Raw genomic sequence first — 123,077 nt, forward strand, 5'->3', positions numbered from 1 at the left:
AAGATGACTAAAAGTAAAGCTATACTGGAGGTACCACTCCTGGCATGCGTTCCGTTTCTGACAACATGAAAGTTTCATTTCTAATGCATTTTCTGTATTTAAAGAAGAAAAATTAAAATCACAGCATGGTTAAAATTCCAGGGGTGAGCAGTGGGGAGATGAATATCATAAAAGAAGAACTGGGCCTGAAGCAGGGCTTTATTTTGCCTTTGTGTAGCTATGCAGCTGAATGGCACAGCGATTTGATTTGCATTCACTAGAGCTGAGCCCATCAGGTTGAGCCCCGAAGGCTGGTTCCTCAGGGCTAGCATAGCCACCCATCAGCCAAGCACCCTGCGAGGCAGTTACCGCTGGAATGTCTCAGCTAGAAACACGGAGATAACAACCAGCAAACCAGAGCCAGCTTCGCTCTGCCATAGATGAGATATCCCACCTCCTGACCAGCAGTAACTGAGGTATCCAAGTGACCCTTTTTCTTTTGAAATCCCCCCTGGATTACTATGAACTCCGTCTACTGAACACTCTGTTAATCGCGGGGGGGGGGGGGGGGGAGGGAGAGAAAACAAAACAAAACAAACAACATCAATGATACCTTAACATGCTGACAACACAGCAAACAACTCTGACATTTCCAAGGAGCAGTGGGATACCCATGTTTCCCATTCGGTTGTGCCAGTGCTGATATCAGGTGTTGGTCCCCTTAGCCAACACAAACACAGCTATGGTGATGAAGTAAATGTGTTTGGTGTGCTTACTTAAGAATACAATGAGTAAATTCTTTTTCTTAATCTATACCTTCTGCAATAACAGTGCTTACCAACATTGGCACCTTGCAAACGCATTCAAAACTCATTCAGCGGACAAAGCCAGGGCTCCTTCACCTCACCCACACCCAGCTGGCAGGAGCTAAAGATCAGAAAACCCACTTTGCAAATAGGAGCAATGGCTTTAGAATAGCACTAATCCTGGCACTAAAGCGGTAAAGGAAATCACGGGTGTGCCTACAGGGCAGGCAGTCCTCTCTAGGATAAAGTGATCCAGAAGAGAAACATGAGTGAATGCAAGAGGTGCCTGCAGCCTTGTCATCTCTAACGTGCACGAGTCCTGTAAAAGCAGTCATGAAACTCAAAACAAATTAAGTTTTCTCCCACCCAGAGAAGATCCAGCAGAACCAGCAGCTGCACATGGGAAGTGTCCACCTACCAGGCATGATAACATCTGCCCTAGCTGAGAGGCCAAAATAAGCAAGAGCCCAGGTGCAGGAATAATTATTGGTGGTCTGCAAGGTTAACAGCCAAACCCACCAGCAGCACACAAGGATGCTACATGAAAAGCTGATGGAGCTGGGCCTGGCTGCCTACAGACCAACATATTTGATATATGTAGATCCCTGCCATAGGAATCAAACTGCAAACAGCTGCCATTCTGGTACACCTGTGAGTGCAGCTACGTGACACTTGCCCCATGGCACCTGGCACGGTATTATGAACCTGCTTTGCACCTTGGAATGACAAGGCATGCGCCAGTGAGCATTAGATGTCCATGACAAGGGTGCTGGTACTTTCCCACAAAGCCAGACATGGCAGTGAGGGACTATGTAGCTGTTTTTGCTAGCTGACAAAAACACGTTTTGTTCCAGCATCAGCACAGCAGCTTCCCTACAGCTCAGACAACCTTCAGGTAACCAAATGGCAGTAACACATGCAACCAGGGAAAAACAACCAAATCAAATCAAAACAAACAAACCCAAACAAAAAAAAACACCAAGCCAAACAAAAGTTCTACACCATATTGGCCTTCAGGATCAGAGCAGGACAACCTAAACCATCTAACAATCCCTCAACAGCATGCAATTACTCTCATCCAGAACTCCACAGCCACACTGCACTCTTTAGAAGAGAGGCTCATAAAGCCAGAAGGGACTGCTAGAGACAGATTAAGTAAGGCAGGAAATTTAGGCTGTTGGCCCCTGCAGCAGCAGGAATTATCATCTCCCTCTACAGGTGAACAGAATTCAGCCCTACAGTTCACATTTAAATGAATGCTTTCTGCTTAAGAAAGCATCAGCCTTGATTTAAAGACCAAGTGATAATGAGAGAGTCAGTTTCCTTAGTGATGAACTGAACTGCAGGTGATAGAGAACAAACTTTTACCACTGACTTAACAAACCCCACAAAAACAAACAACCCCAACATCGACAAAAAAAACCCCAGCCAACCATTGGTCAAATAACCCATGAAAAGCAAGGCAGCATGCTCCATCTGGTGAGAAACGTAATATTTCACTGTATGCCAGCTGTAAGCAAGGTGGCAGTGTATCTAGAAGGAAGGTATAGCAAGATACAGCCCTCCTGCTCGGAAGGCAGGATGGAGAGGCAATGATGGTATTGTCAATGCAATGCAAATTATAAAGACAAAGGCAATTGTGTCTGAAACAATTATCTGCAGCTTCAGAGGTACTTATGGAAGCAAACTCTCTGTTGGGGTTTATAGCAAAACACAGAGACAGTACAAAATAATTACTTAAGAGGCCTCATTCCTCATTGCCTAGTTCTGATGGCCCCTGTTCCAAAAGTCTGCATGCCTCAGACCACTGAGATATGAAGCAGATTCTGCTTCCAACCCATAGAATCATAGAATTATTAAGGTTGGAAAAGAGCTTTAGGATCATCAAGTCCAGCCATTAACCCAACACCACCATGTCTCCTAAACCATGCCCTGAAGTGCCATGTCTACATGGCTTTTAAATGCCCCCAGGGATGGTAACCCAACCACCTCTCTGGGCAGCCTGTTCCAATGCCTGACCACTTTTTTGGTGAAGAAATTTTTCCTAATGTCCAATCTAAACCTCCCCTGATGCAGCTTGAGGCTGTTTCCTCTCATTCTATCACTAGTAACTTGGGAGATCCCTGCTGATCCCTTCAGAGTGAGGAGTGAGATTTTGCTCATGGAAAAAGGAGATGTTCTTTTAAATATCCTTTTTCCTAGAACTATTTTCCTTCTTTATCAGTTTTGTGCCTTTGCTGCATAGCTGGGATGTTCATTGCTGCTGTTCAAAAGGCCATCAGGAAGCACGCACCTACTCCATTTGAACATTAAACAACAAGTTCATTTTTCATTAAAGGTTTAATGAATTGAAACTGTAAGAAACTTTGATTCAGAAACTTAGAAAGGGGGCATTGAAAATATTCGGTAATGCCTGAAGAGTTTAGTTCACTAAATATTTTCCACGAAGGGTTTCACCAAAATTGACAGATTCCCATAAAATATTTTTATTTTGCAGGAGTGGCATTGTCTGAAGGGAAACATCCGCAATATTTGTAAAGGCACTTACACTCTCATACATTATGTAATCATATTAAAGACCTGTATCATCCTAATCTCAATGATGGGTGCTTGATCAGATTTTTCAGCACTTTTGGATTGTCTATGTGGCCATCTCAGAGGTGAGAAGTGCAGCAACGTCACTCCTGCTGAGCCACTTGCCTCTATGGACAGTCTGCTATAATAATGCAAAAGAGGCAGCTGAAAGCTCGCTCACTCACTCGTTCATTTCCTCATAACAGAACAGTTGCAAAACTACAGCAAATTTAAAATGCGTAAGCCTTCTAAGTCATGCTGCTAGGAAAATCCCTTTTTCTTATTTGAGGGTGGAAACTTGAAACTATATGGAAAGCAATTTTGCCTTCAGGCATTTTTAGCAGGCTGCAACCTGCAGTTAACATAATACACACTGTCATGATTTAGCCCCAGCTGGCAACTAAGCACCACAGAGCCACTCACCGACTCCCCTCGGTGGGATGGAGGAGAATCAGAAGAGTAAGAGTGGGAAAACTCATGGGTTGAGATAAAGACAGTTTAATAAGTAAAGCAAAAGCCACACACGGAAGCAAAGCAAACCAAGGAATTCATTCACCACTTCCCATGGACAGGCAGGTGCTCAGCCATCCCCAGGGAAGCAGGGCTCCACCACACGTAACGGTGACTTGGGAAGGGAAACGGCATCACTCTGAACGTCCCCCCTTCCTCCTTCTTCCCCCAGCTTTATACGCTGACCATGTTGCCATACGGTGTGGGACATCCCTTGGGTCGGTTGGGGTCAGCTGTTCTGGATGTGCCCCCTCCCAGCTCCTTGTGCCCCCCCAGCCCCTCGCTGGTGGGGTGGGGTGAGGGGCAGAGAAGGCCTTGGCTCTGTGTAAGCCCTGCTCTGCAGTAACCGAAACATCCCTGCATTATCAACACTGTTTTCAGCGCAAATCCAAAACAGAGCCCCATACTAGCTACTGTGAAGAAATTTAGCTTTACCCCAGCCAAAACCAGCACACACACTAATCAAGTTAGTGATGGGGAAGTTTTACATATGCATGTGGGAAAAAATTATAAAGCAGAAATAAACTCACTGAAACATACCAGTAAAACTGAAAGGCTTTACAGTACTGCTCTTCTACTGCTGTGCGTCTGGAAGAATTTACTGTCCCAGCCACTCAAAAGGGAGCCACAAGTTTCCATTCACAAAATTAATCAAGGTGTTTTCAAGACAATATGCCAGATTGCCAGCTTTGTATCTATGATACATTGTTCTCCACATTAGTTGATTTTTATTATTTTTTACTTTTAATTGAAGAGAACCTGAGAAAAGACTTAAGTCTCTTCAGGAATTGTCGGAGAGAACGTATTCCTCAAAGCCTTCGTTCTTTTGGACAAAAGCTCTTTCTAGGATAACACTGCCTTCCTTGTAGTGCTGGCTGTCCTCAGTCCTGAGAACTTGTCGATTGTCAGATGTTACTGAAGTTGCCATATGGGAATATATGATACTTTTCAAAACACAGAGGTCCATCTAGAAAAAGGAGAAAAGCAATCAGAAAAGGACTAAGGTGTTCAAAGTAGGATTAATAAGAGGCTAGGTATTTATATGAACAGTGCAAACCTTTCAAAATCTCTGTTGAAATACTGCCTTGCATGAGAGTTACCAGAGCACAGTGAACTCGTAACATTTGTGGCCCAGGTCTTCTAATTCCCCCAGTTCTGCTTCCACACACAGGCCAGAGCATTTCAGCTTTCCCTGGACTAAGCAGCCAGGTGCCAATCAAACATCCAAGACTGTTGCAACGTGCATCAGGCAGGTCTCTCTCCAGCTTCCCCCTCCCCGACCACCCTAGAGGCATGCTCCAAACATGTTCAACTTGTCTTTGAGTGACTGAAACACTGTGTAAATGCAAAACCTTGGGTATTGTATCATGGTGGACATAACAGATACAACTAATAAGAGGGAAGGGATAAGTATGGGAAAACTAAAACCTGGGAGCGTGCAATTATCAAAACTTAATGATCAGGAAGCACATAGGTGTCAGAATATAATGGCTCGCCTGTTGGGAAATATTTCAGAGGTGTGGACAGTAGAAACTAAGGAGTCATTTTTAATTGAGTAAAATAAAGCCTAGCAATGAGTACAATACTAATTTTCAAATATGCTGAATTGAGTTGATCAATCTCATTAACAGTTTGATTTTCAAATTATTCTCCCCAAAGCCAGGAGATGCTGGAAGGTGGCTTTTTTTTTTTTTAATTTCACAGCTTTTCACAGAGGATAACATAAATGCATATTCTCAAGAAGCTTTTGACTAACAGTAAGGCTTTGAAATACAGGCATTGACTACCACACAACAAAAAGACAACCTTTCAGCTCAGTCCACCTTTCTTTGAGGTAATTTTACATATTAATGTGCAGTCCTGCCATGTGATCTCTAAGAGAATTATCCTTGTGATTGCCCTCCTTCAAAACAGGATAAAAGCCAGGCTGTTAGCCCTGCCCGACATCTTAGGAAGGGAAATACCTCCATCAGCACTTTCCTTTGTGTGATATCTGTTCCTGCAGGTTAGCAATTACTCTCAAAAATAGCTCATCTAAGTCAGTGGGACTTCTCACGTAAGCAAAAGCAACCCCATATCAAGTAATAACACCATAAAATCACCTGTTACAATAACACAATTCTAAGCCTAAAAGAAAAACCCAGGATTCATACATCAATATCCACTGCAGTTACCACTTCTACATGCTCCCAAGCAAACAGTGTTACAGGGACAATAGAACAATTACTCAGCTGAACACCTTCAGAATTAAAAAAAACCAAACAACCAAAACATTCAAAAGGATGTGAACGGTAGAGGTAGTATTATTATTCCTACTACTATCTAGGTCTTCTACAGCTCTTTCCATCACTAGACTTAGAAATCCTTTATAACAGAAATTGGTCTTTTTACACTAGAGCAGCAGTAGAGTTGCCCAAGTATTTTATGCAGCACCTGTTTGTCAGAAAACATGTGAATTGCAGTGGACACAAGGACTGGACCCCAAGAATACCAGAGCCCATAATTCCCTTTGTCCTCACCACAGGGCCTCTTCCCATCTAAAGCCAGGGAGTGCATTTGTGTTCCCCTCAAGCAGAGAAGAAAGCTGGCCAACCCCCCGGATAATCCATAATTGATTGGAAAAGCTTTAACTAGAAACACCGTAAGTTATTTTAATACCCACAACACACACCCTGGTTGCTGCAAACATGACCACTCCCCTGGCTTTCCTTTCCAGGCCCCAAGGCTTTCTCTGTCTGGCTCAGGCTCTTCTGAGCAGCCCATCCTCATAGCCCAGCACCTCCTCTTCTCCAGCAGTTTCAGGAACAACCATATCTAGCCCTAAAAGCCCTGTGAAAGGGCCAGAGCCTTGGCTGGGTGAAAGAGGTATGAAGGCAACTTGCCCCCCTTCACATGGCCATGCCGTTAGCAAGGTGGTAGTGGCAACACCTGCTTGGAGGAACATCCTCTTAGCACGCTCCCAGAACACCTGTCCCACCAGCCAAAGGGATGCTATTTTCTGATGAAACACTGATTGTAATCAAGCCACTCAGAGCTGCCAACACTGAGGAACCTCAGGGTCTTCCGGGCTGCCTCGCTTCCCATGCCTAAACTCAGGGTTCGCAGTGTTTAAACGTGGTAGGGTTAGGCAGCATCCCAGCGTGAGGCTTCTGGGATTACAGTTTTGGATTACAGTTCCGTTTAATTGCTGCTCTGGTCTGGTAATTTATTTTGGGGAAGGGCCAAAGTCTCTGTCAGGCTTCAAGGAGTCTCAGTACAGAAAGGCAAGGGACTGCGTACAGTCCTGGTGTGAGAACTCAGTGCAGATGTGCTTCTGAAAGGGATTTCTTAGAAGACACTTTGCTATTAGTTATGCAGAGTAAAAATTAATCTCTCCTGGCAGCTCAACTCTTTGACATCTCATTTCAGCATTTTTGTGTCCAGGATTTATGTGGGGTCAAGGCTCCAGATGGAACAAACAGAGTTTTTATCTCTTCTCCCTCCATGACAAGCATCACTGCACAATGAGCAGAGAGAGCTTTTTTGTCTTTTTTTCTTCAGATATAAAAAGAGATTGAAAGATATAGTTCTGCTACAATTAGCAGAAAAAATGGATGTCTACCATTCCTAAACCTTGAGAAAAGTTTACAAGAATATTGCCGCTTTCTGCTCTGCTGAATTGCTAAAAGTGCTAGTATGGCCAGTGTTAACAGCCTGCTTCCACCAGGTTACAGCTGCTGCGCAGTGTAAAGGATGCCCACTTCTACAACAGTTTTATTTCATAGGATTAAAAAAATACACTCCACTTTCCTCAAAGCTGAAGGGGTTTAATTTTCCTCATAATGTGTTGAGTTTTGCACTGATATATTTTACTCTCAAAGAACCTACATTTTCTGTAGCTGGCTTTAATGTTCAAATGAAAAAAGTATTATTAAGGAACTTTTTTTTCATTCAAGCTGGGGCAATTACGAGCATGTGATGGCACTCATCCAGATACTTACAGATTGTGAAGCTTTGGAAATTTTTCTTCAGTCATGAGTTTCTTTGCATAATCTTGGTCTGGCAGTCCTGTAATCTTCTGCACTTCTTATTACAAACCTCTCCTTGACTGGCAACCAAGAGAGTAAATATTGCACAGGAGCGCAGGAATGCAACGTAAGAAACTGTACTGACATCCTTTCCATGTGATGAACCAAGACACAGGAATCTGCGCGTAGGTACCTGGCAGGGAACACCAGGACACATCACAGCAGCAGAGACTACTGAAAAGGGGGACTGAGCAGCCCCTGGAAAATTAACAAATAATCTGTGATAGAGAGCAAATACTGATCCATAGAAGACTAGCTGTGAGAAATGCTCCAGTTTATAGTGAAAATCCAGTTGTGATGGCTGTACGATGTTCGGGGTTTTGCCACCAAAGGCTTATCTTCTCTCTGGGTTTTTTCGTAAACAGTTGTAAAACCTGAAGGAGAGAATCATAATTTCTGTCTGTGGTGGGAAAGTCTCCAAGACTGTTCCATGCAGCACTGAGCATATGAAACTGCTTTTAGGACCATGTAAAGAGGCTGTACTGATTTATTGCTGAGTCCTGATAGCCAGTAAGAAGTTAAAAATAGTAACAAACCCCAGAGTTTAAAGACCGGCTACTTCAAAACCAAGAAATGGGCACAGAGATTGTATTTGTTTGCATATTCAGAGATACGCTTTGCAGCCATACCTCCCACACCAGCATAAGTAGGCGTATGTGTCATATTATAGCAGCCTGAAGGATGCAGTTAAAACACATTATATTTTCAGGCTATCAAAAGGAGAGAACCTGCCTCGATTAAAGAATCTAATCATGTGATGCAATTAGGTGCTTTAATCAAAGCAGGTTCTCTCCTACCCACAATCACATAACATGATCATTTTCCCAATTGCATAGTGCAGTGCCAGGAGGCCGGGGAAACCTCTCTCCGTTACTCCATCCAATTCCAAGCACATTTGAGCTGATACTCCAAGGCTTAGCACAAACACTCCAGAGCTGTTGCAGTATGGAGAAATTAGATTCATTTGAAACAATAATTTTTTAGTGTTAATTTTCATTTTAAAAATTACGATTCATGTCCAAACTGTAAGATTCTATGTCTATTGATCACCTCTTTGCAGAATTTAATTAACTAATCCCATGTCACTTCGTCCTACAGATGTTTCAAGGTAGCATTTCATTTAAGCTGTTCTAGTGGTAGGTATCAACCAGTGACCTTACAAGCATTGTTTCCAGTGGTGTTTGTTCTGGTGCCAGCAAACATCTGGTTTTGTGATGACATGCCAGTCCTGGTTATAGAAGATTCTGTGGGTAGGAGACACTCCTGGAAGGCATAGCTTTGTTAGTTATGTGAAAATTTGCTTTCTGCCTTGGAGTGAGGGGATTTTTTTTGCTGTTGTTTTTCATTTGTTCCCTGGAAAATGAGCTTTGATGTTGGAATGTAGTTCCATAAAGAAGGAATTGTTCAGCGTGTAGCTTGGTCACTTCTGTTCTGATATGCGTGCTCCGAAATAGAGCAAGACATTACCTGAATCTTCCTGGGATGTAAATCAAGATTGCCTTCTTTACTGGGACACTGAGGAAGGGGTCTGGATATGTGTGCAGCATTAAGACAACACTGATACTAAACTAGGCATTGGTAGTAGAAGGGTCAACATATGGACATAAGTCCTTTCAACATGGGGTTAATATTGGCTGGCTTTCTCTTTCAGGTGTTTCAGTGCTTCCCATTTCTTGGCTTTTGCCCATATATAGTGTTGCTTTACAGGCTACATTACAGTTTTGTGTCCAAACTTCTTTAGCTAGTATCCTGTCTAGTTAAGTGAATGTTGAAGTGGGGAAAAGGAAACGTCTTTGTAGAAAATAAAGCCAAACAGAGAGGGCTGTGTTTACCCACTTGCTTAACTGATGAGAAGACAAGCATGTTTTTTCATTTGCATTCAAATGGCATGCACTTGGGGCTTATTCTGGGTGTGTGTGAGGTAACTGGCCAAATGGATGTTCTTATTTATTAATCTTAACAAGGTTACAAGGAGGTTGATGATGTTGTGAAAGAAACATTTTCCCATCAAAGACTAAAAGACTATTGGTGATACCAATTCAATCAGAAATTCTGGTAATTTTATCGTAAGGCTGTCCAGGGTTCACTGTCTCACTTAACAATGAATATGCTTTCTCCGTGGGCATGTGTTGGCTGATAAAGTGAGTGTGGGTGGTGGAGAAGAAACTGAACCCTCAGGAAGAGTTCAATCTGCCACACTGGCATACGGATTTACTGTTATGCTGCTGCCTGTTTATATAAAGATCGAGGTCTGGTCCTTCCTTATCTGCCCAAATCAAAGCCAGATAACATCTCCACTAGTTTGAATATTTCAAGCACAATATTTAATGACATGGACACCTGGATTAGGCCTTTCACTTAGAAAGAGAAACATTGCAAACACAAGAATACAATCACGATATGGCTCTCTGGACAAGGTCAGGGATTTCACAGGAGCACTAAGGTCACAAATGATGAAATAGACTGCAAATGGCTAACTTGCTAGCTGTGCTCCAAAATATTGACTAACTTGGCACTTGGATCTTCTTCTTTACCAAAAGAAGGTACCAAGCATTCTTATTACAGACTCGCAAAAAAAGTAAACATTTCTATAAAGATTTGTTAGAATGGGTGCTGTGGAAGGGTTTATCCTAGTCAGCTTCTTTAGTAGGAAGGGTCACTGTGGTGTCAGAAGACACAAAGTAGGAGTTTTGTGAAGGGCAGATCTAGATCGTGCAATCCAACATAGTATGGACAGTACTGTCATTCCATTGCCCTCTCAAAATGATCAAAACTCAATTTAACCAGTTACGGTTTTCCCCCTGCTACTCCAGATAGAGCATTGTTCCACAATCTGACGCCTCTGAAGATCAAACGTATCTTTTTTAACAACTGTACCTGCGCTTAATTAGCTTTCTTTTCCCCCTTTGCTGCTATCCCCCTCCTTCCCCTCTTTCCTCACATCTTTCCTTTTGCCCTTTGTCTACGGAGACCTTTCATATCTCCTCTCAGTCTTCGGTATTTCTAAGGTAAATAAACCAAATTCCTCTAGTCACATCTCAGTTCCTCTGGTCTTTCTAACATCCCTTCTCTGCACCTCTTCCAGTCTGGATTAAGCTTCTTTGAACGTGGGTAACCACAGGCAGGGACAAAGAGCGGAGAGGACAAGGATGTAACCTTTGAAGACAATCTAAGCATCGTGTTTACATGAGAGCCCAAACAGAAGAGGCACATTCTCCAGCCATTTGAAAAGCTGTTGATCCCAGCAGGGTGATAAAGCAGAACCAGTAAGTCTGAAGTTTTTATCACTTTAATACATTTATTTATTAAGGTGTTTCTTTGGTTAATGTTTAAAGGTAGTTTCCCACTGGAGTCAAAACAAGCTAATGTTGTAGAACATTAGATTATATTAGTCTGTTTCATAATGAGAAAAGTGTCTGGGAAGAAGTTGCTGGAGATAGGACACATGTCATTGTTAAATAGTAAATCCATCAGAACTGATTTTCCAAAGGACTAAATAGTCTCAAATTCAGCAAAAAGCTGAGTGGGAAAATGTTGTAACATAATTTTTTAACTTCTCCTTTCAAAACTTTTGTTGTAATTACCTTTTTTTTTCTTTCAGCTTAACCTGAGAATGTGTGTTATTTCTGCCACAGAACTGAGAAATACACTATTTAGAATCACAGAACAACTCAGGCTGGAAGGCACCTCTCTTCCAGCTTCCTGCCTGTGAGGTGAATGGGCTTTTTGGTTTTTTTTAATAGGAAATGAAGTAATTCTCTGCAGTTGGAATATTGTTATGCCACTGAAGAGGATGGAGACCTGGGCTGAGCAAGGACTCAGGTCTTGCTTTAGCTGTCCCTTCTGCTGTTTTTCCTTTAAAAACTAGCCAAGAGGAATAGCTTATCCTCATCTCAGACTGAACAGGAGCAGTTCGAGGTGTCATGTTTTAATATTGTTACCACAAACATTTCACCTGAAAGTCCTTAGATCTACTTTAATGAACATCAATAGTAATACAAGTGAGCCTCCTGAAAAAGAGAAATTCAGAAAAATTTTCAGTGCTTAAAAAAACGACACCAAAGCAAAAGCCTGTTGGAGACGAGAAAAAGAAACAATAGTGAAATAGAACAACTAAAAGCTTCTAACACCCTAAAATCATTTAACAGAATCACAGAATCCCAGGCTGGAGGGGACCTCAGGGATCATCTAGTCCAACCTTTCTAGGAAGGGCACAGTCTAGACAAGATGGCCCAGGACCCTGTCCAGACGACTCTTGGAGGTGTCCAACGTGGCCAAGTCAACCCCTGCCCTGGGGAGATTATTCCAATGGTGACTGTCCTCACTGTGAAAAATTTCCCTCTCGTGTCCAATCAGAATCTCCCCAAGAGCAACTTGGGTCCATTCCCCCTTGTCCTCTCCATGGGACTCCTTGTAAAAAGGGAGTCTCCATCTTCTTTGTAGCTACCCCATAAGTACTGGTACGTGGTGATGAGATCCCCTCTGAGCCTCCTTTTCTCAAGGCTGAACACACTATGGGAGAAAATTAAAACAGCCTTCGACAGCCATAGAGAAACAATTAAACAGGAAAAGGTAGATAAAAGATACTAATGTTTATGAAGCCTGGAGATGCAGTTTGGATATAGTATGGCACGTCACAGGCTCAGCAGGTAGAAAGCAGTACATACGTCATCTTCTCATCCCTGTGAAACACAAATTCTTGCCAAATTAATGCCAGGAAAATAGAAGATACTTTTCTTCTGACAAAAACCAAAATCCAATAAAGAACCCAAGCATTTTCCCTACCTCAACTCTTCTGCTTAGATGGTGTTTGAGATATCAAGTCTTCAGTTTCCAGTATCAAGGACCATTAAAAAAGAAATCACAGCAACTATTAGCTCCAGAGTCACTTCTGTCCGTCCCATGCCTAGACAATATGGTGGATCCATCACATACACAAATGTTGTGATGACACTATGAAACCTTACAATAATGAAATAATAAAGGTCTGTGATGTCATCCGAACCCTGCAGTGGTCCTCTGCAACTATCTCAGTCAATCTGCTGTATCTGTCTTCATCTGATTTAAATATATTTCAAATGCTTTTTTGTGAGATCACAATATCTAATTTCTCACCTTTATTGAAATCTGCCAGCCTTGAAGGTTTTTGATCACACTTATTTTGCATCATGAATGAAGAAGAATTTGCAGATGCAGTAGATAAGGTGTGTTTGTGTATGTGATGGCTATTTCCTTTTCTCTCTTCAAACAATTCCTTGTGCATCTGCTCCTGTTTCTTCCAGTCTGGACCAACTGATATGTAACCCAGACACCATTTAACCAACGTACACAAAACCTAAGCCACACGCAATCACAACAGAAATTCCAGTTTCACAGCAGGATGGTGAGAAAGAGTCAAAGTTCAAGCTTAATTGTGGAAGAATTATAACAAGTGGAACTTGTTTGTTTGACTAACACTATCTCCATTCCCCACTCCTCTAACGCGATGCCAAGTTTAGCTTGTGTACATGCAAAGCTGAGAGGAGAATGAGCTTTGGAGCCTGTGTCAGTCACATTGGTCAAAGACACTTAGATGACCTCCAAGCCAATAAATACCTATTTCTTCCTCTTCCAGAAATTCCATGACAACTGTTTTCTATAGGTTACGCATGTTTACAACTGCTGAAGAAACCAAGCTGTGTTAAGAGTACTGACACCTATCGGGCTGGTTTTCCTGATGACGGGACCAGTCCTCCTCAGCCAAGTTTTTAAACCTCAGCAATGATCTGTGACTTTCTTTCTTGGGCATCTGACTTGAAACACTTTGCAAGGGAGCGTGCTCTCTGCGAAGGAGGCGCTTGCACATGGGCAACCCTGCCTGTGGGAATGATGGCTCTTTGCTCCAGTGGGGGGTTTTCAGAGTTAGTTGAGAATAAGACCATTTATTCAGTAGCAACATTCCAGTATTGGAACAAAGTCCCATGTATGTGGTTTGGCTGTATCTATGAACAAAAGTCAGCATCTGGATAAAAAAACAGTACAGCCTAAAAATCACATGGAGCAATCCACAGTAAAACACCTTTTCCTATATATTTTATTCTTCCTGTACCTCTTCATCTCTTTTTATGACAAAACACTTGGATACAATCAGTGGTAGAGTCTCACACAGTGAAGAAAACCTTCTTTTTAAATAAACTTTTCCCTCTCTCATTTTACATGAAAGATAGAAGTCAGATAGCAATGGACTGATAGTTGGCCTAAGCTAGCAGTCAAAGGGTGTATATAGCTTTTGTAAAAGAATGTGATGATTTAATTATTGAATTAATTAAAAGTGAGAAAATATAATAAATTTCCTTCTCTTAGTATTTTATTTTCTTCTATGAAGTCCTATTCCTTAGTCTCTGTTTAAAAAAAAAACTCAAGTAATTTTATTTCTGTGCCTAGTATGCTTTCTGTGGGTTGACCAGGAAGAAAATGTCAGACTTGTTCTAATTCTTTGTTAAACTACACCATCATCTGTCAGGTGTGATGCCTAAGAGATGTAACAGCCATTCTTTTTTATATTTGCAGCTACATTCAGATCAAAAGATCTCTGTATAAGCAAAGAAAGCAGTAGGCCAGGTGGGGAATTTAATTCCAAAAGGCTGCATAGAATTCCTTTTATTTTCTAAATGGGCCATGGTAGTTCCCGATGGAACCTACCAGAGACTAGTTTAGGTTACATTTAGTTATATATATTTTCACAGAACCTACTAAATGGACCCTGTGAAGCTTTGCTAATTGCTTTAAAGATTGCAGTAACCTCTTGCCAAGCTAAGCCAAATCCTTTAGGTTGCAAATTGCGAGACTAACGTCTTTTTCTCTGTTTTTCCAAATAATTCTACTCATGTCTCTGCCAGCAAGACATGAACACAGGAAAACTTAAAAGCCTCCTTCCCTGCAAGGCTGTTTTTTTTTTTTTTTCTGGCTGGTTTGTTTCAAAGGTGTGAGGTTTATTTTTTAAACTTTCCTTAAAGTTTCTTAGCCTGGCATTGAGGAAGGTAATTTATTTACATAGGAATGGCTGGAGTTTAGACACAAAGATAAGCCAAGATAACCTTCCATCTCTGTTTTACCCAAAAGGAATTTATTTGAAGCTTTTATAGAACCTTCTCCTCCCACAGACTTGAGAGCAGGAAGGTGGCGTAGCCGTGGATAAATAGGCCGATTAGCATGTGGTTCCACCCGCAGCAGTCACAGAGTAAAGGCCAACCACTGAAAAGTTCAAGAAAGTAGGTAACATCGTCATACCACAAAGGTCTGGGGATCAGGTCAGCAGAGCCTTGTGAAACACACACACACAACGCAGGGCTGGCCCAGCCTTCGAAGCAAAACGCTGAAAACAAGATTGAGTCTGACGCTGCAACAAGAGGAAATACTCGAGCTCAGCGAGGAGGAATGTACTGTATTGCTAACTGCAAGTTTTTAGTGTACATCTCCCTTCCAGTAAAAGCACAAGCTGGGCTCAGGTGGGCTGGTCTGTCCCCACCCTTGGTACAAGAGGCTCTTGTGAAGATCTCTTGGCCCTTCAGTTCTCTGTCTGTTTAAGCCTCTGCTGTAGCTCTGGGTGGCAGAGGCTGTAAGGAGGGCTGCACTTTACCTGTTTGTACCATTTCATACTGTTGATACAGGTAAAGAATTTCCAAGTCTCTTCTTCTAAGGCAAAAATATTGGACTTTTGTTTAAAAAAAAACTTAATGACAATATTTAGCTTTGAATTAAAATTCATAAATTTTTTAAAGCTAAAAATCCTCATTCAAGCAAATAGACAAAAGAAATAAAAAGCACCGGCAATGATAATTCAACTGGCAGTGAAAATTGTTTTCAGGTCTCCTGTGTAGAAAACAGAAAAATTAAGTTCTCCACTGAATTTTGAGATTACATTTTCCACAAGAAAACATCTTTGGCTATCTTGGATGCTGTCGGAGGAAGCCCATATCAACTGTTCTTGTTTGTTGGCCACTTCTAATGTTAAATAATTTCATGTTCCCTTCTAATGGCGATGAAGTTAAAAAACTACAACACCAAGCTTGCCTTTATTAAATTGGAACTCTATTTTTATCTGGTAACATCTTGTGGCAAGCTGGTATGAGCACCTGCTTCTGATTTGTAGCATGTCTTAAGTTATAACTTAATCTGTCATATCCATTAATACTTCCACCACTCCAGAAGTATTTAGCTGATGTAGTTAGTCTGTGTCTTGCTTGATCTGATTATTTTTTTCCTTAGATGCTTTCCATATAATCATATTTTCTAGCGTCCAACAGAATTTTTTTGGTGCACAGATTCAGTTATTTCTTATTAATGCTATTTTCAAAATCAAAAATTATAGCCCCTTGTTCAAAGGTAGTCTCCTGTTTTAATGGGGCACCTTTCTGCCATAAAGGCACTCCGCAGGTGAAGAACAGTGTCATAACAGAAGGCCATTATTTCGTCCAGCTCAGAGACATAACTTCAACAGGGCTAGGCTATACTTGTAGTAACAAAGGTGAAAGAGTGTAAGCCTCTCACAGCTCATTCTGTGGGTATTCAGCACTTCAGTACAAACTTGCTTCTAGACAGCTTAGTTGTGTTCGATGTTTGCTGCATTTTTCTTCAAAAATGGGCAAAACCATCATGCTCAAGTTTGAGTCAAATAGAGATTACAGTGCTGAGCATTAAATTCAGCTTTGTTTGTATAATTGGAAGCTCATACCAGCACTCCAAGTCTGAAAGCAAGACTCAAAATCAGCCATTTTTCAGTTTGGATTCTGCTCAGAAGAACCTGGGCAGATAATCCCACAATATAAATAAAATTTTGACAACATTATGGGCATCTTTAACAACTTGGTTATCTTTTTACAGCTCTCTTTCAAACTCCAAACTGCAATATATTCTTGTAATAACTCCCAACTGCCTGAAGTAAAATGCCTCCAGAGCCAATAGGAACATGCTGAAAGATCTTTGAGAAATAGTGATTTCTTTTTTTTGAACAGATTCTGACTGGTATTTTATGAATATTCAAGATAGAAGTATCGAACTCACTAACTGTCCACCAGCCTAGAAAATCCTGTGCATTTATGGAAACCACCCCCACACAGAGGAGGATACTCCGTTGCCTTAAGTAAGATGGGATTTCACCTACTGCTCAGGTTTGTCTTTCTTGCAACTTCCTTCTCTTCAGATAAGAGGAAGCTCCTGTATCGATTAACACAAGGAATTATGTCCTACAGCTGCAATGAAATCTCTCCGTGTGCTCCCCCCAGCACCCTTCTCTTACCACACAGCACTGCCTTAAAGACCTACAATGTTCTTCCATAAGCATCAGCAGCAAGGTTCAACCATTTTTAAATTTCATTTTCATATCTCCTTCTCTTACCGCCCTTGCTATGGCCTGATCCAGCCCTAGGTTTTACCACAATTAAAATCTGCTTCATTTTGTAAGTGAGTGCCCTACAGTATTGGTTTAACTGCTGCTAGAGAAAGACTGAGTGTTGAAAAATACATGTCCAAAATCATACTTAACACAAAAGATCTTGGAAGTTCACACGCTTTGGAATACAGCACCACTGAAGCCACCATTTCTCATTTACAGTCCGCCTGGACTTGGACACCCTGGCAGTGATTGCACAAGAGCTGGACTGGACAGCAGCTGCTGCCTGAGAGTGCTGACAAGTTGGCACCTGATAGAGGAAATCTAGTACCTGGCACAAAACACTGCATTACCTTGGCCATGGAGCAGTTGTTCCTTTCCCTGCAGACCCCTTGATCTGCATAGATAAAAACTTCCCACATGTGTTTCTGCAGTGCCTGCAACACTGACCTAAAAAACCCAACCATACCATGGTGACAACCAGAGCGAATGAGCACGTAGTGAAATGCTGTTCATGTCAGACAGAGCACATGGCCACAGCTAGGATACCTGGAAGGAAGAGAGACTGCCAGGTCATGACTAACTAAGGAGCAAGAACCTTTGAAGTATGAATCATCATCTTCCAAAGTATCCAAATCAGAACAATGTTAGGTGCCAGATACACACACTGAGATGAGATAGCCAAGCCACACTTCACTTGCAAGGCTCATTTATTACCCTTTCATATGCAGCAAACATGATACATGGAGAAAATTACACACAGGACCCTGTCCTGCAGCAGCTCCCTCCCTGGGACATCCCTCCCTCAGAAAGCCTCCCCATCCTGTTCTTCATATAGGCTATTCCCTGCCCATGTATTTGCCACTAATTCATGCAGGTTATTAGAGGACTTGTATTTAGATAACTCTGGCTATAAAGAGGTATGGGTAGGATTTCACCATTTTATTTTATTGCTGTTTGTTTAGCGTAGCAATGGTGGCCAGAGAGACTCAGCCCACGTGCCAGATGTACTGAGGGATGGTCCTGGTCCTCAAGAGCTTGCTGGTCATGCTGGTTACAGGCAGGCAGGTGTTGAGAAATAGACCCACACAGGAAAACTGGTCTGAGGCAGAGCGAGCATCCGCTCAGCGGTGATTCAATTGGAAAAGGGGGAATAAAGTCAGGGGAAGGAGGTACTTAGTATTGTAAAGCGCTTCTGAAAAAGGAAGGTGCTCTACAACTGCTACAGTGCCTTTCTCCCAGCTCCTGCTGGGTTCTTAAACTAACCAGTAAATGATACTTTCCACTCAAAAAAAAAAAGTTATCCTGAACTTCTCAGAAGAAAGGTTGCTCTCATAAGAACTGCAGCCTAATTATCATCTAAAGACTTTGTCTTTGAAAAGACATAAATGTTTTGGGGTGCTTATTGCCTATTTTTTAGAAAATGGTGATGCATATATAATGCACATCAGTTCCTGCATTCTCTGACACCTCTGTGCTGACAATGCAGTTGATGAAACAAAAGGCATTCTTGTAAGGGAGAGAAATACTTTTGTGTTTGTGCTGCTAAAGAAATATGGCCAGCAGGAGCAGATTCACCACAGAAATACAAAGAGGCTGTAGGACCTTCTGGCCATGTTCGGTGTCAGCTCTCGTGGGAGCAGCACCCATTCTTGGACTGTCTTTCATCACCACCACTGCAGCATTCAGGTCAAGGTTGGTATGCGCCTCAATCTTGTCTTACTAAAAGTACCAACATCAGTTACATGAGTTTAATTGTTTGCTCTTGTAGTTCCATTTCTGTTTCTGACATTGATTTTTGTTTGTACTGTATGTACATATAGGAGGGAAAGAGTTACATGAACTTAAACAGCGATGTCAACACAATATATAATAAAATATAGTCTCTTTGAAGTACCATAAAAACCACATGCGATCACAGGCACACAGACACTGTTGAGAGTAGAATGTGTAAACAAACAAACAAAAATCTTGTATAAGCTGCTACAGGATTCTTAATCAGGAAGTTTTCATTGTCATCAATCAAAAGTTCACTGTTAATATAACCTTCCTGAATTTTATTCCATAGGATTCTCAAGATACAGGCTTTCTTACTGGGACAATCTCTGACAGCAACACTATCAGAAATAAACCTCTGAGGTAGCAGACCCTGACCATATCATGAGGTACATGGAGGTCAGCCCCATTAGCCAGGAACAACTCACTGTGGACCGGGAATCCAGCAGCACGATCGACTTAATGGGTAAAGGCTCCAACTGCTCCTAGTGACTTCAATTTTAATATCATGTTCTAATGCAAAGGTACTGCTTCATATTATTTGTAAATATTATTTGTAAAACAGATTCTTAACTCTGCTCTGTGGCACAGATTCTTAAGATTTAGTAAAACTTTAAAATGATATTTCACTTTTGCTGAAGGCACAGGGAGCTAAACTAGGAAATGGGACCGGGCATTCACATTACACAATGAAATTTGTTCAAGCAGTGATTTATAATCTGTAAAAACTCACATGTTGTGCAAAACACTAATGAAAAACCCTTCTTTTCCTGTGATGCAATGTCCATGCTTCTGCCTATGTCTTACAGGCATATAGATCTTCTGGTTGCTGATTACAGGGAAGTCTGCCTGTATTTCAGCTCTCAGACCGATGTGTTCTTTGCCACTGAGTACTTGCTCTTCATGTAAACACAGTGTGATGATTTGTGAGTATGCTATGAAGACATTTTGTACTCATTATTAATACAGCAGTATTTCCGTACTTCAAACATCTTCTGAAAGGCTATCGGTATAGTTTTCTGAGTTAAATGATGTGTAGAAAAATAAATCCGTCAGTGTTACAAAGTTTACCGAGCACAGAATTTATGATTGCTTATGTACAATGCTCCCTTTTATCTCGAAAGCACTCCAATAAATGTCGATTCTTTAGAATGGCAGTCAGGACTATAAAGAAAGCTTGGATTTGGATTCAAAAGCTGTACTTGGGACTGCACATAGAGGAAAGACTATATGCTCCCTTATTCTCTGAAGGCCTGAAATGTTATAGGAAGGCCAGTTTATCTGAACAACAACTAGGAAACAAGGCCAAGTTCAGAAGTGGAGCCACCAGCCACGTTCAGAACCAGAGCTCTGAACTGCACCCAGAGTTTTGGGCTGAGTTTCAATCTGTTTTAGGTAAAATACCACGTCCTTCCATAGAATACGTTGATTAGATTAGAAATGTGGTAGGGAATCCTATTTGATCAAAAACGTTGTATGAAGCCACGCACACAGTCATGGGCAGAAATCAGTTTAAAACAAAACAGATAACCTCTACTGACTGTTTAAAGCACTTCTAAAGGTCACAGATAATCACAGAATGAATGCCAAAGTTGGAGAGAGAGCAAGGTGAGGCTTTCCAGGAAAGAAATGGGGAAAAGACTGGAAATAACTGTTGGGTCAGAACCATTCATTCTCTTGAGAACTGGAATTCCCCAGTGTAGTAATAACCTGACCTGGTTCAGTTAAAGTCCAGGGAACAGCAAACAAAAGCACACAGCAGAAAACCACACACAGAACTGGCACTGCAGGATCAGGATTTCATCACCTCCAGGAAAAGACAGTCGAGTGTTCCCATGAAAACAGGCGCATGACTGGATCCAAGGCAACTGCAGAGGACAAGTGCTGTAAAGAAACCAATCATCTGCCCTGCCCATAAGGGGCATGGACAACTCTCAGTAATGCCATGCCCATGGTAGTTTCAAGGGTGAATTCAGAAACCAGTCTAAAAATAATTGGCAGTTGCCAAACTGAATCCTCCAAACTAGATGTTCTACTTGTTTCATAATTTTATGTTTGTATTTACTACATTGCTATGAAAAGCTGTGGCACTTCTCATCAAAAAATGCTCCTAGTTCTATGTTCCTATAAAAATTATTTGCCTTAGAGACTTAGGAATGATGGGAAAAGCTCACCAGTCTCATTCCTGCAATTGTTGTTAGAACTGGTTGGAACTGGTTCCCACAGAACAATTCTCCAAAAGGGCAGTAAATTGCTAGAGCTGTGCAGTGGGTCTTTGGGAGCATTAATTTAGTATCTGTTCTCTACAGAAATATTTTGTTTCAATGTAAAGGAATAAAATTTTAATGTTCTTTTCAGTCCAATAGAATTAAAAGTCTTGGTTTTAATATTATTGCAATGATAAAGGCATGAAATGCCTTGATCTTGAAAAAAATTATTTTTAAAAGGTTGTTTTGATCTTTCAGAAGTAAACTCTATCAGAAAAAAATTATTATGGTAAGCTAAAAAAATTTCAGCTTTTCATAATGATTCCAAAGAAAAGACTTCTCAGAATTTCTACACAGACAAATTTTCCTTTTTTAGTACATCTCAAAAGCAGGTGACCAGTTTCCATCTTCTCTCTCACCCACAGCTGTCAGGGAGCCTGTGGGAGGCTGGGCTATGCCTGGAATGCAGACACACGGCTTGAGAAGGCAATTTCAACTTTCTGTTTCCCACTGTATAAAACTGGGATAACTATTAAGCTATGTATCTAACCTAAGATTACCCTTGTGTAGCGTTTCATAGTGCAGAGCAACTCAAGACCTTGCACCTGTTTGATTTATCAGTAGGGCTAGTACGGTATTAAAGATTATGTGTGGTTATTCCAAAAGGCTGTATGTGTAGGCATGTGTGTTCTTCAGTCCTGAGAGCTGGTGTGCCTCAACACAGGCAGAGCCCAGAGCCCTTGCTACGTCTCTTCCAGAATCTGAGTGCAGTGAGGAAAGAGGCAGATGTTCTCCATCGTATGACCAAAAGCTACGCCTCCTTAACCTCCCACCTCCCCTCACGCGCCAGCCAATCTGCCCTGGAATTTGTAATTTCAGGCCCGGAGTGGGAGCAGGTACCTGATCAGCTGTGGGATGCTGGCACACGTTTGTGTAACATTGTCTGAAGGCAAAGCTTGACCAGGCACCAGCTTGCTCCCTGATGCCTGCTTGTGGATCACAATGGGGGTAACAATATCAAGACCATGTACAAGGAGAACGTCCATGGGCTCTGCAACCCTTCAAGACAACAAACCTGAACTGGCAGCCTCTCAGGAGCTGAGAGCAGACCCAGACTAGACTGGGGAGGAGTACTAGCAAAAGAAGATACTGTTTATCTTTCATTATATTGTCATGATACTGGCAAATGACATGCTATTAAGTCTTAGGACAGTGTAGGCTCTAAGAGCTACATCTGGGTGTGGGAGAGGGGTGTTTTTCTCTCTCCCAAAACTCATGTACACATTCCTCAGCTACAGTGACCTCACTGAAAGCTTGGAGGAAGGCGAGGAGGACTTCACCTCAAGATAGAGGTGTTTCTGCTGAAGCAAAAAGTAAAGGTGAAACAGACTTCCTCCTTTTTCCCAGGCCCCTATCGCACCATGTTCACCTCCCCTCAGGAATCCCCTCTGGCCCTGCACTTCAGGAAATTTAAAACCCCACAGCCTGCCTCCACCACACTGAAGCCCACCCACACAGGCTGCGTCTGATGTCACGTCTTATGACTGCGGTACAGTTTGGCGTGGCGTGCACTGAGAGTGCCAAGGCACAGTAACCTCCCCGCTGTAACGCAGCGGTGAGAAGAATGCAGTCAACTTCCCTCCTACACAGGAAAGTCCTTCCCTTAAAGGCTTCTCCCCTCAAACTGCTCAACTAATAAACTCCCTTGGGACCTTCTTCAATTCGCACATAGCAGTAGTCGGGCAGAAGCGTTCCCACTGATCTGGGGCTGGTCTAGGGATCACATGCAGTCCGATCAGAATGGGCGCCGCTTTCCCAGCACCCAGCTGTTGAACACAGTTCTCCTTAACTGGTGGTGGAGACCTCCCAGCTGAGCAGAGCGCAGCAGCCAGGCGTGGACGGCAGCCTCAAATCCTCCTAACGGCTCTGAGCAGATCTCACCACTGAACAGCCCGAGGCAGATGTCGGATTCGCAGTCCCTGGCCCTGTGGTTGCTCAGTGTTCCAGCTGGACGTTTACAAGGCAGTTATGCTCCAGGGGAGGAACAAAACTACTGCTCAATAGGGAGAGTTTTGCAATTGTATGAGACAAAGCTTCCAAGGAACTCCAACAAAACCAGGAACCTGATGGCTGCCGGATCAAAACCAAACACTGACTAGTCCCTCTCCCTTCCTCCATCCAAAGGTAAATACAACAGCAGCCTTTTTTTATCCCCGCATGTGCTCCCAACAACGTTTTCCCTCCCGTGAAGAAAACAAGGGACAGTAAAACCTCTGACCTGCCGTCTGGTGGGAGAAAGAAAAGGAAACACTGTCACTGGCTGTGTTAGATGGTGTCCCAAAGTACATTACTGAGAATTAGAGAAATACCTGTTTAGAGGATTAAGGCCTGCAGCAAAAAGTTTAGAGGATTACACTGAGGCACTACTTGACCAGTTCTTCAGGAAGTACATCGCAGATTTTTCATTACATAATTTTTGGGGGTACTTTTCCTGTGCACTCTGTGCAGGGACCCAGAAGAACATTTGCAGCATTACAGCCATACAAATAATTGCTTTTTATGACTCACACAAGAAGTTTAGAAGGCTGTGAAAAAAAAAAGAGCTGGCCCTTAGAAAGCTATGAGATCAAAAATCTGGGAAAAACACCACTAGGTTTCCTGCATCAGGCAGTGATAAAAAAATAACACAGAAAGACAATTAGAAGGAACTAAAGAAAGATCCTCTGGGGAGGTGTATTCCTCTCCAGCACAGAGCCTGGAACAAATTTAGGCATAATTACTGGATGGCTGATTTAGGGTTTTCCTTGGATTTATCTTAGTGCAGTAGTTTAAGGAACTGTAGTTGCTAAAAAGCGAGAAAATTCCCATTGCAAGTCTTTTGGAGTCCCTGAGGAAGGTGTTATAAGACCTTTTTGTACACGTTGAAAGAGGGTTTGATGCTGGATGTTGAAGGTGCCTTGACAGCCCTCCCACACATTTTCTTCTAAAAGAAGCCTTACTGGCTTTACTGGTGTCACCAAGTATTCCCAACAGCAAGGAACTTCAGTTTCTGAAGGTGAAATGAAGAAAGGAACTGAAGGAAAGAAAGAAGCCATAGCTTCCCACTTTGTAAATCAAGCAGCAAACTCCAACAGCCAAGGGAGGTGATGTGCTTGTTTGTTTAATGGAGTACAAGGCAGGATTCTTGTATTAAGTTCTGTAACAGTTACATATGCCAGAAGCATCCTAGCACTACTTTGGTCATTTGTGCAAAGGCGTTTGAGGGAAGGAAAAGGACGTGGTTAACAAATTTGGGAGAAACTCAATGTAAACAACCAACCCTTGGGTCCAACCCTATGCAACTTGCTGTGTTAAAAATAAATCACTCATCAAAACATGTTTTCTGTCAGAAGGAAAACAAAAATAAAGCTTAACCAGTTCTCCTGAAACCAAGGAAGGTCAGGAGAAAGAAAGTAACCACAGCACAAGAGGCAAAAGGCAAGTAAAATCAGGCACAAAGTCTAACTTCAGCTCTGAGCAATGTGGTGCTAAAGTTCTGTAAGAGCTGTGAGTCAGACAGGAAGATGCGTGAGTAGAGATTATTGGAGATTTGCAAAATAGAAAAGGTAAGCTTAAAAAAGAAGAGTAGAACCAAAGAGATCATTACTAACAAGGATGACTGACTCCAGCCCTACCTGGGGGCTCTGAAACGCTGACCTGACGGCTTCAGTAGGCTTGCACAAAAGCAAAAGGGGGGAAAGGGAAAGCAAAGTGAAGCTTTGGGTGCTTCTCTCTTCCATCAGGAGTTATTGCAGTGAACAAGACTAATGGGCAGAATCAGATTTCTCAATATTAGCTTTAGTTTTTGCTGGAAATGGCAAAAATTCTGGTAGTACCTTGTTAAAAAGAACCTTACAGAAGACTGTTCCCTCTTGGCTGAAATGTGGCGTTATTGTCTGTGTGTGTTCATCCTGTGCGCAATTTTTATCTGTGTTATTTCTTCAGGTTTGGAAAGTTAAGACAATACTACAGGGAATTTTGAAGCTTATCAGAAAAGCTCTGGAGTATTTCTTCAGTTCTTTTATCTAAAGGATTTATGAACATTTCCTCAGTTGGACAAGACAGAAAATACTGGAGGACTCTGCAGGCAGAAGTTCGAAATCTGAAAGGAAAGAGAGCTGCTGATAAATCTATCAGGTGGTACTTATTTACTCAAGAAATCATTTTGCTTTAGAGAGAAGAGGGAACAGCTTTTGTTAAAGGTACAACAGAAAGATGCAGTAACTTTGCTGCTTGTGACTGTAGATATTGAAAAGGAGACTCCACTATTTAGTTGCAGCCTAGAAATTCCCCAGAGAAGGAACTGCTCATTGCAACAAACACACTGTCACACACGCTGTTTGTAGACTCTAAGCATAGTGGACTGTTTTTTGGAAGAGGACATGAAGATAGTCGACTGTTGCCTTCAAACAAAGTTAATGAACCACCACCAAAATTTCCTACTAGTAGATCATCACCAGCAAAGAATCTTATATTTACCTGAAATATTTTCTGAGAGCTTTTGATGACCTCCATGCAGTGCGTGTTTTCCTTCTCCATGATCAATCTAACTGGTTTGTAAATAATACTGATATCAATGGCTCATGGGAGGAGGCAGATATAGATGTAAGAGGACCAGTGTTAGTGTCTATGATACCTTCAACCTTAAAAGCATGTGAGTTTTCATGTGTATACATTGGCACATGCACATTTGTTTTCAGCATGATAAAATATATTCCATCACATACGTCATGGTTTTCCAATCTGTTGGAATAAACAGCTCCATGGTTTGCAGTGTCTTATCCTTGATCCCTGCGGACCAGCTGACTACTTTTAAGGATCTGCAAAGAACAATCATAAAACAACAGCCTGCTAGTACTCTTTTGGGCTTGCACATTCATAGGGCTTTTTTTTCCTAGGAGTCATATATCCAGAGAGGTAGAAATCAACTTATTAAGTTCAATGACAAGCCCTGGATGAAGCAAGATTTAATTCACCAGGCTTCTTTGCAGAAGATAAGAGTAGACAATTATAAACATCCCTCCGGTCTTAAAATCTTGGAATTTCGGATATTAGAGAGGCATAGTGAAAAACCTAAGCTCATACTAGCTTGTGTGAACCATCCTATTCATGAACAGAGGACATACCTAACAGCACACCAGGGGTAGGCTTGATAAGAACCAAATAACTGGGACTCATTAAAGCCAGGCACTGGGGACTGCTGTTCCTATTAATTTATTACTAACTTAGATTCCAGAAAACAGAAAGCAAACTATTGTGCTGTGAAATTGATTTAATACCCACACAGGTCACAGACTGATTTAGAGCTTCTACTCAACTTTGTAAAAGGGCTGGAATTGCCACATGAAACTGCCACAAGCATTTTCCAAACATATTAAATATTGCATTTAGATATAAAGTAACATTCATATCTGTGGAATTTGTCACACTGAGTCCTCTAAATGTGGGCTTTTTTTTCTCTGAAGTTATGCAACTTCTAAAAAATTATTGTCGTCTTTGCTGTTCCCATTGAATCTAGAAAAAAACAATTTATGCCTGTAGCAAAATGTCCAACACAGAACAATGCTGATTTCATCAATGTGTAATCATAGGTGGAATCTTATCTTGTCTTCCATTTTACCCTTTACTTACATGTAGAATTTTTTTGAGAAGTCGCGCACACCAGAACTCTACTCTTATTATAGCTACGTGAAAAATAAAACTGACCTTACTGGAATTCCATGCCATGGGGGACCATAACATGGGCAATATACAATGACTTGTGGAGTCCCATGCTAGCATTCCCTGTGCTTGCAGACACTACTAAAATAAAGTCCTGATGTGCATAGTGAACGTATGTAGGAAGTATTTTCATGATACTGCTTGAGTACAATAAAATGGGCACAAGTACACAGAGACATTGATTTGGGCACCTCCATTTCTGGGTGCTTCAGAGAAGATACTTAGGATCTAATGTGCAAAGTACTAAATTTTGAGAAGGTTCCAGCTCCCAGTGACTAACAAGAGAAACTAAGCACCAAAATATGACAAATCTAAATTTAAGAATTGTAATTGTTTCAGCCAACTTTTTGTACAACACCATGGCTCAGAAGGGAACATGGAAAAGTGTTTTTAATTCTCCCAGGGAAATTGTTTCATGTTATATAGACAGACTCATTCCAGGTGGATACAGGCATTTTCCTGCAGTGGTTGTATTTATCCAGATTACTCTGCACTCGCTATACAACAGATTCCCTTTGAAAGCAAGGGTATCACTGGAAGCCTGGCTCAACATCTAAAACATGCAAGACCAATATTTAACAGAGATGCTTGATACATGCCTTGGGGAGCTATTTGCATCATCTTCCTTAGTCATCCAAGTGAGATTAAGCACAGCCAGCCGGAAGTCCAATTTCCTTGTGCAAACACAGCAGTAGCTCTAAACTCCCTTAGAAGTCAATGCAGGAAGAGGAGCAATGCCAGCAGGCAATTCAGACTTATAAGATGTGAACAAACTGCTGGGGCACCTTTTTCACCACTGAATATAAAGGAAGCCAGAGGTCCTGCCGTGCCGGTGGTACCTCTGCTCACAGATGAGAGCAGCCCACAGGGAATTTCTGTAGTGCCCTAGCAGCCGGTCTGGCACCATCACTTACCTTTCATGAACAGTTGTTAAATTACCCTTCATCTCTCAGTCAGCTTTGATAGTACTCGGTGGGGTTTTCACAAATAGGTCAGGATAGTTACCAAACAGAGCGGAACTGGTTGTCTTCTAAGTGCTACACAGAACTTTCAGTAACTTAAAGACTGCCAAATCTCACTCTTTTTTATGATATGCAGCAGACCCACCCATAAAATGACATACTGAACTTTTTTAAGTACGGCCAATTGCAATCTGATTTTCAATCTCTCACTTTCTGGGTTTTTTTTTAACCCACAAATAGTAGTATTATTACACTAAAGATACATCTTCATACCTTCCAAGCACACTGTTTTCTGCAGTAGCCTATAACTTGACACTAGGTGGCCTGTTTCTTCTTTCAGAGATCTGCTATGTCATTACACCACCTAAGGATTTAATCAAAAGTAAAAATAAAAAGTTAAACAATCTACAGGACTTTGTTCGGCAGGGTTTTAAGATTAATATTGCAAAACAGCTCATTGTTTCCTAACTGGAATGCATTCACTGTAACGCAGAATACAGAAATGAATATCTGTAACTTGGCTTGCATCCTGAGCCTTGAGCAATGTCTTATCCACACAGCAACCTCCAAGGAGGAACACATAGTATTTTTTTCCTGAAAAAAAACCCCCACCCACAATGTCCCCTCATCCGACTCATAGATACAAGAGCATACAGAAGGGAAGAGGATGTGAAGACAGAATAGTTACTCTTCTCTACTCTGCTTGGTTTTTCCCAGGTGAGATCCAAAAAAAGCATTCAGAGCCTCACCTCCCCCTTCGAATGAAGCTCATGCACTCCAGTAGTATGTCCTTTTACTGCCAAGGGGGCTGCAAAAGCAGAAAACTGGGATGAATCATGGAGCATTTAAGAGACTTTCATGGGTGGTAAAAAAAAATCTAAAGGTACTGAGGTTTCTGACACAGAGAGCAGCATGTAATAGTTTAATTGGAGCATTCAGCTTTCTTGAAGAGGCTAATGAGGAAATGAGGGATTGCCTACAGCAAGAGAGTACTCTGGCAAATGGCTTCAGGACAGGGGATCTTAATTTGCCTTTCAGTATTTCCCAACCACAGAAAGCACAATCACTTTATTGCAAAATCACTGTGCTTCTGCACGATAAGCTTTGTGACAAACAAATGCCTGCATGTTCAGCCTTTAGAGCAGTATGTGCTGTTATGTGAAATTATATGAGGAAATAAAGCATATTTTGCCATGGTGTGGCTGAACAGCAACCTCCTCCATCAGTAGAAATGGGGTGAACTTGTTTACAGAGCAGGTAAATGCTTCATGCCAGGCAGAGAACAAAGACTGGAGCCTGCAGCGCCACTAAAGGAAGAGCCAGCACAAGGGTGATCTACAACAGCCTGCTTCTCTGGGGAGTCATATGGACACCCCCGTGAAGAGGAAAGTGGTTAGTGACTTCTTTTAGTCACCACATGAAGGAGAACACATAGCTATCCCTTTGCCCTGCTGTGCTGCTCTACCTCTGACTTAGCTCCACTGCTTCTTTGGAGTATTTTTTTTTGAACCAGTGACAGGGAGAAGAATAAAGACAGGGGGAATGAAGCAGAAGACAGATTTCCTCTATGTGTTCTCATTAAATATTAGGTCTATAAAGAGCTTGGAGGGAGCAAGGGCAAAGGAAATGCGCTGTGTGACAGCTGTAGATGTTAACTGCCAGCATTACACTACTATATTATGATCTGTTCAGAGAGGATGTTAAATGTTACTGAATTTATTGTTCTATTTTCAGCTGGTCTAACGTGCATACCTGCAGTAATACTGTGACAAAAATTATAGGACAGGCCCCAGTGATGGTGTGTACACAGCAAAGATTTATGGCAGGATCCACAGTAGGAGGGAGCTCTGGGAACAACCTCTCAATTCTTCATGTGTCTCCAACCACATCTAGCTTGATTCACTGAGCTATGTGTTACCAGTGTCCCAACGCACAAGAACAAGTCCTCAGCACTGCACCTGCTCTTCGACCCAAGGAAAACCTGGGAACATTCCTCAGTGATTATTCAGAGGCTTTCAACAGACCCTCACGCTGAACCCACCCTGTTCGTTCCACATGAACCTCTGACATTTTTTCAAATGGTAGATTTTTTTTTCAATGGTATGCCTTAAAAGAGTCTTGCTTAATCCAAGAGCTGTCTTAGCAATCAGCAAAAACATGATTTCCCACCCAGCTTGGGTACAGATAAAATCTGCTCCTGCCTTCAGCATGAGGTCTGCTCCGGGTGCTCTTGCAGCTGAATTAGCTACAGGGTAGCCCAACATTAAGAACTTTCCTATCTGTTTTCATTACCTGCTTGTGTTTCCACCTCATCCTAGAGAGAGTTACTTGCAAAGTATCACATCTCAGCAGAAAACAAGCTAGTAACTAGGAAAGCAGCTAGTTGCCTTGTGGTTCATATCCGTGCTGGACTTAGCGCTGAAGGAATAAACATTCATGACTCTTTTGTGTAATTTCTTTTTTGGGTGTTGCAGTGGATGAAAGAAAGAACTCTCTGCATTCCTGCAGGGGATGCAGATTAAAGTAAAATCAGATGAAAGACTGCCAGATAGCAGGCTGAGAGCCAGTGATGTGCATGGGGATCTCCCCAGTTAATGTAGCACATTTAGCATCATACTCTGAAGTCTTTTTTCCTAGACTTGTCCTTGAAAATATCTCCCTTGGGTTACATAATTTTCCTAATAAAAGCCCACATGTTCTGAACTGCAGCAGTCTATTACCACAAATTTGAAAGAAACCCAGATCTTTTTATTATTAAACATGTTGATTACATTACAAAGTCTATCTAGGTCTGAAAGTACATTCTTATGTAGACTTTTGTCAAACATGTTTACTGCATACTGAATTGCACAGGGAGAAATCCTCCCCCAAAGAAGCACAAGCACTTTGAAGAACAAACCCTGCACACTGTACTTATCTAAAAGGAGACTGTTAACACAGTAAAACAAGGCCATCCAGCACTTTATGATAAAAAGGGATTCATGATGCTTTAAAACCCTGGAGTTCAAGATAGTAGAGATTAGTATAGAGAGCCAAATTGCACAGTCCTTACTTTGGAAGAAGCTTCACTGTGGTCAGTGAAGGTGTTTTGCAGGGTAAGATGCTAGTATCATGAGGATCATGAGATATATTTCATTATGTGTAAGACTCCTTAAAGTACTTACCAGAGCAAATCAAACAATACAGAGTAATACTGCTCAGCATCTGCAAAGAAAACCTACCAAGTTCCCCTGTGTCCTGGTTTCTGCTGGGATAGAGTTAATTTTCTTCATAGTAGCTTGTAGCTTGGGGCTACATTTTAGATTTGTGCTGAAAACGGTGTTGATAATGAGATATTTTAGTTGTTGCTAGGAAGCGCTTACACTAGTCAAGGACTTTTTCAGCTTCCCATGCTCTGCCGGGTGCACAAAAAGCTGGGAGGGTGCAGGGCTGGGACAGCTGACTCCAACCGGCCCAAGGGATGTCCCACACCATATGGCATCGATCTCAGCATATAGAGCTGGGGGAAGAAGGAGGAAGGGGGGACATTGGGAGTGATGGCGTTTCCCTTCCCAAGTCACCGTTACGCGTGGTGGAGCCCTGCTTCCCTGGGGATGGCTGAGCACCTGCCTGCCACGAAGGAGTAAATGAATTCCTTGTTTTGCTTTGCTTGTGTGCACGGCTTATGCTTTACTTATTAAACTGCCTTTATCTCAACCCCCGAGTTTTCTCACTTTTACTCTCCTGATTCTCCCCATCTCACTGAGGAGAAGTGAGTGAGTGGCTCTGTGGTGCTTAGTTGCCGACTGGGGCTAAACCCTCCAAGTGAAGACCTTAGAAAGTTGCATGCCACATAAACACCATCTCATCAAAGATTTTGGGAACCAACAGATTTCAAGACTACAGATGAAGCGCTTCATTTTCTCCAGAGACAGTGGTAGTGGCTACATTTTTTCTACTCTGTCATGGCACGACTGCATGCCTAGCACATGCTGTATTCATGATTTTCACTTTCCTGTCATTGCGAAAGAGCTGCATGTTTGGATGCTGTCCTAACACTTAATGCAGATGCTTTGCTATGCTTTTTGCAGGAGGCTGTGCATTGCATATGGCACTGCACCCTGGCTAGCAGGGTACCCCCGAGCACCTGGGGCAGGGATGGTTGTGCCTGGCAGCTCCCCAGCCTTAGGGCTCACATGCCAGATGCCCACATGCCATCTTGCAGCAAAGCACAAAGGGGCAAGTTTAGGGCACAGGCAAATTATTTCAGAGTTCAGTGCCATGCTTCCAGCACAGCAAACACATTTACACACGTGTACTTCTACCACCATGAATAAGCTGCATTATGCATGGGCAGATAGCTTCAGAGCACAATTTCTGAGGCATCCCTAGGGAATACAGAAGACACTGTTAAACCAAAGTTTAAACAGCAACATTAACGTGCTGGTTCTGCTTCCTTATGGATATATTATATTAATGTGACGGCTTTCCATTTCATTGCATTAAGTCTCTGCAAGCTCTCCCACACATCGTTCAATAGTAATTTTATGTTATATACCCAATAAATCTCTGTCTAAATGCCTTTAATGATTATACCATTTTCATTCCTGTTGGAAAGGCTTCTTACATTTGTCACAAGGTGGGTCCGATTTCCAGAGACAGCCTTGTCCTCTGTTTCATTTTAGCTGTCTGTCATGTTGACTTGGCAGTTGTGCTGGATAAGTTGCATTTGCACTGTTGTGGTTCATTGGGTTGGGTATTGTTGTTGTTCTTATTTGCTGTAAAAACAATAAAATACTTAAATTTACAGTTCTTAAAGCCAAAACTCACACTGGATCCTGGATTCCCATAACCACTTGTCTTACAGTCGTGGAGCAGGGCTTTGCAAACTTATGTGTGCTTAAACTGAAGAGCTACTAGTTGCTAGTGGGGGAGAGGGGATAAGTTCAGATGTGTCTCATGGAGGGAAATTAATGTTGTGACCCTTATCCACTTCCATATTACTCTGCTTTCTCCCTGTGAAATGTTTTGGGGACTAACAGAGCTCTATCTGGAGCTTATAGTGTCAAATTCAGATCCTGTCTCAGCTGAAGAGGAAGTGGAAAGTAAACACTTGAAAGAGGCAATGAGAGAGGCTGGCTTGCTCCCTCTCCCAGGGCTCTCCACTCCAAGACCAAGGTCCAGAAATATTTCAGCCAGGCCTGTGCAGTCACCTGCTGGCTTCTCGCCCCATATCTCTCCCAGTGGCAAAGCTGAAAAAGCTGGGTTTGGAAGCTGAAGGCGTTACACTGCCATCTATGGTCCTTGACAGATTTAAGGGCTGATATTTGAAGCGGCAGGATTTCAATCTGAGCACAGAGAGGGAGAGAGGGAGGCATGGATGGAGAAATGGATATCCTATAGGTTGTCAAGGACAGGAGTGCTGTAGGGAGGTGCCTCTGGGCTTCCCATGCAGAAGAGGAATAAGCCCCCCCTGGTTCCCATCCTTATTGTCCACGGCAGTGGGTGTGCCCCTACTGAAACCCAGGCCCAGCATCCCACAGCCCTGCTTCCCAGTAGCGGCGAAGCTGAGGGCACCGCAATACTGCAAAGTGGAGATTGCAGATGCGGGAGAAGGTCTGCAAACACCTCGTTAGGTGAGATGAATGCACACAGGCTTGCTGCTGGCAGCTGCGTATCCCACAGAGTTAGACATTACTTCCCTTTGAACACATACACACACACAAACCTGCTGTTTCCATAAACAAATCTCAATTTTTACTCTGGGGTTGGGTTTTCTCTTCCTCTTTTGACTGTAATGAAACCTAGCGAACAGGAGAGAGCCTTGGCTCTCAACCAGGTGCCTCACTGGGTGCTCTGCCAAGCAGCAAGGCGGTTGCTGACCACTGTACCCAGACCAGATCATACCTGATGTTGAAGACAGCAGCCCTGGGCTCCCTCTGTAGGCAGGTATCTGGTAAGGCAAAGCCATAGGAGACTCATAAACCCTTCCCGGCAGAGCCCGTGGGCCAGAGCAACAAGCCCCTCTCTGTTACACCCAGCTGGATCCCACAGCAGGTAGACATGAGGAAGGCACATCCCAGGACTTTGCTGAATGGAGCAACCCTTCCTAACAACAGCAGTCATCTTCCTCCAAGGGAAGGTGATTTGAGACAAGAGCATCAAGTCTGCCAGCATGGAGGAAAGGCTGCCAGACCACCTCAATCCCCACCCTTCACGTTTCCTGTGTTCCTGCCAGGACCACTCAAATACAGTATGCAGGAGTCCTCATTGTCATGTGTAAATGTGAGCAGTTCACTTGCTCCCTGGCACCCCCTCACCCTTCAGCCAGGACAAGGGGGTGTGTTGTGAAGGGCAGCCAAGTTGTGGCAGTCGGCTTCAGGGTGGCAAGATTATATTCCTGCCCAAAACCTAGCCTGAGGAATGGGACAAGTGTGCTGAGTGGTTGCCAGCACAGGCTCAGGCTCTGTTGACTTCTCACAGAGAACATGCTGTACCAAACATTTCTTATGTATATCTTACATAAACAAAACATTTAACTCACCACCCAGCACTAGCTCATGCTAATAAATGCCAGTGACTCTTTCTGCTTCATATACTGAAGTCAGTTCAGAGACACACACAGGATACTCAGCTTGGGCTGACGCTCTTTCTGCAATTTTTAAGCTGAAAGTAATCAACTACAGCTAGAAAAGGAAGCTGCAAACAAGATTTGCTGTGCAAATATGACAGAGACTGACCAACCCCTGTAGGAAACCATCCCTTCCATCCCTCTTTGGGGAAAGACCCATTGACAGTCACCGAAGTGCTCCAGGACTTTTCCCTCTCCAGAGAAACCCTGCTACCACTCTCAGCTTTGACGCCAAACCCATCAGCATTTCCACCTGGTAGACCACAATGCACCCCTTCCACAGCAGGCTTTCCTCTCCGCTGACTCTGACTGCGCCATGGCAGGGTAGAGTGGGCGCAGCCCCAGCCAAAATCCAGCTCTTGCTCATAAATTCATCTCACCGTACTTGCAGAGTGAGCAAGACACTGAGCAACCACACAGACCCTGCCAAAACTGCGTGACTCGCCCTAGGGCACAACCTCAGGGCCGGCGCAGGGGCTGTGGGACGGCAAGGCTGGCCTGAGAGGGGCTCCCAGGCTTGCGCACTCTGCAGGGCTCCTGCCTTGGACAGGCTGTCTGCATTTTCTAGGGGCGCCTAAGGGAATACAGGGTTTACCAAGGATCAGGGTGGGAGGGAGACTTCGGGTCTGACAGAGACAGGCTGTAGCACTGCACAACTATTAGAACTGTTAGCAAATATCAGCAAAATGTTCTCCTGGAAGGAAAAAAGTAGCTTCAAAATTTGCAAGGGAAAATACCTACTTAATTTTTTGTCTGCATTCTATTGTGGAAAATCCTGAAAAAAGATGAACACAACACATTGAAACTGTGAAACTCCCCCACATTTTCCATTAAAAATCCCTGAAAAATCCCATGAGAAACTTGAGCATGATGGAAGAAATTCATAGAGCCCAACATTATTCAATTTGCTCTAAAAATAAAACAAAACCCTTGATACAGCACCTCTTCCACTTCCATCTCAGGTTCTTCTCCAGACAGAGTTTTTTTGATGTTTGTTTAACCACAGTACTCAGATTCTTGACCTATTAGAGGTAAAAGGCAGATCTGGCAAACAGAAATGTCACACTGCCGAGCTCATGGGGTCACTTGGTTTGTCACTCTTGCAGAATATGACCTTCAGGATAGACTTCTTTTGAAACTGCATTTTGAAAGAAGGAATTTTCCTCCCCTCTTAGTTTTGCCTCCCATTTAATACTCTTTTTTTTGTTTCCCTGTTTCTAGGAGAGTGCAGCTGCCTCAGCCCCAGCAGGCAGTCATTAATCCCTGCCCTGCAGCTGTAGCAGTGGGAGATGCTGCATCGCTGCTCTCTCCCTGGGAAAGCTTTGTCCTCATATTCTCTGGCCTCTCACAGGTATAAATGCAACTGGAGCTGGATCTCAGACTCCTGTAGTATTTCTCTGCCCGCACAGGTCTGCGCACCGGGCAGAAGGCATACTTGTTAAAAACTGTTCTTTTTGAGCCGGTCCAAACTGATGCATAGAAACGTGCAGCCTGCTTACGCCCAGGATGGGTACAGCAGAAGCACCGGTACCGCTGGGGCCAGATGCTGTAGTTTAGCTTTTGTTTTGAGAGTACAAAGATGCCACTTAATGGCACAGCTTTGTTCATTATTGACCTGTATTGCAACAAAGGTAAAAAGCCTCTTATTACTCCTTATTACTCCTCTGAGCCAGCCACTCCGAACACCTGGTAATTTTCTTATTATGATGATTTGTTTTGCTGTAGCATGACTGCATTGTTGTGCTCATTGCTAAGCAATTAACAGTTTGTCCTTCCAGAAATATCCCACGCCCCAGACAGTATTAGCTCCTCGGAACATTTTCAACAAAAACATTCCAGGGGAGACGCATTAGCAGCTCTTCCACTTTCTGGGACAAGCATCTCTCCAGCTACATACCCCACTATAGAACATCAGACCAGGACAGGGAGAAGGGGTTATTTGTGGTCAAGCCCCTGTTTTGCCAAGTTTGGCATAAACTTTTCATCTCACGTCACTCTGAGGCTGGCACATTTCTTGCATAATCCCATTTTCACAGGCGCCACTGATGAAACTTTCCCCCTCCCTAGAAGTGAAGGACAGCTCCTGCACCAGGTTCCCATGGCTTCCAGGCACCAGCCAGTATTGGGACTTCCAGGGAGGCCAGACTCCTGGTTACCCAACCAGCAGGTATAATTTCTGACCCATGGCCCCAAAACTGCTAATGCAAGCCTCAAGGGTAACTTGTCAGAGAGGATTCCCTGAAGCTAACAATCTTTCAGTCACCCTGGGTTACCCAGCCTGGGGACAACCTGCTGGCAATTAAGCAAGGTGCTCACAGATTCCTCTTTTAGACTGAGCCTATCAAACATGATCCTTTCTGAAGGGTCCAAAAGGACCGGTATCTCTCCGTCAAAAGAAAATTTCAAATAATCTGCAAAATCAACCTCAAAGTAGAATCAGTATTTGCCATGTATTTCTTTTTTTCCCTCTTTTTTTTATTTACAAATGAGTAGACTCCCCTACTGAGATGTGGGTAAGTCTTAGGAGTCACACCACGGTTTTGCTTCTGGGTATCAAGATGGAGTCATTTAGGTTTTCTGTACACAGTACCCCAAAATTACAGTAATAATTGACATTTAAATGGGAAAAGTCTAGACAATCGACAAGTCCTTTCCCGAAGGCTGCTGGGCAGTGCATGGAGCTCAGCATGCCCACACAGCAGTGGGACATAGCATGTTCGGTTCCTGCGACATTACTGTCAAAAGTGACCACACTGAATCAAAACAAAGGACCATCTGGCCTGCGAACCTGTTACCTGCTATGAGAAAGGTATAAAAGCCTGCATGTGGTTGTACTTTCCCTCAGAAACGCTCTCCTGCCTCCAGCAGTTTGCAGAACTGTGTCTCCACCTGTTCTCAGGACACCAGGCCTGAGCAAGCAGGAGGTATATTTGATGCGTTTTACACATGACATCTCTAGCCATGTATTTAACAAAAATTATATATATATATAAAATAAGGGTCAAAATATTTTCTTACAGATAGGTACAGAAGTGCCTGCACTGATTTATTTACACATTCTCTAGTGAGAATCTCTTTTAGAAAATCAGCTTAGGATATAATACTCAGCACCTACACAACTGTAGTTTTTGTGCAATGGTCCTTTGGTATATTTTGTCTTTTTGTGTTACACTTAACACTCGCCTGATCTCAGCCACACACAAGCTGGTATTTAAAATGCCATCAATATATTTTTTGCCAGAGTCTTCCTTCTATGTAAAACTCATTGCGTGCTCATTGCAGAAGGGAAGGAAGAATAAATCCCCATGTATGAGAAAAACAGATTCTCCTTTAAACAGCTGGTGAATGAATGGGCACAAAATGAAGGGAACGTGAGAGAGGAGCATCACCACTGCAGGCACAGCCAGCTCTACTGACATCACCCCACATGATGCTCCAGTGCCTACAGCAAGGACTCAGGCCCCTCTTCCCTGCCCATGGGGGTCTCGGCATCTCTGAGGCAGCTCCCTTTCCTCAAAGAAGAGCTCTCCTGATGGCTGTTGAACTGATAAACTCGTCGCTTAAACAAGCGATGGAGCTTCTCCTGGAACTGGTTCCCAATAAAGCAGTACAGCAAAGGGTTGATGCAGCTGTTGGTGAATGCCATGCAGATCCCAAATGGCAGCGCTGTGTCGATGCTCTCTGTCACGTCACAGTTGTTAATGATGTTCATATGAGCCAACGCATCCAAAAATGTTAAAATGTGGAATGGGAGCCAGGAAATTAAGAAGGCCACAACAACAGCAGCCACCAGCTTTAGGACTTTGTCCCTCTTCTGCTTGGTTTTCCCAAACTCCTGTGCTTTGAGCAAGTGCTTCCTGATCCAGATGTAGCACGTGGTGATCACTGTCAAGGGGATGAAGAAGCCGAGTGCATTTTTCAGGAAGGCTGTTGCCACAGACCATTTTTCATAATTTTCATGAGGAAAGGCCATAATGCAAGCATTGACCCCCAAACTTTCAATGTAGTGAGTGTCACGGAAATAAAAAGTTGGGAGGGAGGACAAACAGGCAAGGCCCCACACAAGCAATGCTATAAAATAAGCTTGTTGTGGAGTTCTTCTTTGAGAGCGAATAGGATAGACAATAGCATGGTACCGGTCCATGCTCATGCATGTAATGAAAAATATACTCGCAAACATGTTCAAGCACAGGACAGAACTGGAGATTTTGCACATGAGAGACCCGAAGAACCAGTTATACCCCTGTGCGTAGTAGGTAGCCCAGAAGGGAAGGGTGGCAAGGCACAGCAGATCTGCCATGGCCAGGTTGAAAATGTAGATATTAGCAACTGTTTTGGGGCCACTGTGGCGACAAAGCACCACAACCACCACACTGTTGCCAACCAACCCCAGAACAAAAACCACAGAGAAAAGTGCAGGAATTAGTGAAAACTGATAATCTGAAGAGGCAAGTGGGCAGGGAGCGGAGGAGCGCAATGCAGCTGATGAGTTTGTCAGTGCTGTATAGAGGACTTGGAGAGTTTCTCTGGTGGTGACGACCAGGGAGTAGTTGCTCTGCATGTTGGTGCTGGTGGAAAAGGAGGTTCTGCAGGAAATTCATGTGCTAGCAGCACTTTTCTATCACATTGCTCACCTGCAGATCAGAAACCGCGTGTTAGGCATGCACTCTGCAGCCATCTTAGCACTGGAATCAGTCACAATAAAATAAAAACCTTAGAAAATTATGTCAGTAAGCTGAGTGCTGAAGTACCATGTAACCCTGCTGGACTCCTTTCCTCCATCCCACTGACAGCCCTAGGGAGGTCACCACACTTTTTAATTAGCCTGGCAGAGAAGCAAGCAGCTGGGTTTTATCTGTGATTACAGATGGTGCTTTCTGTGGCCAGCAGAGCAGAAAGATTATTGACTCAGGAGCTGGAGGTACTTAGGAAACTTCTGTGACCAAAGGCAGCACAGAAATTCCTCGTGATCCTTTTCTTAGCTTTCTTAATCTGTTTCCAGCACTCTGCACAGCTAAAATACTGTAGAAAGGCAGCACTTACCAGTGGGGATCAGGTATTTCACACCTGAGCATCTCCTGGGACTTCACAGGCATGAAAGCAGCCTTTTAACCAGGCTATTAGGAAAGCAAGCTTTGACTTTTTTTTTTTTTTTTTATTCTCAGGGCTGGATACAAAGACACTGAAGAGTCTTTGCAAAATGCCATTTACTGTCAGAGTCCTTGTCAAAGCAAATCTGCATCTCCTGCCCTCATGATGGTTTTTAATCAGAAGAAATATTTTCAGTGCAGTTACAAGCAATAGGCAGAGTCAGGTACTCAGTCCTTGCAGGCATTGGATTTAACAGTGGTATTTGCCATTCATTTAGAAAGATCAGGACTGGGTTTCAGTAGGGGAAAATGTAGCTACAAAACAGCTAAAATAGGAGAGTTAATTAACAGGTCTGTCTTTGTTCCAGTCCAACAGCTTCTGTCTGCACTCTAAGCAGGGCATTTTTCAAACTTTAAGACTTTATAGTCAATAAAGAAAATATCACACCCAAATATTTTCTTTTACATAATAGAAAGAGGCAATTCCTATTTAAATCCTTATGGAACCAACCAGGCATTTAAGAATTCTCAAGGGGCCCTAAAAACCACAGAAATTTTGACCAAGACAAGGCAACGGAGCTGGGTAATGATCTGTCATTTAACAGAAGGCAACTGATCATTTCAAACCTATTTTTTCTGTATTAACAATCTAGTATACCATAGCTAACCATTTGTTCAATGAAAAATATGCAATATGCTACTTTGAATATGCTGACAAAAGATTAATTTTATTTATGTTGTCTCAACAATAATTCTCCTATTGAAAATTCAATCGGAGACTATTAATGCATTTTTCTGCAGAGTGATGGCATTTAAAGTCCCAAATACTGGACCACAAGCCCACGTTCTGTAATCAAACAGGTCTTAAACCAGAGGAAAGCTTTTTGTATGGGGACAACAATGATTCAGGAGGGGGTCTAGAGCCCCATTTCACCCTTAACTCTTACGTCCTGAATCCCTCACTTTAACATACAGAAGCTGAAATCTCAGAACTAGTCATAAAACATTACAAATCTGACTTAGACCTAGTAGAGGGACCACACCATAATTCATTTTAGCTACATTCTGACAACACGGTTTCATTGACAGACACGCTCCCCCCTCTACACACGAACAACTGGTGGCTTAGAATCGGCTTCTAAACTAGTCATTCCTGCTATTACTTAAGACACAATGAGACATTTTTTCACAAATCAAATCAAATAAATGGAAATTATGCTCTAACAGCAGATAGAAAACATACCTCTCAAACCTCATATTTGCCTGGATGTAGCTCTAGAATTACGTGCTCCTTTTTTCCATTTTCCTTCTAGTGAGTATCACCACCAGCAATCTGCTCTCTCATATCTTCCGTTTTCCCACTGGGAGACTTTAACCTACATAACTCGAGAACTGAAATATGAACGCCTGCCAGCTTCTTTTCCTTTTGGAAGCAAAACAGCTTGAGAAGCCCCTTTCCAAGGCCACGTGAACACATGCAGTAAATCAGGAGAGAGGAACAAGACAACCAAAAAAAAAAAAAAAAAGAAAGAAAGAAAAAGGAAATTCACACAAATATCTCTGCGAGTTTCTACGGCAGCTCTTGGGCCAGGAGCATACATCCACATGCAACCCCCTTCTGCTCCCCAAGGGTGTATATGCAACACATGTGAGCTTCCATGCAAGGATTCACGCATCTCTAGAGTGTAGGGGGGTTCCCATGCACTCTTTGGAGTCCCAGCACTTGCTAACACATTTGAGAGTGGAATAGGCTGTTAGTTCTGGCAGAGCTGACCATAACGTGAACACACAGAGACAGAAAGTGGAGGAGCATCACTGCATTCACACAGCACTGCCTGTGCAAGGGGGCTAATTCTGTCTCCCAATTAGTAGGACGGGAAAGCCACTGCCCAAGTCCTTACAAAGACTTGCACACTGCTCGGAGGAGGGCAGCAGGGCAAGTCCACGTGGCAGGGAGCAGGCTTGGCTCTGAGACGGCACTGGGGTAGCACATGACCAAAGCGAGCAGACTGGCAAGACTGTGTGCTCACGCCAGCTTCCCATTCACGCAAAACTGTGTTTTTACATCTGCTTCTTCCTTGCATCACATGCTCCTCCTGGTCCCAGCCTCCTCTCCCTGCAAAGAGCTCCAAGGGGGCTGCTGGAGAATAAGCACTGGAGCGAAGTCAGCATCCCTCAGCCTTAAACATTTTGCACTGATACCCTGAGCACGATCTCCTCTGCAGCAGCAGCCTATCTGCTGGGGACATGCGTGCTGTGCTCCCCAGGCAAGGCTGCACATGCCAGATGGAAAGCAACCACAGAAGTCCCTGCCAGTGAATGTCCCTTTGCCGCAGCCAGGTGCTGCTGGCTGGGTGTCCATCACCAGCCTGGGCTGGACCCAAGCTCATCCCATTCTTTGAACACCAGCACAGCCTTGCAGTGAGGGGTATCCAGCCATGGCATCTTGAGGAAAACCCCAGTGCCTGCCCTTGGTCTGGGACTGTGCAGCACACCAGAGGCAACAGGCATTGCAGGTTCTATAACCAGCTCTGCATAACCAAAGGGACCCAGAAGGGAGATGAAACAGGGAAAATAGCCTTTTACTAGCATCTTCAGAGGAACCAAGAACTGAGCAGTCTGTGGAGAACAAACTCACCTTTCTGTCCAGTGGTGTCTTTGACCCAGAGAGAGCTGCAGAGAGTGATGGAAAAGTTAATCAGCAAACTCATATACATCCCCCGGAGGAGAGCCCTACTTCTCAAGGTGGGGATAGGAGTCCTTGGCAGATTTTGGCTTTATCTACCTCATATTAAGAGTCCAGCTCTTGGCAATTTCTGTACAAAAGGACACTGTGTTATTTAAAGAAGGGGACTCCCATGTAGCATTTTATTTATCACAGTGCAGCTGATTTACTGCTTCACAGACACAATGACAAAGCATTCAGTGGTCAGGACTGTCAGGCTGCAAGCATGCACAGTGCCTGTGCTTGGGGCAAGCACTGGAAGGGAAAGCAAGCTGAAACAGCTCAATGAAATGCCATGTTGAGAGCAGATAAAACAGAAGCAGACCCAAACATCACATGTATCTTGAGAGGGAGGCTAATACCAAATCACTGCACAGGTTGGGAGACCTCATCTGTCCCAAAGGCTCAAGCACTGCGTGTCACAGCCAGAGTTAGACAACATAGATGCCAGCACACCCTTGTTTTCTCAAGAGCCATATGGACCTCCCCAATGTACCAACTCACCCATTCCGTAAATGCTTAGTTCATTTTTGGGGCATCCCTTCCTCTTCCTTTTCCCACTCATTCCTCCCTTCATTTGAGGTTATCATGGAAAAGGCAGAAGAGGAAGGGAGAAACCCTGGAAACACTAAAGCTTGTGTTACTCAACAAAAAATACAGAGAATTTGTAAAGGAAGCAGTAACATCCATAATAGTTTAGGGGCTAAAAAAGTCAAGACTCAACCAAAAACCTTTAAGACGAAGGTTTGCACTCAGTTCCCCCATACTACAACCACTACCAGGAGACTTCTTGTTTTGTTCAGGAGGCATTAAACAGACAAGGCACCTTCTAGAGACAAGCTGCAAGAACTCTGTCCTTTCTTCACACAAAACATCTACAAAGCAGGTCAGTAGGAGCACGTGGGATGTGCAAGTGCAGGGGTCATGTGTCCTACTGCAAAGGGGAACAAATGTGCCTTTTGCCACCAATCCCACCTGTACATACCCTGCTTTGGGAGCAGAGGACTGCTGGCTCTCAGGTGAGTGACCTGAGACATCAGCACTCACTCTGACTCATATTCATTCAATATTTTACTAACAATATGTGAAAGGACACCCTCAGCCAGGAATTCTTAGTGGTAGCTGCTTTGCACACAAACGACCGGTGAAAGATCTTGCTACATCCTTCATCAAACATCCAGCGTACTTTGTAAGCAGGGGAAAAACTCAAGTGCATGAGAATGTTTATTTTACAAAAATAACACACACAAATTGTTTAGATTTAAATATAACTTTTTCCTTTCCAGATGCACTTTTAATCCACACAGATACTGACTATGATTATTCTGTTCTACCTCTAAAACTGTTTGAAACTTTGTGCTGGATTCATAACCCTTAGCAGATGAGAGATGGGCCTGATGCACCTGGTGCAATGGGGGGTGATACCTCAGGCTGCTCTTTGCCAAATCCTGCTCCCATTCTTGCCCCACCCCACCCCACCAGTGCTCGATGCATCAGATTCCTTATCTGAGCCCAAGTTCTCACTTCAAAGCTCCATTTAGCCAATGTACAAACCCCCTCCCCCTTCTATTTGCTTCCACTCTTTCTTTCTTTCTTTCTTCCTCCCACTGCTGAGCGTTACCTGCACACAGATGGCTATAACATATAAGGTACGGCCGATATGGATGCCCAAGCTGTCCATGCACAAGCCAACCTTGTGCCATGTAGTACTGCAGCTGAGCTAACACCCCCTGAGCTCGCAGGACATGTTTGTCCAGCTTCTGCAGCCGGGCTGGTAAATCCAGCACATGGATCTGCTGCATTGAAGCCCAGCACACAGCGTAGCACAGGGGCAGATTCTCTGGCCTTTTTACTGTTTATCTGGCTGCAAAGTTACAAAAGCTGGGAGTTTTCAATACAAAAAGACTTGTTTAATGTTTAAATGATAAGGAGTTAGTGCTTCCTGGGGAAGGATTTTATGCATGTCTTTTATACCAAGAAAAAAACGAAATCACAATTCAAGAGAAGCAAGGAATTTTGCTGCATGTTCACATGCAGCACTCAGGTTCACCTTTCTTTCCTCAAGCCCATGCACCAAAAGAGGTCACCAGAAGTGTTTAAAAAACAAAACAAAACAAAAAAAAAACCAAAAAACATGAAACCAAAAAATGCACCCACACAAAACCACACACACACAAAATTCACATAGCAACTTCTGATCAATTGTGCAGCTTAAAAAAGAAAAACAGAACAAAACAAAACCAAAACCAGATTCATGCACCCCAAGTCCTAGGTCTTGGTTTTTGCAGGGAAAATCCCTGCTCTCAGGGATGGAATATTCCGAACAGGCAGCGCATCCAGCCACGCCAGTAGACTGTCAGAGCCAGCCCTTGAGGTTGAACCTTCCAGCCTGCCAAATCCTCAAAGCAATGTGGGATTCAGATGCAGACAGTATTCATGGACTTGATTTGTTCCTTTTGGAGAAAGCAAGAGGGGAAGAAAAATCTCTCATAAATGTGCTCCCCAGGATGCATAACCCAACCTAAGTCAGTATGGCTCTGACCCCTTTCATGCTGATTTACAGCAGGATGCCCTGACTCCCTGGTTCCAGGGCTGGCGGCAGGAGCTGGGGACCAAGCACCCACGCACTGCTGGGGAAGCAATGATTTCTATCTTGCCGGATGGTGCATTTGCATCGTACTGAATGACAGGCCTTTCTCACACACGCACCGAAATCATCCTGCCTGCAGCTGGGTTTCCCGAGCACTCTATAAACTTTTATATGCATTCCTCCTTCCTGCATCTGTTTGTTTAAGGGTTTCTTTAGGGATTAATTGCTCAGTCTTGCAAGTCAGATTGGATTATCTACTTCGTCCTTCCCCAGTCCCAGAGCTCTTCTGCAGAGAAGGCTGCTTTCATCCCTTTTTGGGGTCTTAGAGAGGAAAGCAGTTGTGAGCAGTGACAAGTTGAAAATTGATGGCCGAGGCAGGGAGTCCTGCTTGCCCCCAGCATCCATGGCTCTTGACTTGGCATGCTGGGTCTTAAAGCTCTCTCATGTACCTCTGAAATGTGATCAGTTCCAATGGTGGGTGTCTGCAAATCCAGTGTTTCAGCCAGGAGTGAAAACTACTAGTATTTTTAAAGGGAAGACCTTGGTCAGTTTTTCACTTTCCCTCCTGGACCCACAATTTCACATGGAAGCACTGAGCAGGCCTGGAAAAAGCCCTGCTTTTCCACTTCACAGCAGCACAGCAGTGAACACAAGGGCCATCCAGCCAAGACCCATTGGAGTACAGTATCCGAGATCTCTGGCCCCATTCATGTGCTGGAAGAAGTCAGTTTTTGAAGCAGTTCAGTGTCTAGAGCGTGGCAGAGGCAGTCTGGAGGGAAGGTGGATGCCCTTTCCACCTCCCACTTGCAGAAAACTTTTCCAAAGCATTTCTTTTATGAGATGTTTGTGTTTAGCCAATAGCACTGCCAATTCTGAGATTATCCTCCATGACATTGTTTGTTCAAATAATTGGCCATAAGCATTTTACAAGTTACTAAAAGTAGTAAAGAAAACAAGCCGATAAGTGACTTTGAAAACATGCTGCACTCATTGCTATTAAAGGCAGCACGTGCACATGTGCCCTGGCACCACTGCCTGCTCCTGGGGGAGCACCGCAGCACTTGGCGAGAGCGCCGTTCCCAAGCGCTGCACAGCTTCGAGCCGTGGCCCCACATAAAGACAAACCACCAGGCACCAGGGCTTGCTCACAGCAGAGAGCATAAATCCTGCCGATGCTGTTATGGCCGAGGCACAGCATTTCAGCAACTGAGACCTGCTCAGCCAGTTCGCGATGGGAACCCACATTCAGCTTTCTTAAAGGACAATTTTTCATCACAGGTAATTTTCTCCGCTCACTTCTCCCAGAGCACTTGCTGTGATGAACAGCAGAAGTGAAGCCATTGATACCTACAGCTTGTGGGAAAGAGATCCCTCCCGTTTAACTTCTGCTTTATTAGTATTAATATATGTGTATACAACCCAGCATTTAGAGGATGTAGGTGCATAATTCACATTTCTTTTTAGGGTCTCAAAGTGATTTTTTAGGACGAGCTAGGACTCCGTGGACAGTTTTAAAGAGCTACAGTGTACACAGGAGGTCTTTTTCCAGAGATCCTTAAAAAAAAAATCTTCCTTCCTTTGCTGTTCTGAAATATACTCACTGCAAGCATAATTTCCCACTTTTTAAGTGTTTTTGTCAGGAATTTCTCTTATGTACCAAAAATGCTGAGTTGCACATGAAAGAAAGTTCATCAGCTAGATAAAGCTTTGGGGAAGTCAGAATATTCCTGACACTTGGGTATTCCAACTTATTTAATTCTCCTTTTAATCAACAAAGCTATTAAATGATTCTGCTCACCAGAAAGTTTAAAGAAAGCAAACCTTGCTCCTTTAACTCATTAGACTAGCAAGACCACCCCGAAGTAGATATTTGGACTGCTTGTATCAAACCTGGAGCCTGTAAAGAGAATACAGCTCCTTAAAATCTACAGTATGAGGCAAGGCTCTTGACATCAGCTACAAACAATTTCTGAAGTGGGTGTGCTGGGCTATAAATCCCAAATGTCAGATAAATCAGTGACTGAAGAGAAGACAAAACACAACCATGGTCATGCAAAGGGTGGAAGGTATTTTAACAGAAGACCTGCAGTGGCTCAGCCTTTCCGTTAAAGCCGGAAGGATGAGCCACCTCAGCCAAAACACATGATGCACTCCAGAAAACCCTCCTAGCAGATGGAGTGAAACAACCAAAATTCCAGCACGCAGAGCACAAAGAGCTGAGCCTGGAAAAGTCAGCCCAAGAACTGAATGCTCGTAATTGAATGGATCATAGTGGGAAAGTATTTGTTAAAAAAGTAGCTAGAGAGAAAAATCATGTGGTGGTTCTTCTCAAGGACCATGTCTTTACCTTGTCTCTGCAACATCTGATGTGGTAGCAACTCTGGCTACTGCTGACGGCAGCGATGATGCTCAGGAAGCTGAATAGGCAATTCTGAGCACTTGTTGCAAAGGAGCATTGGGCACTGCAGTGCACACAGGCTCATTATCTGCAATCATTATCTTGGATCAACACTCAGCCCCCAGCAAAGGTTTAGCTCTCCGCAGTGTTGAGTGATGGTACACTGCTGTGTTGCTCCCACCCCAAGGGCAGCTGCAACCAGAGCTGCCATCAGTAAGCGGCCCAGGCAGCAATCACAGCAATCCTGGCAAGGCAGCTGCCACCCCCGTGCGCTGCGGAGTCGCTACAGGGAACAGCTGGAATTGCCAAACCCACGACAAAATGTAAAAATGTGGTCATTTTGATATGTATGGGCTTCCTTGGGCCTACAGGCTCTGAAGCGAGGAGACATTCTGCAGCTGTGTAGTCCTGTTTCACCACTATGTTTTAGTCCAGTTAAGCAATATCTGGCAACAATAAGCCATAAGAGCTGCATGCTTTTTGCCTCTGAAAATTTCCAATATGAAGTCAAGGAGAATTAGAGAGAGCACTGGGCTTATCATGGCAACAACTGGGCTAAACATGGCAACACTGCTGTAATTACAACCAGAAGTAAAGCAAGCCTGTGTAGAATAAAAACGACACCAGAACAAGCGATCCATCTTCTCCAGCCTGAGCTACAAAACTTCAGCTAAAGGTGACACCATTCCTAGCAGACACAGAGAAGCTCACTCAACTTGCGCAGAGACCAGCAGAAACCTGTCTCCTTCACAGGGATGCACATGTAAAGTTGTAGATCAATGGATATTCATAACTGTGCTGCAGCCGGAGGCAAGGGAAGCTGTGAAGATGCCAGCTGTGGGACACCCGTCCAAAGTGATATCCTCAAAGGAGCAGTCTCAGCTGAGCCAGGAACACAGAAAAGAAAGACTGACCCACCAAAACCTTTGGCACGGCCCCAAATGCGAGTAGCTGGATAGGGTGAGCGGTGCATGTCTCCACCTTCCTCCGGGGCTCCCAGGACAAGCCCCTCGGCAAGCTGCTGTCATCACTACTCTCAGGGTGAAAACCAGCTTTTGGCCCCTAGTAACACTGCCGCAAGGCCTGTCTAACTAAATAAATGATGTTGTTTACAGCTAGACGATGGTCTCCATTACACAACATGGCCATCCCAGCCAAGGTTCCAAGGAAAATCTGTTCTTTAGGGGGTAGGCGCTTGAAAAATGAAGAAAACAGAATGAGCTGAAGCCAATACAGCCATTTAACAGCACAGGAAACCTAATCTTCTTCTGCCGGGAAAACAATGGATCTGCAAATTTGTCCAATTCACACTTACTGTTGGATATATATATTTGGGTTTTTAGCCATTGCCTGAACAGAGCTGGCCAAGTAGGGGAGAGAAAGGAAACACAAAGCTGCTAAATATTAAAAAAAAAAGCTGAGATAGAGAAATTAAGAGTAGGGAAATGCACCTGAAGTGAGGGGCTGAGAGAAGGTGCTTCAAATACGTTAAAACATGAGAACTCCAACAGAGAGAAGCAAGGGGGGAAACAACATTTAAAAAGAATGAGAAAAAAACAAGAGCAGCAACTGTGTCACTGGTTGTCCTGCTGATACATCACCTGTGAGGCCTGGGTTAGCCCTCTTGGCACTGTAAGCAAAACAACCAGCCTGCAGATCGCTGATCCCTGGCTGCTGGGTGCATCAATCAGCCTCCGGACTGCACTTTTCCTTTGCTCTCTGGATATAGGAGGAAAACCAGGGAGGGGCCCCAAGGACATCAGCTTTTAGAGACTCAAGCCCAGTGCCAGCTGCTAAGGGACATCTTCAGACCTGCTGGAGGCAGGCAGCGCCCTGGGAAGGGCAGCGTGCCCTTGGGGCGCTCTGCATTTTGCACATCTCATAGATGGCTCAGGGCTTGTCCCGAGAAGAGGCTCCACCAAGACACAGCACTCCCCCCCATTTTCCTGGCCGGCAGGGAGCATGAGGCTTGCACAGCTCCTGACAGCCTCCTGTTTTACTGCAGGGGAGTCACAGCCATTGACAGGGGCACGCTCAGGGCTTGGTCGCAGCTCCGCTTCCCTCTGCATCCGGGTCACGGCCTGGACCCAGGGCACCTGCCAGCATGTGCAGCCACACCAGGGTGAGAGCCCCCCGTCTCACATCCGTGAGAGCAGAGCCCCTCTCAGCTGCCTTGGCTGAAGCCCTAACTGGAAAGAAGTACAAAAATCCCACCCCCCAACACAGAGGTTTTTTTGAGCAAACTGTTTAAGCACATCCTGAGAACGGCGATCAACCCAGGAGCAGGATCCTCTCCCAGACAGATCCCAAGGGAAGCCTGTTACCTGCTGCTGTTTGCAGTGGGCAGGAGGTGGGAAAAACCACTGTGAGAGTGTGATGCTCTGCTGAGAAATCTCCCTGCCTCTCAGTAATATGCCCTTTACAGCAGGGTGGCCCTTAATCGGCTTTTATCTGCCTAAAGACTTGATCCCCATTGGTCTGCAGCAGGAAGAACCGGTTAATTTATTTTCACTGTGCACTGAAAGCACAGCTGAACCAACCCTGCAATGCTCACGGTTCACCTATCCAAGAGGTACATGATTTTTTTCTTGTCTCCTTCTCTACTATCCATCAGGTATTAGATGCAGTGGCTGATTTGTGTCTGGTCATGTTCTTTCTTGTTATATTTATATTTACTTGTGCAACGGCTGGACTGAGTCTGAATAACTCTGATTCATGCCCAAGCATGTGCAAATGTGCACCTGAAGAGATTATCCACTGTAACAGAGCTGGACTAAGAGCCCTCCCTGGAGAAATAGCAGCATCCACTGTCTCTCTGAACCTCTCCAATAATTATTTGCGGATTCTCACCACCAACACCTTCAGAAATCTGACTTTCCTCCACAGCCTCTGGTTAGATGGAAATAATCTGACTTTCCTGTCCCCGGGAACCTTCCATGCTCTCAGCAAACTGCGAGAGCTGCACCTCAGCAGGAACTCACGCCTCACCTACTTGCATGCAAACACCTTCAGAGGACTATTAAACCTCATCAGCCTGGATTTGTCCCACTGCAACATCTTTGAAATCCATCCACTTCTATTTTCACACCTCCCTTCTTTAGAAAGGCTTGATTTAGCCTCCAATAACATGCGGTATGTCCCACAAGCCTTTCAGAACCTCTCCAGCCTCACGAGGCTGTCCCTGGAGGGCAACAACATAGAAGCCATTGGTAGAGATTCCCTAAAGGACCTGGAAGCCCTGTACGATCTGAATCTCAGGAAGAATCGGATATGGATCATTCAAAATGGCGCTTTTACAAAGCTTCTCAGATTGGGCTTGTTAAATTTAGGACACAACTTTATCGCCGATTTGCCTAATCAGCTTTTCGATGGGCTGATCCAGCTCAAGACCATGCATCTTGAAGCCAACAGAATCACTGCCATCGACTGCACCTTCAGACATCTGCTGAACTTGAGAAACTTGTACCTGAACAACAACCAGATCTCCTTGATCTCAGGCTCTGCTTTCTTGTACTTAAACAAGCTGCATTTCCTTCACCTGAGCAAGAATAACCTCAGCTCCCTCCCCGTCCACTTGTTTGCTGAACTGCCAAAACTGAAGTATGTTTTTTTATCCCACAACCCCTGGAAATGCGACTGCAAGATGTTTTGGTTCTGGCGGTGGACTGCAACACGCAGGCGAGCCATTGAAGGGCTGCACTGTGCCTTTCTAGGTCCTCACAATACAACGGCACTTGATGTCCCCCATCCACGGGACCTCATGGACTGCACGGTGGCACCTGAGCTGGCAAGCGAAGACAAGTGCAGGGTGGACAGTACCAGCACGGCTCCTGGACCCCCGACTCTCCCCAGCAAGGTCATCCTGCTGGCACTTTTCTTCCATGCGTGCTATTTTGTGAGAAGATGGGACACCTCTATGGCCACATTTTGACAATGTTTAAATTACAAAGTGGAAGCCACTTATTTCTTTTCTTGCTATTTGTTTGTGAACAATGTTTTTCATTACAGGTAGGTTTTATATGGAAATAGGGGGATTTTATTATATAGGAATAAATGCTTTCATTCATGGGCAATATTCAAATCTGAAATGCTAATATCAAAATTCAGTGAATGTTTACATGCAGAGAAGAAGTTCACATTAGTGAGTTCAGGGCTGGGGCTTGTACTGGGTGACAGGGGGCTGGGAAGCTTGGCCAACCACAGCCTCTGCCCTCCCCATTTCCTGATTGACCACAGCCACATCTGATCTCTTGGGGAAGGGCTGCCTTCATGCACTCAGCCTGCACTGGGGATACCGTGTGTACTGCTGAAGGAGGAATAAACTGCACGTGTTCCAGCACATCTGGAGTCTCTATAAAAGGCTCAGTCCATCAGCATCTTTGTGAATGTGCAGTAGCTTCCCACAGCTGGCACATAATGTGCTTTGCTGTTTGAATATGATTCAATGGTGAAAATGTAAAAAGTAAAACATTTTGTCGTTCAGCTGCTCCTCACAGTATTGAGCCTCAGCCAACATGGCTCTGCATTTACCGCTGCAAATAGCTTATTTGTCTCAGGGATGGTCTGTATGAGTTGTGCCTCCTTGCATTCTGTTGATGAGCTCTGGCCTGGCATCACACCAGTGCCATAGCCCTGAGCCACCTCCCTCCAGCTGCTGGGAGACACTGGCAAGTCGTCCTGATGCCTCCATCACAGTGCTATTCACCTTTCTTTCCTCCCTCACACAGATTAGCCTTCTCCATCCTCACAAAAGGAAATTTCCATTTCTCCGGGTATATTAAAAACAGCCCAAATCCTGCTGCGGACTATGTGATGCTCCAGTAGAAAGCTCTCACCATCTGTGTGCTGCATCAAAGTTGCAAGCAGCCACCTGGCCAGGAATGAACTTCATTTACAATATAAGAGCCAAAGTTAAACTATACCCCTTTCTCTTCAGTGATTAAACACTGATCACGGTCTCATCTCCATGCTCCCTCCTCCTCACTCACCATCCCCAGCACAGCCACTCCAAACATCCTAGTCAGTTCTGTTGAATTGGTGTATAAGCATCCCACGGTGGCACACAAACACAGAGAAGTTGTGCAAGCTTCAGCAGCACAGATTCAAAGCCACAGCCTTCCTCAAGCTGGTATAGAATCACAGAATGGTTTGGGTTGGAAGGCACCTTTAAAGGCCATCTAGTCCAACCCCCCTGCAGTGAGCAGGGACATCTGCAACTAGATCAGGTTGCTCAGAGCCCCATCCAGCCTGGCCTGGAGTGTCTCTAGGGATGGGGTGTCTACAACCTCTCTGGGCAACCTGGGCCAGTGCTTCACCACCCTCACTGCAAAAATTTTTTTCCTTATATCCAGTCTAAATCTACCCTCCTTTAGTTTAAAACCATCACCCCTTCTCCTGTCACAACAGGCCTTGCTAAAGAGGTTGCCCCCATCCTTCCTATGGTCCCTCTCTAAGTACTGGAAGGCCACAATCAGGTCTCCCCGCAGCCTTCCCTTCTCCAGGCTGAACAACCCCAACTCTCCCAGCCTGTCCTCGCAGCAGAGCTGCTCCAGCCCTCGGGTCATTTTTGTGGCCTCCTCTGGACCCGCTCCAACAGGTCCATGTCCCTCCTGTGCTGAGGGCTCCAGAGCTGGACGCAGCACCCCAGGTGGGGCCTCACCAGAGCAGAGCAGAGGGGCAGAATCACCTCCCCTGACCTGCTGGCCGTGCTGCTTGTGATGCAGCCCAGGATTACTGTAAGATTATTGATTTGCAATATGCTCCTGGCCAGATAGCAAATCTCACTGAGTGAAACCCCTGCCTGGCACAGACAGGGAGGAAACCTGTGCTCTGCAGGAAACACTTCCCCATGCCACATTGCAGGAGCAGCCCCACACCCTCCAGAACCAGCAGCACCATTTGCTGGTGCTCATCCAAGTTGTCCTGTGTTCACAGTAACAGCAATGGCAAATCCCGTCGTTCCGGCACCAGGCACTATCAACGCTGGCTATTTGCACTTGGCAGATCTGGATTTCCTGCAGAGATTAAATTGTGCCACAGGTAGAGTGAGTACGTCTGTCTGCAGAGAGACTTGTCCTGCAGCATTAGTATGGTCTTTTCTTGGCTTTGCTGCCAGTGCGCAGAAGACATGATCTGCACAGGCAGCATTTGTGCCTCACGGTGCCTCTTTGTTTTCCATCTTCAGGAGACTTTAGAAATTTTATAACTCCTAAAGCCGTGGTAAGCAGAGCCCCCACTGACTGTGGCTGCCTGCCTCGCTCCCACCTTGCCATTGACATGTGGGCTGGTGCAGCACAGCCAGGCCTAAGGAAGCCCTTTTCAGCTCTTTGACTTTTTCTCTGAGGTTTTTTCAGTGATTATTTCTCACCTGACTTCTAAAAGCAAGAACACCTAGATAAATTTGCAGAGATATGACCAAATTTTCAGCAATTATCACTGTATAAACACTTGCCACAAGACATGCCCAGTGTTTACTGAGTGCTCACAAAAGGAAGCAAGAGAACGTGTGGCAGACCCACCACATTTGTCCCTGTCTTTCGAGGAATTATGCCAAGCTGATAGGAGGTAAGAGAGAAATAAACCTTCGCTTAGCACTGAAAACACACAAACCAGCACATTTGGACAAGGGAAACCTTTCATATTGCATCAGTGAAGGGACAGACTGGGGCTGCACAACAAAACCGCACGTGCTGCGTCTTCCTGGTTATCAGATTTGTGATTAGATTTATGAAAAGTATTCAATGGTCAACATATTTTTGCTTTACGTTTTGTTTGTGCTGTGTCACCACTTTGGGCATTCAGCACCATCAGCACTTTCCTCAGCATCAGATACTTCAGGAGGCAGTGGAAAAAGTCTTCAGTTTCTTTCTTGCTTTTGCATTGCTCTCTGCTATCGATCTGCAGTAGAAAAAGACAAGTGAAAAACAAGCAAGCAAAATCCACCTCAGCAATTCTTTAAAGCTCCTACAAAATTAGATTTTTTTTTCCATTGAAAAATATAAATTGGTGAAAAGTTTATGTGAAGGAGACCCTTGTCTCCTGTGGATGCTTGCAGAAAATATTCCTTCCACTTTTACGCCACCATGTTGTTAAACACTAAACAGGAGCACAACTATTTGGCTCTTCTGTGCCACAGTGAAGCAGCAATAGAAATAACTTAACAAGTACACAGAATGCTTAGGATAACATGTGGCTACATTTTTATCCACATGAAAATGAAACTTGCATGGGGTACAAGAAAAACTTCCATCAAAACACACAGGCCGGGCTTGGAAAGCCATTTGAAGATCCTTGAGATTAAGGACAACACGCATTCATGAAGAATGCAGCAAGCTTGACTGTTAAAAAAATATTTCACCATGAACAAAGCTGACACCACTAAAAACCTTGGAAATAAAAGCATGTAATTAAATAAACAAAACCAAGCAGTCAAATAAACAAAAACAAATAACTGAATATGAAAGAGCAGGAAGATTTGAAAGAACAAAGAAACATGCTAAAGCTTATAACTCTGGCTCCTATGGGAAACTTCTAGGAGCATTTGACAAAACAGGAACTATTTTGAAAACCTGCTTGCCAGGGGCTTTCTTCTGAGAAAGCACTGGGGTTTATCCTGCCTGCCCTGCACTGGACCTTCACTGTGAGATCTCTGCTTTGCTTTGAGCCAAAATTTTCTTTGAGTTAGCCCGTTTCTTAAATACATCCAGCACAAGGAGGAGATGTTTTCCCATTCAGTAATTGGCAGAGTATCCATTTTTCCCCCTTTAACCTGGTACCAGGAAGCAAAAGAGACAAAGAAGAACCGATGCATGTGGTCACTTCCAAAATAAAAAAATTTTGACCTAAATGACACCATACTTCCAGCCAGTGCTATAAATCACTAGACCACTGTTTCAGCGGGATAGACATGACACTACTTACGGTATATCTCTCCATCTTCTGTGAAAGCACATACAATTTCCTGTGGGAAGCTTTGTTTATGTATTTTGTTATGAAAAAATTGTACCAGTGGAAAGTTCCCAGCTGGCTGTACATGAGGCTTCATGCAATAAGCCACTGAGATGGTTTGCTGCTACTCCTGGTGCTCTCTGAGCTGTGAGCACTCCCAGCCAGTGCCATCGCATCCCATACCCTGACCCCTACATGCCTCCTCTCAGGTGCACCAGCCCCTCTCCAGCTCCCTGCCAAATACCTTCCTTTCACCTGCCCTATTTTCATCTTCTACACATAGAAAAATTAAGCTCCTACCACTCCTCTAGCCCTCCTACAAACTTTCATCTCTGAAGACCACATGAGGTGTAACGGTACAGAAGATGCTTCTTCAAATGAAAGTGTTCCTCTGCATTTAATGGAGCATTCCCTGCTGTGCTTCCAGCTGCACCAACCTCTTAATGCTTTGAAGGACCAGTGCCTCATCACAGATTTGCATCTGGCCATTAAAGATGAGGAAAGTTGGCATGTAGTATTGCAGCCCAGAAGCACAGCTGCAGGAGGAGCACAGGAAGATTTCTGACCAGAGGAGGGGGGCTGAGAAGGAGGCAGCATCTTACTCTGACCACCATTTTCAAACCAAGCGAGGAAAGTAGATAAACAGATAATCTTTCAAGCACTAAACCCAAAAGTTTCTCCAAAGGCTGCACCTCCACACTCTCCTGTCCCAAGCTTACAATTCCCAAAGTACCACAGTACTCCATGTTTTCAGGCATGAGTGATTCCCTGTCCTCCATGCTGCGAACTGCCCCCGCGCTCTCCTGGCCTCCCAACACATCGCAGGTCACGCCGCACCCCGATACGCGCGGGGGCATCGCTCCCCCCAGGCAGCCCTCGCCCCGCGGTGCAGCGGCTGTAGTACTGAGCGCTTGCCCCTGGATGGCACCCCAGCCCCAGGCTTGTCTCTCTATCGATATCATACCGATGGAGGCGCGACAGGCTGGGGGATGAAGGGATCGAGAGCAGCCCTGAGAAGAACTTGGGGGTACTGCTGGATGAAAAGCTGTACTATGATTCTGTGAGCCGTCAATGTGCGCTCGCAGCCCAGAAAGCCAACCCTATCCTGGGCTGCATCACAAGCAGCACGGCCAGCAGGTCAGGGGAGGTGATTCTGCCCCTCTACTCTGCTCTGGTGAGGCCCCACCTGGGGTGCTGCGTCCAGCTCTGGAGCCCTCAGCACAGGAGGGACATGGACCTGTTGGAGCAGGTCCAGAGGAGGCCACAAAAATGACCCGAGGGCTGGAGCAGCTCTGCTGCGAGGACAGGCTGGGAGAGTTGGGGTTGTTCAGCCCGGAGAAGGGAAGGCTGCGGGGAGATCTGATTGTGGCCTTCCAGTACTTAAAGGGGGACCATAGGAAGGATGGGGGCAACCTCTTTAGCAAGGCCTGTTGTGACAGGAGAAGGGGTGATGGTTTTAAACTAAAGGAGGGTAGATTTAGACTGGATATAAGGAAAAAAATTTTTGCAGTGAGGGTGGTGAAGCACTGGCCCAGGTTGCCCAGAGGTGGTCAATGCCCCATCCCTAGAGGCACTCCAGGCCAGGCTGGATGGGGCTCTGAGCAACCTGATCTAGTTGCAGATGTCCCTGCTCACTGCAGGGGGACGTCAGACTCAATGGCTTCTAAAGGTGCCTTCCAACCCAGAGCATTCTATTATTCTATACTGGAGACATAGTCACTGTCTGCTCTGCGCATTTGGCAGTGAAAAAAGGCTCTTGTGGAGTGGGAGCCTCTACTGCACAACCTGTGTGTTGGCGGTGCATCACCTGAGCCAACAGGGACTCATCCAGCAGACGCCCACATCACCCCACCACGCTGCCAAGACAGAGCCTTGCAGGTCCCAAATAATCTTCTCAATATGGTTACACTTAATTACCTGAAAAACCCAAAGAAGGAAACAAAGGGAAGCCATGCGATTCTTACCATGGGCTCCAGATGATCTATGTAACATCTGTGTCAACAGAAATCACTCCCTAGAAGTCTCCCACGGAGAACAAGGTCACAGTGAGAGGGGCTTGGGTTTTTTATTCTCCTTGCTTTAAAAAGAAAAGTGAGGACAGAACCATGTACCCTGTTCAGGAGCACTGACAGTATGGCATTGGAACAGAGTTCCTTCGCACCAGCACCTTCACACCATAGGACGGTTTGGAGCATGACATATTTGGTGAATGATGTGTTTGGTAGTTGGGTTCCCACACTCCTCAAGCATTTGGCCTGTGGGAGTTTTGAAGTGGCTTAAGCCCACAGCTTTGCCACCTGGTTTGCCCAAGATGATGCCGAAGAGAAAGCCAGGCACCAACCTGTAAACTGGGTCAATCCAAAAAGTCTTCCCCATTCCATCAGCAGACGAGCTGCAACATGCCTCTAGCACAAAATGCACCTACACGTTTTCACCACTGGAGGGAAAAAAACATTCTAGACAGGTCAGGAGGGGAACAACCCAGACCAGTTTTGTGTAGGTGGGCCCACAGAAGTTTACATGACACCAGTCCTACACAAATTGTTCTTGTTTTTCAAAGCAACTGGTGGTTCTGGGGACTTTTGCACTGTCAGGCCACTGTTTTGGCAAAGCTCACCAGACATCCAGGCTCTTACCAATGGGTTGCATGAGTGAAGGAATTGGTGCATTGAGATCACCACACCCCTCCAGCACCCGCAGCCCCAAGCTGGCCTTGCTGGACACAGCAAGTAAGCAAATCCCCCCCAACAACTGATGGCTGCTGTGCATCTGCTCTGCCACCACAGCACCCTGAGACCCAAATCACGCCAGACCTGTGTCAGCCACCACTACACCCTCAGACCTGCGGGTTCTGGACGTGAGCCCGATGGCACATCTCTGACACAGGGAACAACTTTTCTTCCTCCTTCTGGGTTCTCCCCTACACTCACAGACATCCTCTTTGGGCACACAGCAGGACTTCCAGAGCAAGGTTTTACAGAAGCTACCATAAAGGCAAAGCCTCACTATAACACAGATTGAGAATAACTGCACTGCCAGTGCCCATTTTAAAAAAAACCACAAGAGCTCCTCAAGCACACCCTGATTCTAGGAAGTCTTACAGACCAATGGACCTGGCACAAAACAAAAAGATCAACCAAAGGAAAGCTAAAAGCAACTGAGGACAGGCTGCCATGCTGAGTCAGTGTAAATAAGGAGAGAAGCATGTATTTAAATGTTTTTATTTCAACTAATGCTTTGCCACCATATTACATCACTTTGAATAGCTTGGAATAGCAATATGGTCTTAAAATATAGCAAACAGCTTGCCAAAGCAAGATAATATTAAATCCTATGGATACAGCATCTTCCTTCTTTGGCGACAACACTTCCTTTTATCTGTAAAAATAGTTTTATGTTGCAGCACGTTTGCTGTTCAGTTCATTGAACCCTGCTGTTTTTAACATTTGTCTCTTCCCTGCACAAAACCTCTCCACAATGTAGTATGGTTTTATATCCAACAGCATTTTAAATAAAAAAGTTATAGTTTCATGCAGATTTTTTTAAAAATTATTTTCTAGGTGCACAGAACTGAACCAAGATGCATACAAAAATGCATTCACTTCCATTCTTAGGTGTAACTGTGCCATCAGCCACATAATATAATATGTTACTGTGAGAGGTCCAAGGATGGTGGTATTCTCATACATAGTATAACCTTAGAAAAAATTAAAAAAAAAAAACAAACAAGAAAACCCTTTTTATAAGCAGCAAAAGAAAAAACTGCTATGCTTTCTTTGTGAAGTAATCAAAATAGTTAAATGTATAAAAAAGCACCATGTACAGAAAATACCGGAGGAAGATCCATCTTCCTAATTACACATTTCTCATTTAGCATTGCGAGCTGGCCTGCAGGTCCCAACTTGTACTGTAGCTTTATTTGCAAAGTTAAGGAAGTGGTCAAACCTAGAATACTCTTGGACCATATGACAGAAATTAAACTGGATTGCAGACAGAAATTAGATTTGTTTCCATTACAACTCATACTAACCACCTTATAGCCCTCAGGGGTAGAAAAAACCCACACACCATGTATCTTAGAAACAATGGGGTGAAAACAGCTCCAGAGCAGTATTGCAAGATGCAGGTCTGTTATGAATGCATTTCTGTGAGCTCTTGGTAAGTTAAACTTTCCTTTGGGAAAAGAGCATGTCTGTTGGTTAAAACTCCTCTCCCTGAGAATTTTGATTAGAGTTTGTCTTGCAAAGCAAAACAAAGTCCTTTGAACTTCAACAGTTTCTAGGCCAACAGCATTTCACCATGGTCACAGCTGATCTGCTACTCATGCACCCAGGGTGGCAGGTTGGGTTTTTGTTGCGTTTTGGTTTTTTTTTTTTCTTTACATGAATCAACCCTTTTATACTCGCTTCATTCCCCTGCCCATCAAGCAGGCAAACACAGTCATGACCATCTTCGGTTTCACCTCTACAAGGTCTTCTGGAAGAGCATAAACTCTGGCACCAATTCTTCTTGCCATGGACACAGCGTACCTATTCACCAAGGAAAGATGAGTAGGTCAGAACCAATACTGCTATCAATAAATGACAAGCCAGCTCCTGCCCTATCCAACACAATTTCACTATTATCCTCTAAGATTTGAGATGTGCAACAGTCCAATCACGCCACATGTTTCTTTTATAATTTTTTGTTTTGATCTTTTGGTGCATTCCTTTTCCACAGTAGAGGAAAGTGTCTTTAATGTGCAAAATTGACCTTTGAACATCAAGTCCACTCTACCAACAGTTAAAAAAATTGTAATTAATATTTGTTAGGGCTAATAGATAGTATGTATAACCAAGGATTAATCAGCCATCATTTACATTTTCCCCTCTGTTTGCTCTTTAGGAATGATCAAGTGAGGCTATTACCTGCCAGAAACTTTGTTGTCGTCCTGCCACTGCAGAACAGTTGGAGAACACACATTTCAAAGGCATGTTTTAATAGGCATACTTTAAGTTTGACAACCTATGGTGATTCAGCAAGATGAGACATAGAAAGGTTCAATTTCAAAACCCTGAGCACTTCATATGCCTGAACAAACAGGTGAGAAACAGAATATCATTGCTAAGAACTGCTTGGGCTGTTCTGCATTTGTCTCAACAAGCAAGAGAGTCCAGCCAACTACTCCCTCCTGCATTACAGGCAAGAACAGCAGTTACATTTCAAGAAGTACTGCCTGTCTAAAAGGTACGGTGTTAAAAGAGATTGAAAACGACAATAAACTATGGTAAAAACACTTGCAGCTTAAGGCCAGCGCATAGAGGGCGCACTCTTTCAATGCAAAACAGCTTCCGAGATATCAAACTTACTTAGCATTATTTTGTTTGTCATCTTCCGTTAGATGACCAGTCTTTACAAGGTCATAGTTGATACAACCAGGCTGTATAGCATCAATTAAATCCACAACCGCCAAGCTTGTGCTGATAGTCTTGTCCTAGAGGATACAGGGACAGACAAAGTAGAGATGAATGTCTAATCCTTAAAGCATACCTCTCACCTCAATTCAGCTGCTCTGCAACATGCAACAAAACAAGCTTTAAACAATCCATTTCAAAGCAGCAGTGTTAGTAATTATTCCCAGCTGGACCACAGGGAAAACCAAACTGCTGCTTCTCCTTTGGTAATGGTGCAAGATCACGATTGCAAATGCTTTGAAAATACAAAGCAGTGACTGATGTGCAGGCAGCAGGTCTGCCCCACTGACCACACCCCAAGGGACGATGCTCACCTACAAATGCTCACCAGCTCCAGCTCCTATGCTTGCCAGCATCTCAGCCTCCACCTCTGCCCCAGAGCCCAAGCACCCTCCCTTCTGCCACTCCATCTACTCTCTTGCCCCATGGCTATTCCCCACCATAGGCAGTCCTAAAAAATCTCCTCTCTGGTAGCTTGAAGCCACTTCATTCTCAGCACAGATGGAATCCTGTACTGCCTAAACCCCTTTTGACGATGGCCCTGCTGTTCCCCCAGCCAAGGAAATACTTTTTGGGCACGCCTCAACTTTTGGATGTAAGAAGAGAACCTGCACCTTGAAGTTCTGGATGGAAGTGGACTTGCCAGCTTCTTTCAGGGTCTGGTTTACCCAGCTGACTATAATGTCATCATTAGCTTTCTGACCATCGCCCAGGTCTTCGAGGACATTCAGCGTGTACCTGAGAACCAGCAGAGAGAACAAGATTAGGCACAGTGCGTGGGCAAAGCCCTGGTGAGCATGCAGCCAGGATGCAATTGAGTCCATGTCAGCTTGGAAAGCCTTCACATAGCCTCAGCTCTGCTCCGCACTCCCCGCACCCCTGCAAAAAAACAGCCAACGCAACAAAAACCAAAAGCAACAACAAAAAAACCCAACTCCTTTAGCAAAAAGGAAGAATCATTTAGTCTTTCTAGTCTTTCAAGCCAATTAATATGAGATCACAAAATTGCCCGGGCTCAGAAGACTTGTTAAACTGTTTCACCATTGACCGTTTTCTCCATAGTGTTAACATGTTACCTAAGAGGTGTGGATCACCTCACGAGTTAGCATTCTGATGGCTAATGCCACATAAAGAGGAACCATGCAGCTATTTTGCAGACATATATTTTTCCATCATCTTAGAATTCTTCAGAAATAGGTAAGAAAAACGATGATCAACTTTATCAAGTTACTCCTTCCCCCCTTTCCAATGCAGAAGTGGGTTATAAAGCAGCCCTGGAATGATTCTCTCTCAATTTCCAATTAAAAATTAGAACATAAAAGTTGCGTAGATGTTCCTGCTTAGGGTTTCTGAATGTGGACCAGACTTGAGCAGGTGAGAGAAAGGTGATCCTGGTCAGCAGGATGTTCACCAGCGGGTTCTCTGGAGGTCTCTGCTCCAGCCGCCCATGTGCAGCAGGGTCAGCTTTGCCACGTTTTTGTCCAGCTGTGTCTCAGAAACCCTCAAAGGACAGAGGCTTTACAATCTTTCTGGGTGACCTGTTCCAGTGCTGCAGTGCTCTCACAGCAAAAAAACTTCCAGAACTCTGTACTCCATTCAAAAGTTCTACATGTTCCAGACAGGTCCTACCTTCTCATCAACTGCCAGACTAAGGCCAGTGTCAGCGTTGGGTTTCCATCATTCAGATCCTGTCCTCCGATGCCAACCAGGGAGAATTTAGCTGGATGTTTTCCCAAGTCTACAGCATAGTTACAGTTTTCTAGCTACACAGGAAAAGAGTTTAAACATAAAATCACTCACAAATGCACTCACTTGACTGGAAGCCTCAAATAGGAATTTTTATCGCCCATGTCTGCTTTTAAAGTTGTGAAATGCTTACCTTTTTCATATTTGCTCCAAGCTTAGGGTATGGAGGCTTGTTAACCTTATTCCAGTCAACAGGAACTTTGATCTTTTCATATAACTGTAGTATTACCAGTGCATCTTGGAGATCACTAAAGTGGAAAACATTGATTAAGCCTAATGTTTCAAGATTTAAATGCACTCTGACTTTGTCACATCATGAATAATTACTAGTCTTTACAGGTTGTTGCAATTTCAACAACCCTAAAGAAAAAAAATATAAAAATTTTTAGTTTTCAAGGCAGACAAAATGCTTCATGCTTAACATCAGCTAGCTGCTGAGCTATATCAGGTTTTGGCACGGTAATCAGTTAATTCTCCAGGGAAGAATTTTGCTATGTAAAATCCAAAGATAGCCACCTCTCTCCACTGCCTACAGGGACCTTGTCTCCTAACTAAGATGTCTTGGTTAAGCCCTAAAATTAGGTGACAGGGAATTTAGTTCCAGTTGCTCAAGGAGATCTAAGTGTATTGGGATCTCAGGGTACCAGTTTACACAAGAGAGGGGAAAATAAACAGTCTTCAGCCCTCAAAGCCAGTTGCTGGTGTGCCAAGTGCTGGCTCAGAAATCCCTAAGCTACGCACTGCAAGGAGGGTACAGTGAGCATCTCCCACTCCATACCATCACCCTTTCTCAAGCTCTTTGCTCAGCACTGTGGGCAACAGGACACTAGTGTGGGCACATCTCTAGGCTGATCTAGCTGGGTTTCTCCCAAGAGCCTAACGCTTACCCATAGAGGTGATTTACATGGGGGTTCACACCAAGGGAGTTCATCCAGTTGCGGAAGGTCCGTTCCTCACGTGTCTCTCCTAGATGAGAGAAAACAGGTTCATGCAACTTCTGCAAGCTCAAAGCTGCGCAGGGTTTTCCACCTTGCAAGGCAGGGAGCTTTGAGCAGCATAGCTCATCGATTATCAATTTTCAAGTACAAAAGTGGTATTTCTTCTACTATTTCTTCAGAAAGATGGTTGCCCTGATACCTAGTTTCAGATATTAGTTTGATTTCTCCAGGCCTCAGAAGAGCATGCCTTTTTGCACTTTCTACAAGAAAAAGTAGCAAGCAAGTCTTTCACGTGGGTGTTCGCTAACTGCTGTCTGGGAGCAAGGCAGCCAAAGCCCTAATCCCAGTTCTGCCAGCAGGTGACACTCCCATGAATGTGTTGCTGCATTGCCGAGGTGCTCCTGCCCATCACAGGAAACTGCAAAACCAACTTCCCAGCCCTGGCATAGGGACTGATGGGCCACTGGCTGTGCTCCTACAGGTTCAGGCTCTACGTCAGGGCCAGAGCAGCTGAACAGGCTGTCAAGTACCCTTCTCATCTGCCCCAAATGAGTAAACAACCACTGCAGCACTGACGCCTCAAATCACAGGTGTTACTTTAGCAGCGACACCTCTGCTGGGCACAGACTCTTGCGACACAAGAGTTTACTTTAGGTATTTCCCTCCTGCTAATTTTGTGAGAGATATGGCCATCACCTTCCAGTAGGGTCCAGTCGATGTCCTGGTTTTCAGGCTTGGTAAGTGCTGGGTACTTGTTGAACAGGTTGGCAACGAAGGCCAGGTTCAGTTTGGGATTGCCACTGACCACATCAGCTGGCGTGACAAACTGCCGGCAGCCAAGCCGATCCGCCTGCTGAAGCATGTACTCTGCTCTCCGCAAGTCGTCTTTTTCCTGCCAGGGATGCAATGGACAAGAGCTGTCATGGAAGAGATTGAGCTACAAAGCAGATGGGAGGCTCCTGGGACAATGTCACAACCCCACCTGCCTTCATTAGGCATCAGTCACTAACCAAATGAAGAGATGAAGCATGCACACTAATCCCCGTGGATGTAATTGTTCCAGTTTGTCTCGGTATTTTCCTAGCATGGTGCTTTCCAAGTTCTAATGCTTTCCAACTTCTATGCTTTTTGAACTTAGTTGTTCAAAAACAGAAGTCAGCATGCTCCCAAATGGAGCAAAACTGACAAATCTCAATCATATATGTTAACTGGTGGGTAGTGACCAGGCCTGCAACAGCCACTCATTTGGCACATACCTAAGGCGCACACATGCCCGCTGACAATTCACACACTCTAGAAATTAAGATACCAGGTTACCTAGATGCCATGGGACAATTACAGGATACATTTAATTTGCAACTGTACAACATGGGACACGATAGCCTGAATACTTACATTGAAACCCGACATGTTAATATCGATCTGCGGCTCTCCTTCTTTCTGCCCTTTAGGTGCAATTTGATTGAGGAGGTGGAAATAAGCTCTGGAATCCTGAAGTGGATGAAAAAGAAAATTCAGGTCTCCCGCACAGCGGTGAATACACCATAACAACTCATTTAAGGCTCATCTTTAACAAGTCACTGTGCGTAATAGGCTTATGTACCTTTACTGAATTACCAAAATCTGTAAGCTTAAAAGAGAGCATGATGGCAGAAATCCAGGCAGCAGAAAAAGAAACAGAAAGGGAAAAGGTTAGAAGTATTTAAGATTAAAATCATGGGGTTTAACTTTTTGAAAGCTGCCTTTGCTGCAAGCTCTGGTGTGGCAGCCTCCTCTCCAATGGCTGGAGGAGGCAGTGATGGGTGCTGCTTGCCCCCGTGGCCCCCACGGCCACATGCCCCAAGGTGGCCCTAACCTCTAAACAAGACCACCATTCCTACTGCTACAGCAATGATGAAAATGGCTCAGCGAAGACAAAGTCCAGGCAAAAAGCTGATTATAAGAAGTCTGAAAGCTTTCTCCTGTGCCTGCCCATTAGCTAGAATAGCTTAAAGGAGAGAGGCCAGGGATGGTCACAAACTAGGAGGAGCAAACAGCTGCGGTAATTAGTTATCAACTACAAGCCCTTTTAGTCCTCAGCACTGAGAAGGACCTCAGCATATCCTGGCAGCCTGTGGGCTGCACCAGACAAGCTATCAGCAAAGCTGTAAGTAATTCTGAAGTTGGAAATAAGAGTGATCACGCGTGTGTGAACGCATGCACGCACCCAGGGGAGCTCTAGGCTCCCCATGCACCTTAATTATCAATTTTGTTTTTCTACTTCAAATAGTCCTTTAACCTGCAAACCACTTCAGTCCTCTTTCTCCTCCTTGAAACTGCTAACCATGTGAATAAGTTCCAGAAACCTGCTGAGACCAGTGTCCAAAACCCCACACTGACCACGAGTCACCACCCTGTTTCTCCCTAGTGCTGAGAGAAAAAAGCCACCCCCTTACATCTATAAAACAGCTATAAGACTCCCTGCTCCCACTTCTATGCAACCCAGTGTAGAGAATAAGGAATCTTTCCCTTCCTCTCTCCAGTCCATGATGTTTTGGATGAAATGCCATCATCACCTGCCAAGAGCATGTGGAAGTCACGCTCTCCAGGGATGTGGTTAAGAATTTCACCTTGCCTGAGCAAGCAATTGAAAAATTATTTCCATCAAAAAAGATAGATTAAGAACATTTGAGAACACATGAATAATACCAGTTTCCTACTCGATTAAAACATGCAACAGCTTTGCAACAGGCTCCCACTAGCACTGGAGGAAACACTCAATTCAACACTGAGTTCTACCTCATGGCAAGAGAGAGCAGAACTGCTGTACCTTAAATATACCATCCATAAAACCCCTGTTAAGCCTGCTCAGCATATTAAGGTTAAGAAAGGTCCTGTCTGCAGATCAAGGGCCTCACTTAGGCATGCAAACAGGGCCCTGGCCAGCTCCCAGCCTTTTCCCAGGCACGTGCTGGCCAGGAGAGCTCTCGGTACCTTGATATCTGAGCTGAAGTTATTGATTTTGTGCCAGCCTGCGTTTTCCAAGTGGAAGTTGGCCCATCTTAGGAGCAGCTCTTCTGGGGATAGTTTCATAAGGTCCTCCAGATTTTCACCATCACGAAGTAAGGCAGCCAGTGCTAGAAGAAAAATGCTTGTGAGAGGAAGGAAGGAGTTTTCAAGAGGTAAACCTGCATGCCAGAACTAGAGCTGCAGCCACATTTCAGGGAGAGAAATGGGGATGATACCAACTACTGATTAAGTCAAAATAGTCTGGGTATTAGTGGAGTTTTTCTGAGTTGGTTGTGACAAAGAGAAGAGCTTGACTGATCTAGAAAACTGTGTGTAAAAAAATATTTTCCATTTTCTTGTATAAGAAAATTCTCTGGATTTTACGTATAATCTTTTAAGCTGATGACAGTAAGCTAAATGTAAATGTACTTCTATCTCAATGAAAAAAGTGCTTCCAAGCAGTTTCATATGCACTGATAAAAAAAGCCAGAGAAGCCAAGACAAGCACCTTTCAGCTGGCCAGCACTTCCCTTGCCATGAATTTTCAATCTAAGCTAAACAATGTTAACCACTTCATGATTGGGAAGTTTAAATAAAAGACACTGAAGCTGCTCCATCCACGTGGGTGCTCTGATAGCCTATACAGGGATAACAGAGCTCTTGAATGATTTGAAAAGTTTAGATTTTGGAGACCATCATGCAGGATGAAGCGAGCACAGGGAGAGCTGCAGCACTGCTCTCCCATTGCCAAGAGCAAAGCAAGAGCTCAGCTGCACCACTGAGAGCACCAAGGAGGATTTTAGGAGAACCAAGTTATTTTGAACATATTCCCAAAGAGCTGAAGCCCTCCTCTTTTTTGTGTGCAGCTGTCTACAATCCTAAAAGGATGCGCGCGGCTCCTGCCAGCTCCCAGCACCGTTACGTACCTACGGCCGAAGCACAGCAGGAGAGCCTGCCCAGCCCGAGGCACCACAAGGCAACGTGCTCATTCGCACTGCAACGCTTGGGCCAAGATGCATCTAGACTTAGAGATTTGTGTTCAGCCAGTTCTCCAAGGCTGACACGTCGCCAGGACAGCACAACCCACCTGCCTGAACCTGCTTCACAGCTATAAAGAGACTGGAGAGCGCTCGGCTTGGCACATGGCTCGATGAACCCACAGGCCAGTACCCCCCTTTCAGCAGCAAGGAGGGGAGGGAAGAGGCAGCAACAGGGCTGGAGGTGACAGAGCAAACAACGTGGTGTTCATGCTTTAGAAGTAATCACTTATAGTTTCATTTACCTTCATTTCTGCTGAGCTCGATGTCGGCAAACAAGCCAATCTTAATGATCTGCCAGAGAAGCCCAAGGACCAGGTGGGGTTTCCCTTCCCTCAAGTCCTCTGCGCCAATATTGACAACATGACACCCGATGGCAGATGCAGAATTCAATGCCAGGTTCAGGTTCTCCTGTGAACAGCACAGCTGAGTGAGACACAGCCAGGGGAGATGCTGCTTTGCCTTTCATCTAGCACCAGCAGAGCGGAGATTTCCCCTTCGTCCTTGCTCCAACAGCAGCAGCTCAGAGGAAACGCTCCCAGCCACTCTCCAGCTGAAGCTTTAACAGAGCTGTAGTGGCACCAGGCTGAATCAATAAGAACTGAGCGAGGCACCAGGGTCTAATTTCAGCCTCTGGTATTTAGTTTCAGCCTCTGAGTCAGTCACATCTGGTGGCATCAACAAGAATGAGGCTAGAGAAGCGTTAAGTTATATACACGCAGAGGCACAGGCACCCTCGCAAAAACAACCTGTCGTACTATGAAATGATTCACAGATAGCCAACACCAATAGCCATATGTTTTAAAAAGACAGCACTGTATGTAATCACCACAGCGATATCGGGTGCGCACAGCATTTCAGCCATTTTACCCACTGTCATTAAGTTAGCATTTTTGTCTTTTGAACTGTACCCACAGCTTTGTCAGTTATGCACAGTACAAAACAGCCTTTAATAATTAAACACAAGTTTTAAAACTTGCTCCGTTCCAAAGTTCCACGATAATGCCTCCAGCCACCATGCTGTTTTCATTAATTTTACCAGAATGTGAATTTCAGCAAAAATACAGAAATGTATTATACCTGAATTATGAACGGCGTGAGTTTCTTCTTGTTAATTGCTCTTTCATCAATTGTGTCCGGAACAGAAAGATTGATCATTTTGCTGGTAGGAAGAAAAATAATATTTGAACAACTTTGAGATGAAATACTAAACAAAACTCAATGCATTGTTACAATACTCACCACAGCACATTTCCTTTTGCCTATTGGGTTTTGTGGTTTCTTTTTTTTTTTTTTTTTAATCAAGGTTGTGTAAATCTGAAGTCAATATTTATGTTATCAAGAATGTATTTGTAACTAATAGCTAAGCCTGAAACCTTAAACATGTTACTGGCCACTGCTGATCTCAGCTGCTGGAGCAAAAAGAGCACGTGAATTATTCACAGCACAGTCACTGAACTAGCAAAGACTCATTGCTCTGTTGACATCTACTGTGGATTCCAGCGATCCAATGTGCTTCCTCCTATTGTAAAGGTGTACTACCACCGGTGAGAAAAAATTGCCCCAAAAAAGTGCAAACCCTTTGAGAGCTCAGTGGGGAGCACGTGAGCACAATGAGTTTTTAGTCAACAGAAAACATGGCAAGTTTTTACTTTATATTATGAACTACTTCCTACTGAGATCAGTCTTCACCTGAAGGCCTGAATTACTTGAAACTGGGGAAATAAGAAAAAAATATCACAAACTCAAGAAAAAAAAACAAAAAAGAGACATGAAAGGCAATGGGCAGCCTTTTGCGTATTGATACAGTTACTGAAATTCCAGGCTGATGTAGTTCTCCACTCTATTAATTCACTTACATTTAAAAGAAAAAAAAAAAAAAAAAAAAAAAAAAACAAACCACACAAAACCAAAAGAAACCCCATACACAGAAGGTGGCTGGTGTTTAGCAGCCCTGGATGCCTTCCGTTTCCAGCATGCAGCAAAATAAGTTACTTTACTAACTTTGTACAGCTATTCTCAAAAGAAACAAGAGGATTCCCAGAAAATCCATTTTTGGGCCAATTCATAAAGTCACTAACATTCCACAGAGGTTACCACCCATCTAAACATCCAAGAAAATGGGATATTTAACGCATCTGCCCTCCCCCAAAACTACCTAGCATCACGCTGAGTTTGCATCAGGACAACTTCTCCCGTAAGGCATCTTCTCCCCTTCAGCAAACTCAGTCTCAAGCCCAAACAAAAATACTACACAAAAGTACCAGCTCATGAAGCTGGCATCAAAGCTGAAGCATCGCGCAACGACAACGAAAGCCTGGGTAACTGAGCCCCTTTTTATATGTGCAAAACATTGCATGCACACACTGGTCACAAAAACAGCCTAGAGTAGAGTGAAAATTCCCCTAACTACAGTTTTAGAAAGTTATTTTGTTTTGGATTTTTTTGGGTTTGGTTTGGTTTTTTGTTTGTGGGGTTTTGTTTGTTTGTTTGGTGTTTTGTTTTGTTTTCTTAATTCAGGAGCCATCATGACTTACCACAGCACAATCCCATCTCCCACAGCTTTGAACAGGTCATCTGTATTTGGGTTCATTGGAATAACGTGCCTACAGTCGGGATCATTTTCCAGGGCTTTGTTTATCCAGTTTACAAAGGCATATTTTTCTTCCTCTAAGATAACCAATTGTAAATTTAATACAGGCTTTTTCATAACATAGCAAAGATTTTCTAAAAAAATCAGTGTACAATAGCCCAGGGAAATAAAAGCCCCACTAACATTACCACGCTATTTTATTAGTAACGCAAAGTTTAAAGAAATATGACTTTTACTTCCAATTACCAGAAAATTCCTTGTTACTTGAATATAATAAAGTTCTTGAATAACAAGCATGACACAAGGACTTCATCAGCAAGCACAGTTAACAAAACAATAAGTACACGTTCAATTTACACACTGCTAATTTTGCGTTACCCTCTAATTCTGTCCTGCTCTCATGTCAACGAGAGATCGTTCAGCTACCAGGGAACAAAAGCACAGCATATGGCAGGGTGCTAGAAATCTACCTGTTTCGGCATACAGCCTCCACTCACCCAAGAGAAGAGCCGAAAGGCATAGCGATACCTGAGTAGGAGTGCTGCGTCCCCTCGCTGGAGAGCTCCGAGGTCCCCCCGATCGCACAGATTCCTTCCTTCCTGTTAATTGCTTTTCTGAATGTTTTAGCGATATCACTGCTTTTCACCTCTTGGAAAATCTACAATTTAAAGTGCTCTGTTAGACAAGAAAAACTTGTCTTCATAAAATGAAAGGACCAAAGAAGAAGCTATTTCTTCTTGGCTTTAAAGCAAACCTGGTAGTAAAATCAGCAAATGTGAAGGGCCCAGCAAGGGTGTGGCAGTATTAAATTTAACATGGATAGTAGGCAGAGAGTTGTCCCACTCTCTCAAACACATATTGCAAGTGCCTATTGAAACAGAAGCACTAGGCATGAAGTACCTCACATACATTTTACCTTTTCAAGTAGATTTCAAGAGACCACAAAGAAGTGAAACCTTTGCAGTCTGAGAGCAGGTACACATGCAGCAGTTTCCGCAGGACCAGTTGAGAAAGCTGTTGTGCAATTTTAACCTTTCTGTGTAAGCCAGACGCTTGTGTGACTGTGACTTTAGTTCACACAAAAGACTTTGTCCACAACCCAAGACACAATTCTAAGTGTTTAACACTGCAATGATGTGTAACAAGCAGCACTCTGGGTAAGGATTCCCACTCCCCCAGCAGCAGGCTTGGGCTAACTGACAAAACACCCTCACGTTTGAGGGCAGAAGAGATGCTTTAGCGCAGAAGGAATACACGTGCCGTTTGCGTGGGTTGTACGTTACTATTAGTGGCCCTGAGGTCCTACAGAACTGAGTAACTATTAGGATAAAAATACTTTCAGTGGCTTGAAAGCCTACTGTATCTCCCTCAAAAACTTAACCAAATTAGTTTCCACCACACTAAAACACAAATGAAACATATGCAGGTTCTCTAAACACTACCCAGAAAAAGGCAATGAAACAGCACTATAAAGCAGAACAAAGTGCTTCTGTTAAAAACAGAGGAGGGGGCTTGTCCACCTGGCTGCAGAGGTGTCACCGCAGGGCCAGCCTGCTGGCTGTCACACCTCATCTTCTTCATCCCTTAAACACAGGGAAGGTGGCAACTCAAGACGATGATGCGGTACAGTTAAACCATCTCCTGATGGCACGCCGATGTTTTGCTCACCCCATTGATCAGGTAGAGCTGAGTGAAGGTCCAAGAGACCAGAATTTTATGTTTTTCTGGGTGGTTGTTTGGCTTTAAACATAAGGATTTTGATACACGTTTATTTTAAAATTTGCTGGACTAATTACGGTATTGCATACCTTCTTTGAAAATAGATGCCTTAATGCTGAGGTACCACTAAGCCACTTGGCCCCAGCCTCAAGTCAGTTCTTGTCATCCTCTGTACCATAAACCCCAGCAAAAGTGCTCAGAGTTAGAAAACAGCAACCGTTCAGTTTGTAAAAATCCTAAAACTAACCATTGCTTCTACTGTATAGCTTAGTTGCCCAAGACATTTCATGTTTACTCAATCTATTGGCACTATAAATGTGACAGAAAAGATTTATTTCTTCCTTCCTAGTGCAAAGTTAGAGTTATCGACCAGCTCAAACCAACAGCTGAAACATGCACCCAGCATGCAAGTGTTCACAAACTGCAAACAAACTCCAACTTACTAGTTGACTCCGAACTCAAAAGTTCAGAGGGTCTGAAAACAATTAAGGAACAGAAGGTGAAGATAAATCAAGAAATATCAAGAAAAATAGTTGACATGAAAACAGCTCCCTCAATGTACTGCACATGCTTTTATTACTCTTCCAGCATTCAGTCATCAGAATATAAAAGGCATGAAAGGATGGATATTGAATCAGTACCTCAGAGGAAGTGTTGTGCTTTTGTTAAAAAAAAAAAATTTCAAAAAATCTGACCTATTGGTGCAGAAAAAAGCTGAAGGTTAGACCCATTCTCCAGCTTCTATCTCCTTACTCCTGTTCTTCCCTTTTAAGGCAAACAAATAGATCGGAATTTTCCTAGATCAGCACCTAGGACTAATCTCCAAGTGTGTCTTGAATGCCTTCTCAAATCTTTAGCAAATGCTTGTAGTCCCATTAAATTGAGAGAGGAAATTATACTGCTTCAATGGGAAAACAAGCTTTCATCTATGTGCCTGGAGAAACTGAATAGCTTCCAGTCAATACTGTAGGCTTGGAGAACTGGAAGTCTTTTCCAGTTGTCTCCTCACGTGGAAATGGTCTTTCAGCCTCCAAAGTTTTTGTATAGGAAAAGCAAGGGGATTCCTTTTGGTTTTCCTTTAAAAAAAAACCAATATACTTCCCATCTGTCCAAATCTAAAGGCTTATCGTGACAGCACAGAAGACTGGTCATATGCAGAGGTCTGTACAAAGAACAGATTTTTACATGGCAAGTCCTCAGAAGTGATCCGTTTGTAGAAAGAAAACTAGGATTAGGGTAAGTGGCTGAGAAGCCAGGTTCAACCTTTTCTATCCCCTTCCTTAGCTTTGCCTAAAAGGCGTCCCTCAGGCTGCTGGAAATTCAGAAATACCACTTACGTAGACAAACTCTTCAAAACTAATCTTCCCATCTTTATTCTTGTCGCTGTCGATCATGAGTTTCTGGATGATCTCTCTCACTTTGTACCCGGGGAGAGGCAGGTTGGCTTCCTTGAAGAGCTCATGCAACTCGTAGTCACAGATGAACCCATTGCTGTTGAGGTCTAAGGAAGAGAAGGGCAGGAGAAGTTTTAGAAACGTGTCAGTACCCCAACAGGACCAGCCCCAGGCAGCAGGGCAGAAACGCAGTCCCCATGCTCAAAAGCACTTTATGAAGAGCAGCCTGTGTGCTGGGGATGTAAGACATGGAGGCAAGGATCAATCTCCTAGCACGGCCCATCACAGCATACCTGTTTTGGGGCCACATTGCACCGAGCATTCCTCTTTGCTGAAAGTAAGATCTGTGCAGGACACAGGCACAGAACAGGATACCCACACCAAAAATACCAACCCCAAGTAGTACACTAGTCAATGGACACCACCAAGAATACACCAGCAATCAAAGGCACACAGTAAATACACACGGTGCATCCTCAGAGAGGGTCCCAGCTCAAGCCGCGAGATCCCTCCAGCTTTGGGCAACGGCAGCTTTGAAGCAGAGCTGCCCAGGATGGCTCTCGGTACACGTGACTAAGTCTGGTGTAAGTTTCACCACAGAGTATCTGTGTTTTCACAGATGATCTCCAGGGCATTTCTTTTTACATCTAACTGCAGCTGGCTTTGCATGTTAAAAATAGACAGTAATGAAACACAGCACATCTTACTTTCTGAACTGAAAACACTGAGTCAGCTCTGCATTTACATTTTCTTATCATGTTGGTAATGATGTTATCTATTTATCACCGCAGAAAATTGCAGCCAGATATTTTAATGCTGCCCAAGAATGCTCTGCAAGGACATTTACTTTGACAGTCAACCACCAAGCCACAGCAGCACCGCATGCTTAGTGAGATGTTATCACCTGCTAGATTTGGGAAGAAAGAAAACAAGAACCAAGTGGGAATCTGGAGCTTTTCACATCATCAGATCCCAGCCCTTTTGAGGACATCATCAAATCTATTGACTGCACAGGGCAAATCCAGCGGCTCTAGCCTTTCTTCAGGCAAGCGAGGTTCTGCTGCCACCGTGGACAGGCACAGGTTGGGTGCCTCCTCCTTAAGGCTAACCACAATGAGCAGACAGTGTGGTTCACACCACAGCTGGTACCCAGGCTACAGGAGAGTCAGGTCCATGAGCAGCTAGAGCATTTGAAGCAGTCAGACAGCTGATTCACATTCCAAGACACAAGCATGACCCTCCAGCACGTTTGGAGAGACAGGGATTTAGGACATGTTGTGCTGTTACCGGCTCAGTAGTGATGTTAAAATCCCTTTGCTGGAGGCAAGTGATACAGACAGCCCAGGAAAGTTAATTCAGTGTCTGAGCTGTCATCTCCACCCCAGGGCTGGGGCCATGGGGAGATACCAGCTCTGGGTTACTGCTGCTGGTGGAGAATACTTGGATGGGCTGAGGAGGTGGAGATTTGGCAGTCTCCCACAATCGCCGTTCAACCACAGGCTCTGCAAAGTGGACACAGTGCCTGTACGGAAAACATCAGCTGAGCCCTTAAAGGCTAAAGGAGAGCAGTCTCTACTTTTAAAAAGCTACATTACCTTCTCCCCCACCTCCAGAGCCCCTGGCACTGCAATGATGCATTGCTGAGTGCAGCTCACCACCACCAGCTGCCAAAACCACACCGTGCTGCAAGGAACCCATCCCCACCTGGCTTTACCCAGCCACTATTCTGCCCATATCCTCCCCCAGGAGGATTTTTCTGCTATTTATACAGCAGCAGCCTCTCCCTAAGGCCGTAGAGTGAAATTCTACTCAAGTGACATCTTCTGATGCCAGCTCCCCAGGCTGCGGCATGGAAGAGCTGCACCAGCCCCAGTACTTGGTTGTGTTCAAGAGGAAATCCCACACCGCAACCACTGGGGTCAGTGTTTATGCTTAAAGGGAGATACTTTCAAGAATAAAAGGAAACAAGTCAGGATAGCTCTAAAGCCAATTTTTAAAAAACTATTTTTGAAAGTCAATTTACTTTTAATGAGGCATCAGTGGCAGTTTTTAGGTTTTATTTTGCAGCCATGTTCCAGCAAGCAGCATGTCATCACCACCACTCCAACCTTCCTCATCTTCCAGATCCATATGGGATTTTAAAATCCTTTTTATAAGTTAGCAAGAAAGTGAAATTCAAATGCTTAGTGGCAAACATCCAAAGTAACACGGAGCAAACCTGTACTCCCTCCTACACCCCAGTCCCTCGGTCTCAAAGTAAAGAACATCATCAATTCCAGTGGATTAATACATACATTAAACTACTTTATGAAATGTCAGTGTTTACAATAATGCTGGTGAAATAAAGTGATTAGGGCCAATGATTAATGATAGCAACAGGCTGCTGTCTGGCCTTCAATTTTAGAATTTTATTCCAGAAAAAATATAAGCTTTCAAAGGCAAGCTTTATTACACAGTCCAGCCTGAGACGTCATCAGCAAACTATTTCCCTTCTAGATAAATCACAGCTTCTTCTTTTACCATTTTCTGATTACTAAATCTAACTCCATAATGTGCATCTTTTCCCTGCTGCACAGCCAATGAAGAAAATCAGACAAGGGATTTGCTGATAGACCCAAAACAACACTCTTTCGCCCTCAGCATGCCTACAGCCAACACCCATTGCTTTAGCCTGTGACTGACGGAACCAACCACAATCCTTTGCCATGCTGCCAAATTGAGCAAGTAAATCCAGAAACACCTGTTCATAACTTCTTCCAATCAATCCACCACCCAAAAAACCTAAGTTTCACATCTACCCAAATGTTAGTAGGCAAAGGACAGAGAAAAATAAGACTTCAAAATACACATTGTATCCTTGATAGGATCACAGGTGCGATTTTGATTTGGATTCGATAAAGGTTTTCCTCTTGACATGTCCAGCTTAAGCATTCAGAAGTGTTTCTGAAAAAGGCTTGTATGTGCCATGCCTGAGCCTATTCAGAAGTGAAAGGGAAAAACACAATATATGGTCTTTCACGGGCAGGAGCCTGTTGGGTGAGACAGCAGGGAACTGAGATCCTAAGTCCCCATCTCTAATGCACTGGATGGGCAAAAGGATGCTTAAACCTGTTTAGAGCTCAGTTCTTCATAAGAATACCCTGCATGTGTTTTAAGGGTACAATCTTTTTCAAGGAATTAATATGCAGTCTTGCATTTATATTGTTTTGCCTGCAGAACAGAAACCATAACTTAAAAACACTTATTGAAATGCAACTAAGGAGTTAGCCCAGGCCATTGTCTAGTGCATCCACACTTGCTCAGCAGACCTCCATCTCAGCCTAAAAGCATCAAACCTGGCTGCAGGGCAGATACCAGGGATTTACTGGGGTCTGGGTCAACATCTGCCCATTCTGAGGGTTTCCTTCACCCCCGCAAAGCAGCATCTTCCCAGTCCTCCAGGCGTGCCTAGTTCAAAGAATGCTCACTGGAAAAAAAAAAATTCACAGCTCTGCAGCAACAAGAGCCATCTGAAACACACACTCGCATGTGAATGAATGCATGCGACTCAGGAGCGTGGCACCAGGGAAGATGCTGCCCATCAGGAGGGGCTGCACACCAGTGGTTCTCAGCACCTGCACTGGGCTCAGACAGACAGCACCTAATCAAGTCTGACGGACAAACAGTGTTGCGTAATGCACCTCAAGTCACTCAAAACCCTTGGGTCTCAGGACCTAAGCTCTTCCAACTCTTAACAACAACCCAGACACCCACCTGTAAGCATTACTCTTCTATAGTATCATGGGAAAAAAATTAATCACTGATTTATTTCATAGATTAAAAGGGCATCTATGTCCCAGACGCTTTGGGAGTGGGATTTACAAGCAAGACAGGTCTGTTGGTTCAGTCACTGGTTTCACAGTAAAGATGCTGTCATTTCAGGTTTTAGCTTCTTAGCCATAGAAGGGCAGATTTAAGTGTTAAAGCCTGGTGGATGTGCTAGCCTGTGGTTTTGGCTCGTAGCAGAGTCAAATAACCTTAACCAGTGTCAAAAAGGCTTTAGCCCTGTAAATGTGACAGAAAGGCCCGAGACCCCTATCCCACAGGGCAGCTGCTTCCCTTCCCACTGTCTCTGTTCCCCCTCTGGCATCACAGCCAAATGTACAAAGTAGCAGCATTAAAAAAAAAATAGTCACCTTTGCAGCACTAGCAAGTCCCATAATTTCCAGCATTGCTGCAAGCCCACCATATGGTGCCTTGCTGGATGTCCTGCAACAGGGCCAGGCTTCAGATGGAAGGCAGTCTAAAATCCCTCTCTAACAGAATCTGAAATGGTATTCCACAGCTGAAGAGGCTGTCAAAATAGAAGCTATCCCAAATGAAATCCTTCGGCACACAGCCCTGAATTACTAATGGAAGAACGCGAAATTGTTTTAACAGACAAGCTATAGCCTGGATTCATTATAATCTGCCTGATGGAAAGGAAACTACAGCACTTCTTAAGTTTCCTATTCCTACTGAAAGATGCATGCATGCCAGCATGCTAAACCTGGGAAAGGTCACGGCAGTGATGTGCGGCACCATCTTCTGCCCATACGCAGGTGGCGCAGCATAGCCACAATAAACAAAACTCAAAAGCTTCTACAAGCTCTGGCTCAGCTTCCTCCAGACAAGTACTTAAAATAGCTTAAATAACAGGATGCAAGAGGGGAAAGTAACCCACATGTTTCCTTTTAAGGATATATGCTCAGCAGCACACACTCCAGCAGGATCGCAGATCCCCATTGGCTTTAGGCTAACATTTCAGAGCATTGTTTTACCACCTTGCAGCAGTGAACAAAGCGTTCAGCTGGGTTATGATTTTTAAGTACTTTGTGTTTCCAGAAAAGATGCTTATCTCTGCTATCAGAAAGAGGGAGAAGGAAGACAAACAAACAGAACAAGTTTGCAGATTTTGTTCTGCCATGCCTCACATGTGAAGTGCCCCTGTTTGGCCAAGTGCATGCACACACACCCCTGTTCTACAGAACAAATTCAGAGAGACAGCTGCGATTTGGAGCAACCTTCTCTTCCCCCACTAACCTGCAGGTCATTCAAAGCCTACACTGTTCTTATGCCCCACTTAATTACTTTTTTCAGATGTTAAAATGTCTTTTTTTCCCCCCACTGCTATTTACCACTTGAATCATCCCCAATACATATACCTGATTGTAGGATGTTGGGAGCTGCTTGTTGGGTCTGTAGCTGACTTCAGTACTAACCTTAAACCATGGTTTCTCACCTGTGGACTACTTCTAGTAAGCACTAGGTAGTCTATGGGACTCTTGCCTTTTGCTGGCTGTCAGAGAACAGCACACTAGCTGCGAGAGGGAGAGGGGATACCTTTAAGAGATATGGAAGGCAGGTGGTGACAGAGCATACAGGTAACATACCTCACTGCCTTCCAGCATCACCAAATTTCTCAGTCCAGTCCCGCTGCATACAGAAAAGCTGGTCAAACACACACCTTTAAAGTCCCATCAACCTACACATCCAGAGCAGCAACTTGCCCCATGCTAGGCTTAAAGGGAATGTCCAGGAAGCCCAGGCAGCTGCGCACTGGAGCTGGGCACATCTTGGTTAGCGGAAATCACCCTGTGAGACACTTCCTCCTCCACACATCTCCTTTACAACATCCTAGAAGTGAGCCAGCTGAGCTTTGCTATAACCATCCTTCTCAGCTGTATTCAAAGTCTGCCAGGTAGCTGGGAGATGAAAGAAAGGCTTAATTTAAACAGCAGCCGTAGTCCCAACTTTTCTTTACATTCACCGGAGATGGTGTTAGAAGTTCCTGGTGAAAGTCAGTCACCCAATTAGTGACCAGTTCTACACCCCAGGGAAAATATCACTCCTTTAGGCAAGGATAAAAGGAAAGAGAGCATTGAAGACACTCCTGACAGGTGTGTCCCACAGCACTGCTTTCAGGCTGCACCATGCCTAAAGCACACAAAACAGAAGGCAGCTGAAAAGGACTGGCAGATTCCATCTCATTTGTGGGTATGTCCAGGCTAATTATCACATTTCTTAATAATACCTGAGTTTTGGCACTGCTTTTATAATTTAAAACCAAACAGGGACCCACCTCCTGAGCAAGGTGAGCTGGTTTCCTAAAACAAATCAGAATTTGACTTGGGTTTCTTGGCATCTCCAGTGCAAAGGCAGCCAGCCAGCCTAATCTCCGTAGCTTCCCCCAACACTAATGACAGAAAGCCACCACATTCCAGCCAGGTTAATAATTTTAAGTTTATCCAAGGACAGAACAGGCTGCCTGCATCCCAGCCTTATTAAGGTTCACACTGAGGCACGTTAGGCAGCGAGAAGCGTGATAGTCACTTGTCTCCCACTGCAGCAGCTCACTTCCACCCGCTGGAAAAATCTCAGGAAGAGCAAGACAGGAGAGGGAACTGCCTAAAATGCAACTTGCTTCAAGTCCCAACAGGGTATACTGCTCTGTGAGAATCAGTTCTCTTTGAAATTCATATTTCTCTCTGCAGATAGCAAATTTAGAGCAAGCAAGAGTTAAGAGCCACCCTGCTCTAGAGGGTAGCTTACCCAATACAGGTGCGAGGCAACCACCGATTTGTATTTATAACCAGTGTTCAAGTGATGCCGATGTCCAGTAGGAAAATGAAATACCGGCTCTGATTACTTTTGCAACTCATTCCCAGCCAGTGCCAGTCCCGGGTGTGGTTCCCCAGCTGCGTACGCTGACCTCAGTCCTCACTGCTGCCGTCCAGCTCCCATCCTGCCCCTCCCTGGTGTTTTCACAATCCTCCAGTAAGCCGTATCAGGAAACTAAACCAGCAGAAAACAATTTGCTCCATGATGTCAGTTTTTTGCCCATTTCAGCTTCCCAAAGCAGCATGCCAGAGGCTTCTACAATGCCAACGCAGGGGGAAAGCTGGAAAGCAGGTGGAGCAGCTTTACCCATGCAACCCTTTGAGCACCGCAGGCAGTTCGGCAGGTGAGAACCAGAGAAGAAATAGAGCCACCAGAGGGCAATACACATGCACTGCAGCCACAAAGCATTTTATTATCACCACAAGTTGCTCCATGATGGTCAGGTAAACAGACACTAATTAGGTTTTGCCTACAAGCTCACCAAACATGGTGCCTCAAAGGTACCTGCACAAACCAGAAACGTAGCAGCTACATTTACCATCTGCCAAAACCAGCATCATCAGAACCAAGCACTGTGCAAGCCCGAAGAGCTGCCTGGGATAAGTGACACTATACCTGTTTGGATATTATTTCCGCCATCAGGAACCAACAAAAGCCACCCTGGAGCAACAGGGTAAGGCTGTCTGCCAGTGCCCACTGACAGCCAGACTGCCCATGTCCCTTCCTTTGTGCTCCTTGGCTAGAAGTGACAAGCCAGAAGCAACAAGGCTGCCAAGGGACTCCTTGGCACAGAGAAGATCACAAGAGCATCAGACTGCCCATGTCCTTCTGGCACTGCTGCTCACAGGGTGGGATAAATCCATTTCAAATGTACAGCAGGCAGGAGCAAGGTCCCCACCTCACTGAGACTTACCAACTTTGGCAAAGGCCTCCTTGAGTTCCTCCAGCTCATCTTTGGAGATTTGAGTGGTGTTGGCCATCTCATGAATTTAGGGAGTACCTAAAGAAATAAAAAGGACACTGTGTGAAACCAGGCTGCATTCAAACACATGCACTTTTGAACAGCAGTATAGCAACAATCAGTACCAAGGTTGCTACAGCTCTTGAAGCTGCGTTTATCTTTCCACTAAGGAAACAGATGTGTGAAACTCAGAAGATGGGAAATGCACTCCTTAACAAGTCAAAAATCCCATTAGTCTTGTTAATATTTAGCTCTGTGTATTTATTTTATGGGCTATGCTGTTCTGCGCACATTAAGGTACCTGCTACCAGTGTGTTATATAGGTCAGAAAAGCTCACTTCTCCAGGGATTTTCCACAACTTTGAACAAAATCAGAATCCAGAGTTAAAATATTAATGCAAGAGATAGACTCTTCTCCCTGTCTGTCCCTTTAGAACACACAGCTACCAAACCCAAATAATAAAAATTCTGAACAGTACCTGAAAAAGGTCTTTTTGCACAAAGTAGTATACCTGATATCATCTGCAAAAAGGAAAGAGTCTGCTTTTCTACAAGAAAACTGTTTGAATAAACACCTATTTCCCCCGAGTCAGTCTCTCAGTAAACCATACAAGCAACAGGCTGTTTGCACTGCCGCTGACCCCCTCCACCCTCGTGAGCAACACACGGCAGGAGCACCACAAGCAAGTGTGGAACAGGAGACAGCTGCCACGCTCAAACCCCGAGTACGCAGAAACTCCACTTGGATCAGATCTGCTTGGTGTTTGAGAAAGACAGAATGAAGCATACGGTTCCTACACCCATCTGCTATAATCCTCCTTCCCAAGCACCGATTAGGTGCCACCTGGACAGGAGGTACCACCATAAGGATGGGAGAAGGCCAGTGACCTGCCCACACCACCTTCCCATGGCATTCGTGACGGCAGCGTCAGATGCCCTGTTGGCACTTTGGTCAATATGGCTGAGAGAGATCAGCAATCGATGGAACAATGCAAACAGGGCAATCCCTGTGCATGAAAAAAAAGGTAGGCACCGATAAGCACATTCTAGCACACATGCTAGCTCTAGGTCAGGGTCTTTAAAAATGACGATCCAGGCAGGATCAATGCTACTTCAAATGACTAAATCACTGGATTTATCAGGCACAGAGAACACCTGAAGCAGCAGGTTGCAGACCTCCCCTGCTCAGCCCAGGGAGATGCACTACTGTTTATACAGCCTCCACAGACCAAAGTGCCTTCCCCTCCTTTATAGAAGCCTGTGTAGTGCAGGGATGATCTTGCATCCCAAGATTTTCCAGCTCCCACTTTGTTAGCTACAGTTAAGAAATAAAAGGTTCCTCCTCTGCCTATGGGAACAGACACAGCTGCCTCCTCCTCTGCAAGCGAAAGGATGAGGGGTGAATTCAGGTTGACAGACTGGCAGAAGGCAGGATCCTGAACAGGCTGGCTCGCTGCTTAGGCACCAAGAGGCTCAGTTTCACAAATGCCTGTGCTCCGATTAGCAAACCTCTTTTGTCTGAGGCTCCCAGCTGCCTTCACAAGCACTTGTTAGCTTAAGAACACAAGTTTGCCTGTAGCTGTAAATATTCATTTTCTGTAACACTTCACTCAGTCTGGAAAGAATGAAGTTGTTAGAGATGAGAGCAACGGGCAGGTGTGGCAGCCTGGGAAAGCAGCTCAGACAGGTGCTAGCAGTAGAGAAAGTCAACAAGAAGTTGCATCACTGCAAAGACATGAAGGAAAGCACATCAGACCCCACCTCCCAGCATCTGCAGAGCTGCCAGCGGACACGACAAGACGTTTAACAGTCAGTAAAAGCCACCAAGACAGCCAGCTTCATCTTTGGACTCATACTGCAAGAATGGGGCAGGGAGAAGAATTGCAGCAAAGCTGCATCAGACTGACAGAGGAAGAAAAGCACCATAGTAAATTTTTCATGCCGTTTCACAGGTTAGAAGTTAGGCTAGTTGGCCGAGGAAATGCTACCACGCAGGTCCTTGCAAGATGCAGGAATGCTTTGTACAGCACTGCCCGTCTTGCTGGAGGCCCGGACTGCCAGGGTGGGGCCCACCCCCACTCCTGACGCGGCCCCTTCCCTGCAGCGCTCCCACAGGTGCCCCAGCAGCCCGAGCCTCGGCACCACCAAAGCCTGCCTGTTATTTTCAGGGGATAAAGGAGTTGCTCAGCAAGAAAGTCAGCTCTGAGCAAGCTTGGTACATGCTACAGGAGGTGGATTTCACAACTGGCAGAAACACTTGGGGAACACTATCGGGAACAGAGACGGTTTTGGCTACGCAGGCAGGCAGCACGAGCTACCAGGCAGGAGTGGCCAAACTACAAGATTAAAAATTCAGCCAACTCTCCTTCACAAGTTCTGCCTTCTTCCTAATACTTATTTGCACCAATTCATTTTCAAACCATGAGGATTTCCCTTAAAAAGGGATTTCCAAAAGCATCATTATCTAACCACTTCATTGGAATTTAATTTGCTGCTGACTATCTCTAACATCTTTAACACCAAAATAAGCAGCGAACACCACCGTAAGCCGAAAGCCTTGAAAAAAGCTGCTCTGTTTGTCTTCAACAGGGAAATATCATGCTCTGGATATGCCCTGCACTTGTTTGTGTGGGTCTTCACTTTAAAAAAACATTCCCTCCTAGCCCCTATGCTGTTCAGCTCAATCAGTAAGTCTATAAAACAGGTCTACCTCTCAGTTTTCATATCACTTCTTCCTTCTCTATACCTCTGCTTGAGAGGGAGAATTTGAATCAACAGAAAAAAGCAGACACCTGACCTTGTTGTAGCCATCTCTCCCAAAGCACTTTTACAGAATTTTTTTGCAATGAGGAGGTATTACACCAACATTGGCACACTGGGCTGGGGGGCAGGCGAGCTTTTCAGTTTTTGTTGTGTGGAGGGGGTTTTTCATTTGTTTTTAATAGCTGAGTCTAGGGTATTCAGAATTGTGTTTTTCATTCAGTTGCATTTTTAAACAAGAGGCTTTGTCTTCATGGAGATAAAAAGCCCTTTTATCACACTGGCATAGGGATCACATATCAGCTGCCTCACCCGAAGCCTGCGGGGCTGCAGCACCACGCTGCTCACGCCTCACCACGTCACATTCACTTCTACCACGAGTAAAGGCTCTGCCAGGGCGTGCAATGACAGCCAGAGACAAACTCACACATGAAGACCCATTTTAGAGGGAGAAAGAGAATGAGGGGCAAAGAGAAGACAGAAGTGAGCTAGTGATCCGACAGCCATTTTACACCCTGGCGACAGATGGTCCATTGGTCAATGCACACAAACAGAGCGTGCAAGGAAGCAATTTCTGCTCCAGATCCCTTTTGCTCCTGCCTTCATCCCTCACGCCACAGAAGAGCAAAGGCAGCTTTGTGCCATGCACACAGATGCACAAAAGCATCTTCACAGAAGAGTGGCTGGCAGACGGTACAGCCCGTTTCTGTCCTCTGAAGCCTTCACTTTGTGCTGCACATCAGAGCTGCTCTAAGTGCATCTCAGGTTTTCGAACATCAACTTCCTTCCCAGAGAGGGACTGTATAAAGTTTCTGTGCAAACAAGTTTTATAGCTTCTAAACACACTGCAGTCACTGAATCAGGGTTATTTGCTCTCCAGCCAGAACTGCAACACGAGCAGGTCAAATAAAGCTGCCCCAGCATGTGTGTTTTAACAGCTGTAAGCCACCTGCACATCACTGCAGCAGGGACCGTCACCGGAGGGATGCCGCCACTCCAGCGCTCAGCACTTCCAGCACAAGCGCCAGAAGTTAGCCAGGACATTTGGGTGGATTACCCGCTCAGACAGCAACTTAAAAACACTCAAGCCCAGCAAAAAAGTCCAAGACTCTTCCCCAAGAGGGGAAGCCCTGGGAGCTGCATCCTGCACAGAGGATCAGTGGAAAATGGGGGGGTGGGGGTGGGGGGGTGGGTAAGGAGCATTCATGCACTTGCACGTCTCCTTGAAACCTGGAGGATTAATTCACTTTTGAAAGCACACGGCAACCAAATATTTCCCGACAGCCACTTAAACACTTCCAACAGAAACAGAGCTGGAATTTGCTGCTGATCCAAATAGAAGAATTTGCTTTCTTAGCAGCTCCATGTTAGTTTGAAAACCGACCTGCTCCATCCCTCCCAGACCTGCCCTGTTTTAATATCTCTACAACTGACTGATTAACAGCAGCAACTTGTTTACTCAAACGGGCAAAGGCAGAGACACATTAAAGTGTCAACAAAAAGGTATTAATATGTCCTTTTTCCATCAGATTAAAAAAAAAATAAATAAAGCAAGCTAGGCCTAGTCTGGAGCAGTGACTCACCCTGTACATATTCCCCTTTTCAGAGGAACCTGTGGTTTTGCTGCTTTTTCATGACAAAGGCTCCAGACATGAGAAGGCATGTCAGTCAGCATAGCTAATTAAAGATACTTCAAAACCCACATATCCCTGACCACTAACCCAGCACATATCAGTCTTGCTTTAGGACTAACAAGCCAGACAACCAGGGACATGGCTCCCCCACAACCCACGGCAAGTGCCAGAGCCCCCAGGCTTGCAGTACATAGCACTGACGCAGCCATCTCGCTAATTTGGAGGAAATACTGGTGATTCAGCTGACGTAGGATCCAGCCCCGAGGCTTCCTGTGGCTCACCCCATCCTCCTCTTCCTCCCTGTTTTGCAGGTAGGGCTGGGCCCTACCAAGAGCTGCATCACAGAGTGGGGTGGCCGTCCACACTCCCCTGCTTCCTTTGCCCATTTACTCCTCCCCCTGGGCTCCTTTTGCAAGATGTGTAAATTTTCGTCACCACAAAGTCCTTTCATGCCCTCTGCTGCAAGGACCTCTCCCCCACTGCCATGTAGATGCCCTCCACAGGGCCAGCAGCATCATGCCCAGCCTGGCATGGCTGGGCGAGCTCTGGAGGCTCACTGCCTCCAGAGAGGCCACAACCAGAGGGCCAGCCCAGGGCAGCCACTCTGCTCAGGGCAAAGCACCGAGGGAAGTGAGTGTCTGGTGAGGGCTGAAAACCTGAGTTTTCTTTGCATCCCCCTTCCCAGGTGATTGGGATGCTGCAGGGATCCCCTGACACTGCAGGAATCCCCTGACACTGCAGGAACCCTCCTCCACAGGCACCAGCCAGCCCTAGGCTCATGGTGCATTTGGAAATGCTTGCAGGCAGGAGAGGGCACATATACTCCTCCTCACGACATCACGGGCACACCCAGTAGCTCTGCTGCTCCTTTTTCTGGTCCAGTCTAAGCAAAACCTTTGGGGTTTTACAGAAAACATCTTCAAACTTTACAGCAACAGGAGGAAGTGAAAGCTTGCGGTGCACAGACTTGGTCTGACGAGTCCTCCAAGATAAATACTTATCACCGCTTTGGGGAAAGACAGGCAAGTTTAGGGATTGATGGCGTGTAAACAAAAGCCTATCAAGCACTCCATCCTCTTCTGCTCATAATCAGTTTGTGTGTTTCAAACAATGTTTTGTTAATCAAATTCCTCCAAGAGAGCGCCCAGTCATTACATGTGGTTATTAGCAAACACCAGGCTATGCACAAACCTTGATTTGGCAATTACGACAGTCACTGGTCAGAAGCACAGGCTGAAGACAGACCTTTGCCATGCTTTTACCTTTCCACATGGTGATAGATGTCATCCTGATAAGAGCAGTGATTAGGAGATGCTGCCCCATGAAGAGAGATTGCACCACTGTGGTGTGCCAACAGCGTGACGCTGCTACAAACCACCGTCCCCCAGAAATTACTTTGCTGCTACTCTTTGCATGAATGCGGTACTCATGCACACAAAGCACGGAGGTGTTCCTATCAACTCAGCTGTTTCCCCTGCCTCGGGAGGAAAGGGGCACGCGAAGCTTTCAGCAGGCATTTCTTTGCAGTGCCAGGCTTGGCCAAGTAGCTCCACCTCTGATCTGTAGTTCTTCCCTTCAACTAAGCTTTCCCAGCCCCATGCACGTTGGGTGCAACACTGATGAAACCACAGCTCTGCTCTCAAGGTCTGTAGTCCTTTAACTATTGAACCGCAATGGGCTATAATGCCTGCAAAGCAATCACCCAAACCCAGCTTTATTTCACTATTAATCCAGCTTTTCTCATCCACGTGCAGCACAAAACAACTCACCTCAATGAGACACGGACCAGCTACACACATATTCAGTTTAATACTAAATTCCTTTAAGATTGTTTTGCTGTTTGAATTGACTACCTCCCACCTCCCAGTTCTTCAGCTTCCTCAAGCTACTTCCTTTAGACACCGTACATCCAGTACACACAGAATACACACATTGACCCGTCCATGCTGATTGTGCAGCCCACCAGCTGTTATACAGCCACTTGCTGCATCGCAGGGAAAGGACACAGGACTGCAGAAAGCAATTCCCAGGGCACAGGCACCTTATGGCTCACTTCTTCACAATCCCATATACAGATTACCTCCAGGTTGTGTTTTTGAAGCAACTCTACATCATCAAAAGTCCCATTAGTGTGTTTTGCTTTATACATTTTCAAACCCCTGAAACTGTCACCCTAGGAGAGACAGGCTCCCTGCTCCACTTATTTTCACCTGGGAGCAGACTATGAGACTTTGCTCCCATTGTTATGCAACTCACCACTGCTGCAGGGGAAAAATCTGTCAAATCCATCAGGAGCAGAGACATATGCTGGAGTTAGTCACTGCACTTGGCTTGCCAGTGGCTCTCTCCAGATTTGGAAGCATGCCTCTATGTGGTATCTACCTCTGGACACACACTTTCCTCCAGCAGGTCCAGGTTAAAACCCCAGTTTCCCCTAGCTAGACCTGGATAGAACAATGCCAGAGATTTTTCTGAGCAGCATTTGGGTAGATACCAGGCAGGGATTTGGGCTGCACAGCGGCAGGGTTGCTCCAATGGTATGGATGGGAACAACTGCAGCAAGCCAGTTTTCCTATACCTTCTGCTTAGACTTTTAACTGCTGCCCCAACATCCACGGGCAGACTGGACAACCTGATCCACTACTTTCTGCATGCTCAAAGGTCAGAGTGTTTTCTCTCCCTCAAGACAGAACCAGATTCACTAGCTTCAATCATCTTAAATTCTTATGAAAAACAACTGCTGACCCATCAGCCAATTCACATGCCTCTGACTCCCCTGCACAGCCAAGGAGCCTTTTCAGGGTACAGCCAGGCCTGGATAATGGTCAGCACATTCAGCACTCTGAGTCAGAACCAAGCTGTAGCCAGTACACACGGAAAACCCAAAATCAGCAAACAGGAATCAGCCCCTTGTTAAAAGCCCAGGAAAGCCATGTCCTTCAGGGCAGCATCCAGAAAGCTGGGGATATGACACAGAAATTTGTAGGCATTTGAGTACACAAATCCCTCTGTCTTGCAAACACAGAAAACAGAAAGACAGCACGCAGCTGAGGATGCTGAGCCACGTGATACCCAATTGCCCAAAGGCTGGGGGGAGCAGACGCCAGAGTAACACCAATGCCTCCACTCCAGCTGCACATGGATGGGGGGGGGGGAACAAAAAGCACTTCCCCAGTCCTTAGTGCACTCCCCCTCAATACATCCCTGTCCAGCCCTGAAGGACTAAGAGCCAGAGCTGCCTCTGATGCACATTAAGGGGTGAGATGCAGTCCTGGAGTAGAGTGGAGCATCTGGATGCTTGCCTACTCTCATGACCCAGCGTTTACTACAAGGAGGCTGAACCAACAAAAACTTAAAACTGGTTTGGGACTCACATGGAAGGGAGAAGCACAGAAAGTTGTCTGCAGACCTACACTTCTCTGAAAGCTCCTAAAGCAGAAGAGCAGGGCCAAGTGAATTGGGTGGGTGGTGAAAGCAGGGGCAGTGCTGACTTTCAAGGAGAGCAGCTGCCTGCTAGAGCTGCACTCGCACACACCCATCACGCTGCAGACTCACAGCTATGGCATACTGACTGCTTCACTGAGCCAGCTCTATTGCATTTATGTACACAGTACTTGTAATCTGCAGGGCACAGAAGAAACCAGATAAGATACTGCTCAAAGCACCAGTGAATCAGTTCTTAAAGGCCTCTTTGCCAAATACTTCTCCTAAACATTGCATTTTGGCACACCTCCGGTTTTAGCAGAGCAATTACTCCAGGGTTAGAGCATGTCTGAGATCATAACCCACTAGATTGGTTTAACTCGCTTTTGAATGTCAATATTTTGTTCACATCAGTAGAAACAGAACAGCAATATTCCCCATTAACTAATTAGTACAACATGGAACAGGTGATCCTTTCAAGACCTCTCAAGAAAGGAAGACCTGAACACTCATCCTGACTGGAACTTGCAAAAGCAAATAACATTCAGAGATAATTTAAACCTAAGTGCAAGAAGGTAAAAGGCAGGGGGAGGGGGTCAGATGTCAGCTAATGGACTGAGACTCAGAAGGCTTAATTTAAATTCCTGGCTCAGGCACAGAAAAATCACGCTAGCCTCTCAGGAAACTCTTATGCTGATAGTAATTCTTATTCTTGCATAGCCCGCCCCAGATAAAGAGCAGCATTAAACCCTTCCTTCTGCTCATTCTGTATCTTAACCATAAATGACTTCAAAAAAGGACCCACCTCTTACCACCCATCACAAAACTTGGCATAAGTTGCCCCTCATTTTATGACAGGACTCTCGGAGCAGTGGTGGGAAAGCCAATGGGTTCCCTGCCCACATAACCAAGGAGGATGAGGATCATGAGGCTGAATCAGTGCTAATTTCCTTCCCCAGAAGCGATTCGGACCTGCTTGCTGAGACCTGCAGGTTACCCTCAACATACTTTAAGCATGTGTCTCTTGGTTTCCCAATATCCAGCCCTAAAGGAGGCCAGTTCCTTACAAGGGTGAGCTGCAGACCTCAGCCTGTGCCCTAGCCCCCAGCAGCTGGATAAAGCCGTTCAAAGGCTGAAGGGAGTCAAGGCCATGAAGACCAGACCTGTTTCCATCCCCCCAGCACCCCCAGCCCCTGCTCTCAGGTAGCGCCTTTGCTTGGCAGGTAAAGTGGCTGATATTCAATATGCCATGATAAAGCAAGAAGCATTACTCAGTCTGTTGAACCTCCCACCCACCCAGGTGGGGGAATCAACCCGATCCCTAAATTAAATCACAGTACAGTCACTGCTTATTCAATGCCAGCAAACAAGCTCCTGCAAGCCAAACACCCAGCATGATGGTGCCAATCCCTGGTGAGCTGAACAATAGCGAGTTTCAGCAATTAATTTTGGGAGAGTGGGTTTCATGCAACCTTTTGGAAGGTGCAGTTGTGGTCAAGCTATTTTGCAGACCATTTTATGAGTTTGAAGATAAACAGAGCTGGCCTGAGACGGCACAGCCAGGGCTGAAATCCCAGGCACCTGGTGACTGCTGCCCAGATGATAAACATTCAGGGAAGTATTGTCAATGAATGTTTTCTTAAATAAGAAACAAAACAGTAGAAACTACAAACTATACTCTAAGCATTGGAATTATGTTTCAAAAATCTCTTAAAACCCAGTAATTTCAGTAACTGCTCCCTTACTAGAAAGAGGTACTGATAAAAATAAAAGCCTTTTTCCATCCTTCCCCCACTGCCTGTAATCTTGTTTAGAAAGCACTTGAGAAAAAGGGAAAGTAGTCAAAATAATTTGATTCAGAGCAAGAAAGCAACACTAGACGGCAATAAATCAGTGTCACTGCATAGCTGTCCTAGCAGCTTCTGGAATTAGAAAAAACTCTGTAAATTCAGCACTTGTTTTCTCTAGAGAAGATGGTACAGACCCTATCTACCCTTAACAAAACCAGAAATATTCTCAAAGATTAATGTGAAACAGAAGAGCAGGAGAGCTGCTGTCTTTGCCTCCCAGGAGGCTGCAATGAGAGTGAAGTCACGTTTACTCTGACAGCAGGGTGTTCCCTACAGTTTACTACAATTTAACTTACTACAGGGAGGAGCAACAGGGAGCAAAAGGTAGCAGTCGCCAGTCCAGGATCAGGCAGGCTCTACTCCGTGACTCTTTGATTTTGGACAAGCATTAATAACCTCTGCAAAATGCACCCTGATTAGCAGGTTTCAAGGCCAGGCAGGATCTCCAAGATTCATCTAGCACTCCTGGAGCTGACCACTAACTTCTCGGCAGGTCCCTTCATGCTGCTTTGCTGCTGCCGCCTCCTCTTCCCTCAGTTTAGCAGCTCAGCCAGTGCCCGATACCCTTAGGACAGATGTAATGGTTAGAGAGATGTGTGCACTGTAAATAGCACACCACCTCACCACTACTCCATATTTCAGGAGGGTGTCAAAGTCCTCCAGCTGTGGAAATCACTCTTTACAGCCAGATGTTTTACAGAATAAATGCAGGGTAAGAGTAAAATAAAACTAAGCAAAACCTCAGAGCAACACATTCAGTATAAACAAAATCAGGACATGAAGCCACACTAGATGTGTTTTACAGGTTTTCAGGCATGTTAAGTACTTCAACACAAAAAATAAAAAAATCAGCATTTCAGTCCAATACTTGGAAGTACTTGATATACAAGTGTTTTAGCCAGTAGTAACTGCTAAAGCATTTGGAGAGGGTCTACGCTGGCTTCCAGCATCAAGCATAGCCAGCCTTCACTAGAAAACATAGCACGCAAGATAAGCTCCTCAGTTTGGAAGCAAACTTCTGCCAGGCTGTGATGCCACATGCCATTCGTCCCAGAACAGCAAAGCAGCACTTGGAACCCAGCCTCCCCAGGGAAAAGACCCCAGAAAGTTGGGTAGCCACCGCAGCTAGCAGCCTACAGCCATTTCCCAAAAGTAGTCAGAGCTCCTCACACTTTCTGCAAGGCAAACATTTAAATATTTAACACTTCTAACATGCAAGTTTAAGCAGTTCTGCTTTTTAAAAGCCTGCTGCGGACTGAGATGGCGAAAGATGTGCCCCAGACTGAGATTTCTGGGAAGGCACACCCTCAGTCTTCACTTGAAAAATTAAATACTTGGTGATGCAAAGTCAGTCACGGCACTTGCTGCTGCTCTGTTCGCATGCGCTGCTTAGTCAGGTGCACAGATAAATACCAAATTTAAACCGCATTAAAACCCAAAATTAATATTTTTGTTCTGCCTAGAGCTATATTCATTTATCTACTACAGCATTAGGAATCGCTAGACATTTTGCAGAGAAAATAAAAGCAAAACAAGCCCTTGCTGGGCAGCCTCTGGTATGTGCTTGCACCTGCACAGCCAGCCAGAACCCTGAGCAGAGCCAGCAGCGCAAGCGGCACCCTAACGTCAGCCCACAGCATGAGACACCCTTACCTTTCCTCCTCTTGGGGAAGGCAAATCGCTCCCTCGCCTGGCCCGAGCACTGAAGCGTCTCCCACGCCTACAGCAAGGATCTGGACAGCCAGCATTCCTCCCACCATCCCCGCCCAGCAAATGGGAGGTCGCTTCCCAAGAGCCACAGAAGGGATGTGGTCACGTCGCAAAAAGATGCTTTAGAAAGGCTAAGGGACAGGCGGCTCAAAGCATCACATACGTACGGAGCAGGGATGGGGGGGTCCTCCCTCAACAACGAGCTTTTGTTCTTTTATTGCTTGGCACTTGGGAACAGGAGGCAGTAAGATATAAAGCTTTTAGGTAAGCAAACTTTTTTATTATTTAAAATAAAAAGAACAGTTTTACCTTTAATGTTTTAAATTAAACGCATTTTTCATTGCTAGCTCTCTGCTTGTCCAGCCAAAAAGCAACACAGAGCTTGTATTTTTGTGTACTTATTTTATGGATGTCTTCAAAATCACCAGAGGCTCAAAAACAGGGCAATGAAGATCCAGACCTATTTGGCCTCAGTGCACACTGAAGGAAGATACTGCCTGCTATTTCACCCCACAGTTACTCAAAAAAACAAAGTCCACCTGTAGTATACAGATTATAATAGTCCATACTGTAATATATTGCATTACCTCAACAATTAACCCTGCCTGCTCTAGAGGAAACGCAGACAGACATCTGCTACCGACCAGGAAGATAAAAGCATCAGAAACATCATGTACTATGTTGTTGCTGATGCAATGCACAGGAGCAGAATCAATCACCAAAAAAGGTTAAACAGGATTTCCAAACTATCATCACATTTCAGAAAGTTTTATTCCTGTAAGTCTGTAACGTTTAAGCCCTCCCATAGCTAAAAGGAAAGGATGTCACTGACTAATAAACACAATACTTGAATTAGTGAAGGATTTGAAGAACCTGTGACCATTCTAAAAATTAAAAATACTTGACCAATAGTGTTACTGGGAATTTTTTGTTTCTTTTTAAAAACATCATCAGCCAGGAAAGTGAGTCATTGCCTGGTCCCATTTCTTGGGTATCACCTGAAAATTTAGCTTCCAGCTGTGAAGTTGCAAAAGAGGTATTAAAAAAAAATAAATCAAAACACCCAACCCCAAACCCACAACCTGCCTGCTTCCTCAGCATGGTAAATATAATAGAAACAAAAATAGAGGTTTTTATGCCCAGAATTGCAGCTACAACTTAAAAGAAAGACGTTGGCTTGAAAAACACTTTTATACTCCACCAAGATCAGGTTCCCTGTGCATCACACTGAGTTTAGGAGACACTGCTCCAACCTGCACGAGCAACTGGCTTCAGCATCACATCAGCGCCTGGGCGCAAGGAGCCCACCTAGCTGCTCTGATCCAAACCAGCCACTGTGTCCAGCCCAGAACGTCTTGGGGTAAACATGCAACAAAATTGAAGCAACTTACTGCAGGAAGTTTAGTCCCTCCACTTTTCACTCTATGCGTAAGCACATTGTACAGTATAAATTCATCCTGTAAGGTTTAGGAAGTGCTGAGGCTTTGGGGCTTAACAGGTCCTGGGGAGAGCATGCCAAAGCCCAGCTCTCAAACTATGTTGTGACTTCTATCAACAGGAAAGCCATTGCAGGAGCAATGCCTGCTTTTGGGAGGGAAAAGAAAAACCTCTTCTTGCCTCTGGCATCTGTGTCACTAGGATAGAAAAGCAGCACCTGCAGGCGTGCAGATGGCAGATTCACGGTGCAGAGGCAGACACCTAAAAGCTACCAGCCCTTGGGTCTTCGAACCTCCGCTCTACTTTTCCTTTTCCAGGTAAGTGTAACAGCTGTTACCCTTCCCTCTGCCAGGAGGGGAAGGGCATTGCTACCCACTGCCATCAGGCAGCACAGATCCTCAGTGGCTCCACCGTCAGGAGAAGTCCAACTGATGCACACTGCGTGCATGTGAAACACCCATCTTCCACATTTGCAAAGGATCAGCGATAGCCAGTTTTTCCACAGCTTTAAGAGCACTCTGCTCTCTGAATACTTCAAATCCAGTCCTGTTGGTCCAACCTGCAATTACCCTCAAACCTAAAATAGCACTTTGACAGTGCCAGCACCACTCATCTCCGCGTCATGCCCCGAGACTCGCCGCACTGGGGTGTGGTGGTGGCTGGCAGCGGACACGCAGCTCCCTGGGCACTCCCAGTCCGCTTCCTCGAGCACAGCTGATCTGCTCCCCACACTCTTCCAAAATAGGAAGTTTTACAGTCAAGCCAGTATACCAGCATATTTTCCTCTTCCTCCCTCTTTAAGAAAGCCTTTTAGGGAAGAACAGACACCAGAGGCGCTCAGAAGTTACTCCGCTCAGGTAACATGCCCGCTCCCCTGCATGGAGCGGCAGGACAGAGGTTTACGCACAAGAAGGACTTGTGGCACTGACAGGATCCCTCCAGCACATAGTTGCACAAGGACACATCTCTCCCCAGCTCCAGCTGCCAAGTTTCACTGGGAGACCACTAATACATATTTGCCCTCCAGAGGTTACTGAATGACGGCTGTGGGAGCAGCAGCCACTGTCTTCCAGGTGGTGAGGGAACAGAGAGGGTAAATCCAGGAGTTGCCTTGTCCCTCTCCTCTCACCACACCCTCACGAACAGACCTTCTGGCACAGCTCTGGGGGAGGAGGGGAGCACATCCAATGTGCTGGCCTTTGGCTACAGCGGGCTGTGCAGCCCCACAGCCCTCCCCAGCAAGTCCCACCGGCCAAGAGAGGACAACTACCTGCTCCTGGACACCAAGCTTTCCTGCCTACTGCAGAAGTAGCCTCTTCCACCCCTAGACAGCAGTGCCAAGAGATGCCATGCTAATATTAGAAGCTGTACGAGACAACTAATGAAACCCATGGCAATACCCAAATTCCTGGGCATGCTACATCAGCCCTAGTGATTTGTAGGAAGGGTTTTGCCTGCAGGCACCTCTAGCTCCTGCCTAAAACAAAGCTGTTTGCTTAGATATAGTCAGCTCCACAGTCATCCAGCCAAGGGGGTGTAGGGCATGCTGGTCCCCTCCAGCATCCCCATGCTAGAGAAACTCCCATGGCCAGAGGGCTGGGCCACACCAGCCCCAGGAAATCCCAGAATGAGCAGAGCATCAGCAGACCTTGGTGGGCCTCCAAGGAGCCGCAAAGGTGGCTCAGCCCCTCCAAGGAGCCGCAAAGGTGGCTCAGCCCCTCCAAGGAGCCGCAAAGGTGGCTCAGCCCCTCCAAGGAGCCGCAAAGGTGGCTCAGCCCCTCCAAGGAGCCGCAAAGGTGGCTCATCCTCCTGCTTCCGCCTGGCCCTGCCAGCTCTGGTGCTGCATATCAAGCATTTCCAGAAGCATCCCCCCTCCTGGGAGGGCGGGGGACATGGGACAGTCAGGGCCAAAAGAGTAACTAGCTGAAAGAGAAACCAGGTAACCTAAATAGTCTTCTCTATCAGAAAGAAAACACCACACTTTATGAGCCAGGGCTTTAGAGATCAAAGCTGAGTGGCCAGCAGCCACCATCCCATTTCAGACTGGGATCAGTAACCATTTACCATAGGCCCTCCTCCTCCAGTTCTGTCCACATTCTCTTTTAAAGATAAGGATTTTAATGAAATTATGCACAGATGCATAGAAGCACTCCCCCCTATGCTTTTTAATGCAAATTGAGGTTTTACATGCTTCTTGCTTTCACCTTCAGTTGCAACCAACTGCAGAGTGCATTCCACCAATGTAAACAGTTATCGAAGAGTTTGACAACTGAGGAGCAAGCATTTGACCTTAACTCCTGAATTTATCAGTCATTTTAAAGAAGAAAAAAATCCATCTTTGCCAGATTTCCCATCTCTTTCAGCAAGCCTGTCATCAGGAAGAAAGCAAAACATCAGTCAGGCTCATGCTTATTTAATAAAAAACTTGCATACACGGTAGGGACTGAAAGTTAGTCTTTATTTAAAAAACATTTGCAAACTAGAGTGTGATTTTTGCAGTGCAAAACAGATCCGAGGACTCGCCTGACTTACCCTGTGCTCCAACAGTGCTCATCTTAGCAATTAACTGTCTAGTTATTCACAGCTCAAAGCAGGGAGCCATGCAATCACCGAAGAAGTCAGCAAGTATGCCCAGAACACTGTGCAAAGGGTACCTCATGTCTCGCTATTTCATAAGGAAATCGGAGGCTCCACTGATGTCGGCTCAGGAAATGAGCCACGGGCAGATGATGCCGGAAACAGACTTTATATTTAGTACTGAGTCACCCACTTTATTAAATTCAAAAGACACAAAAGGTGGGTGTGGAGAAGGGATACATGGAAAAAAAATGATCAAGCTATTCCCTTGAGATCATGGGCAATGCAGAGTGTAGGGTTGGGTGGGGTTTTTTGTAAAGGGAGAGAGAAACTGAAGATGACTTTCGAATCCTTTCTCCACTTTCACTGGAAAAGCAGTTGCCAGATCTCCTGCACTTCCCAGGGCAGAAGCCAGCACTGAAAATGCTGTAGGGGTTTGTGGTACCATTGGGGTTTGCTCCGGTCAGTCCTGCAGGCAGGTCTCAGGCCTCAGCAGGGCACCATCAGTTCTGAGGCACTTTCCCATCCTTTCTGCTACCTCTTCTTTGAGCCAAAACAGAGGCCACAGGAAGGAACTTGGTGTAGAGAATATTTTTAAGCCAGTTTTGCAGCATCACCTAACCCACTATGACGAGCACCTTGTACCTATCACACCCTAAAGAAAACACTTTTCTTTGGGTGATTACAATGGCTTGAGGTAAAGGCTGATGAAGACCAAATAGTACAAAGAGGAGTGACCTGGATACACAGTAAAACTGCACCCAAGTAGGGCAGACATCACTGCAGGCCACCACCCAAAGGCCACCCTGTCCCTCTCCTCCTCCTTGGCATTTCAGTCCCCCCACCCCAGGTCGCTGTGGGGTCAAATGGGCATCAGCACAGGGAAGGAGGGGCAGAGCAGAGAGGGACCACTCTTGCACAGCACCCCAGTTAGACCACCTCAGCCATACCACAGACCAGGCCACTGGAGAAAAGGTGGTACTAGGTCTGGTAGGAGGGTCTTGCAGGCACAAACATACCTTTCCATCTTTCACCTTAGCTGCCAGGTCTGTCCATCACCCAGGCTAGTCCGTGAGATGTCTTAAGCAATCCTCTGCTCACCTGGAGAAGATATTCTATACAACTATCCACCTTAAGTCACTGCTCAGGGAAATGCCCGACATTTCTGATCCATTTTCTGGCAACACCCAGTTTAGACACATTCACAACTGAGAAGTATAAACCATTCACATGGACTGCGTTCTCATGGAATAAACTTCAGATTAATTTGTAAAAGCTGCAATTTAATAGGAATGTAGTCCTCTGTACTAAGGTCTTTTGACATGCAGAAAAAAAAGTTTTAAAAGACACCAAAACACAATCTTAACTGCAGATCGTACCACAATACAAATAAGAATACAGATTTGTTCACAAGAGGTTCATATTTTCATACAAAAGTCTGTCATAAGCCTTTTCACATTCTGTCAATGATAAATACTCTGCAGCCCGAGCAGCAGCAACAGCTCTGCAAAGTTTTCAGATACCCGAGCCAGACTTTTCCCCTGAGGAAACTCACTTTCCAAATACTAACACATAAATACTATTACCAAAGCCAAGCCCTATACCTCATTTTGATTTAAAATTCAACAGCAAACAAGAGCTATCTCTAATGCCAAGCGCCACCAGTGACTTGCCTGCAGAAGCAGCCTATTAGATAGCTAATAAAATTGGTATAATCTTCAAAATAAGATTACAACAGCAAAAAGGATGTGGCTTGAAAAATAAATCCATGGACCGTGGCAAGACTAGCAATTATGCAGAACCAGAGGTCAGAGACTGCTTAGTATCTTCCACCTGTATGGAAGAAGAGGTTACACCACTGCAGTCACAGCCTCCTCCACCCAGCAAACAGACATTTAGCCAACTGTCGACCACTGTCCAGACCAGTCTGCTGCAAACTGCTGTTGGTGAGTGGGGAGGCTGTGGGAGACTGCCACTGGGTGGCTCTTCAGTCCCACACACCTCCTCTGCGGGTGACCTCACACTATCGGGAAGGTTTCAGTGCTGGGGAGTCAAGGCAAAGCTGGTAGTCACAGAGGAGCCCATACACCCAGCCCAGCCTCAGCCAATCTTTAAGGAGTCACTGGTATCTCATCCGGGTGCCCTGCCAGATGCTGGAGGTAGAAGATTTTAGCACACAGCTCATGTGCAAGTGGGCCTACAAATTCAGCTGTGTTGAACTAGTCCAGAATCTCATCTCAAGGGACCTTGAAGCTTTTCCTGGTATTTAGCTTGTGCCTGCATTTGTTGGCTTCCGCCCTAACTGCTCCCTTTGTCTCAGACCCCAACAGAAGATTTTTCTGTATGACGGACCTGCTGGAAAGGCTAACTTCAGGTGCTCCCACAACTATTGCACTCTTTTCAGATGTGTAGAAAGGTGAGATAGAGCTAGATTACTACTCACATATACACTGCAAGTTGTCACCCATAGTGTTCAGGTCCCTAGAGTGCAATCTTCACCATACAGCTCATTACACTATTAGTAAGCTGTCTCACATTTTCCAGCCCATAAAAGACAGCTACTAGTAGCAGACTGATCTCTGTGCTGTGAAGCCAGTCTTTGCTTTGACTGCAGATGTTATACTCTCAAGTCTGTTGCTGCTGCTGAGTTCAATGCTTTATGAATTAGTATTTAAAAAAAAAAAAATCTACAGATCCTATATAAGCAAGGCATGCTATTTGATAGAAGGCAAAAAGCAATTATTGCTCCCAGCTCAGAAAGCAGGGGAAGATCTATAGCTGGGAGCAATAATACCACAAGGTACAACATGGATTATACCAAAGAGGTCCACTTGCTGATCAAGAATGTTAGCTATGAGTGTTACATGTGAAAGGGCAATGCACTAAAAGAAAGTGCAATACCTTGCTATGTGCCAAGCTGATATCAACCCAATGCACAAAGCCTTAATTGCTAAAGTGAATTATTGACCAGTACTGGTTGTAAAGGCTTTTGCATAACAGGGGGTTTCAAGGCCATTAGTACAGGGTAGAATCTTACTCCATTTCATGGCTTTCAAAGACCTCTTTATATAGACCTTCAGAAGACAGGGAGTAAAGGGACCAACTAAAACAACCCTATATAACCCAGAAAAAGGGTATGCAGAAAAAGTCTTGCCATTGGCAATCGATCTAACTAAAGTAGGCTGGGTACTCCCATAACCATCCATCCAGGAGACCTACAGTAACTTCTGAAAGCTTCTTAGCTGGGCAAAAGCAAGGTAAGTTTTTCAAGTTTTCAACAAGAAATCTGACTATGCTGCCTTTGCTTGAGCATTTGGTTTACATAAAACAGTGGCAAGAGCCCAGCTGGAAATTAGATCAACAAGAATGTTACAAAGGGGTGGGCAACAGAAGGGCAGGGGCAGGGTTGCACTGGAACCTCCCATCTGTGTCCCCAAGGCTTAGTCCCAACCTCCGCCAAACAGTGCGGAAAGAAACAGGCTAAAGATTAGGTCAAACATTAAGGCCACTTATTCAAAATATTTTCAGTTTTTAGAAGGCCCAGTTTACCCTCTCTCCTTACGGAAAAGTAAATTCTACTTAAGTCGGGATTCAGAAACTTGCTTATTAATTCCAGGAGCACTGAGAACATGAACAGATTTGTAAATATAGTTCCATTTGTTCTCTCTTGACCTCCTTCAAAGTGTTGCTATCTTAGAAACAATTCTTAAAAGCAGGGGCCAACCTTCTCCCTGCTTGTCTGCACAGTACCAATCATAACAGGATAACTACATACACCTACAAACACCCTATGTATTCCTTAAAATAAAGTCCTCACAATCCATTCTTGGAGACGAACAATTTTGTGCCGAATTCAGGAAGAAAGAGATAATAGCAATATTGCTTTGGAACTCACTTCCTTTATTTCTGTGACCAGCTGGAGACAAGCACCTTGTTCTATGCTGGAAATGTTTAACTACAAGATTTATAGTGGAATATATATACATGTATAGCACCACAGCTGCTCAGCAGTTACAGCAGAAGGCAAACACTGTTTTAACCCAAGGAAAACAGCAACAGGCTGGAGTTATCAGCCCGCTCATTAGCGTCCCGCTGCAGAGGCTCCAAGGCAGAAGAACATCCAAGCCTGTCCCCGGGACGACACTCAGCATCCTGGAATCTCAAAACCACAGCCCTGCTCCAAACCCAAACAACACTCCGCAGACCCTTCCCGGCTGATGAGCAGGAAGGAGCACAAGATTGCGATAGCAGCATAAACAAGGACCCGGGATTTATTACCGTTCAGACCTTGTTTAGCAAGTGACCCTGCTGGAGCAGTGCTTCACAAAATATGAATGCCAATTACAGGGGTGGGTAGCTCAAATTCAAGTTTCCACTTGGGTAGCACTGTTCTGGACACGCTGAGACCTTTGGTGCTCGCCCAGCAGCTTTGCCTGCTGGGAGGGGCTTTGCTGAGCTCTCCCAGAAAAACAGGGACAGCGGCTGTGAAAACGCATGGGACCTCATCCACGACCCCCATCCTTCGCAGCAGGGCAGAGTCAAAGGCAGCGAGTTCAGTCCTACTGTTTGTGAAAGTAGAGGAAGACACTTCTACACTGTAGCATTGGAGAGACACACATTGGAGTGTGAGAAGCAGATCAGCAATCCCCCTCCCCTGTTTGAGCACAGCCCATTGAGCAGAAGTCCTGGCACGGTGGGCTTCTGTGGTAAGGGCTGGGACAGTGTCGTGTACACTAGCAACGTTACTGGGGCAAAGGCCAACACAAACATTAAAAAAAACCCTCCAAACCTGATCAAATTTAGGAAGAGGCACTCACATTGCTACAAATACCCTGACCCAAAGTGCTCCAGCCTCCGGTTCCCATTGGAGGCTAATGGGTACATCAGAGGTGGGATGCTCTCGTGAAGCAAAAACACTTATCTCACCACTCTGCGTTGACACAAACTGCATCACCGGTAGCCACGATTTCTGGCACTAGCAATGCAGAGAGTTATGTGCTACTTCCAGCATGCAGAAGCAGGATCACACCTCACTCACCAGTCAGCTCCTGCAATGCCAAGCTGCAAAGATACTTTGAGGGAAAGAGCATATAGAAAAGCAGGACTTTAGCTATATTTTTTCAGATTACAGGACAACAGGCAGGGAAGAAAGTGTAAATGGCACACAGGTGACTGTGCAACCTTGTTTCAGTAACAACCCACTGCACATGGCCTTCCATCTAATCCAGAGACCCTGCAAGCTTCTGTCATCCAAGGTCTTCAACTTGCATTTTAAACATCTCATGCATTCATCTCTGGAAAGCCCTAATTTAATCCCTAATATATTGGCAAAAAATCAGTCCCATATATATAAATTGATGGTAGAATCACACTCCTTCCTATTTTCCTTCTAGTATCAAAATACTTTTCATATGTTGATCTTCAGAAAAAAGGCAAAGGAAAACAAAGAGGATATTTCTTAGGCTTCACTTCACACCATCTCAGTGAGGCAAAACAATTTCAGCAGGAATCCAAGAGGATGTCCCTAGAGCTCTGCAATTAATTCTTTTTTTTTTTTTCCTCCCTAGCAAGACAGTCTCCCCGTCATCTGGAGCTCAGGCAACAGAAGCAGTTCTAGCAAACAAAGCTCTGGCAGAAGCTGCACTAACAGGACCTGGGTCAGGGGCAGGATTACCTACTGCACCCCGGGGGCGAGCCCTCCCCAGGTACTGCACCAGCGGTCACTGACACCTCCTGTAAAACACAGGATCTCCCTGAATCACCACCTCATTCAGCACCTGATACTGGAAACACTGATACAGGACAGCAGCACTTCTGATGTTATTCAGCCTGTCTCATCTCCCAGAGTACCAGATTTGCTTCTTTGTCCTTGTTTCACAGTTTGGCGTTTTGCAGGCTTTTCCTTGTCTTGACCTGACCCTGCAGTGGGCAAGGGTTCACATTGCCTTGCTTAAGTTCCTGTATTTATACAATTTTAAAAAGCAGCCTAGTTAGCTTTTTTTCTGCAAGAAAAGTTCGCTTTTCCTAGAGGAAACGCTGTAATAAAGACAAAGTGGGAAGAACTGACTCCTGCAGTTAAGAATTTGAGATATGAACAAATAGTCCCTTGACTCACAGCTGAAATAAAAACATGCAACTGAGTGAGACAATGGCCGAAGACTCTGTCCCTAGGCTTTGGGAGAATCAAAATCCTTCTAGTGTCTTTCTACAGCAAGTTTCATGACTGTTTACAGCAGTTTCATAAGACACAATATTTCACATTTTAAAGTTTTTTTTACAGTCTAGTCTAGAATAGAAAAACCTGAAACTGAACAGGCCAAGGCAGAGTCTACAAAAATTGAAGAGAAAAAGGCATTTCAGTGAGACACTTGATCAACAAGGTCACGTAAACCATTCCAGGGCCACAAAGCATGCTAGTTGCAAACAGACACGGAACAGACAATGAGCAGACACTCCCTGCCCTCCTCCCATCATGCTCCCCTGTTCATTTATTCCCAGCCCAGCCCTAAACAGCCATAGAGGTCTATGGCTAAGCTTACAGCTTCAGTTGCTTGAAGGCTTATGGCTTCAATAGCTAGGCAGCACCACCTGCTTCCACATCCCGGATGGATCGCATGCTTCCTTCCCCCACAGAGCAGGCAGGAGCCTGCTGGCATTTTCTACCACCCTGTAAAACAACTTGCTGCCTCACACAACCATGGCCAAGGACAGTGGAAAACAAATTAAACAACGCAAGAAGTCAACAGTTGAGGTTCATGAGGCAGAAAACAGATGCCCAGAGCAAGGAGTCACTCGACTCTTCCCTTGTGCTATCCCATGGCCAACCGTTCTGACTTGCCTGAGAAGTCTTGGTTTAGAGGCTTGGCTTTTCCAGTGATCAGTCTGAGAATGAGGTCACCACACCAAACGCTGGTAAACCTCTTGCCCTTAATGTTTTTTTCTGTTTTATAAGAGAGGAGTGTGCAGCTCAGGTCTGGACAGACAGCACTGAACCGGAGGCTGTGGGGCAAACGCAGCCTCCTGGCCCTTGTACTTCTCCCCACAGTACTTGAGCTGGGACATATTTAAACTGGCAGCCTAATGTCTAGTGCAGCCCCAAATGTTGCTGTTCTTTTTGCCTGGCATCAAAAAGCTGGTCAACATGAAGGCAAAAAAATAAAAGGCTGTGTTTTTAGGCCAGGATTGCTATCTCCCCTTCAATGCATGGCCTCCAGCCATCAAATCAGCCCTTTTTTACCCAACTCCCTGCCAAGCTCATACACCCAGGCAGCAGAGTAGTCATAGGAAGCACTTGCCTTAATTTTCAGCTGGCCAGACCTCTGTCCTTCCTTCCTAGAGCTAGTGATCTGCATATCTGCTGGACCTTCCTCCATGAAAGCACCTCCCACTTGGGAACCGCTTCTTCCCCAAACACTCCCCCCAGAGCACAGAGCCTCTGGGTCCTCCTGCTACCCATGAGACACCTTGCTATTGCTCTAAGGTGCTACCATCATAGGTAATGAAGCATAAGAGCTTCTGCCGGTGTTTTCTTAACAACTGCCTAAGCCAAGATAGGCATTTAAGGAATCAAAAAAGGCCTTGACTGCTTCCTGCCCGAGGCTTAGCTATACGGCATCCATTCATCTCTTCATCCCATCCAGCCAACTCTCTCCACTAACAAGGATGGACCATGGGCTCTTTCCAGGCCACTGGACTACAGAACCTGTGGTCTACAGTTTTCAACTCTTTCAGGTCCTGCAAGAAGCATGGCTAAAACGTTACTCAATAACTACGTGGCTGGCAGTCAGACACTCAGCTGACACCAGTCACCTTCGCACTTTCAGATTAATTAGCAGCAAACAGGTTTTCTGATGTATTTTTACAGCTGAAGGGCTTCCTGTGGCTGCCAGTGCCCAGAAACCAAGATCTGAACATGTTGTGTACAGTTTTCAGCCTGCTGAAAAGAAAGGCTATTTTTAATCCAAGCCTACGTAGGGTGGGGCTCAGTCTCCAACCAGGCCAGAAAGCCACTATAATCCACTAGACCAATGTCTGGCAACCTTTGCTTGCAGGCTGATGTCTGTTCTATTTTGGGGATAGGAAGAATTTAGAATAAAAAGATATATAAATTAAAAACAAAGGAGGCTATGAAAAGTGAATAGAGGGAAGGGCCAGACTTATCCTGTGTATTTTGGTCTAAAGAACAGGGCTCTAAGAGAACACAAATCAGGATTACTTTATTTTCCATTTCCTACAGCAGTTTATAAAGTATCATTTATAACATGGGCTGAGTACAGCCCCAGTATATTTTGTACAGGAGGAAGAGCCAACCTGTGACTCCTTGCACAACAGAGACACCCTTGGGAGGACAAGGCAGGGAAATGGTCACCAGCCATGGACATACCACCTATAAAATAAGGTTTCCTGTCTCAGACAGCAGTGCAACAGCTGTTGAGACACCTTATTCTTTTGTGATGCTGGGACTGCAAAAATGGCAAAGCAGAGTCACCAAAGTGACCTGAGGATTGGAAAATAAGAGAAGTTTTAGTTATTTAGGGTTTATGACCAACAGATATCCAACCCAATAAGAGCACACAAAACATTTCTGCCCTTAGTACCTAAATGAGCCCAAGATCACACAGACTTCCTACATAAACATACCACATTTAATTTGTTACAGGTACTGTCTCAACTTGGCATTCAAGCCAACCCAACACAACCATTTGCTTTGACTTATTAATCCCCCCCTTCCTTACAGTACACATGTCATTGCCCTAAAACAAGGTACATATAGCTTCTCTCACTGTGTTCAGATGCCCCTTTAACATCCATCCATAAACTGTGCAACACTCACATAGGCATCAGCATCCCTAGAGCACCCTCTTTACCTGACCAGGGCTGGATTATTAACCCTGCTACATAAGTCTACAATTGCTTCTTTTGGCAGAATGCAAAAAGGGCAAAACAGAAGAAATGGTACACTGGGCTAAGTGGAGGACCAGAAATGATGAACCTCAAGCGCTGCTACCATTTCAGTTATGGACTTCTTGGGAAAAAAGCCAACACTTAAATAACACTGAAGTTCAACCCAGATTTTATAAACATAACGGCAAGACTGGATGCTGAATGCCTCTTAACACTAGATATGTTCATGGCCAATATCACTTCTTCCTCCCTTGTTCCACCCATAAGTAACAACACCAACTACCTGCGCTCTCGCTTCCATCTCTCAGTATGTGACAGGGAAACAGTGAATGAGACCGCAAACTATTTTCAGCTTTAAAAAGAAAAAAGAAACAAAAAGCTTACTTCAAAACATCAGAAATTAGGCTTCCTGTAGAGATACTACACCTTAGCTTCTCTTGAAGATCACAGTAATAGTCTCTCTTCCCAGCTATGCAATGGGGACTCCCAGCAGCATCTGTGAGCTGTCACTCTTTGCAGGAACAAAAAACCTACTGAAGAGGCAGAAGAAACAGCTGTAAGCATTTCAGAGAAGGAAATGAGACAAGGAGACTAGTTAGAAGCATCTGGTCCATGGGGATTGACATGAGCAATCAGCAGCAGCCCTAAACAGAGCTCCCATTTCAGAGAGTTGTCCTACTCCCCACATCCTCAGATGCATGTCACACCAGTAATTATTTCACTTCTTCCATACCGATTCCCAAATGTCAGTAGTGCACAGGCCGCTGTGCCCTGCAGGGACAGCCTGGGTGTTGCAGGAGGAGCTAATTCACCCCCAGGAACACGCAGCTTACCCCCCAGCACAGGGCGCTGGAGAGCACAGACCTGCCCGCACAGGGGGACACAAGGAAGGGGACCTAAGGCAAGCAGCCCACCTGCCAGGGATGCTGCATTTCTGCAGACAGCGGTCACCCTCATGGTTCACAGCTGCTGAAAGGTGGAGATAAACTAACAGGAATCAAACAGCAAAACAAACAAAAGGGAACGAATGGCTCTCCATAGCTCTGTCTCTGCTGATAGCAACTCTCCTGGGGACACGGAGTCTACCTCTTCATCATCATGCCACTCACAACCCCAGTGACAAAACTAGCCTTCAGTAGCTCAAGCGTTAAACCACAAAACCCAGACATGAAACACTAGGTGTTAGATGATACAAACATTATAATTCTTCCAAGCAGGCCAGACAGGACCTGCTTGTCATTCTTGGCATTTTTAATCCATTACCAAAAAAGCCAACAGACTACATATTCCCAGGAGACCGGCAGATGCCACAGCGACTGAGTGCCCTGGCCACGCACGGCGCTGGCCACCACGGCTCAGCACCCTGTCCAGGGAGGTCCACACCCCTCTGATGGGAACAGACCTGCTGGGAGAGGGTAGGCCAGGCCAAGGAGGCAGCCCCGCTGTCAGGGCAGCTGCCTGTTAGCAGCACTGATGTCACACGTGCCCACTGCGGGGAAGAGCTCAATTACCTCCAATGCCACCACCTCCAGATCAAAGAGCACGGTATTAGCAGAGAGCAGATGGGCATGTCCTCTCCTCCCACCCCCACTCTGCAGCCCTTTTAAGTAGAGACTTCTGTCTTCCAGCTCCGTCAATTCATCATGTTTTCTTGGTCAGGCAGTACGAGAAGACAGGTTGCTCATTACATGGCTGGCAGATCCCATAGGGTACACCAACAACTTATCACACAGGTATTTGGTGTGATCCTGAAATCTCAGACACAGCATCTACTGCCCGAGGTTGGGCTCTGCAGCCACACACACTCACGATTCCCATCTTTTGGCTGTAATCAAATAATCTCTTTGATCATCAATTAGAAGGGTGGGCACCCCTCTGTCCACAGGCAGCACATACTCAGTGCCACTGCACATCCAACCCTGGGTGCAGATGAGATGTACCAAGGGAGACTGGGTGGGCTGGGAGCTGCAGCACAGCGAGACGGTGCAGGAGGATTTCTGATAGCTGGGATTCCCTGTCCCCATGCTGATGGCACAGTGTTACAATGCCATCCAGCCAGGCTCATATTGCTTGCTAGTAAAGTGGAAGAAATATACACCTAACCTAGCCCGTCACTCAGGAAAGGGATCTGCACACAACAGCTCTCCATCACGTTCTGTGCTGCAAGATTCACTTGGACCGCTGCAGCATGGCCTGTGAGAAATCTCCTACTTCGTGCACAGAACGTGATGGAGAGGCATTATCGAAGTTTCCACTTCAGGAAAAACTGACCTAGAGGCAGGAAGAACATCCAGGGCCGGAAACACTAGTGAGGACGGACAGGACAATCCTGACCCGTCACCTACAACTTCAGCATTGAAGAGTATGAAGTAGGCAGCTGCCAAGACTGAAGCTATACTAAATGCTGCTGTGTCTGAGCGCCACCCGCCCCATACCCACTCCCAGCACTGACCATTCTGGGGTACCTACTTTTAATTCCCTGCCATACAATAAATCCAAGAGAGACAGTATGCCCATATGAACACCCAAACCCAAGTGTGTGGAGCAGAGGACACAACAGTAGCGCATTCATGGTCAGCAGTCACACGGCTGAACATGATTACAGCCACCCAGTCACTGGCAGCTGAGCTGCCGCTGCTCAGAGGACCTCCAGGATGGCCAGTTAGCATCAATTCTCCCAGCCACACCACCCAGAGCCCAGATATTAGACCACCGACCCAACTGCCTTCAATCATGAGATCACACCTCTCACCCTTCCCACCTATCCATCTACCAGCACCAAGCGTAACAGGTACCTCCAGGATGAAAAAGGGCTTTAACGGTGCAAGCAGGGAAAGCTGGTCCTGTGTTAGAGCCTGAGTGACTCTCTGGGAAGATTAGAGGTGAAACTGTCCTTCCATGTACCCTGCCACCAGCAGCACTGCAGGCAGAGCTCAGCCGAGACCTACTCACCACAAACACAGCCACTGCTGCTTGTGCAATAATCCAATTCCCAAAGTGCCAACAAGAATGTACGTGCAAAGACGTCAACAGATACCCGTCAAAGGGTTTAGAGACCAGGGATAGCAAAAAGCAAGGTGATGTTGTGACATTCATTAGAGTAACCAAACAAATACTGATTTAATATAACCTTGCATCACTGTCATTAAAAGAGTTGGTCTCAGTTTTGCAGTGTACTTGAAAATATATTCAGGAATATTTTGCTCCTCACATGCATTAAGGTTATTTGGTAAACTTTTTAAATTCAGTATTTAACTGTACCTTTCACACAGATCTGGTTGTAGAAGTTTCTGGATTCATGCTTGGCTTTCTTGATGTAATTAGCAACTATAATTACTCTATGAGCTCAGTGTCCAAAGAGATACACAGAATACTTAATACATATTAGTACCTAGTTCAAACAGTACTAAGTATGCAAGTGTCAGTAATTACTTAATAAATATTAACACATGCTATTGTGGCTATTTGCAATATAACAAGGAACTTCTCAGTAGTAACTAACAAGTTAAAAATTAATATCTGTTATTGCACCATGCAGGGTGATAGCTTGTCAGTCACATGTTTAAACAGCTGGCACTGAGACATAAGAATCTGCTTTTCTGTGCTGAATTACTGCTTCAACATACAGGGAGCCAAGGGTCGTATTCAAAGCCCGAACAAAACACCAACTTAGACCATGTTGCTTTTGCTGTTTATCGCTACTCTGTGGCACACAGATAAAAACCAAGTTGTAGCCACAAACATTTCACCTGTTTCTGCAAACTGCAAAGCAACACTGTAGCAGTTGACATCTCTGTCCTTCCTTCTCCACATCTGCTTTCCAACTCTCTTCTCAACCAGAAGCATCACCATGTGCCTGCACAGGATTAACCTGCCTCCCAACATGGCAGGTCAGGAGCCACCCTTGAACACCAGCTAGGGAGCTGGGACACCGCTTCGCAGGGCACCGCTGGATCTATATGAAACTGTGCTGGAATAACGCGAACAGGCCAGGCACTGCGTTACCATCTCTGCCACAGGCAGTTCACATGCAAAAATAAATAAAAAAACAAATCAAACTTACAGGTCTGTATCTAAAGAGGGACAAATGTCCTCAAAGGATTCGGACCCACAGCACTCAGCATTTTAAGAAGGAAAGAGATTAAAAACGTTGTAACATTAAGGAAAGAAAAAAAGAAAAGAACAAAGAAAGAAAAAAGAAAGAAAAAAAACACTGGGGAAAAAAGAAACACTGAAAAAAAAAAACCCCACCTGAAAACTCACTTGGTCTTTGGTTTTGCTGAAAACCCAGACTCTGTGTTTCACCACCTGTCATTTAATGCTACGTAGAAGAGGTCACCAAGAACACAGGTAGGGGGTACTTGGGGAACATCACCAAATAAACTACCACCACCTGAAAAATCACCACCAAGACAACCTCAAGTGCTAAATGAAGCTTGCATAAGTGATCAGGTGTACTTACAACTGATCACTATCACCTACTTTGATAAGGAAGTGGATTAAAATACCTATATAGAAAAGTGATGGGCACACCCTCCCTGCATGCACTGCCAATCATGTAAAAAGAAAAGCACCTCTCGTCTCCTGATACACTACACACATTAGCACAAATGCAACTCCTGCGCTGATGCTCTGAGAAGTGGAGCACGTGCTGTTTTACTACACAAAATACAGAGACAGTACTTCCAACACGAAGTTTACCTATAAAGCTATTCACAAAGCACCTGGATCACTGGCAGCTGCTTAAGCAAGGTTACTGAATTACTAACATCCTTTTCAATCAATCATTGAGTAGCACTCTCATTTGCTTCCTTCAAGTCAGAACTGTTGTGCTTCCACTTCTCTAAAGCCAGTTGATCTGCTGCACTAGAGAGCCAAGTAAACACAGGAAAGAGTTACTAGAAGATCCCACATGAGTGGATTCGGCAGCAAACCCATTTAAGAAGGCTGCAATTCCTTCACTCACCATCTTAATCTCACAACAATTGAAACCCAGAGCAGAGAATTCAGTAAGGGAGCCCCAGGGGAAGGATATCCTCCACATTTATCCCAAATCCGATCATCCATCAGCTGAATACCTAATGAAGTCGTCAGTCCCCACACCCCTCCCCACTGTGAAGCTAATCTAGCCAAGACTAGTAAATAGGTTTCTGGAGTTTTGGACATTCTTTAATCTGGGGAGATGTTTGTGCTTTATAGGAGGACAAACTTGGCCAGATTAGTTTTGATAAGAGAACAAGGACCCTGGTTAGGCATCATTCTTTATATCTAGCACTGAATAACCGAGTTTAGTAATCACATTATGATCTCTTAACCCAGACAAAGAATGAGTAATTCATCTTTCACAAGCAGAGAATTCCTTCAAAGGAGCTTGGTTACAACCAAGCAACATCCTCAAATTGTTAAACTTTTGGCAAGATTAACAGCAGTGTTTCAAAAAGATTTCTCTTAGCAAATTATTTTATAACATAATTTTTTTTTTTTAAAGAGTTATTCAGACGTAAACCAGCAGATCTGGAATTTAAGTTCTCTGCACGCACACACCCCATCAGACACCCCCAGGGCAGGAATCAGCTACAGAATATTGCACCCAGGGGACTCGCCTTGTGTCCACTAATCCCTCTGAAACACTGCTCTCCACTGACAAACTACCAGCAGCTCCTCTCTGCACAAGATTTCTTTTCAAAATAGATTGAATTTCTATCCGTCATTATGCACAGCACTAACACATGTTGATCTCTGTAACTATTCCCTCTTTATATCCAGGTTCCAGCTGTTGTCTTTAAAGTTACTCTGAGCAAAACTCCCAGCATTAAGGAGTTTTTCTTCTCAGGTTACCAGACTCACTGGAGAAGTCACAAGTGTTACTGGTTGAACAATGCCTCCAAGTTCTCATGCAAAAGCAATTTATCCAAGATATCTATTATCTTTGATAGTCTTTTCTACAGACTGACCAAAAACAGGAAGCCCAGCTCTCATGTGCACATGCATTCCACTGGGATTGTGTAACAGCAATAACAACCTCAGAGGCTGATTCAATGGCATTTGCTCAGAGCTATACCAACAGCTCTCCTGAAAAGAAATACATGAGTTCAAGTGATGCTCTGCTTGAAGGTATGAATGCTATTACAGAGCAGACGCACGCAGCCCCTGTCCCGAGGAAGCATTAACTGGAGGTTAGATCCCCATCCACATGCCTCACCACTACTTCCACTTCGATAAAAACTTACAACTGGAGAGGAGTCATGCCTGCAGCTTGTTACCTCTGTAACAGCAAGTCCGGCAGGACTCGATGCTGTCCATCCGAACACTTACAGCCAGCACCAGCATGCCCCAGCCTTTCCTATGCAAAGGAAAGCCTAAAGCTTCACCTCCTGAAAAATTCCCTGCTCTTCCCCTTCCCTTCGCAGGCTCCCAACAAGAAGCCATTGTTCGGGGGAGCAGGGTGACACTTCCTCTCCCGGCCCAAATTAGAGATGTATAAAAATAAATCCACACAGCTGTCCCGCTAGTTCGCTTTATCACCGCTTCAATTAGATGAGAAGCCGGCTCCAATTCCCTCACGATTTTCTGCTGCCGCGAACGCTACCCTGCACGCGGGAGAGGGGTAAGCGCGAGCCGAAGCCCCTTTTCGGCGCGGCCCCGCGGGAGCCCGCGGCGGGAAGCGGCACCTCCCCTCCCCTGCCCCCCTGCCCGGCGGCGCTTCCAGCAGCCCGCACAAAGCCCCGCTCCGGGGCTCGCCGCGGCCCGGCTCAGCCCGGGGCGAACCGTCCCGCGGGGGTGAATCACACAAGTGCCGTTTCACCGCCGCGGGCGGGCGGGGAGGGGCGGCGGGAGCGCGGACACGTACTCCGCGTCCCGGCGGGCACCGGTGCGCGCTGGGCTCCGCGCCCGCCCCGGGACACCCACCCCACCCCCACCCCCCTCCCCGGGGCGCGGGGGCTGCCGCCCGGGAGCGGAGGCGGGCGGCGGCCAGGGCCGGGCCGGGCCCCGCGGAGCCGGGCGGCGCCTCCCGCCCCGCCGCCGGGATGCTCCGCCCGGGCCGGCCGCACGCCCGGGTGGCGGGGCGAGCGCCGCCAAACTTTCCCCAAGTTGGGGCCGCGCTGGCAGAGCTGCCCGGAGCACTCACCGCCGGTGCGCCGCGCCGAGCCGCCGTGCCGAGCCGAGCCGTGCCCCAGCGCCGCTGCCCGCGCTCGGCGCGCCGCAGCCCCGCCGCCCCGGCCGGATTGGGCCGCCCGCCTGCACATCACGGGGTCCCGGCGCGGCGATTAGGCGGGCGCGGAGTCACTCAGGGCGGGGCGGGGCTGCGGCCGCTGCCGGGGCGCGCCCCCGTCCCGGCCGCCGCTGGGCTGCCCCCCCCTGCCCTCCCCTGCCGGCATCCCTCGTGTCCTGCGTGTGTCCCACCTCCTGCCCTGTGCGCATCCCACCTCCGTGCATGCATTCCTCCTGCCCTGCAAGCATCTCTCCTGGCTCCCCGCTACGCATCTCTCCTCCAGGTAGGCATCCCTTTTCCGTGACAAGCATCCCTGCGCCTCCCGTGCTTGGGCAGCGCCGGCTCCCTCGGCCCTGCCACACAGAGGAGCTCTGGGCGTCCCTTGCAATCTTCCCTTCTCTCCCCAGGAGCAACCCCGCGGGGTGGTGCTGAGGACACCGGGGGAAGCTGGTGCTGTTGGGCTCGCGGGGCGGGGGCTCCCCGCACGGAGGGGCCGGGGGCAGCCCAGAGCCTGCCTCTCGCAAGGAGCATGTGGGGTGCGGGTGCCCGCGCACCCTGGGCTCTGTGCTCCTGGGCAGGGAACGTGGCCACGGCCGTTGCCCGGCCTCCGGCTGTCCGATTTGGAATAGGTGGCCTCGTAACCGTCCTAATTTCTATATTTGCCACGCAGACATTACACCAAAAATTGCTAAAAGGACTCGGGAAACCAAGGGCCTTAGGGACGCTTTTGCACAGAAGTGGTGGAGAGCAGAAGTTAATGCAAAAGAGGCCTTGAACTGAGAAAGAAGAAGGAAAAACCTGCTCTGGGAAGAAGGAGGTGAAAGGAGAGAAGGCGCCAGGGGGCCAGAGCTGCCCTGCAGAGCTGAGCCAGAAAAGGGGGAAGCCGTTTCCCCAAATGAGGGACCTCACACTCCCCAGCAGCCCGGCACCGGCCCCGCCACCACCACCGGCCCCGGAGGAAACATGGGCTCAGGTATTAACGCCTTCTTCTGGTTTTAGGAGAAAGCACAAGACCGTTTTCAGGTCAGAAAGATGAGCCATTCCCATGCCTGGAGGTGAGAACAGCACAGAGTAATGAATTCAGACAAAAACCAGGAACATTAATGCAAGGTACTAGCTCTGTTAGAAAGTAATGGCACATGTCCCACTTTTTTGTGTTTTCACTATTTTCCACCACTGTCAGAAAAATTAAACTTGCAGAAAGGCGACAGTTACCTAACAAACTATTAATAGATAAGATGCACACCAACCTTAGATAATTCTCTCTCTTCTCTTTAAAAATTAAATAAATGTAGGGCATATCTGACTAGAACTGCCCACTGTAATGAGCATTTATTTCTCTCTGTTGCCAGTGTTACTGGTGTACATTTCTGGATCTGAATTGCATAGTCATACATTATGAGTCTTTGTTTGAATTATTTACAGAAAGACTGTCAGTCTGATCATTACAGAATAAAACAAAACACATTTCCTTGTCAAAACCATCAGGAAAAATAATTTTGCAGTTAATTTTCCAAAGCTACGAAATGGCAAGGTCTCACAGAGGGGTCCCACATGATGGAAGCGACACGGTTCACAGTGGGAGTTTCCTCATCACATTAGCAGGAACCGCTTCCTGAGATGAATTAGACTCTCTTCCCTTCGTCCTTTTATTCTTTTTATACAGTTGGATTTCTCATTGGATATCAGAAACTCTTACATATTCATCAGTTTGTTAGACTGGCTCTCAGGAAATGGGAGTAGCAATTTGATACTGATTTAAAGGATTAGTTCGATTTTACGCTCCGTGGTGGTAGTCCTGTGTTCAGACTAGGCCAATGCTTCTCATTGCATTACAAACACAACAAAACTGTGAAAATTTCTAATTCTGTTTGCAAATTTTAGCAAAAAAAAATATGCTTTAGATTGTTTTTGTCAGGTTTTGCTAGCATGCCAACATAAAAGAGCTAGAGACATGAAATCATCTTTCAGATCTTGACTATTCAGAAAATGCAGATTACACATTTCTGTGCCCTGCTTTTGTCCAAAACTGTAACATGAAACAGGCAACTCTTTGTTCTCCAAATGAGGGAGCAAAGTATTAAACATATTGAACATTTACCAGTTGCCTCTTTATTAGGATTTCCCTGTGTCTTCATGCACAAAGAAAGTTAAGCTATAGTAGACAAATCCATTAATTGAGCTACAACCACTCCTTAGTGTCCTGATACAGTCACCAAGCTTAGTTTAAGATTTTTATTTTGTACTCAGTATAATTACTATATTCTGAGTGAGATGTCAAAATGCAGACATTCATTTCATTTACACACAACTAGCACATGCCTTCTTTGCAGAAACACACGACTGCACATTTTAGGTGATTATTTGTGGTTAAAAACACTCATTAACACAGATAACAGCTTCGCTTTCTCGTGAAAAATAAACACAAGGCTCAGCAATTACTGCTTCACAAAACAGTGAACAAACTTTTTCAAGAGCACCTGACAGCACACAGTTGAATTCTTATTTCACTGCATCCACAGGTGATGCAGCTAGGGGGAGGAAAAGTGAAATTTTGATAAAAGTCACAGGGGAAAACCAGTGCCCTTATAAAAAGTCCCATGGAGATTTCAAACAGAGGCTGAAGCACAAGGTAGATCTGCAATATCAGTGTTGGCCAGTGTTTGGAATGATATTTGGGGCATTTTTAAAGCCCTTTCAAAACTATTGCTATTAAGAAAATGACAAAGAAAGAGTGCTGTTTACACAGAGGGACTTTCCACATAATGGCACGCATGAACAGAGAGGTTAGGACCAGACAGGCAACAACCTGGTTTACACCATGGGTAGTTTTATTTAATATGACTTTTAAATAAAGGTGTAGTGAAATATTTTTATAGATAATATGCACTTATAAGATGCGGACTTCACAAACTACTAGCATTTAGAAACTTAAGAGGAAGGAAACAGGCTATATTTTTTGAAGATGGGTTTAAACAGTGTTTCATTAATTCTCTTCTTCAGCAGAGTACAGTGAGTTTAACAGGTATCAGAAAATGCCCTGGCTATAGACCCACAATGGAAGGGCTGCCTGCTGGATTGGTGTGTTGAACTTTTTCAATTGTAAGGATATGAATTTCCATAAATGCAGTTTATTGTAATTATTGTAATAATCACCATCAGACAGAGGAAGGGCTGACCCTGCCCCCAGGGCAACTTTGCCACCGACTCCAGTGGAAGCTGGACCGGCCCTCAACAGGCTTTGACACTGCCAGATTAATGTTAGTGTGACTCTTTGCCTACAGAAGTAAAACTAATTTTAATTATGCCTGTCTGAATATAAGCTGCTTATCTGGCAGCTTAGCGATACATCTCCTGTACTGCTTTTCCATTCTGTACTTTTGCTCTTGGCTGGGTTATTGCATAATATGTGGTTTTAGCATATAATTATGGTTACTTACTGTGAGAATATCTTACTAAGGCAATGCTCAGATGAATAAAGTTAGAGGGACTATGAGGATAAATAATGCTTGTCTTCTCAGTGGCAAATCTAAGTAACTTCTGACTGAGAGCTCCTGCCAACATCACTAACAAGAAAAAAGCTCATTGTCTGTTGAAGAGGAGGCGGTGCCTTTTGGAAAGGGTACAGAAGAAACACTGTGGTCCTAAGAGATGCTGTGAAACATTGTGTGCATGCATCTTGGCAAGGTATGCCTGATATCCCATGTAAAATCTAGCTGCTCTAAGATCAAGATCATCACAGACCATAAGTTAGGGGTGATGACTATCAGGAGGAAGGGGAGGAAGCCTGGTGGGGTAATTAAAAACTTGTGTCTCTGACGCATGGTGTGCCAAAGAGACAGAGAAAGCACAAAACATACCGGGGGAGTGGTAAGCATCCGGGTTCAGAAGTGGCCTTTAAAGAAATGGGCTTTAAAGGAGTTAGGGTGAAGTTCTTCCATTAGAATTAAGGCATCTGTTCTCAGCTAGACTTTTGGTTAGCTTTCTGCAAATACTTACTCATAACATTAACAGAATCTAAGAACCAGGATATTAATGTCAAAAACACTTGTCATCAGTCAAGGAGAACAACTGAGTGGCACTATGAATAGATTAAGAAACTGGAACTATGTTTTTTCCATTGCAAGAAAACAGATGGAAATCTGCATAATATTTTGAACTACAGCAAATTGAATTTACCTCCTGCTAGAAACATTTACTCAAATAATTCTGGGCACTTCTTTACTTAAAAACAACTTTTGGGAAATAAATATCAGCAAGTTTATCCAGCAGGGTTGGCCCATGCAGGGAATCCATATTCAAAGTCTAAAGAAGTCTGTGAGACCGCTCACGTGGATGTAGACTACCCACCACAGTTATCAGCCTGCCAGGCTGTAGGCAAGCTGCCTGCCAGCTGCCTTCCCTCTCACTGTCCTGACTGCCAGATCACGTCGTGGGACTCCGGACTGTGTTGGGAAACCATCAGTGCCTCCTGTTTATTCTGCTGCAAGACAAGCTCGCGCTTGGCGAAGGGGTTGCTCAGGGTGTCATGTTGCCTCTATTCTGCAGTACAGGTTTTATTTGTTTGAAATTGAGCTCTTTCCTGTCAAGGGGAGTTTTTCAGTGGTTGCCCATGCAGCATAAGAAGAGCTTTGCACTTCCAACCCAGCAGTGGCAAGCCGGAGTTATTCACTTTCTGTCTTTGGTCAACCCTTAACTGCATTTTATGGGCCAAGCTTCCAGAGGACTCATTGACCTTTAAAGCATGCAGGAGAGTGGTGACTTGAGACTTTATTTGCAGTTCATATCAACAGGGTAAACTTCCCTCCTTCATTGTTGTCAACCAAAAAGAAAAAAAAGCAACATGGCAATGAAATATGGTTTTGTCTCTTCTCTTTACTTAATTTGTCATACCATCAAGACCAGACTCTCAAAAGCTACTGAATCCACATTATCATTCTCCCAGCTAAGGTACAAATTACTGTCTCCAAAGAAAATCATGTTTCCAGAGAGCATGAGATGCAGAAGGGCAGACATAGATAGTTTTGGGCAGAAGAACCAAACAGAACTAGCTGCAATCTATGGAAAATACAGTCACTGTCCATGCAGCTGACAGTCATTTTGGTCATTTGTCTAGGTTGACAATTTGGCATGCAATAACCTGGTTGTTACTGTGGCTTGAAGTTCTGTGTGCAGCTTCTTATTATTAAATCCTGGCAATCGGCTCAGAGCTGGACAACGTCACCCTGGAATGAGTTTTTAGGAAGGGTTTGAAGGGGGAAAAGCCTGGTGGTTTGGCAAGCTAGGACCGGGTTGATATTTCATGCACTTGGTTCTGTGTTGGGACAAGACTGGAGGCAGGAAACAAAAAAGCTGCTGACGCAGGCAATTCTGCATGGTGTAGGGAGTTTGGGATGGGATGAACTGGAAAGTGTACAGGGCCTCCAAGGAGGACTCTTGTCTGCACAGTGCTGCCCTTCATGCCAGTCAGGCTTGTGAGCGATGCCCTTGCTTTCCTCTTTCTCTCCACTCTGCCTTCCTTTGGCTCAAGTCAAGTTAAAATAAGGTACACAGAGACTGTATGGCAGCTAATTAGTAACACTCATCTGTGACAGGATAAGAGCAGGAGGCTGTGCTTGATAACTGAGGAAGTGTTCTTGCTGCTCAGGGACACTATTTCTAGTGTTTCTAATATTTCCCCATTTGCTAGTAACTAATTTGGACTTTTGTCTTCCTAGTCCGTAATACAGTTGTGAATATTTTGTTCTCATTTCTCTGAACTTTCTTCTCTCTTTATTTTTTTGCCCCTCTAACTTCTGTCTCCTTTTCCATTTTACTCATGCTGGCACAAAGTTCCCCTAGCTCCTACAAAACTCAGCCATCCCACAACCTCCAAAATCCACAGTGAGCGGAAGCAGAGCAGGGCTGTCTACATTCCTGCAAGCCCAGGGCTTGGGAGACGGCATGGATATGTGCCAGTGCTAATAAATAGGGAGCTATTACTGACTGTGTAAAGCAGGAAAATTGCAGAACAAGATAAGACTCACAGAATTCCCATAAACTGATTTTGGATAAGGATATTTACCAAGTGGAAAAAATAGGTTATCCTTAAATGCATATCTCTCTATCCAGCCATAGGCGTGTTTGTGCAAGCGCTACACCATGTATAAAAGGCAGCAGGTTCATGTGTTGAAGTATATCTGTGACACACACTCAGCTCCTTTGCACCCTGCCCAGTACAGGAGTTGCTTTGCAGTTTTGCAGTCAGGCTATGGTTGGGGATGACTGCTCCCTGCTCTGAGGCCAGGCTGCACCATGCCTGCCAAGTTAAACACCCTGTGTAGCTCCAGTTGGGCCCAGCATGCACAAAATCTAATGCAGGGGCCAGGACAACTGAGTGGAGCAGTTTCTTTTACAGGTTTAGTAACTGCAAGGCTTTATTGCCTCCTCCCATGTCTTACAGAGCAGAGATCAGGCCAGGTGCCCTGACCTTACAGGCTTGCATTGCAGCAAGGCAGATCTGCAGATCTGAGGAAGCTGCTTCACCCTGCTGAATTGCTTCTCCAGGTAGCTGAGTGCTACTGGGGCAGGGCTGATCCTGCTGCATCAGAACAGGGAGGCCCTGGTAGGTGCCAGCCTCCCCAGTGCAGGTGGGTGCACATCAGCCAACATTTACATATCAGTGCCTTTCTTTCCCTAAGCTTTATTGCTATGTTGCAGCAAGAAAGAGAGAACTGGCTGAAATAATGTGACTTTTGTGGTAACTGATGTGCAGGATGGGGCAGAGAGCAGAGGAACTGCTTGTGACGGACAAGAACACAAGGAACTGCAGAGACAGAGCAAACAAAAATCAGGGTGGTTCAGGTTCAGGTCATTTTGCTGTGGAGCATAGGCCATAGTAGTTACCCTCTCCAAGGCCCTTCCAGTCTTATATCCTACTATTGCAGTTCCTGTTTGTTGCAGGAAAGCACCTCTTAGTCCAGTCATGCTTGGATTTCTCTCCCTTCCCATCCGTGCAGGACCCCAGGCAGCACGCAGGGTGCAGCTACAGTGCATGAAGCAGCTATAGGATGTAGGTGCAATGGGGTTAACCTCATCCCCAGCCCCATAAGTGGTGCTCAGCTCCATCGCCCCTGGCACAGGAGTGTAGGTCAGTCTTCAGGGCAGCAGAGTGCAGAGTGCTGGATCCAGCTGGCAGCGATGTTTTCTCTTTCCTGACCCCACCACTGTACTCTCTGCTTAGCGCTTGCTGTTCTAGTTTTTGCTGATCTAGACGTGTTAAAATTAATTTTTCTCTTGGTGCCTGACTCTAGGCAAGGTTATTAGGTAGCTGGGTCATTGCATTATGTGACTGTCAGCTGCTGAAATCATTTGCACTAGGCTGTGGGTTGGTAACCCGCTAAAGACTGGGTTTGGAATGATGGCTAATTGCCACCAGGGCTGCTGCGAGCTTCATTTTAAAAACAAGGAATATTTTTTTAAAAAATAACAAGAAAACTGCATTTCTGTATTGTAAAGTGTTTGGCCTTCACATGGCAAGAGCCCAGCACATTTCCCCTCTGGTCTGCTTCTGGAATCATTACCACACTTATTTCCAGTAGTGCAGAAAGTCTTTTCCATACGCCTCCTCTTCAGCCAGCAATCTGTAGCTAATGTTTAATGTTTCCTAGGCAGGAGGAGAAGAGGACAAACCAACAGCTCTACTGTAAAGACAACCACCTTAGAAAATGTAAAACCTTTCTCTAAAAGCCATCACTAGGTCTGAAAGCAAGCCCAGTCCTGCAGACAGTACTTCAAAAACACCTCCGAGGACTGTGCAGCCTTGGGACAGTCTATGTGAGGAGGTAATGGAATGGTCCTGTGTCCCAAAAAACCTCTTCAGCCAGAGCAAGACTGTACCTTGTCCTGGTTAAGGGGAAAGTGCTCAGCAATGAAGAAGCTGCATAAAGTTAAAAATTCATTTGGATAGTCAATTCCTTATAAATCCACAACAAAATATGTCTTGCATGGATATTAGCTTTCACTGCCATTGAAGAGCATTTGTGCCAATTAAGGCGGCTGAGCAGAAGCCTCATCTTCTGCACTCATGTAACTTCCATCACAGCAACTTTTTACTGGACACTGTCCTGGCATTTCACATTCCAGCCTGACAACAGTCTGTGGGTTTTGACCAACATGCTCTACAAAATAAGTCGTTTACTGGAAAAGGACAGTTAACAGCTCATAAAAAGTGTTTCTCAGCATCAGCTCCAGAAAGGAATTCCTCCCAGAAGCCCATCTCACTCTCTTTGTTAGAGCTGATAAGGACGTGCGGGGATGAAGGGTATTCATAGCTGCAACGTGGCTTAAAAACAGAAGAAAATAATACTCTTGTGGAAAAAAAAAAAGGTTCTCTAGTGGGCTGGGCATCAGCAGAATTAGAAAACAGGCTGTGTTGTCCTCAAACAAGGGCACTCCATGTCCTCCTGCTTCTGCAGCATGAGTTGAAGGTCTTTTAAGGATGGCAAATCATACCAGTGAGAGGTCCCCAGCTCCCAGACATGGAGGACACCTGAGATAACTAGGCCCTGGCCATACTGACCTATACAGAAAGGGCAAACTGGTTCTCTGAAGGGCACTGTGGGCCCCTGCTCCCAGCCTCGACAAGACAAGGATATTCCCGAAAGCATCTGCCCCAGGCGTTTTATCACTCCAAGGTTTAAGGGCTGGGACCCTGCACCTCTTTTGTATCCCTGCCCCAGCAGCCACTCTAATGGAAGAGCCCAAAGCTGCATTTCTTTAGAGATCCAGCTTTTCTGACAAGGCGTGGATGGTCCAAGATGTTTCCAAGGGCCACAGCTGCAGCAGAGGTGGCCGTGTGCTCACCAGCATGCAGCCCAGCTGCCTGCCTCCAGGCACTAGAGCTGGCTCAGGCAGGTGGTGTCTGTGGCCACAGCTCTCCCTACTTCAGCATCTCCTGTGCTCCAGATGGAGACAAAACACAGTGCTTAGAGCTGCCAGCACCAAATGCCCCAGATGGAGTAAGAAGCTCCTCTGATGGACAGGGTAACACATATCTTGCCCACAGAGATCTCATCTCATGTTTAAACTTGGCAGTGTGAAGAGTTTTGATCTCTTCCTACAATTTTTGTTGCTGTTTTAGCATTATATGTCCTCACTTTTCATATTTTTGGTGTTCCTATCCAGGCCAACTTCAACTGGTGTGAAAGCCATGAATAAAAGGCACTTCTAGAAGCAGAGCGAGCAACATTTGTCCTTAGGCTTGATTTTGTCCCAAATATTTTACAATTGACTTAGTTTTGTGTTCACACATGTGTCTTATAAGAAATTCGAGAATGAAGCATTGCCAAAGGCATTAACACATAAAAAACGTTTTTCAGCCACTGAATATCCCCTCCTGATCTGCAGAAAGAGGCTTTTCCAATCATTATATGCTTATGGTTCATCAAATTGGTACTGCAAGAAAATCTGAGGTAGCTTTCTCTGTCACATAGCTGCTAAATAGCTAATACTTGCTTTATCTTTTGAAACTCTCTTTCTGCAGTGGTGATGGCTACAATATTGTCTGATAGATTTGTCAGGCCAGCTAGCCATGTAGGCAGCTTGGAAAACGTGGCCTTGCTTACAGATTATTTTAAATGCCCATGTTCACTACAGGTTTAATTTCTTTATTAAGGCAATTATTTAAAGCTTATATTGAAAGATCTGTTTAACAAAGAGTTGGAAATCACACAGTATGAAAGGTCCTGATGAGCTCCCTGGTGAGGTTGGGTCCCCACCTTCCTGCTGATCCGGACATGCTCTGACAACGGGGTCGTGACACCCAGCGCTGGCAGATGTAACTCCGCTCTCCTTCCCTGGGCTCACAGCTACCCCTTCCTGATTTCTTTTTTCACTGCTGAGGCCCCACGCTGAGGGTGGCTGCTGTGATCCCAGAGGTCCTGCTCATAATTGCTGTGAAACGTTGCTGACTCCTCTGAGCTGAGGCGTTGCGATGGGTTGACCGTGGCTGGACGCCAGGTGCCCACCAAAGCCACTCTGTCACTCAGCTGGGCAGGGAGAGATCATTCACCAGTTACCATCACGGGCAAAACAGACTCAACTTGGGGAAATTAGTTTAATTTGTTGCCAATCAAATCAGAGCAGGATAATGAGAAATAAAATAAAGTCTTAAAAACACCTTCACCCACCCCTTCCTTCTTCACAGGCTTGACTTCACTCCCGATGTCTCTGCCTCCTCCCCCCGTGTGGTGCAGGGGACGGGGAATGGGGGTTGCGGTCAGATCATCGCATGTTGTCTCTGCTGGTCATTCTTCCTCACAGGGAGGACCCCTCACACTCTCCCCCTGCTCCAGCATGGGGTCCATCCCACGGGAGACAGCCCTCCATGAACTTCTCCAATGTGAGTCCTTCCCACGGGCTGCAGCTCTTCATGATCTGCTCCAGCGTGGGTCCTTTCCACAGGGCGCAGCCCTTCAGGAATGGGCTGCTCCAGCGTGGGTCCCCTGCGGGGTCACAAGTCCTGCCAGGAGCCTGCTCCAACGTGGGCTTCCCATGGGGTCACAGCAGGCATCTGCCTGCTCTGACGTGGGGTTCTCCATGGGCTGCAGGTGGGTATCTGCTCCACCACTAACCTCCCTGGGCTGCAGGGGGACAGCCTGCCTCACCATGGTCTTCACCATGGGCTGCAGGGGAATCTGTGCGCTGGTGCCCCCTCCTTCACTGGCCTTGGTGTCTGCAGGGTTCTTCCT

General features: G+C 45.2%; 3 protein-coding genes across 7 annotated transcripts; 1 reads left to right on the forward strand and 2 right to left on the reverse strand.

Annotated features, from left to right (window-relative positions):
• Positions 1-37,008: 37,008 nt before the first annotated feature.
• AGTR2 (angiotensin II receptor type 2) lies at positions 37,009-41,354 on the reverse strand. Its single transcript, XM_009510225.2, has 2 exons — positions 40,955-41,354; positions 37,009-39,255 (listed from the first exon to the last, which is right to left on the reverse strand). The coding sequence occupies exon 2, from the start codon at positions 39,180-39,182 to the stop codon at positions 38,064-38,066; it is 1,119 nt and encodes a 372-aa protein (XP_009508520.1). The 5' UTR covers positions 39,183-39,255; positions 40,955-41,354; the 3' UTR covers positions 37,009-38,063.
• An 8,717-nt stretch (positions 41,355-50,071) lies between these two features.
• LOC104049524 (nyctalopin-like) lies at positions 50,072-51,355 on the forward strand. Its single transcript, XM_009510226.2, has one exon. The coding sequence runs from the start codon at positions 50,072-50,074 to the stop codon at positions 51,353-51,355; it is 1,284 nt and encodes a 427-aa protein (XP_009508521.2).
• A 7,221-nt stretch (positions 51,356-58,576) lies between these two features.
• On the reverse strand, positions 58,577-112,402 carry PLS3 (plastin 3). 5 transcript variants are annotated; one of them, XM_064463004.1, is made up of 17 exons: positions 112,264-112,402; positions 105,561-105,667; positions 80,792-80,878; positions 73,183-73,346; positions 70,655-70,784; positions 70,071-70,203; positions 68,614-68,695; positions 67,779-67,944; positions 66,482-66,624; positions 64,904-64,999; positions 64,205-64,400; positions 63,458-63,536; positions 62,704-62,818; positions 62,454-62,587; positions 61,439-61,562; positions 60,720-60,844; positions 58,577-59,900 (listed from the first exon to the last, which is right to left on the reverse strand). In XM_064463004.1, the coding sequence occupies exons 3-17, from the start codon at positions 80,856-80,858 to the stop codon at positions 59,768-59,770; spliced, it is 1,887 nt and encodes a 628-aa protein (XP_064319074.1). In that variant the 5' UTR covers positions 80,859-80,878; positions 105,561-105,667; positions 112,264-112,402; the 3' UTR covers positions 58,577-59,767. The 5 variants fall into 5 exon arrangements, with proteins under 5 accessions (XP_064319074.1, XP_064319072.1, XP_064319076.1 ...); XM_064463002.1 differs by having other exon boundaries at positions 105,519-105,667; XM_064463006.1 differs by having other exon boundaries at positions 105,561-105,664; positions 112,264-112,338.
• Positions 112,403-123,077: the final 10,675 nt, after the last annotated feature.

Source organism: Phalacrocorax carbo, chromosome 11 (genome assembly GCF_963921805.1).
Source record: "Phalacrocorax carbo chromosome 11, bPhaCar2.1, whole genome shotgun sequence".
NCBI lineage: Eukaryota > Metazoa > Chordata > Aves > Suliformes > Phalacrocoracidae > Phalacrocorax > Phalacrocorax carbo.

Bases quoted from the DNA above. Each gene is read 5' to 3' on its own strand.
- AGTR2 (XM_009510225.2), bottom strand. From the start codon at position 39,182: ATGCAGAGCAACTACTCCCTGGTCGTCACCACCAGAGAAACTCTCCAA.
- LOC104049524 (XM_009510226.2), top strand. From the start codon at position 50,072: ATGTTCTTTCTTGTTATATTTATATTTACTTGTGCAACGGCTGGACTG.
- PLS3 (XM_064463004.1), bottom strand. From the start codon at position 80,858: ATGGCCAACACCACTCAAATCTCCAAAGATGAGCTGGAGGAACTCAAG. The intron at 73,347-80,791 runs GTAAGTCTCAGT...TCTCTTCCTTAG, and splicing joins GGAGGCCTTTGCCAAAGTTG to ACCTCAACAGCAATGGGTTC. The intron at 64,401-64,903 runs GTAAGTATTCAG...CATCCCTGGCAG, and splicing joins TTAACATGTCGGGTTTCAAT to GAAAAAGACGACTTGCGGAG.